This window comes from Pagrus major, chromosome 2 (genome assembly GCF_040436345.1).
Source record: "Pagrus major chromosome 2, Pma_NU_1.0".
NCBI lineage: Eukaryota > Metazoa > Chordata > Actinopteri > Spariformes > Sparidae > Pagrus > Pagrus major.
In genome coordinates, this window is record NC_133216.1 from 20,247,160 (window position 1) to 20,391,338 (window position 144,179).

The 144,179-nt window shown below is 43.2% G+C and overlaps 6 protein-coding genes across 8 annotated transcripts in view; 4 read left to right on the forward strand and 2 right to left on the reverse strand.

Moving 5' to 3' along the window:
* Positions 1 to 1,225, forward strand: part of gdpd1 (glycerophosphodiester phosphodiesterase domain containing 1) — a 9,602-nt gene extending 8,377 nt beyond the window's left edge. Inside the window, exon 11 of the mRNA XM_073462481.1 lies at positions 1 to 1,225. This exon is cut by the window's left edge and continues 668 nt beyond it. The gene's annotated coding sequence lies outside the window, so the exon portion shown is untranslated.
* Positions 1,226 to 2,460: 1,235 nt separating this feature from the next.
* Positions 2,461 to 15,006, forward strand: ypel2b (yippee-like 2b). Its single transcript, XM_073481658.1, has 5 exons — positions 2,461 to 2,538; positions 8,595 to 8,826; positions 9,525 to 9,568; positions 9,981 to 10,089; positions 14,900 to 15,006. The coding sequence occupies exons 2-5, from the start codon at positions 8,710 to 8,712 to the stop codon at positions 14,987 to 14,989; spliced, it is 360 nt and encodes a 119-aa protein (XP_073337759.1). The 5' UTR covers positions 2,461 to 2,538; positions 8,595 to 8,709; the 3' UTR covers positions 14,990 to 15,006.
* Positions 15,007 to 26,720: 11,714 nt separating this feature from the next.
* On the reverse strand, positions 26,721 to 75,167 carry hip1 (huntingtin interacting protein 1). 2 transcript variants are annotated; one of them, XM_073481637.1, is made up of 31 exons: positions 74,873 to 75,167; positions 52,761 to 52,824; positions 51,121 to 51,263; positions 50,955 to 51,011; positions 49,265 to 49,345; positions 47,881 to 47,957; positions 45,413 to 45,474; positions 44,281 to 44,421; positions 42,344 to 42,401; positions 42,107 to 42,182; positions 41,624 to 41,767; positions 41,043 to 41,140; positions 40,830 to 40,902; positions 40,548 to 40,731; positions 39,870 to 39,958; positions 39,534 to 39,650; positions 39,222 to 39,323; positions 37,203 to 37,397; positions 36,880 to 37,027; positions 36,659 to 36,745; positions 35,691 to 35,798; positions 34,619 to 34,755; positions 34,388 to 34,498; positions 34,123 to 34,181; positions 32,727 to 32,820; positions 31,798 to 31,898; positions 31,378 to 31,483; positions 30,362 to 30,485; positions 30,103 to 30,164; positions 29,366 to 29,483; positions 26,721 to 29,146 (listed from the first exon to the last, which is right to left on the reverse strand). In XM_073481637.1, exons 1-31 carry the CDS (start codon positions 74,987 to 74,989, stop codon positions 29,136 to 29,138), a joined length of 3,144 nt encoding a protein of 1,047 aa, XP_073337738.1. In that variant the 5' UTR covers positions 74,990 to 75,167; the 3' UTR covers positions 26,721 to 29,135. The 2 variants fall into 2 exon arrangements, with proteins under 2 accessions (XP_073337738.1, XP_073337746.1); XM_073481645.1 differs by lacking the exon at positions 74,873 to 75,167 and adding an exon at positions 64,988 to 65,195.
* Positions 75,168 to 79,615: 4,448 nt separating this feature from the next.
* On the forward strand, positions 79,616 to 81,869 carry bcl7bb (BAF chromatin remodeling complex subunit BCL7B b). The gene is made up of 6 exons (XM_073487550.1): positions 79,616 to 79,779; positions 80,278 to 80,353; positions 80,437 to 80,524; positions 80,678 to 80,836; positions 80,993 to 81,096; positions 81,190 to 81,869. The coding sequence occupies exons 1-6, from the start codon at positions 79,667 to 79,669 to the stop codon at positions 81,259 to 81,261; spliced, it is 612 nt and encodes a 203-aa protein (XP_073343651.1). The 5' UTR covers positions 79,616 to 79,666; the 3' UTR covers positions 81,262 to 81,869.
* Positions 81,870 to 82,341: 472 nt separating this feature from the next.
* On the forward strand, positions 82,342 to 96,072 carry baz1b (bromodomain adjacent to zinc finger domain, 1B). Of its 2 annotated transcripts, none has more exons than XM_073483657.1 (21): positions 82,342 to 83,081; positions 84,297 to 84,413; positions 85,220 to 85,364; positions 85,523 to 85,715; positions 85,978 to 86,099; positions 86,287 to 86,484; positions 86,575 to 86,763; positions 86,882 to 88,196; positions 88,304 to 88,477; positions 88,658 to 88,796; positions 88,903 to 89,087; positions 89,342 to 89,456; positions 89,556 to 89,654; positions 89,886 to 90,063; positions 90,276 to 90,461; positions 90,609 to 90,756; positions 91,317 to 91,464; positions 91,802 to 91,917; positions 92,533 to 92,672; positions 92,807 to 92,913; positions 93,112 to 96,072. In XM_073483657.1, the coding sequence occupies exons 1-21, from the start codon at positions 82,963 to 82,965 to the stop codon at positions 93,827 to 93,829; spliced, it is 4,851 nt and encodes a 1,616-aa protein (XP_073339758.1). In that variant the 5' UTR covers positions 82,342 to 82,962; the 3' UTR covers positions 93,830 to 96,072. The 2 variants fall into 2 exon arrangements, with proteins under 2 accessions (XP_073339758.1, XP_073339766.1); XM_073483665.1 differs by having other exon boundaries at positions 86,912 to 88,196.
* Positions 96,073 to 114,954: 18,882 nt separating this feature from the next.
* fzd9b (frizzled class receptor 9b) lies at positions 114,955 to 117,750 on the reverse strand. The gene has a single exon (XM_073489008.1). It carries the CDS (start codon positions 117,242 to 117,244, stop codon positions 115,487 to 115,489), a length of 1,758 nt encoding a protein of 585 aa, XP_073345109.1. The 5' UTR covers positions 117,245 to 117,750; the 3' UTR covers positions 114,955 to 115,486.
* Between the last annotated feature and the right edge of the window lie 26,429 nt (positions 117,751 to 144,179).

Sequence of the window (144,179 nt, forward strand, 5' to 3'; positions counted from 1 at the left end):
GTATTATGCTCCTAAAAACACCAGCAAATACACTTTGATGTTTTAATGTCATGTTAATTCACCAGAAGCTTTAAAATATGTCGTTTGATTTTTCTTTGTTTTTCTTGTTTTAATCAGACTCACATGCAATAATACACTAATGTGTTGTGAGATATTTTTATATGCGCCAGACGCAGCCGAAAAAGCTGCTGCAGACACAAGTCCTCGGCTGCATTGAGATTTAAAATGTCAGTGGCAGTACGGAGGTGGCACGAGCCACTGCTTTGTATTTACAATTCAAAGGCACATTCAGCTAAACTGTGGACTTTTCTGTAAAAAGCAGGTTTTATATTTTTAAAGACAATGGGTTGTATGTTGTATAGCTGTGTTGTTTGTTTATGTGTAGCTGCGAAGTCTCTAGATTTTCCTCTGAATCAAACAAAACGACTGAGACGTTGTTTGTCTATTAATGAGATTAATTTTTGCACAAAATAAGAACATTTTTCTTGTTCCCTTTTCACATGTGATGATGTCATCGTGAACAGCGATTTAACTTCTTATTTAAGATATTTGAACATTATGAATGTGTGTTTTAGCAAAAACAGTTGAAGCACTGATACGTGTCGATTGATTGCTTGATTGCCACAGTGTCACTTGTCACTTGAAAGTGATTTGTATTCAAGACAGCAGTTGTTTTGCATTTCTTTGCTGTGGGTAAAGATCATTAGGATTATCATACCACTGACGTGCTCTAATCCAATCTTGTGACCACAGTGTTAGGCTCAGTGATGAATGTAGTATTGCTCGAATGTATTGTATGTCGTTTGGTATTTTAAAGTCGAAACAGTACTGCTGTTTTATTTCCATAGGTTTGGTGTCTGACATTTTGTGCTAGTGCTGTCAATGAATGGTTTCCATGTGTGATGCCTGATATTTGACATCGTTTTGAGAGCGCCTGTACATCCAAAAACATTATTCCTTGAAAGAAAGCTTTGTGATCTTCCAATCATATTACAGATCTTACATTAATTAGCACACTTTAGAATATTTTGTTTACCTGTGCTGCATGATTGGACAGTTGTTTTGCATGCCTCAATGAATATTTGTTAAGCAATTGTGTTTTAATAGGCTGTGATTATGACAGAGTCAGTGCCTGGGACCTGGCTGCTCCACACTTGATGAAATCACAAGTCATTTGATTTAATGCGAGTTGTTGAATAAATCAATATTATTGAACACTGCAAAACTTTTCATAAGTGGCGTGTGTGCAGTATAATTACAGCTGTGTTGTTTGACCACTTAGGACCACAAATGACATTTAACGTTACATGGATAAATGTTTGGTAAACACCTGCAGACTGACAGAAGGTGGCGCTGTAGACTGGAGGGGTTTATGAAGTTTTCCCTGTAGCGGAAAAGTTAATGACGCTGGACATGTTTTGTTACATAAAAAACACCCGTACAGACAGTTTCTGTTCTCGTTTACTGAAGAACCAGTGGAGTGTTTCTGTCCTTCCCCTGTTTGATTTTCTTTCATAAAAGCGTCCACATTGTAGAGAATTCATTAAAAAAATAAAGTAAAATTCCAGTGAGCTTATTGGTTACACACTTCCACCCTCGACCAATAGGCTCAGTGTTGCTATGCCTTGTCACTTAGCTGATTGGCTGATACGGCTGTCAGTCATCCATCACGTCAACAGCTAGTGTTATTTTTTTTTATTGCCAAAGATCATCAACTTGGATTTCAAGATAGTTCACGTCGTCCAGAGTGTACGTTACCGACATGGATATAAAACACTAGATTATGGCGTGAGACCTGTCGTGTGGACTTGTTGCCACGAGGTTATCTCGTGAAAAGAAGCTGGTCTCGCCACGATTATTAAAGTTAGAAAGATAACCCAACCACCATAGATTTATATGGAAAAAGTCGTGTTACGATGGTTTAGCTAGCTTCTACGCTGCGGTTTGTAAAAATGCCTACACCGCACAAACTAAGTCTACATAATAAAAACAACAGGCTGACAATCTAATTCTTACAGCGTTTAATCATTTAATACAAGCTAATGCAACAAATGGTCACGTTGTAAACATCCGTCGCTAAACTCACACTGAGCATGCGCGACAGGCTGTTTGACCTACTACATTTACGTGTTATAAAAGTGCAAGTGAAAGACGTTTTAATCACGACGCCAAACATCTAAACGAAACATAAATAAATCAGACACTGGACATGAAACCCACCGAGTCCTGTTTAGTAAAAGACCCTGTCTTAACTGTGTTACGGTTTCTCTGCGTACACGGAAGTGCGCAGGAGGGAATCCTCTCGCTCCGGCTGGCCGTTTCATCACTCTCTCCCTCTGCCTCTTCTAAACTCTGCTGGGCATCATTGCGCGTCAAAACATTGCGTCTCTGCAGGACTTGCCAGGTCCAGAGAGGAGAGGAAATTTGCCTGGGAAGGAATGCGAAAGGGGTTTTAGGACTGGCGCTGCCACGAGGAAAAGCGAGGAGGTGCGACATTTTCTAGGCTACGTGGAGATCCGTTTTTTCTTCCCTTCAAAGGTAAAAACGAGTTCCTCTGCGTTATTTTCCACTGTGGTGCATTTGTTGTTACGCACTGTTATTGTATTGCTCTGTGAAGCTTATTCCTGCGTCGATGCAGTCATGTATACAGCCCGTCCAGTACTTTTCAACCGAGGCAACTTTTAATACCAGACCAGAGGCACGCATGCTGTAATAAAACAATAATAAGACAAGTTTCTGTTTTATATGTCACGTGTATGACATGAAGTCTTCTTCACGCCTGGACTGATGCTTCCTTCATGGATGTGATGCTGAGCTCTACTCCGCAGTGGAGCCACAGTATCCAGCTCTTATTATGAGGACACATGCTGTTTGTGGTGGCAGTCCCGCACGTATGCGCCATCATCCCCGTGCGCGCGCATGGCCATCGTGATGGTGCGCGTCAGCAGCGATCAATGCGGGATATCGTGTTCTGCGCTGGTGTGATCATAAACTCTGACGACAGTCACCTGATTGTGATCGATCCGTCAAAGTCACTGCAGATGTTAAAGCTTTCCAGAGTGGGTGGCGCGTATGCGTGTGTGCGCGCGCGTGAGTGTGTGTTTTCAGCATTGCTGAGCTGAGGCATCCCCGCCATCTGTGCTCCGTGTGGTGGCTGAAGTTCTGCCCCAGATGAAGTGCGCCACTGCCTGTGACCTGATTCATCCCAGTAATCACACACACCTACTGTAAACCTCCAACCCGCATGTTTTTGTTTATTTATTGACGTGTTGTCACCCTAACATCCCATAATAGTCAGTGACAGGTAGGCCAGCAGGTGGAAATGCTGCATTTCCCCCAAAAAAACATCCACTAAAAGAAGTCCACGTGAGTCCATGTAGACAGTTTAAGAACAGACATTTTTATCAAGTCACAACCTTTGCACTCTTCGAGATCCATTTCCATAGCAGAGCGTGCATGCAGGCGGTTATTGATCATGCGAAAGGGTCGATACACAGGGATCGAAGATGGTGCTCAGGCCTTGAAAGGTGATCCTTCACAGGCAGGACTTGTATACATAAACAAAAGTTGTGTACCATGTGTTGTGCCTTCAGTTTCACAGGTCTGAGTCTCTTTGACGCGTCACCCACTTTGTTTTTTTTAACACTTTATATGACACGGTCGCTGTCAAGCCACACACTGAAATGTGATCGAAAGTAGATGTGACTGTCAAAAAGGAATCTATGAGTTATAGCCACAATAAACAAGCAAGATGATGAGCATTTAAAGAGTTTTTCCTCCAGGTGTTTTTACTAAACTCTGTCAGGAAATACAGCACCTGAAAACAAGCTGCTGAGGACAACGGAGAGGCAGGCAGAGGAAAATTAGAAGTGAGTACAGATCAGGCATGGCAACAGTAACCAGACACACACACCTGGGATGCAGGAGCATCGCTCAGTGAGATTTGATATGATGGGGGGGAGGAGAGAGGAGTTTTTTCCTCTTCTAGTCAGTGATGTCATGCTGCTGTATGCTGCTGGCCTCAGTGTAAAGACTGAATGGAGAACAGAATGAAAGTACATGAAGTACAGAAATCCTGTCGGTGCAGCTCGTGGGCAGCATGGCACACACAGCTCATCCAGCGCTGAAGTGACACACACACTTCTTCTTCTTCTTCCATCTTTCTTCCTCTGCTCATTTCACCAACTCCCTGTCCCTGTCTGACTCCCATCCTCCACCCCTCCTTCGTCTTCCTCCCGCTCTCGATCATTGTCAGGAGCAGCATCAGCAGCGGCAGCATCAGTGCGTTACATAACAAAGGTTTTTTTGTTGGGATACAAGGGCCCTTTTGGCGGTGGAGACTCGTGGCACGTAGCCTTTTGTGACGACACCCAGAAATGACCAGAATGGACAGCTCGATGACCTTAAACGACCCTCGGCAGAACTGATGAATGGGCAGAGTGACAGCAGACAAAATAAATACACAAACAGGCCGAGAGGCCTAGAGACAGACAGAGAGAAGAAACATGCAGGCAGGCAGGCTGGAAGATATTACTGATAAAAGAGGGACAAACACCAAAGACAGTCTTCATCTTGACGTGTTGGTTGTGATAACAGCTCCTCAAGTCATCTGATCATTTACGCAGTTTGTTATTCTGTCAAAGAACAGGCCTTTTTTTTTCAGGATTGACTCTTTACGTCAGCCTTTTACAGTTTGTCAGCGTCCTCGTTCCCACAAACAATGTTGCCCTGCAAAATGATGTTCACCCACCAAGACGAGTGTCCAGTTCTTGGAAACTAATTGTTGTAAATGTCAAACAGCTTCATAATCCAGCCTTCAACAGGTCATTTTCACGTGTATAATGTGGTTCTTGTCTTTACAGTTACCTATTTCCCTTTTTTTGAACGTTGTGAGTCAGTCACAAGAAAATGTGCGTGAAATAAACCAAAATAAGCTTCTGATTATATGTGGGCCTTCAAAGAAATATGGCCAAATGAGTCAATTTTATGTCTGTTAAATTAATTCCACTGCATCCGGCTGCAACTAACAGACTGACTGCTTGTCACAATTCTCGGAGTCTTAAAACATCTTGTTTTGTCCAACAAACAGTCAAAACCCCAAAGATATTTAGTGTATAATGCTAACAAATAAGCACATTTTCATAACCACATAATAAAAGACAACATCACATGATTGATAATCAAAACAATGACTATAATACGATGTTTTTAATCACAAGAGTAAGAGAGGTATCAGTTTTCATCCAAAGCCGCTGTTGTGATGAAGTGATTCTTCAGAGATAATACGCAGAGAGGACTCCACATGGATTATGTATGACCCCGTGAGATGATATGCAACACGTGCAACACTATAATCCAGCGCTGATGTTGACGGTCTGTCCGCTAAGGTCACATTAGTGCCATGATGCACTTTATATCAACGTGCTGATAGTATAACAGCCTCTCACAGAGCTGAGAGTTTGAGTCTCGCCTGATAGACAGCTCCTCGTCCGGACATCACATTGAATATTAGAGTTTTATCCTGAATGTGCCTTCTAGCAAATGAAGCTTAGAAGAAGAAGCTTACTTTAATGTAATTAAATTTGAAGCTTAAGTTTGGAGCTTACATTCCCAGATTACCTACAAGACTAATTACTGAGCTTTAATCAGGCAGCTTTGTTCAAATTCAAGAGATTTTCTTGATTAATTGCTTAATTAATTGGTCTATAAAATGTTTAAGTAATGCTTGTTCTCTCTAAAACTCATCTATGTTTAATTTATTTATTCATATTTCATCATATTCATCATAATTTGAGCTCCTGTCTCTTCAAGGCCCGCCTCCTGAATACCGAGTCTGCTCTGATTGGTCAGCTCACACACGCCTGAGCTAGCACTGCTAACAACAACAGAGCAGCTGTGCTAAATCGATTCTTACGAGTCAAACTAGCCGCAAGGTATGCAAATGCATGACATGGCGACAGAGTGTGATGTCACAAAGTCACGAAAATTAAAGGCGGGACTACTGACGAGGTGTTCAGGAGCGGTGTTTTCTGTGGGAGAGAGGAGCCTCTTTAGTTGTGGACTTTTTCAAAAATTTTCAACATCTGTAACATGCACAAGAACATATATAACACTAAAGAAAAAGGGAAAGAAACAAAAAAGCATAATAGGTCTCCTTTAATAGACTAATATAAAAGAATAAAGTGGCAAACATCTGTAATTAAAAAAAAAAAGATTATCAATGTGTCAGTTCTGTTTGGCTGGACTCAAAAAATCTCAAAGGTCTGGATGCTACATAAACTTCTTCCTTGTTCTCAGTCCTGAAATGACCGAGAGGATAAAACACACTTTAGGTCAATGTGTGAGAGTGTGTGTGTGTGTGTGTGTGTGTGTGTGTGTGTGTGTGTGCGCGTGCGCGTGTCAGGGGTCAACTCCGACAACTGTACTGAGCGTGTCTTTGTGCCCCAATCCCACGCCGCTGGCACCGAGTCAGAGAAGAGAGAAAACAAGGGCACGTCTCACTGCCTTATTTATTTATATCCCGCGGTCCATCCCATCAGCCCTGGAGAACTTTATCAGCCTCCGTCCGACGCTAAAAACAATCGCAGTAAAGTAAAGAGGCCTCTCTCTGTCTCTCTGCTCTCTCTTGTTTGTCCTGGACTCACAGAGGCCTCCTGCTCCCATTCAGTATTTTATTAGTTTTTCCAGATGGTTCAGTAAGGACAGGCAGGAAGGAGAGGAGACAGAATGGGACAGCATTATGTGAAGGTGATGAAACGACTCATAAAAACAAGTTAGTGAAGTTATTACAGAATCTTATAGAGTCATAGTCCTGTAAAGATGAAGAAAATATTGATTTTATCTAGTTAGAAAGGTCATGTTTTAAATGAAAAGGGGCAGGTAGACAATGAAACATCCTGATGTAGTGAGGTAGTAGCACTGGGGGGAATAAAACTACATTACATTTTGTGAGAAGTTGTGTTTAGCACCAGACCTACGGTGCTGAAATCACAATTAAAGTTGCATGAAGCAATAAAAACACAGAGATTATGACTGCACCACAAGGTAGAGAGCAGAGGAGCAGAGGCCGCGAGCCATTTAGTTTCCCCTGTACAGTTAGTCAAAACACACCCCTGTCCTCCTGGCCCCGAGCCTTTGGGATGGCTTCCCAGGCCATCTCACTAATCTTCTCAGTCACCAGGGCACACCAGCAAAAGTATTTTAAGGGCCCGGTCTATTTGGATATCATGGAGCAAGCAGAGCACGATCCTCACAGTTGTGCTAGGCTAAGCAGATTATCTCCGCAGCCTCATAGACTTAAACACAGCGCAGGATGGTCTGACCACACATTTAATGGTGACAGCCCGCAATGAATGATTATTTCCATTTTCAATTATCTGCCCTGTATTTTCTCAATTGATTGAAAAGTGGCCATCAATTTAAATCTAAAAGGGATTCATTTACAATGATATGAAACAGAGGAAAGCTGAAAATCCTCATATTTGAAAAACTGGAACCAGGACTTAGACTAACAAGACTTAGAATCTAAAGCTATGCTAGCAGCCCTGTTTGGTTGTACGTACATTGAGCTCAATGCTAACGTGCTGATATTTAGCAGGTATAATGTCGTCCATGTTCGTCACCTTAGCTTGCGATGTTATCATGCAAATATTTGGTAATTGGCATAGACAAGGGCCAGCTGAGTACACCACTGTCTGTAACTGTGTCTGTATCTGTTCGAACAACTAAATGATATGCATCCCTGTCAGTCCTTGGAATGGGCAGGGCTTAAACCAGAAGTGAGCTAACAGGAAGTTGTTCGAGAAGTTATTTATTCATAACTATTTACAGAACAGCCTCAGAAGAAAGAGCTATTACAAGAACACATTTTTATAACATTTCATAAACAAAATACCTACATTGGGCAAATATAGATGGTGATGGTTGATGGTGGCACTAGAGCGAAAGTCGACGGATTACCAAGTCAGCAGGATTCATCCTTTGAGCGTCGTGAATAGTTGCTGAGATATTTTAGTCTGAACTAAAGTGGAGGACTGACCGACAGATCAATATTGTTATCTGCAGAGCTAGGCTGCTTACATAGCTAAAAAATACTTAAAGGTCCATTGTGTAGGATTTAATGCAGCTTAATTTAGAATGAACCTTTTATATCTACAGAGGGAACTGGTCTTCTTCTACTTGAGTCGGCCATGTTGCACTGCCATGTTTCTACAGAAGCCCAGACTGGACAAAGCAAACTGGCGCTAAAGAGGGCATTTTCCTTTTTTGCCCTACACACTGGACCTTTAAAGTAATTATCAAAATAGCTGCCAATGTTTTTTTTTTGTTTTTTTTCTCACCTCCTAAAGTACAATTTCTTCACTGTTTTCAGCTTGAAACTGAAATGTGAAATGTTGTGACTCAGCCTCATTAATAATGCATAACATCTCATCACCTCGTGGCTCTTTGAGGTTTTAAGAGTCTCACAGACGCAAGCAGGTTGAGGAGCAGACTGTAATCCCATCAGCAATTATACACCTGTGGCTCAGTCTAAGGAGGCAGCTGTTACACAACCATGTAACCATTATCTCCTCTTCTGTCCTCCCTGCGCTCAGGTGTTCGCCTCCCAACCCACCGCCCACCACGGCCCTCACCTGTGTGTTGCGGTGCTTCCCTTGTGAGCCGACCTGGGCTGGCAGTCCCTTCTTGCACCGCCCGCCAACACCGCCCATGGTCAGAATGACGCGCTCCAAGACTTTTCAGGCGTACCTGCCGAGCTGCCACCGAACCTACAGCTGCATCCACTGCCGAGCTCACCTGGCCAACCACGACGAGCTCATCTCGAAGGTCAGCAGCGGCACCAGTGGCGCTCTGAATAGTTTTTGCCTCTTTTAATTAACAGCACAGTTAAGTTACAGAATATAATTAGAAGCATTAACAGCCATCAAAAGGACAAGAGTTTAAGATAAAAAAGAGGGAGAGCGGATGGGGAATTATAAAAATAAACAGCAGGCTGGAAACACCTGTATGTCTTTGTCAGCCACTGCCACACTATTTCCTGTGTATGGATTATGTTATAAGCTGGTTAGTGAATTGGATTATGAATGCACTATCACTTTTTCCACGTGCGATTATGACAACGCTCCTCACCTGCGTACAAAGGCCTTCTGTTGGTTGTAACACAGCCGCGCTGTATAAATCTGTTTAATGTGTCTGTTCAGTGGCAGCTTTTGTGTTGCAGCTTGCGAGAAAATGACTGCGTTGCTTGTCATAAAAATACTTATGCATTAGGGCCATTACTGGGAGACTGTGCACCATTTTTAAGCATATACTAGACATTTCTCCACAGGTTTTAAAACAAGAGCTTCTTCTCAAGTCAACATGTAGCCGTTTTTTATGCGAAAGCCAAACCAGAGATCTTATTTGACTGCAGCGTTATGGCAATATAGCAGCATTCCTGTATAATTTAATAGAGTTGTGACGCTGCTTTAAAGGTTAGATTCTTGTTCCAGCTGTTTCATCTTTGTCTCATCTTGTCTCCGCAGTCGTTCCAGGGCAGCCAAGGCAGAGCCTACCTGTTCAACTCAGTGTGAGTACTCCTGTGAATCACTTCAACCCACTCGTTTGCAAACGCAGCTGACGTTACGTGTGAGGAAAAACACTCCTGCGTGCCAGTTTTAGACAGGAGACAAGCGATCTAACATGCTCAGGTTAATAATTCAGATTGTAGCACACAGTAGTTGTTTTTGAAGCCCTGGTGTGTAGACGGAGGCAGCCTGTGCCTCAGAGCGCTGTCATTATCGGCTGAATTGAGTGTGAAAATTAGGAATCTATGCACCGTGGCCTGGTGCCCCATCAGTATGTGCTGTGTGAGTGGGTGTGAGGCGGTGACTCACTCTGAGCACATCATACAGTACATGAAACTGAGCCACTCGGGCCACTTGCACAATACTAATTTTTTTAACTTTTGTTAAAAGTCTCTCTGCTCTCCCCCACCTCAGGGTGAACGTCGGGTGCGGCCCAGCAGAGGAGAGAGTTCTGCTCACAGGCCTGCATGCTGTAGCAGATATCTACTGTGAGAACTGCAAGACCACCCTGGGCTGGAAATACGTAAGTGTCCTTGGCTGATTTGATGCACAGCACCAATAACTGCATCCAAGGTTAGATGATGATAAACTGGGAGCTTGTTATTATAGCGCGCACCCTAATTTTATTTGCACCCTAATTATATTTGGACCTCCTCTTCTCTCAGGGTCAGTGCAGCGGTACGGCTGTGGGCTGCATGAGTTATGAGATAGATTTTTCCGAACAGACGGAGACAAGAAGGAGTCTTTGTTTGTCTTGTGTGACTTGTGATGAGTTTGTAGTGTTTTTTGAAGTGAAAATCATCTGGATCAGCAGATTTGAAGACTTACATACACACAGTCTATTCTTAAGGTTTTAACAGTAGATGCCGACTGATGCTACTCTTCATGTGGCTGATTTCATTTCTTCTGTTTATTACCGTTGTCTGTGTTGGTTGGTTTGTCTGCGGGATTACACAAAAAATACTGAATGGATTTCCATGATTCATACTTTGGTGTTGATCTGGATAAAGGGACAGATGCAGAATTTTTTTTTCTCACTTTCTTTAAAGGTGCAATATGTAAGAATCGGCCACTTGTCAAATTCATCCTCAAAACAGCATATCACCAGAGTAATCGCTTACTGCCGCTAACTGTAGCTGCTGTTGATGAATTTTCTGTCATCTTATCAATCCAGCTGAGTAAGGAGATTCAGGAGACGTGATGCCTTATGTTAAAGTATTTAATGAAGCTCGATGGAGGATAACAAGCTCAACACTACATGTAGAAACACAATGCAAAACTGCAAGTTCTCAGTGATACTTACCGGTCTGTGACTATTTAACCCGTGCTCACCTAAGTCTTGCTGCATTTGACAGGAGAATATGGAGTTTGGTCTATCACATAGAGCCAGTGCGTCTCTCGTATGAGATATAGTGAAGGTTAAGATGCTGGAGGAACAGAGTGTGTCTTTGGTTGTCTGGGGGATAGTACCTTATCTCTACAGCTGCCCCAAAACAATCTTCCACTGTGCAGAGGAACCTGTGATCCAGAGCGTGCTCTCAGGGCGACTCAACCTCCTGAGCGAGCAGAGTATAAAGAAAAACGATGACTGTGAACCTAAGAGACTTAACATTTGGAAATTCCTTTACAGCCGCCATTAGCTATTTAGCTCAGTTAGCCATGCAGCTAGTGGTTCAGACTGGGTGCTCGGGGACCAGGGGAGTGTTAGTGTTTACACCCCTAGCACAGGAGCTTTGGCCTGGGACGGGCCAGACTTTAGTACATATCTCTGCAACACAATACGTAAACATCATAATGTCAAAGCTTCACATTCTGTTAATAATTTGATTCGACATTTTCCTTGAATAAAAGCAGGCGTATCTGAGTGAGTACAAAAGGGGACTATTAGGCCTTGGCAGAGGTATGCACTCTACTGAGTGCCACTCTAGTTTAAACTTTGTTAATACTTGAGAACATCGAAGGGCGACCCTCATTTACAATAACAGCAAGTCAATAACAAAAACGAAGAAAAGAGAAGATAATTTGATGGATATTTTAAAGGACATCTATTATGCTTTTCAATTTTGTTCCTTTCCTTCAGTGTGTCCTGACAGAGACAGGAGCTAAAACAGAGTGTTTCAGACAGAGGGGGAATACAGAGCTGCTGCACTGGACAGCTTGAGAAAACTGATGTGTTTTTTGAGCATTAAAGCATGTAAACCTATTCTAGTAGTAAACCAAAATAAAATCATCAACCTCAAAACGAGCACAATATGTCTCCTTTAAGATAACTAAAATATGAAACAGTTATTTGAAAGCTCTAAAACTTTGCAATTATGATAGATAATTTAGGTGATTGTAACTGTAAAGGCTAACATCAGAGCTATATATATATATATGTATTTATACAGCATATATATATATACAGTCGAAGTCTCTGTAAAGCTGAGGTATAGGATGTCAAAATACACGTGCAGGATCTGTTTGGTACAGGCGGTATTTTAGGTTCCTCGTCAGGGGGAAATAAACAGGATCCACCCATTTTAGGTGTCTTCATATAATTAATCAGAGTTGAGCATGTGCAGCTGTCACTGCTGAACCCTGTCAGCATGAAGGTGAGAGTTAACGCTTGGGGGGCACGTGACTGTATCCTTTAGGGGTTAACACACACAGTATCCTTGTTGTTTGACTTGTGAGAAAGCTCCATTGACCAGCGCTCTTTGCCTAACCTCTATCCGTTAACATTCACCTCCACGTGTCTAACCTTAAACCTGATTCTTTAACCTTCCAGCCTAAAAATAACTGTTTTCCTTATGACGCCTGGTGAACACCTGGTGAACCAGCTTCAGAAGTAGATACTTTTCTGGGTAGTTTCTATTCCTGTCAGGAGCCCTGACAAGGCGGAGAGGTCACAAGCATACAAACACCAGATAGGACTTAATGGAGGGCTGTCATTAATATCATTTGCAGCGGTATTGGTTTTCTGCGGACGTCAAAGATCTATTGAGAGGTCTGACCTACTGCACTTCTAAACCGAGAAATCTGATAACGTGCCTCTGCAGCTTTGAACCAAAATAGCCAAAGACAAAACAAGGTACAGACGCTCTGCAGCGAAAGAAGTTGTATCAGCCTACTCTGTGACAGTGTTTTTAAGAGAGGCTCACAGTGAAGACAAGGTTGTTAATAGACTGGGACAGGAAACAGAAGCGCTTTTGTGTCATTTTTCTCAGCTGGGAAGTGGAAACAGTTTTTTAACAAGCGCTGTGTCAAAATGACTTTTTAAGTTTGGGTTTGCTGCTGTCAGTTACTGGGGCCAGACATATCCAAATTTGGAGATATTATATGGGAACTGGAACAAACTGAGGTTGGATTAGCAAGCAGCAGCCGCAGCAGCTGAATGTGATCATGTGACCACCATGAGAGACATCTGTTAATTAAAAACATACACGCCTAACACTGTCTAATGTAAGCTACTGACACTAAGCAGGTATAATGTTTATTACATTCACTTTATTAGGTTAGCATTTCTCATGCTAGCATTTGCTCATTAGCACTAAACACTAACTATAAAGGAGGCTAGTCTACGCACTTAGCCAGGGCTCAGTATTAAGCCAAAAGGCAAAAAGATCAAATTTCAAGAAGTCAACATGTTTCTCTCATGGTTAATGTCCTACTTTGTTTTTTGGCTAAATACATAGCCTCTGCTGTGTGTAGCCAACTTTGTGTTTAGTTCTAATAAGCAAATGTTAGCATGCGAACACGATAAACTAAGATAGTAAACATGATCATTTTTTAATTCACTATATCAGTACTTTGTCAGCATTATTTAACTTTTTACCATAAAATAACAGCTTCAAATCATGTTGATGGTTCAGTGTCTTATAATAGGGTAATGGTCCCTCTGTCTCAGCCACTCCGCCCCCATCACTTGTTTCTGCACTATGTAACTCCAGTGAGAGGGTAGGATCACAGCGTGACATACATGTTTACTTCAACATACAAGTTTTCAACACATAACATTGTTATGATGTAATGAGTTTTGTTTGTAGTTAGCACCTACATTACGTCTGACAAATTGTTTACAGACCTGGGATTTGTGTTTACGACAGTGGTGTTGCACTCAGAAACTGAGGGGTGGTAGGAATTATTAGAGTGTGACACATTAAAGGCCCTGATTGACAGCCAGTTTGAAGGAGGATAACAAAGAGGGGGAGAGAAGTTCACCTCACTTTTAAATTTGTTACCTGTCTGGTTTAAATGCATGTGTTGCTGCTTTTACACCAACCAAGTTTCAGATGAATTCTTGAATCGTTTTTGTCAATAAATATTTCATGAGTTACGCAGTTGTTTTCCAAATTGTATTTGGCATCAACAGTAGATAAAAGTAAACATATACTCCGTACATGATTACATAACAGGTTTTATAGACGCTATTTTACACAGATTTGCAGGTGTGCCTTGAGATCTTGGCTTGACGTTTGTTGTGCCTTGGGCACAAAAAAACATAATTTTGCATTAGTAGATACAAATAAACATTTACAGAGTGATTAAACTTGTTTAGACGCTGTTTCGCACTGATTTGAATAAAGGTGTGCCTTGAGATTCTGGCGTGCCCTTTGGTTTGCCTTGGCCACAAAAACTTTGAAATTATTACAGTTTTTTATCTAACTCTTTCTCACTTGTTTTACAGTATGTCAGCGAGCTAAGCTAATGACTGTTGCCGTCATGCTTTTCAGATGACATTTTGCTGTCGACACACAGTATGCATATGAAGTTCATTAGATACAGGCTGCAAATGAATTATTATGTTGTAAGTTTACGTAATTAATAGAACAAGACTGAGTGGAGATAGTAAGTTTCTGTGTAGCTCAGGCATCCCATTCATATTTTCCAGGGGAATTTTGTATTACACAACTTACAGTAGAAATGTTAGCGTGCTACAGCCTGCATAAATGGAGCAGACTCCACATCTGTGTTTGCTCTTGTGAGGCTCAAATCTGTGGCCTGGTTTTTGCAGTTTATTAGTGGTGAGAGACACATTTCTGCCAGTTTAGGGTACGACCGTCCAGCCTGGTCAGAGTTTTGGTTCTGCAGGGTCCTCTGCAGTGTTTGGTGACTGACTGTTATATAACCAGCTTCCAGAGAGCCAGCAGCAGAGACAGGCCAGGATTGAGGCAAGGATTTTCATAGAAAAGAAAAGGAGTGTCATGAGGAGTTTTGATTTTTATTTTCTGTCCTTTTCTTACTGTCCTACTCTCTCTCTACTGTCACAGATCATAATATTCTCTTTCCATCTGTCATGTGAATTAAAAGCTGCCTCTCTCTCCTCTCCTGTCCTCTGCCACACCCTCCAGGAACATGCCTTTGAGAGCAGTCAGAAGTATAAAGAGGGCAAGTTCATCATCGAGCTGGCCCACATGATCAAGGACAACGGCTGGGACTGAGGGATGAGCAGCCGGGACACGACCGCAGTGGAGGGGAGGGCACGGGGAGGGGTGGGGGGGTGCTGGATGACTAGATGGAGGATGGACAAATGGATGGGAGGGAGGGAGGGAGGGAGGGAGGGGGAGTCGTGTGTGATGGGTGAGTGTGTGACTTTGGTTTGGCTGATTTACCATTAACCTCTGTAACTCTCTGCCCATCCCTCCCTACCACGCCTTTTGGTGTACACACAAACACAAACACAAACACACACACATCAAGGTCCCAGACATCCCAGCTTGACAGAGAGACAGACTAGGCAGGCTTGTACGCAGCTAGCAGGACTAGGTGACTGGCCAGCAAGACAGGACGTCTCTTCTTTTGTTTTTCTTTACTGAAACATGATTTCATGGCTCTTAAAAAGGTGGCGGAGACATCTTCATTGTGTGAAGTATTCCACCTTGTCCAACAATAACATTAGAATGAGTTTATTAACAGGTCATTCAGTGGAAATGTAGCCAGAAGGAGGCCAGTTGGGCCATCCTGGTGGGGCTCATTGGCCTTGGTTGAAGAGCTGACATGCATTCGCTCTGTCTGAATGAGATGACCTAAGATGATTATAGCAAATCCAGCTGATCGGGGCCATGCCAGCTGGGCCAGTGATGAGGCCTGGCGCTGAGGCTTGGCACGGAGGCCCGAGCACATGGGCGTTGGGCTGTGTCGGAGGGGGTGGATTCAGGGATTGCCATCTACCGGGCCGCTCAGTCACCGTGGTAGATGGGGAGAGGAAGATCCTGATCCTTTTATGCAGTGGCTTTGATGGCTTCTGGCTGGGATCCACTCCATGTCTTGCCAGCGATGCAGCTCAGAGCGATGCAGCGTGGGCCGAGAGTGAAAGAGATACAGACAGACAGCCACCAGCTTGTCCTAAAACCCTCACAGGAATTTGCCCTCGCAGCAGCAAAGCAGCTCCCCTCTGGGTTTTATTCATCCTTCGATACATCGATTTGTGTAAAGCGATCTGCTGATCCGTCCCATGTATGTCTGGTGTCGGCGGACACATCGCTGGGTCCAACCTTTGTTACTTGGCCGGATAGAATTACACAACATAAGCGTGTCTCAGGTGAACAACTTTGGCTGGGATTCCCAAAAGTTTGCGAGCACTGTGAGCATCTGTCTGCTGTCGTGGGTCGATGTGTAAAGGTGACGAGGCAACCCCCGCTGTGATGCAAATAACAGTTTGATTTGAAGGAACTGACAAAAAATGGCCAATGCATGACTGGTTTCATGTGCCAAGGGAAAATGCAAATAGTAAAAGTTATTACTCTTACTGAAGTTACGAGGTATAAACATGATTACATAGGAGTGTACTGTAGATACATATGTATAAAAGGTAATATCAATCACTCTTAGGCTCTCTTTCAGTCTGGGATGACTGCTGTTTAACTGCTGTTACACTGATCTTCACTAACCAACCCTCACAAAACATTATAACAAACCTACTGGGCAACAGTATGAAGCAATGTACTGGATAGATATCCCTTTGTTCCTTAATGCTCCAAGATTTTCCCCCAGTTTTAGATATTTTTTTTTTTTTCATATTTCCCCCACCTTACGAAGTATTCCTCGTGCATCACAGGCCTTCTAGTTATGACACCTGGGTAATATTTGAGGTAACATTAATGGGAAGCATTGCTCAGGTACCTTGATGCTAACTTTTTTTTTTTTTTGCTAAGGCCAGGATCCTACTTAAAAGTGCTGAATGCATCATTCTCAGATGGAAATGTATTATTTTCAAGTGAGAGAATCCATTGCAGCTGCCTCCATCCTGTGGAAATGCAACGTTAACGCATGCATGAAGTAAAACAAGTGTTCAGACCGGTTTTGTGCTCGGTCCTCATCACGTTTTTGTGAAAAAGAACGTTTGAAACCATGCCGTGCTGTAATATAACATCCTGTCAGTTCCACGAAAAGCACGAAAGCACGACAGATCGAATGCGATCCTGGTTAAGAAAAGTAGAAGTTGTCGCCCTGTTTGTCGCACATAGTTTCCCCTCAAACATTGCTCAAGAAGTTGCCCTGTAAAACCGGCGAGTCCGGTTCAGTACTCTCCCGTTACAACAAAACCTAAACGTTTAACTCTTTTCAGTAACACTCAGCAGCTGATCACTCAGTCGGAGGCTGCGACACTAAACCCAGCACAACCAAAGAACCCACCCATCAACAATAAATTGACCAAACAAAAGATCTCATTTTGCTTGGGCAAACACGGGGGTGTGTATAGCTGAAAGCCAAGGTTGTGGATAGCCTTTCTCTGTGATTATATATAATGCATTATGATTTTGTAAACAAAAGATCTTAATATATGAATATATTCTATTTACTGTATTCACCATGAGGATTACCATTCATGTCAACCTCTGTGTTACAGACTGTAAATAGTGTTAATGTATTGTGTTTTATCTATGATCCATACGATGATGAATGAATATGATTTAGGTCATGTCATGCTTTCTCTCTGGTACCCCACATTGGCTGTATGATACTACTTTTTTACTGAAAATGTTTCAATTTTAATGTCTTTTGTAAAGGAGGATGCTGATGTTGACTATATATCATTGGATCTTCATCTAATAAAATGCACCTTGATATCTGTATGGAATATAGTGTTCGTTTAATCTCATGAAACCTTAAATATTTATACTGGGCATCGTTAACTTTATAAAGGGGTACTGCAATAAATACATTTAAATATGGGATTTTAAACCACATGAAATCAAGGTCAAGGTGCAGAAATGGCAGCTACTGCTTTTGTGCTAAGCTAGGTTAGCTTAAAGCAATAAAGTTTGACTGATTTTACTTTCTTTCTCCATTATGTTGTAACATTTAGCTACTGTTTTATTTATGTTTTATAGAAAACTTGATTTTTTAAAAACGTTGGCAAATTAACTTTAGTTTTATTCAGTTCTTAGGCTAGCTCTGTTTTCTAGTTATGCTAATTTTACATGCTGTTTTCTTCCCAGTTAGTACACATTTCTCTTGTAGCTAGCCTATAACAATGTGATGTCAAAAAGTCAGTTGGCTAATATCTAAATTTACCCAATATTCATTAACATTAGCCACTAAAAGCTGCCTACTGGTAGGCACTGGTGTATTTGGGGGGTGGTAATCGCCCCTTGGTGCCCCCATGTTCGAGAAAATGCCACTAAAGTTGCCTCTTGGATGCCCCTATGGTAGACAAAATGTAGGGACAACAGAAACTACAGATTTCGCTTATATAACAATGTTTTTTAATGTCAAGAAGTCAGAATTAGGTCAAATATTTACAGCAGGCTAATATCTAAAGTTGGCGAACATTGGTTAACATTAGCCGCCATAAGCTAGCCTTCTGGTATTCCTCTTTTCAAAAGTTACAATGTCTTGATTTAAGGCATCATGTGTGAAACTGGAGATCAAATCTGTGACATAGATGTCTCCTGTTTACGTTAGGTAGTTGCAGATGATATGTGCCAGTGCACCTTCTGCTCACTTTCTAATTAAAACACACCGATGATAACAGAAACGGTGGGAGAAATGAGTCATTCGCACGCTGATCGTTGGGCGGACGCTTGTGTGAGCTCACCAGGCAATCATCAGACAACGTGGGCCCAGAGCCCGCCGCGACTGAACTGTGATAGCCTATCTGATGGTGACATTTTATTGTCCCCATGGAAACAAGTGCATCATCTGTTACCACTGGGGAGGTTACTGGGGAAAAAACAACAGCAGCGGCATCTGAGCACAGAGAATAACCTGAGGATGATGCTCGCCATGTTTTTCTGTGAGATTTGAGTGCGGAGGAGGGTTATGAGTGGGTGGCATAAGAGTCACACCTGTTAGTCATACATTAATCAAGCTTCTCGTAATGCTTGCTCTCCTCCCCTCTCCTCGCTTCACTCCCCTCTCCTCTTCATTCCACTCCCCTCCTCTCTCATATTTTCTTTTGTCTCCTTCATCTTCCACTATCACCCTCCCTCTCTTCCCTCTGTCCTCTGTCCTCCTCTGTCTGTCCCTGTAGTGTTGTTTCCACTGATCCTCCTGGACTCATTTCTCTCTCTCTCTCTCTGTCCGACTTGGCTAACCCACTCCAAATATCACTGCAGCAGATGGTGCTGTGTTTGCATTAGGCCAGGTCTCCTAGCAACCCCGTCTCTCTCTCTCTCTCTCTCTCTATCCTAAAACAGAGCGGTGGAGGAGTTGGTGTCATGCACTGTCTGGGTCTGCCATGCCCACCCCTCCTCTGTCTCTTTTGATTGACCTGAGCGCCTCTCTGTGTTGATGTCTATGTTTACGTCTGCGCCTACTGTCTCTCGCTCGGACGCTAAAGTAGGGCAGGGGCTGACCGTCTGGATTACTATACATGTGTAATGATTAAATTTGATGTGAAAATGGGCAAAGCAGGACACTGCAGCCGATGTGATTTGTAACCCTATGTGACCTAGATTTTTACAGATGTTCACATATGTTGCAGCAGCAGGGGAAAGAACACATCTGGGTCACGGTGGGTTTAAGGACACAATTATCCTACATTCATATTTCCTGGTGGGTAAAACATGCAAATGTCTGTTTAAGCATTTTCTTGATTAACAGTGAAACAGCGTGTCATCACCATCCTGGGAGCCACGCTAATGAAAACACATCATCAGGTCTGCATGAAGAGACGCTGTTGATGCAGTCCGCTAGACTACAGCGCACAGTCTGCTCTGTCCAGACAGACACACACACACACTGCACTTAACAAAGATAGGAGTACATCTGAGGACTCGCATGGTGTCCTGACATGGTCGTGGTTCTTGTCCTTTCATGCTGCCTCAGGCCTGCAGACACACTCGCACACTCATTGGTTTATCTTGTTTTGTTTTTGTGGGATTCAAAGCAGATAGAAACATTATATGTACGTTATGTAAGTGTTAAGTTGTCAAAGATACTCAATCTCATGTGAGCTTAATTAATCAAACACCTACAGTAGCTACATAAATGCAGATCTTAATAATAATCAACAAATCTGTTTTTTTAACTTTTCCTTTTCTTATCACAGTTAGACAAGTGGGTGCTTCAGTGTTGTACGTTTGGTGTTTTATTATTTATTTATTTAGCCTTACAGTATTGGACCATTTTCACCCACTCCCCACCCCTTTTCACTTCTTTTGTTTTTTACCTTAATCTAAAATTTAATAATGCCCGAGTAACCCAAAGCCAAATCTTAAGCGTTTAGATGCATTACTGCCGCCTACTATGACAATGCAACAACAACAAACAGAAAGAAATGGAAATGATTTATGGGCGCTGCATTACTTTACACAATATCTGTATGTCTATTATTAACACAATATCAATATTCATAGCCAAAGTACAAAATCCAAGTAAGAAAAGGGCAGGCATCAAAAACTGACAACAAAAAGGCAGGCAAAGGACTATAACAACTAAAGGCCAGAAAACCACGAGAACAGATCAGGAACACAGGGAACACATGAGGACTCGGGAACAGGGTGAGGGAACAACACAAGCTTAGATACAAACTAAACTAACGAGACACTAGAGAGACACTGGGAGCAGGGCAGTGCAGTGCTAAAGAGGCTGATGTGAGACAGGTGTGGGGGGTAATCAGGCTGGGAAAGGAGCACAGGAGGGAAACAGAACACAGGTGAGCAGGAAGTAGAAAGTAATAACAAGACACACTGTTTCCACTGTTATGCTAAGCTAAGCTAACCGGCTGTTGGCTCCAGCGTCATACTTAACCAAACAGATTTGAAAGTAGAATTGATATTCGTGGCGACGGGAAGCCAAGAATCGTATATCCCCAAACTATTCCTTTAAACGCTTTCTGCTTTTATTGTGGCAACATGTGGTCCTCACAAATGCAGAAGTTCAGGAGCGCACTTCTCACACAGCAGCCGCTACAGTCTCTAATGGCTCACAGAGTAATCATCCATCACGCACAGACAAACAAACACACAGTCACACACACACAAAACCACCACGGCTCTTCAGTATTGCTGAGGGGGGAAAAAAACACACAATACAAATGGCAGCCACATACCATGATATGATGTGGCCGGCCCTGATTAATTGCTTTAATTTACTTTTCCAGCTGCATCACACAGTCAACACAAACGCTTCATTATTCTCCTTGAAGCTTGTTGACTCGAAGCACAAAGAACAACAGCCCGCTGCTTCATGAGTGCGCTGGATAACTTTTCTGTGTATTTTCTGTAAATAAAAACATGCTGTCTCACATCTGAAAGCTCCGGTTATACATCTAAGCGGCACCAGGGATCGGTGATCGATGAGAATCCAAGAAGTGCCCCCAGATGATCGTCCGCACCGGCATCTAAAAGCTGCCTTTGTGGCTCTTCCTTCATTGGCCTCTGAGGGAAGCAAAGTGCCGCCTGCTTATTTGTTTACTCGGGCAGAAGTGCCCACAGGCCTCAGTGGAGATGGGAAGGCTTTTTTTTTCCTCAGTTCTGTGACCTCATATCTGTATCAGGCACTCAAAAGTGGGCCCAAGGCCGGCTGGAGAGCAACATGCAAGCCAAGCACAAAACAATGCATTCAAAGGCCGTCAGTGAGGGAGGCCTGAGTGATGACACTTTGCTGTTCAGAAGGCTGGCACTCCTATTCAGATTAAACCCTCCATAAACAGTGAGAGCGTTCAGACAGGGTTACGATACAAAGGTTGTTTCTTTCAGGTGTCCTTCATAACCTGAATTCCTCTATTCTTCAACGCAGAATACAGGTCACAGGATATAGGTTACAATTTCAGCATGTGTTTCAGGATTTATGTCATTTAAAGCAAATAAAAAGACACCAGAGTCCCAGAAGAAGCTTCCTCTGTTGACAAAGTTGTGTTTCACGTGTGTGTGTGTGTGAGGGAGTTGTCCAGCTCTCTTGTAGCTTTCTTCACCTGAGAAACAAATGAAAGATACAAACATGTTTTCACTTTTTTTCCTGCAGACCAAAAATGCGAGGAAAAAAATGTTTAACTGTCTTTTCCCTTCACTCCAAAATGGTCAGAGTTTCACCCTCAAAGCCTGTTTCACATTCCAGGGGAGGAGGGTTTCTCTATCCTCACCTTAAAAGCCCAACTTATTAAGAGACAATACCCATCACAGCCGCAGTCTGTTCACGCTGCTGCCACCTGGCAAGGGGACAGAGAAATATCAGCTACCACCAGACTACAGAGGAGCTTCTTTCCTTTCCTTTTTAAAGGAGTTATTTTGGATTTACAACTCCTTAAACAAGCTAAGAGGCAGTTGTTATTTTACTGGCCTTGACTGAATGTGGTTTGGTTTATTTGGCCTCCTAACACAGTGATCCATTGTGACCAGGAGTCATTTCAGTGGGAAGGATAAACCTGAGTATTGAATGTAATCCTTGTCCATTCACAGAGGTCCACAGCACTATGTGTCACTTAAAATTAGGCTATAAAACTGCTGCTTTGGAGAGTGAGACTATTGAAATGTCTTTTTGAGTCTCATGGGCTACACCTGTACCTTATTTCCATGTCCATCATCCCGTTTCCAGGCATACAGATGATGACGAAAAGACTTTTCTGGTGAAAATGCCCCTTCAGTCCAGTCTAACTCAGTAGTTATTCTGCACTGGTGACATGTTTGTCAGTATGTTTCAAGTGTTTTTCATAGGGATCAAAGTCGAACTTGTAAGCAAGAGGGTGAATAACACTTACAGTGTGAAACAACACGGGCCTGAATCATGAAACACTATCAAATAGTCAAGACAAGATTATCTTTGCTCGCGGAGACTGTAATAAAATGCAATGGGTGAAGGTGAGACTCTGCATGTTGGAGCCAGATATATTCTCAGACAACTGAAAATCTGCAGAAGAAATTTTTTATGAGATTAAAGGTTGATTATAGATGTTGAGAAAGTACTCTGCTGCTGTTGTGTCGCTGTGATCGTGTCGCTGTTGTGTCGTTGTGACAGAGTCTGAGGGGTCAGGAGTGCTGATGATGGGAAATGCCGGACTCGTGACAAACACAACATTGAGTCACTCAACCACAGAAGTTAATCATATGATGTAAATGTTTACATTATCGTTACATTTTGTCCTTTTTGCTTATCTACATCTTATCAAGTCACTTTTGTTTACAACATGAGTCATTTCTTGAATTATCTAAACATGAGAGGACGAATGGTTTCTTGATTCCAGTGCAATGACCTACTTTTTCTTCCTCGTTTCATAATGCACACACTAATTCCTGGAAATTTATTGGAAAAAAATGGACCAACTTTTGAAACAAGTTTAAATTGTCTTGATGCAATTACAGAATTTTTTCCTTTCGGATGAATGTAATATATTTATGGACAGAGAAGACTTTTTTTGCTCTCAAAAACTCCCACAACAGCATTGACAGTGATCACATTTAAACCTGATTAAATGAAATCCTTTTAAAGTTGGCAGACCTATTGCACCAATCTAACATTAGGGGGGAAACCTGGGACAAACTGGGCCTTTAAACAACGAATTTATCAAACATATTAATAAATGGAAACATGGGTTCCTTCCTGGAGGCCTGGTGTTAGATTTCTGTTGAGATCATGTCAGATATTAATTCAACAACTAATCTTAACGCTTGAGGCCATATTTCTGTTGTGGATCACACAATATTTAATATATCATTTCATCAAGTAGTTATATGTTGTAAAGAACAGATCAGATGTTGTCTCACAGAGGTCCAAAGTAGGACCTTTATTCCCTCCTGTGCAGCCACACAGGTGACTTCGATCAGCCAACCTGCACCTGTCAGTGTAGCTGCTGATTTAAAGCCGTCATCTGCGTGAGGCTGCTTGGACCCCGCTGGTGTTCGAAAGCAGAGGGGAGACAAACACAGACACTGCTGCTGCCAGGAGACCTGCTGTAAGGCAGCCCAGCCCAGGACTGCAGAGACTATAAATAGCTCAGCCTCAGTCTTTCTCACAGGCACCACCCACCACATTACCCATGTGGCAGAACAGCAGCAACAGAGCAAAACAAAACTGCACACTGTACCAGAAAAAACAGATCAGAGGTAACCTGCTCGCTGCTGACTGTGGGCATGAAGTGAAGAAGTGAGCAAGTAGTGCTGACGGAGGGCTCGGCTTGTGGAGATCAGCTGTCGGTTTCAAAGAATCTTTTAGTTTGGGGAAGTAGGCCAAGATGTTTGCTCTGTCATTTGACTGAGAACAACAGTGATCACAAGTGTGAACGTTTCCAAAACACTCTTAAAGCTGCGTTTCCATTGTGACAATCATGCTGACCTTCTGACAGCTCAGTGTACGATCTGAACAATGACGTTAGGCAGCTAATGAGAAACTACAGCACATGCAGTATGGACATTATTCAGTATTTAGTCTGCTGTGATACAATTATCTTTGAAATTTCACTTCACTGTGACCTCAGTAGTTCAGGAGGTCAGTTTCGTGGAAATGTTGTGTGGCTGCTCACAGTATGGAGTCAATACACAAATAAATAACACTATTAGTTGTAGAACAGCAACTAAAGTATTTGAGCTGGCATGCTTATAATTAACAAAGGGAGGAAAACAATGAAGATAAATGTGTCCTAAGATTTGTTATTATTTATTTATTAAAAAAACTCTGAAACATATTTCTTTTTACACTTCTGGAGGCACCCCAGCGCCTCCAGAAGTAGATTAACTTAGATGCCGTTGTTCAGTACACAAGTCTTGCTATATTTATCTTTAATACAATGTTTTTATGCCCTCAGTGTTGTGTCAATTTCCCCTGTGGTATCAAAAATGGTAGAGAAGTAAGAATATTGATATTTTTCAAGGAATTGTATCAAAGTTACAAATTCCAGTATCGTGACATCAATGCCCAGAATAATTTGTAAATTGCCACTACTTCACAGGCACGGCACACCTGTTGTGCACCCACACAGGTGATGTTCAGTAGCACAGACTGTGTTGGATTGACTTCGCCCTCATTCTTTTGCTGACTTTGTTGCACCCGGGGTCCTGTTGTCAGGGTGGGACAAATTACATTTGAATCATTCTTGTTAGTTCAGTGCAGCTCCACCCACCTTCAACCTGAGCAGAGGTCTAATCAGTCAGAATGACTGAAAACACCTGTGAAGGTGTGTAGGACCTTTGTGTCGGTCTAAAGCCTGATCATTTGTTTCAGTTATGAGATCTGTCCCTGCTCTGACCCAACTTGCTAGTTCTCTAATAATTCACAACATTTAATTGCATTCACCTTGCAACTACTAGCCCTTAATTAAAGGAGTAACATTTGATTTATCCTCAAATGTCATGACAGACTGTTTTGGACCCGAGTCCTGCTCAGTTTATGGTCCTGCTGCTGGTTAACAAGGTACACCTGGTCTGTGTGTCACTGGCAGCAGGTTTGGCTCATTAACTGTCAGGGAGGAATACCTTCCTGCAGTCCAGGTATGTGTCAACGATACAACATGTCATTTTAAAGGTGGATGTAGCTCTGCGGTGTGATAAAAGATGCAAATAAGCAAGAAACATTATCACCAGAGGTTGATAATAAATTGGTGGCATGAGGTGAAGCTTTTATTTCTCTGTGTTACTGTCTCAGTGGGAGTCTGATTTCTGCCAGTTAAAGAAAAGATGGAAACTTAGCTTCATGAAAAACATCGCCACTGGAAGTCAAAATTGTGCTCAAAGAAATTATAATTATGAAATAAAAAGTCATAATTATGAGAAAAAGTCAAAATTATGAAAGAGAAAGTTCAAATTATGAGAAAAGTCATAATTATGTGATTAAAACCTCATAAATATAAAGAACTACTTAATTAAGAGATAAAAAAACTAAATTAGTTAAAAAGTCAGAATTATGAGACAAAAAACATAAATCTCAGTTTTTAATTCATAATTTAATTTTTTTAATCTCATAATTATGATTATCTCAATTAAGACTATAAATCATAAAACGTATTAATTGTTTTCTTTAACTGGCAGAAATGGGTTTCCATACGAGTCTGCTGCGTTGCAGATCTGACAAAATAAGACGCTTATCAGAAGACACGGTTGATCCTGAAGCACACTTTAGCCCAGATTAGGAATTTCTGTAATCTCAGCACAGTGGTTTCAGATTACACTGATTCATTTAGTCCTGCAGTGCCTCCAACATATCTGTGTGTATTGTGTTGTCTTTCACTCGTACTGTAGTAAGAGCAGGTGGGCTGGAGTGGGAGCAGCAACACAGAGTTCATGTTTGTGTCTCTAATGTGACAGTGTTTTATTTTAAATTGAGTGCCAACAAAGCACTTAAAACTGCATGACTCAACGCTTTTACTGGAAAAAAAAAAAATCAATTAGGTGCATTAGGATTTTAGCCCTGCTCTGATGTTGACGGGAGGTTATTGCTCCTGTAAAAGACAGTTGTGGAGCCGACAGACATCCCACTTTTCTTGCACACAAACAAGCAGCTGTGTCTGCACTGAAAACATCCTCGATTACGTTAACGCTCATGTCGTTATCTCTTCTGGGGAAGAAAAAAGCTGAAATGCCAGCTTTATTCATTTTCCAAGACGTCGTCGAGGTTTTTCTGTTGAATTGGCAGATTAAGAGGATTGGCTGAAGCAATTTATCAATCAGCGATGGTTATGTAACATCCAACTTTTCCCATAAAAACACTACGTGGAAGGAGACCAGAAAGCATCAGGTGAAAGGGCAGAGAGATCACTGTGCTCCGACATCATCACAAAGAAACACAGACACAGCTCGGTCTGTATTAACGAGTTGAAATATTTATTTTAAAAACTGAAAAAATAAAAACAAACCCACCAACATAGTTTTAGTATATCATACAAAGACATATTTCAATGTTGCTATGTGAGTATTTGTTTCTCTTTGACTACAGTGTGAGGCAGTTTGAAAGGCTGGCTGAGCTGGTAGGACTACAGACACAGACCCGAGAGAGACCAGAGACAAAGAGACAGAGAGATTAATAATAAAGAATATTTGGGCAAAAATACAACCAAACATCACTCAAGGTGCGCTCAATTCATCTTTCAAGACACTTGAAATAGCATAAAAAGTAGATTTATCTTTCTTTTATGGTCATTTTTTGAAATCCAAATCCAATTCATGATGAAATCAGGTACCGTTCTGCCTGGACCCAAAATAAGACTCGCTGTTTGGAGCAAATTCTGATTAATAAAACACTTTTCTCTGTCATCTGCTTCTCCTAAAGAATTACTGGCAAACACTATCCGACCAGCATCTGTTAAATAAACCAGTGTCACAACTTCTTAGATACACAGCTGAAGCAGAGCGTCGAAACTAAGTTGTGTTAAGACACAGAGAAAGACGAACTCCAGGAGAATCAGCACTGCCATCGTCAGACAGGAAGAAGAAATAACTCATCTCAAGGCATGATCAGTCCTCTCACAAAGTCCACTGGCAACAAGATGAAAGTCAGTCCATCAGTCTCAGTAGGAAAATCCTGTTAAATAACAACGTCTTATGGAAAAAATAATGACTTATATTAGTTACGTGTGGTGTTCGCGTGCACCATTTTGTATCCCTAATTCAATTAAACTGAATCCTTACTCGGAGAGATGCAAAAAAAATTATGCTTTTTAGATTTAAAGAAAGCAAACGATTATTTCCAACGATAGAAGGCTTGTAGTTTATATACACAGCTACTTGGTCTTGAAGAGGCGATGGAAAAGTCCACTGTGGTCCTTGTGATGCAGAGAGGGGTTTAGAAAACTGCAGTCGGCAGGATCGTGTGATGGACCCAGATAAATCTTGAAACATTTCATGAATGAAAAGTTTTGTGCTTCCCAAAAACTGACATTCAAGTTGGATCGGAAAACTTTTTTAGGACTTCCTTTTGTTGCTTGTCTCCAGGGAATGAGCGGGCGAACAACTCGGACAACGCTGTCAGCAGTTCATCATGTGCTGCTGCTTCTGTAACAGATTTCTTGTGGTGACCACTGACATTTGTAAAAATATGCACCAATGAGAAACTTTATTTAACAACTTTGCTGCCGGAATTAAAGGAAAGAAATCAGCAGACCCCAAAGTGTTGTTGCTTTCCTCTGTATAGAAACAAGTTTTCCTCTCAATCAACCTTTGCTTAACCAAATAAAAAGGGGAAAAGACAAAAAATGACCCCATGCCCTTAGTGTTTCGCTGTCATCAGATCTACCCATGATGCACCGCTACCTCTGACGATGTAGCATGAGGTAGTTGGCAGTCTCGAAGCTTGCAGGGAGGAGACTGTTGGCAGAAAAAAACGGCGCTACTTTCCTCTTCTGAAACGACTCCTGGAGCAGTTTTAGGAGTTTCCACGCAAGCCTCTCTTGAAATAAAATGTACATAAAAAGAGAAAGGGGGTCGGCTCAAGTTAACAGTCACAGGTCGTTACAATGGCGGAGAGGTGAAAGGCAGAAAGTCCAGTGAACCAGCCAGTGAAGCGGCATGGACTTAACAAGGTGATAACTCACAGTGAGAAAAAGAGGAGGAAGGAAGATAGAGACAGATAAAGAGCAGCTCAGGCTCCGACAGCTTCAGAAGCTCACGACGTGGAACAGACTCGTTTTTAGTAGGAGAGCATGCATGCCATCTATGTTACACAGAGACATGGTTTGGGGGGGGGGGGGGGGGGGGCTGTGGTGGAGTAGAGCAGACAGTCACTGATCATCTCCCCTCTCGCTGCTGAGAGCTCGGCCCTTGTGCAGTGCATCCTGGGATGTCTCGAGTAGAACTTGTGCTCGTAGCGTCTCCGCTGGGGCTCCTCGACGGAGTGCCGTTATTAAAAACAACGGGGGGGGAAAAAAGACAATAAATACTCAATAGAAGGGATCCACTTCACAGTCCTGGGGGAGGCGTGGGGGGGAGGATGTGTTTCTTCCCCGCTCCGGCTCCTCACATCCATTTGTTCCACCCTTTGATATCCCCCTCCCAGTCCCCACCCGGTGCTGTCCTTTATGGAAGCTTTTCGGACACGGGTGGAGGTGGAGAAGCAGGTTTTTTTTAGAAAAGAAGCACCTTTTAATTTGGCTTAGATAACAAAAAGAAGAGAAGAAAAACAAGGGAGAAAGAGACTGAAAAGTGTGTGTGTATAAATAGAGAGGCAGACAGAAGCCGGTCTTCTGGTGGAGGAGGAGGGGGACGACAGGAGCGCCAGGTCTCAACCTGTGCCTGTGGACAAGAAGAACCATTTTAGTTACTTTCACAATTTTATCATAGTTAATGTTTGGTAGCGCTTTACATTACAGCTCTATAATAACATGGTATTACTTAATTATTACCACTTTATTATCAGTCCATCACTTCACTATAATGTGATGTTATTACCGAGCTGTAACGTAAAATGCTACCCAGTACATTTATTGTACAGTTGCTGTCCTCTGTCCTCACCCTCTTCTCCCTCGTCCCAGCCCTCCGCTACCCCGGCGAGCTCGTAATGTTTCTTCCTCAGCTCGCCGAGACGCTCTCTCTCCTTCTGCAGACGGGTCTCCAGCTCCAGGACCAGAACCTGAGGAAACACAGACACACACACTCGTCATTTGGCTGCACTTCTGATAAACGATTAATTATTCTTCTTTTAAACAAAAAAAAAAGTCATTCAGGCTAAATTACATTATCTAATTATCTAATCTAATCCTTGCTGGTTCCATTATTTTCTCCAATTTCCCTCGTGTCTGTGGATGCTTTCTAAAAACCTTGTGAACAGTCATTGTTTACACAAGTCTTACTTACACTCCTATGAGATCGGCTTCAAACAGCAGCCCTCTGTGCATTTACAACAATCGACCGTGTGTGTGTGTGTGTGTGTGTGTGTGTGTGTGTGTGTGTGTGTGTGTGAGCAGGTCCAGACCTTTCTGTGTTTTCCTTTCAGCCACAACACAGAGTGAAGTGTTCATGTGTGGTTTGAAATTCATCCTCTCAAAGGATAAAGAATGTAGCTTCAGAGTCTAACGTGGAAACCTTACGACATTTTAGACAAACTCACATCCCATTAATCCTGACTAATTATTAAATCATTCACTCCTAAAATATCTTTCCTGGAGCTAAAACACTTTTTAGACACCCGGCGCTCAGCTGCAGTGCTTATTACGATGTACATCAGTGCCTGTCTGTATTCTGCTGCGTACCTGTGCATCCATCTCTTGTCGTTTGATCTGGGTGAGTGTCATGCTGGAGAAGTCCATCGTTTCTGGACACAAACAAACAATTCTGTTAAAACACCTTCAGAGTTTTTATTCTAATGCCCTAAAAACTTAAACTTTTTAAACGTAAAGTCAGAAAAGATAACAAATAAAGCTTTACATAATGAAAACATCAATGACACTGTGGACCAACAGCGCGTTATTGAACCAAACTAATCTTTTCCGGTCTATGTGATCCTCTCACCTGTCTCTTCTATCTGGGACTTGCCAGACTTGGTGGAGGCCACGACAGCTGCAGTGGCCTGTGTGACGCCGCGGGACGCCTGCTGCAGACGGTGCAGCTTGGTGCTGTCTTTGTCTGCTTTTACCTGGAGAGGAAGAGCAGCAGATATCAAACCATTTAGGACATCCAGTAACGGTCATTCTGCCATTTTCTTTGCATTAAACAAAAGCATGCTTCCCTCATAAGTTCACTGTACTTGTATGGATGAAAAATATGGAGGACTGAAGCTGCCAAAATGTAAATACATGACACAATAAATCAATTCTTTATGCATCTCTTTACATTTGAATAAAGAAATGTAAAAGGAAAGTACACCGATGAATAAGTCGGCGGAAATAAATGGGGGGGGACAATACATGAATAAATATGTAAATAAAAAAAGTAATACATTAAAAAATAACGTGGAAAATTAAATGAGAAAGTAAAAAATAGGGGACTAAATACCACTGTAAATAGATAAAGAAGAAAATTAAAACAGAAACACAAATTTAAGTCAAATTGTATAAATAAAACATTTTTTTCTTCATTTAATGGAACGTTAATTTATTTATTGAGCCATTTATTTTTTTTATTTCTCTTTGATTTTGGCAGTTTCAGTACTCAATAGCAAAAGGGACTATGGCCTAAATAAATGACTCAGTAAATAAATTAAATAATACAGAATAAAAGAATATAAAAATACAAAAAATACTAAATAAAATGGAAAAGTATGTAAACAGGAGAATTAATACAAAGATAAATAAATACAGAAGTTATTTTAAAGCTAAATGTTATTATATATGTAACATTTAATAAATACATGTATCTTATATACACATTATTTTTTGAGCATTGAATGGCATATGAATTCATTTATTGAGCCTTTTTTTATTTATTCATATAGATTTTTAGTTTTGGCAGACTGAGTCCTCCACAGAAAAAGGGGCTATGACCTGTTGAGACTCCACTGGGAGATGATGAGCGTGTTCGTTGCTCACCTTTGAGGCAGCCACTAGCTGTGCTGTGCTGGCAGCTATTTCATGTGAACACACCATCAACTCCTCATACTTCCCTTTGCCCTGCACCACCAGATCAGCTGCGTCTCTGGAACGACACAACACAGAGTGCAAAATAAACTAAAGGGGAAAACAGCATCAGTGTTATTTAATGTGGAGGTCAAGACCACAACAAAGTGAGAACCAGCTGAGTTATGACTGACTTTCCACGCTTAAAACCTGATTTACTGTTTTGTTTGTTTTCTATTTATTTCCCTGAAGAAGGTCAACAAAGTCATGCTTTAAGACATTTAACATTCACAGAGGCGTCACAGCTGCTTGCATCACATTTTCCCTCTGCTAACTTTATGAACTTAAGCACTTTTATCTCTTTAAGAGACTCAGGGGAGGACTGTTACTTACACCATGACCGTGGCGCCCCATCCCACTGCTTTGGAGGCAGAGATCAGGCCCTCAGTCCAGCGGGAGTTCTTGGCATAAAATTCCTTCATGGAGGCTGCCCCCTGGTGGACAAAAGAGGAAACATACAAATATTACTATAAAATACATGATTATTTTTATGATCTATTGATAACAATTATCTTCTTTAACTAAATAAATGTTTAGTCCACAACATGCCCGTCAGTCAAAGGCGACATATTCAAATGTCTTGCAGTCCAGCACCAAACGATATTTATGTTTACCCTCCAGTCAAAATCTTTTTTTTCTTCTTGTTCCTACAGTTGAATGTGTGACTTCACTGTGTAGAACAATGTCTGTGCAGAGTTTGACACTAGAAGGTGGCTGAAAGTGTAGATTGTCTCTGTGCTCATTGAAAATGTGATTGTAGAAAATGTGAGCTTGAGATAAGACATGAAGTACTTTTTATTGGATGTGCAATATCTGTCTCGTTGTTGTGTTTTTCCACATTATGTGCTGCTTGTTTGGATATTGATTTTTTTGTGTTATTATTTCTATGGAGGCAGCTTTATTTGGACAGCTTCTGAGTCCACGGAAAATTCTCTGATGACGAGAATAAAGTATTTTTATACCGTACTGTAAAGTATCTTACAGTATCGTTTCGTATGGAGAGCCTAATGGTATTACTATTATCATTATTATTATAGACATTAATGTGTTTTTCATAGCTGCATATTTGTTCAACCGTAAAATACAAATAACAGATTTCCTTGGTAAAAATGGCAACGCTCAACTCTGAGCTGCATGTTTGGAGAAGTTTGACGACAGAATTATAGAAATCACGCTTTGTTAAATTTGATAGTAATAATATGACCCACATCAGTTCCTCACTGGTTACTTTATGGAAGAAGAAAAGCCGCAGTGTAACTCACCCTGCCACCCTCCACTATGTCCCTTTGCAGATCTTTGGAAGACAGGATGAGCTCCTTGATCGTCTGCATCAGCTCTGTGCAGGAGGCCAAAATCCTGCAGGGGGCGACAGAGCAGAGGACACGGCCACTCACATACTGTAACTGTACAGCTGATACTCATCTATTTTAATAGGAAGAATAATATCATGAGGCCTGCTCAGTGGTGTGCATGCAGATATATTAAACTAATTTCAGTCAGGTCTGATCAGCTTGTGGCGAAGAAATATCCCCCGACTTGACAGAGAGAGGGGCTCCATTTTTAAAAAAGCTGTTTGTTACCACACAGTCTAGTTAGTGCATGACCGATGCACCACTGACCTAAATTCTCAAATACTCAATGAGGCATTTGTAGCTGCAGCGGATGTTTGTTTTCTTTTTCATAACTATCTCTCACTGCAGCGGCGCAGCAGCTTTTGAGAAAACAATTTTCTTGGTAACATTATAATTAAGCCAGTAGGAGAGAAAAAGTAAAAAAATTAATTGACCGAATTTGCACACAAAGAGATTTATTACACAGACCGGATGAATAACACATCGCTTTCTCTCTACAAACCTAATTACTAGATGACATGCATGCTTACATCAGTGTGAACTGGTATTCCTGTTTGTGGTTGAGTGAAGATTTATGTGCAGGCAACAAGATCACTGTGATGGTTAAGTTTGGAATTTCTTTCCCAAGAATGTAATCAAGGGATTTGTGAACTTCCTGGAGCTGTTAGCAGCACAATATAAATAAACCCATTTGGTGTAAGATGTCTATGATAGGATAATAGTTTGTGCAGCCGCTTCAGTGAAAAAGTAATTACAATATTTAAACTACAGATTAAAACAAACATTGCGTGCCACGCCGGCTTCAGACTTCACAGTTTGCGCCGTCTCTGTGGCTGAACTGATGAATTCCTTCGCACATCAGCCGTCAGACTGTGTGACCGTCTGCATCTGCCCTGACAGATCATGTGACTGCTGCCTTGCTGAAAAGCATCTCTAGTCCCAAATAACTGGAGGGTTTGGTCTGCTGTGTGCATCTGTAACGGGTGAATCGGTTCCTCAATCTTCATATATTTTCAGCCACTTTAATTTCTCAGTTAAGTTTCTTCTTTAATCTTAATGCTGTGAGAGAAGATAAAGCCATAGCAAGAAGAAAGTCTGAGGGTCAAGTGTGTTTCTATTCCAGGAAAATGTGATAATGAGGTCGATCTCGTTCTGAATCTCATTTTGATGCAAGAATCTTTAAGTGTTCAGTTAATTTGAGGATTAAGCTTCAGACTTTTTCATCTGGGAGACAGTCAGTGGTGCTTTGGACCCTACTGGGACGGTAAAAAGTGATTCTAGTCTTTTTCCCTAATCTGCGTTTTACCTCTCGTTGACCTCCATCTTGATTCCTGTATCAACTGCTCGAGACTTGTTGAGCATTTCCTGTTGGGATCCACGGAGGCACAAAGGAGACAAAAAAAGACACTTTGAAGTTAATGCTGCTGGAAAGTGAAACAGGAGGCAATGTTTTCACACAGCACATACAAATACACATCTGCTGTCAGATGACCACGGCTAAACACACACACACACACACACACACACACACACACACACACACACACACACACACACACACACACACACACCTCTATCCTGGCAGCTGCCGACTCCACAGCAGCGGAGGTGGCAGCCATTTCCTGCTCCACGAGATCTCCCAGCTCCCCCTGCTGCAGCTCCAAACCCCGAGGACGCAGTTTCTAATCAAAGAAACAGACTTAAGTCAGGATTAAAGCCAAATTTAAACAAGCTTCGGCCGATTTTACATTCACAGTATCAGAGTACAAACATCAGTATGTGTGTGTGTGTGGAGTATGGACCTCTGCGGTGGCCAGGATAGCCTCCAGTGCTGCCTTCAGCTTGCTGTTGTCTGCCGCAGCCAAGCTGTCCTGCTGCTTCATCTGGCCCAGCAGAGCCAGAGCTTCTGCCCCGCACGCCTTCACACTCTCTGACAGGGCTGACAGGGACAGAGACAAGGACAGGGAGGACACGTGTGTTAACGCCACCAAAAAACACAAAGATAACACGTCTGGTTCCCCGACAGATTTAATATATAGATGCATCTTGAAGCGTTCAAGCCAACATGTTTCATTATTTACTCTCTGTTTTCTGTTAAAATATCATGTTATGTCTTCTGTAAACTATGATGGGTGACTGTGCCACTAGTGGCTGCAGCTGCACTGATAATTATACTGACATCCCCTCAGGCAGAGTGTCAACTAACAGCTGAAGCAGCCACACTGATGGAGGGAAGAGGGGAAACAAAAACTACCTCGACAGCATCTGTCGACTACAGCCAGCTGATATGCATCTCACTGTACTTTGAAACGCTGCGTTCAAATGTTTCAGCAAAGTCCGGACGAAGACAAGGTCAGCGTGCTCCCCATCGATTTGCCACAGACGCACCATCAGCTCGACCCAGTTTCAATCCGACGTGTTTGTTTTTGTTGCACTAATAATAGCGCTGGCCAGAGCTCCATTATATTTCAGCATGTTTCGACTTGCTCAGGCTGCTAATACCCCAAGAGGGCGAACCCTGTAAACATTACTCCTGAATGAAGTCAGCAACTCAGTTTTTAACTATGCATGTTTTGGCTGAATTTCTGAAGAGCTGTTTTAATCACAGTGTGAAAACTGGAGCAGGACATTCAGATTTATAGATAGATACAAGGTACATCTCACCGAATTAAAGACTCAGTAGTTTCAGCTTACACTGGCCAACCTTACTGTGTACATGCAGCATATCAAGAGGTACGAACTCCCCACAGACGTGTCAGAACACGTCCGTGTCTGGGCCGACTGACTCGCCCACAGATTAACATCAGGAGAGAAGAGGAGAAGACAATCTACTCATCTCTTTGTCTCTGTCACACATGCGGGCGTAGAGCTTACCATCAGCCTGCTCCACAGGCACCATGTGGGAGGTGGCACTACCCTGAACGATGGTGTCGCCCACCAGGTGGCCGCACTGGGTGACCACTCGCACCAGATCGGATACACCTGGACAGACAAATATTTAAAACAAAAAATAAAACATAGATATGTTCAGAAAAGCCCCTACAGTTGATGGAATCATTTAAACACCTGCCTCAACATTTAGGAGCGACAGCAGCAGCTAATTGCTCGCTAGCTAGCAAACATTGATTAGCTGTAGTGGGCAGAACACAGTATATTACCTTAAAATACACAGTGACACGTGGTCAAACTGTTTTTTCAGTTGAGAATTGCAATTAAAATGACAATTATGTACAATACACCCTTGTACAGACAGCCTGGTGCTGACTTAGTGATTCATATTTTAAAGCCTCGACACATCTGATGCACATTCATTCATGAAACTGTTGAGCAGCAGAAAAGTGGATCAAAGGCTCCACAACATCAGTTAAAATGGCTCGTTATGTACGACTTAATAACATTTCTTTATCCCATACATTATAGTGCATCCTTTATAGGTGGTGGAAAGTAACTAAGTCCATCTAGTACTTACATTTATGTATTTAAAATGTAGATTAAGAATATACAAAAGATAATTAACAATTAAGAGATGATTGGTTCCAGGGGAGACACTCAGGGGAGAAGCTAATTAAAATTAGCTCCACCTTTGCCAGCTGCAACATTAAAGTGATGAACACATTAATGCATCAATAATTATAATCTAATAAAACACTGTACAGCATTTACTACTGAAAAGGGCCATTCGCATAGTCAGTGCTTTATTTGTATTTTGATGCTAATACTTTTGTTCTTAAGTAAAAGTTTGTATGCAGGACTTTGACTTGTAACAGAGTATTTCTACACTGCGGTATTGAAACATTTACTTTCGTGCCAACAGACAACTTTTCTAAATTAAACCCTCTCACCTGTGTTGTCAGCCAGGAAGGCCTCTCCGGCCGAGTGGAGTCGCTCCATACAGTCTAAAGAGGCCTGACATCTGGATGCCAGGTAGTCTGCAGAGATAAAACAGAGTAAGACTGGAGCTAAGACGTAAACATGCAAGCATGCATACAAACTTCACTAATCACAGTGCTAATTAGCATCCCAACACTGACTGAGAGCAGCAATCAAAGCATTTGTTTCTGACCCGCGGAGCTGGTGCAGCTGATGTGTGCCGGGTCGTCTATCTGAGCCAGTGAGTCCTGGATGATCTTCTCCGCCTCCTCCACAGCTCCCTGCAGACTGGACCATCGAGCTGCGACCAGCTGGCTCTCCAGCGCCTGCTCCCTGCTCTCCTGTGGACGCAAACACACACACACACACACACACGGTTGAACTTATCACACCAACCTTTATTAGAAATGCCAGAGGGTCCATATGTCAAATATTCTCACAGGTTCCCTGAAACATCTGCTTGATTTATTGCAGCTAATTAAGAAAGTTAATGAAGAGAGATAATTGAGACTTCACCTTCTCGTTGAGCTGATTCTGCAGGGCTTCCGCTGTCTTCACGCCGCTCTCCCGCTCAGTCGACAGCGAGCTCTGGACTCGCTCTAGCTCCTCCCCTCGGACGGCCAGCTCCGCCTCTACCTTCGACAAGGACTGCACCAGCTCCGCCTTCTCCGTCTCCAGGGCGGCCAGCTGCGAGCTCAGCACCTCACTCGACTGAAAGGTAAGGGAAGAAGAGAAGTGAAATGATTTGGAGGCCCAATGGTTCGGATAATATGTAGCTGTCATGACATCCTCAGCCAGCCAGAGGTTTGAGGTTAAGTTTACAATCAAACAAACACTGGAAAGTCATGGTTGTCAGCTTGGCACCAGAGTGAGGAGTTACATCAGAGCCTATTCACAGGACGTATATGAAATGACATTATTTGGACCATTAACTAGCCTCACTTCTGTGCGTTGGAGTTAAATAATGTGCATGAAAGTGTTCTGCAGGTAATAAAGAGAGACTTACAGCCTGTGTGCCAGCAGGTCCGACAGAGAGGGAGAAACGTTGAGAGATGAAGGAGAAACAGAATTGTTAAGAATATGAATGTAAACTGCGCTGTAGGAGATAAAGAGGGAGAGCTGGACACTGAAGGCATGCGACAAGTAAGACGTGGGCTGTGTGTGAAAAAGGATTATGGAGAGATGGAGGAGGAGGACAGAAAATGAGGGAGTTGACAAGTAGTGGATTCAACAATAGGACGTCAGGAGTGGGAGGCTGAGACGGATGAGAGGTACGGAGAACGGGACGGGGAACGGGACGGGAAAGAGTTGTGACAGTTAATAGCATCAATTTGTGGCTTAATTTGATTTCTGTCACCCACTCTAAAATATTTCTGTTTCGACAAGATTTCACCACTTCAGTGTTTTCATTCTGGTCTCTTCTTTTAAATAAAATCCTCCAGTCGCCTGTTAGAAACATCTGACCGGCTTCTCGGCTGTGCAGAGATGACAAACGCAGGGCCGCAAGAGGTTTGAGAGGAAGAGCTGAGGGTGAAAACTACCGTGCTACTGTTCATAAAAGGTTTCCCCCCACGCTGAATCCACTGACGTCAAAGATATGTATTAGCATATCAAATCTGTCAGAGAGCGTTTGAGATCCTGCTGGAGGAGGAACAGTCAGTGACTAAGAGGGGCGATGACATAACAGGAGACAAAAACCTGAGATGGAGGGAGTGACAGGTGTCTTACAGATGAAAGACAATGACTCGAAAGACTGTTGCATCACAGTGAGGATCCTGGATCTGTAGTTTTCACAATGTCAACAGTTTGATCCAGCATACAAACTAGATGCATCTTCATTTTCACTTGAAAGGTTATGTCACAATTACCGCTGCAACTAACTAATCATTTTCAACTAATTTCGTCATTATCAGGATTACATCGATGAATCGTTGAGTCTATAAATGTCAAAACCGTTCCAGAGGCAAAAGTGACGTCTTCCAATAGCTTCTTTTGTGCAACTCACAGTCTAAAACACAAAGACTCTTAATTTATTATCAGAAATGACAAAGAACGGCAGCAAATCCTCACATTTAAGGAGCTGGAACCAGCAAATGTTTGACCTTTGGCTTGAAAAGTGACTGAAACATTAATCGCCTATCAAAATAATTACTTTTTTTTTTTCAATTGACATTATGATCCCTGGTAACAATCTTGTAAGACCAGGTGACATGTTGCTTACGGCTGAACTGACTTCTGAGTTCAGAAATAAACGTAAAAAGTCTGATGTAAGTGAGAGTGAGAACTACGACTACAATAAGAGTGTGTAAAGTCGGCAGCCTTATTATTAGATTTTATCCAGACTGTGCTCCATTAGGATCACACAGGTCTGTTAGTCAGGGTGAAAAATGTCATGTCATTAATCTTTTCATACGCTCTTGTAGCAGCCGCTATTATCCTTTTTTAAATTGGGATTAAATTAGTTCACAGCAACTCGGGAGTCTTGTTAGCAGATTGAGGCTAATCCTGTATAGATTAAGAAAAAAAGAGAGTGACCTGCTGTGATGAGGCCATGGTGGTCTTCAGGGACTCCAGCTCCACCCTGTTGGACACCAGCTCCCTCTGGAGCTCCTGAAGCTGATGCAGTTGGTCCCTCTCCTGAACGAGAAAACTTAAATTACTTTACAAATCACCATTTCTCAAAGCACTCTTTTTGTAGCCACCGTGAGCCCCAAACATCTGATCTTTCACGATTACATGAATGCATTTACACTGTTGGTCTCACAGCAAATCATCTGGCTGCACCGCACTGAGTTGTAAGCTGCTGTACGTGTGTGTCAGTGATATCAATATTTATCTCACACTCACCTGTCTGTCTGCAACCTCCTGAGCGGCCTTCACCTTATCTTGCATCTCCCTCCTCACCTCCTCCACTTCATCCTGAGCCGCCCGAGCCACCGTCATCTGTCGGGTCACCTCTGCATTCTACACACACACACACAGAAGGACATGGGACACAGGTGCAGACATGCAGAGACACACACCAAAATAATCAGGACAGAGGCTGGGACTTCAGCCTGGGGGAGAAATCTTTACGGACAGCAGGAGGACAGAACTTAAATTAACTTGTAAGGATTCATTTAAAGGGGACAAGGACACAGAGAAGGATTTCATGGACATGGAGAAGAAATACGACTTTCTCACCTTCCTCAGCAGGTCTGCATGACTCTGAACCAGCTCTGTGTACTTCTCCTTCAGTTTGGTGTAGCGCTGCTCGTTGGCCTGAGCTTTTTCTGGTTGGAAACACATGACAGAGACAGTTATTAGTTACAGTGTCAGATACTTCAGGAGATTTAATCTGACTATCTGCGTTTTTTGGTCCAATTGCTGATTAAAATAAATGATTTTTTTTAAAAACCCAACAACGAGACTTTAGTTCCGATGCAGCTGCCGCTTTCTGTGTGTACTGCCACTCATGTCCCGCCCACAACATTATCTGATTGGTTACACGGCAGGAGTAACAGTCCATCAACACTAAATGATCGAAGTCGGCAAAATAACTAGTAACTGAAGTTACTTGAATAAATGTAGGGGAGTAAAAGGTACAATGTTTGCCTCCAGAACATTGTGTAGTGGAAGTGTAGAGTGGTAGAAAATGGAAAAACTCAAGTACAAGTACTTCAGAATTGTATTTGAGGAAATACATTATATTTCATCGCTGGTTATTTCTTAATTTTGGACACTAATATCTAAATTTTTACTACAAATTGGGCCCAAATATCAGTATGACTATGATTGACTATTTTGATTGTGATTGGTATCTTTCTGGCTCAGGTCTGTACAGCGTCAGTAGCTTGACAATGTGACAGAGAAGTGTCTTACTCTCTATCTCCGTCAGGCTCCGCTGCTCCTTCTCCGTGTCTTCTCTGACCCTCCGCAGGTCCTCCAGCTCTGCCTTCAGGAACTCGCTCTCCCCCGCAGCCTGCAGCCTCAGGTGGCTCTGCTCTGCCAGCTCTGCCTCCAGCTCGCTGACTCGCCCCCTCAGCGCCTGACACAAGCGACCGCTCTGATGAAGGACGGAGAGGGAGAGAGGTGAACAGCTGATTCACTCGCTTCTTAAAAGATTTATTTGTGAGCGAGACATGACGTTTGAGAGCTCCTCACCTCCAGCCTGAAAGACTCGAGCTCTTCTTTGAGGGCCTCGATCTCCCTCGTCAGCTGTTCGATCAGACGGTCTCTGTTGGACACGGACACACCATCAATCAGAAGTGAGAAATGAAATCAATAAGCTGATTTTTTGTGAATGAAATGTAACAGATTAGAATGAAATTCGACTTGACTTTGGTCAAATCATAATGAGACTTTTTCGAGCCTTACTTGTCGTCCTTCCTCATGCCGTTCTGACTGTTGAAGTTGAAGGGGTCTATCGCCGCCGAGGTGCCAAACAGGTCGTCAAACTTGGTCTCCACAGCAGGCTGGAAGTTTAGAAGACAAATAAAGACAGATCCAAGTAAAAACATCCATACAATTCACCTCAGTGGCCTTATAGTCTCATGTCTTGACCAAACATCTATAATCCAGGTGTTTTGCAGCTGGATTGTGGCTCCAAAATGCCATCAATTACCTCATCATCTCCCACGTTTATAAGTCAAATATATTATTTTTGGCTAAGTTTAGCTTCATTCAATATAATTAACACCAGGACATGACAGCATGACTATACACCAGATGTGTGGGGAAGAATCTAAAAGATATGTGGTCCACTGGGGACTTTATTAATGTCTGCACTGCTGGCAGGTTGTTTCCATTTTTATCTCCTTCACTTTGCATCTGTTCCCTCTCGTCTACTCCCACAAACACACCATTCATCTCTCATTTTCTTATTGCCAATTGCATAACGTGAGCAGGGGAGTCATGCATCTACAAAACATTCAGTTATACTTGTCTTGCTTAGTTACCGGCAGCACGGGGACGTCTGTGTCCACCAGGTCTTCCGTCTCCACCACGTGCTCCGACTCCGGGGACGACGACTCGGCGGGGATCACCACCACGGGGCTGATGTGCTCCGACAGAGCCGATGCGCGCAGGAAGTTAGGAGGGTTCTGTGAGAAGCGTGATTTTAATCATTAGATTATTTTGTTAGCTCTGACCAAGCTTTTTGCATAATATATGGAAGGATGTGAATAATGCAGCTAGAAGTGTCCCGAAAAAGTCTTTCATCTCGGTAGTAAGGTTAAAAAGTCATTTGAATGTTGAAATTTATTCCACTGAACAAAGAGTGAAACTACGATAATGTGCACGACAGGAAATAAAGACATATAATAAAACGTAAGATGTGAATGATGAGAGAGACTTAAGGATTAATTAACCATTTGGTAAACAGAAGAAAACAATCATCTTGTGTTTTAGGTGTGTTTAAGTCTCAGTGAGGGCGACCTCACCTCAGGCAACTGTGGGATCTGAATCAGCCTCTTGAAATACTGCAAGTTACTGGAGCGATAGAACAAACTCTTTAGCCTGAGACAGAGAGGCCGAGAGGAAAGGAAAATCAGTAAATCAGGAGTTGGACATTATAAATTAATTCATCATGGTGCTCAGAGCTCAGTCCACAGCGTCACGCTCAGTCAGTGAGTACAGAGAAAATGTGACCGTCTGTGTTTCTGTCTGTACTGTCGTACTTCTTAAACTGTTCCTGGAAGCGATCTCTGTGGCCCTGGAGAGTGTCCGCTGGAAGGCCTGCGAGGAGACACATGCAGAAAGACAAACACGTCAGAGCTCAGACACCAGAAGTATTCAGGTATTCTGTATATAATGTAACGTCCGAGTGCACACGCGGAGGACGGGAATGTTTTTGTGCATGAATTTATCAGCGTCTACTTCTCAGAAACTGAGAAAAGGCTTTTAGAGACTGCATGCATTTTTGAGTTTATCGAGAGGAGATCTGAAAGGTTTTAGGAGGCCAAGAGTCTGCACATTTAGTTAACTCAGAGAGGAGCATCTGTCATCTGTGAGCCTGCTGATATTTTAGACAGAAACAGTCCAGAACTTTCTCCACATGATGCAGATATGATTTAATTTTATAATCACATTCTGCTGTTTAAATCAACTGAAATATACTTCAGCTAATTCATGAAGACAATAAATATTCCCTTTAACCTTTCATTGCTTGTACTTATCTGTACTTATATAGTACTGTATTTTTATACCTTTATTGTATTTTTTAACTTAATAGCATCTGTACTTGTTCCGTATTCGTAACTGTACTGAATTTGTTTTCTTCTTTGTAGCTTGAACTTTTAGAAAGCCTCCTGTGGATAGGTGTTGTAAACATAAACTAAACTAAATCATCATCATCATGGCTTGCCAATTAAGTCATGATTTAATTGGCATAGTTTGGGTTATTTAAAATCCAGTCCCTCTTTATTTCGGTCACAGTCAAGCGCAGCATCACTGACAACCTTAGTAATGTTTTTCTACAGTAAATGTTTCAGCTCTTGTCGTACAACTTCTGAACGAGCTGCAGCGATTAGTTGATTACATTTTGATTAAGTTTAACTCCAATAATCGCTTCTGTAACATTCTAAGCAAACGGGGCAAATCTTTGCAGTTCCAACTTTTTAGATATTATGATTTTTTTCTTGTTTTTATCATATGCGTAAGTAAATTAAATATTTTTTGATTTGTGACTGTTGATCAGATAAAACAAACGATTAAAGGACGTCCCTTTGGGCTCTGGGGAGGTGTGATTGTCGTTTTTCTTTCATTTTTCACCTTTTATAGACTAAAAGATCTATCATGAAATGATAATGGCATTACTATTTGCAGCTAGGGATGGCTATCGTTACAATTTTACTACTACTATCAATGATAATAGTAAAAATAAATTAATATATTTAGATTTAATCTAATTTAAATCGGATCAGCAGAGGAGAGGCTGTAACAAGGTCATAATACATTTCCCCAAATCGTTAAACAATAGAAAGTACAGACAGAGTATTTAATAATTTAGGGGCTTGTTTAATACCAGGTTTCGGTACCCATCCCTAGTTGCAGCCCTACTACTAACACTGCTAGACTTTTTATGTTTTCTGATTTCTGATGGGAGGACTTACTGACATTTTAGTGAATGAAACTTCACCAAAAATGGAGCGGAACAGGCTGCCTTATTCATCAGTTTTAGGAATCTGATTACGCTTATGATCAAATACCATGAACGAGATTTACAACCAAATTGTGCAGTTGGAATTTGGAATAATAAAAAAAAAAAGCTTAGATGTCTGACCAATAACTATAATTCACACCTGTTATTCAGTTCATTTTAGTGTCACAGTATGATGACTGTTGTTTTTTAGCTTTACAAATAAAGCTCATAAACAATAACACCCCCTGTGAATTATTATTATTAATAGGCGGCATTTCCCTTTAACTTGAAGGTAAAACATGCAAATCACCGAGACTGGACAAGCTCAAGGTTTTCCCATCTCAACAAAAATAATTTAAAAAATGCACAATGTTTGATTCTTGACCAAAACCATCGAACAACCTTCACTGTGTGTTATTTCCACTGAGCCTGTAGTTGTGCGGTTTGACCAACAGAGGTGTGTGCGTCACTCACAGGAGTGCAGCTTGAACAGCAGCTTGACGGTGTAGTCGTACAGGTGGCTGCTGTCGAGGATGACTTGGATGAGGGGGGCCAGGCGGCACTGACCCGCCGCCGTCACCGACACCGACCGAGACATGTCTAAGGAGCTGAATACTGTGGGAGGGGGGAGAGACACACATACCTGATCAATACATGTAGTCATAAGATCAATATGTGCCATCAGGTATCATTACAAACGCACTCTCACATGCACACATCAGTGAATATTAAAGCAATCAGGCTCATCCGTCATGAATTTTTCACGAGGCCATCAGGTCGTGCTGCTGTGAAATTATCTCATAAAACGGGCGAAAGCAACATGAAGCTCACTCTCGCTTATTGAAAAAAAAAAAAAAAAGGCGAAGCAGAGAGGGAGCAGCAACCTGAACACTGACAGGATTGTCTGACTCCGTCTCTGCCTCCATCATTACGCCACTGCTTTCATTTCCCTGCCACCCTGCTCACACCAACCCCAAAGCCAGAGGCCCCGAGAGCCTGTGTGCACTGCAGAGGTGTGGTTTCCTGCACAGCTAGAACACACACACACACGCACACACACACTCACACACACACACAGGGACACCTCAGGCCTGGCCTCCTCACCCCTCGATGACGTGATGCTTTTAAAATACACCAGACCAGAGGCGGAAGCTGACGAGGGCTTTGAGATTTGGGTGACTCTAATGAAACATTTTGTCCTCAACACTAATGGGGTTTCTCTAGAAAGAGGAAGAGGAGGAGATAACATTATCATCACACACAGAAACAAGACCGCAATTTCCTCCTCTTCATTCATGAACGAGAGCGTAAAGATTTTCCAGCGTTTCTCCAGAGCTCCTGGTCACATCCCCGGCATCTATTTTTAGCCCTGTCCATACTATAAGGGCCTGGGATGACTCACCCAGACAACAACAGGGCTACGGCGCAGTATGTAACCGCTAACAGTGATGTAGCAGACGAGGTGGAGCTCTGATGACGCTGTAGATATTATTCTGTCAGTCAGAGAGCATCTTCCTGTCTGTCTTTCATCAGTATGTGTGTTTAAGTGTGTGTGTGTGCTCTAAGCTCAGCTGGTAGGACAGAGTGTACAGTCGGAGTGACTTACCGCCCAGGAAGAGGTTGAGCTCACACTCCAGGTAGTCAAACATCTCCACCGTCAACTGGAAGCTAAAAACAGAAAGAGAGGTGATTTCAACAAACACACACACACACACACACACACACACAGGTCTGGTTATTAATGCATCACTGGACTGTTGAGTCGCTGCTCATATCGGATTGTCTTTCGTGTCACTCGACGACAAATCCAGAGAGATGGAAGTGCATCTCTGAGCAGAGCGGTGTGGATGACAACACAGCATGACAGTCACGTCAAAATAAACCGTCTGCTCTGCGGCTGAACAGCGTGATCGTCTGCAGGGTGAGATGACGGATCGATATGTCTCTGGATTCAGTGTTGGAAAGCCACGTCGTCAGCGAATGTAGAGACCGTAGCCTATGTCGTTGCCACAGCAACCAATGAAGATACATTAGTGACGCCTGGGCACAAAAATCAGATCTACTCACTTACAAATTATAGTGGGGATGCTCCGTCTTTCAGATCTGATTTGGGAAACAAATTTGATTTGCCTGCAGTCTGAACATGGCCTTGGAGACGACTTTCACATTGATGTAATTTGTCTCTCTCTAATTTTAGTCTAAACTTATTGGTTGAATGTTTCTTCAGGGATTGCTGTGCTTACTACCTCCGCCAAGGAGGTTATGTTTTCACCTGTGTTCGTTTGTTGGTCGGCTGGTTTGGGTCTCGGCCCAGAATAGACCTAATTAACTCCAGATAAAGAGACAGATCCAGGATTTTGTTCTCACTTCCTTCAACATTTTTCGTTAATTTCACAGGGAATGATGCATGGAGCTTGATGACAGAAATCAGGGGGTATTGAGGTGGCCGGTATCTATACGTGAGTATAATTTGACGTGGATCCAACAAACACACAAAAGGCTTTGTCCCCAAAGTTCGGAGGCGAGAGTGGGGAATGTGGAGGAGGCCAGTGTCCATAGATCGCAAAGTTCGGCATGGGGTATATGGGTCTGTCAGGTACTGAGGGGCAGGGGCATGGTGGGACTTGTAGGTGAGGAGGGGGGTTTTCTAAGTGATGCAGAACTTGACTGGGAGCCAGTAGAGGTGGATGACCAGGGCTTGGAGCGGGTGAGAACCCAGGCAGCAGAGTTCTGGACATACTGGAGCCTGTCCAGGGCTCGGCTGGGAACCCGGGACAGGACTCCGTTACAGTAATCCAGACGGGAAGTGCTGGATGCATGAATGAGTTTCCCTGCCACTGGGTCAGAGAGTGATGGCCGGAGGCTGGAAATGTTCTTCCGAGGATAGAAAGTGGATTTTGTGACAGATTTAATGTGAGCCTGGAATGGTAAGGTGGAGTCCAGGATCACACCCAGAAGAAAAGTCTGACAAAAGCCAGTAAACACAGAAAATAACTAATTCCAGACGGAGAAGCGGCGAACAAACAACGCCAGCGTCTTCTCACATGCTCACATTCTAGTTTTTATACGTGTTTTTCTAAACCGTCCTGCATGTGTCTGGGTTCCTGAAAGCCATCCAGTTCTCCCTTTGATGAAATTAAATAGTAGGAAGTGATGCCAATTCTACACTGATGCTTAAACCTCATGTATTCTCTCTGCTCTCTCACATGACAGCATCGCTGCTGGATTTTGGATAATGTTCTCGCGAGTCGCATGATTTCCCAGTTACAGATTAGTGTGTTCCTGTTTTTCTCTTGAGTCAACACCATTACTTCATTTACAAAATACTGGATCACTTCCTTCCTGCATGCTGATCGGCTGAGTCATGGTCAAAGCTGGGGGGAAAACACCCAAAACAATGCACACCTGTAACTGGAGAGGACCAACCTGGGAAATGATCTGAGGGGTCACGAGTTCGTCAACACATTTCAGTGACACACACTGACTGAAGTCTTCAGGCCTCATAAAGCTTTACATAACCTCTGTTGAGCGGTTTGCTAGCGGACATTAGCTTGTTTTAAAAGGATGACGAGGAAAAAACAAAAGGTCAGGAACAACTGGGAGAGTAGTTAAGTAGGTAATTGTGACAGCTCCAGATGTAAAGTGCTTGAAGGGAGACTTAAAAACAATAAATTATCTTTTTCTTCTTCATTTCTTTTTAACTACGCCTTTGTCTAAGACTTGTTATTTTATGACAGCATGATGAATAAAGAATAAAATATAATTAGGACTATTAAATTGATTAAAATCATTCAACATTTGAATGTTTAAACTGTTTGCTTCACTCGCTGATAAACTCCTCTTGACTGTGATCACGATGAATGAGTTCTTGTGGCTTATTCATGTGCATCATGATTAAAGCATTCGACTAATGGAATAATTTAATTTCACACTTTGGTCAACACAGTTGGAGAAATGACACTGGGACTAATTAATATCTGGATCCTGGGGTCTGGCCAGCACAGCGGTGTTGCTCAACAATATACCACATTAACAGCGATAACAAGAGGCGAAGCAGCAGCACGACACACTCACAAGTTGTTAACGTCGTTCTCTCCCGCCTCGTCAAGCTGTCTGTTTGACATCTGCAGGTTGCCGGGAAAACGAGGGTTCTGGAGGAGAAGAAGAAGAAGAAGACAGCATGAGGACGTTTTAAACTGAGATCCTGACGTCCATCTGAGACAAACACAAGAGCTGGAATCTGATGTTACAACCATTAACATCCTGATAAAACCGGCCAATTAAAAGTACAGTTGTTATGGTGAGCAGTTGCTTATGTACACATGCAGCAGATACAGTGGTGCTTGAAAGTTTGTGAACCTTTAAGAATTTTCTATATTTCTGCATAAATATGACCTAAAACATCATCTATCATCTAAAAGTAGATAAAGAGAACCCAATTAAACAAATGAGGCAAAAATATTATACTTGGCCATTTATGTATTGAGGAAAATGATCCAATTTTACGTATCCACCACTGCTGGCTGGTAATTTTATGTGATGAAACTGATTGAATCTCTCAGGTAAATGGATGGAGAAATGTTTGGACTCTGCTCCTTTGCCTTCTTTGATGTTTTTGTCTCACTAGTTGAAGGCAATCAGAACAAAACTGCGACTCAAACATAAATTTACATAATTTTCAGAAAACCAAAGCAATAAAATCTGCTGAAACTGTTCTTGTTTCTCTTTGACGAGACAAACGTGATATGAAGTTTAGTTCCCTCTCACACAGCCCCCCTCATTCTGTTCACATAACTCTATAATAAGGTAAGGCACCATATTTATTTTAAAATATGCATGTACACAGCAGAGAGTGAAGTAAAAATCATCCAGGCAGAGATTCGTTTTACCTCAGCAGCGCTTTGTAGGTTAAAAGTTAATATCGGACTGTGTTTGCTTGAGCCGACTGTTGATTAATTGACCTTTATCTTCGAGCGTGTGAGGAGAGAAGTTGGGTTTCCTCTTCTGTGAGCTCAGCAGTTATTTTAATTAGTGTGCACTGCTTTCACATCGGCTTACGTGTTGATGTATAAGCAATACATTTAAAGTGCAAATACGGGGTGACAGAGAGGTGAAGTAAAACTTGATGAATGGTTTTATCTGTCACATTACTCCTTTGATTCTCAAGTCCCATCCTGGCACACTGCCCCCTTCCTCGGGTAAGAATTTACCTTCAGCAGAGCAACGACTAACCACGTCTTCCTGTGACAGCATCAGCTTTTACTGTCCCTGCACCGCTCTGCCATCTCATAAAAAAGCTACATTACAGATTCTTGAGAGGCCATTAGTGTAAAAGCTAGAATTTTCTATGAAGTCAGACCCCCGCAGAGACACACTCGCACTAAAAGGAGAGTCTGAGACAAAGATAATGAGTGACGAGGGAGACTGGTGCTGGGTTTTATAGGCCAGGCCGACTCACTTTGATGTGAAACTCCATTTTGGTGATGAGCAGTTTGAGGTAGATGCTGCACAGCTTCCCATAGCCTTCACTCAGGTGACCCTGACGGGGAAAGACGGACATGAAGAGAAAAAAAAGAGACGTGATCAAAGGTAGAAACTAATCTTTCTCCCTCCTGGAAGGGTTTTTATGGTTCTAGGACATTGAGGAAGCAAATCATGAAAAGAGTGAGCACAAGGTCTTTACAGGAAAACACCATAAACCAGCTGATTTTTGCAGCAGGTTCAGCTCAGTTCACTCTGCTCCTCAAGTGTGGACAAAGTTGAATAGAGTAGCTATTCTGCTAATTGCTTCTCACTTCCTTTTTCCTTGAGCTAGAGTGTGCGGGTGGCGATGACACAACAGGAAAGAGAGGCCACAACCTCAGTCACACGGACCGAACTTCCTGTATCCTCCTGCACAGTGACATCAGCAAAAAAAAACAAAAAAAAACAACTGACTAATAAAACAACAAAGAGTAAATCCAGGAATACAGAGCGGAGCCGCCGCTCCACCCGAGGACATGTTGCTTAACACATAACTGAAGAGTGACTGTTGTGTTTGTGGGTTAATGGAGCGCAGCACTTACACAATAAACCTCATGAATTTCATCAGATGCTGTGAAGACACTCGCGCTCACTTCCATCAATGCAACAATGTTCCGTTTTTAAAATCGCGTTTTTTCTCCTTCAAAAACAGGTGAGCTTCCCCTCAGAGGAGCTCACAGACGAGCTTACATAACAAACCCGTGTTAGCCGCAGCACGTCGCTGGCAGGAGATGAGCTCTGACAATCACACTTGGCACGCTTTTCATGAATTTGTCCATCACAGGCCGGCAATGTCTGTCACTCCAGCAGCAGAGAGATGACAACAAACAATCACGTGATTCAATGACCACAACAAGGAGACCGTTGGCGGCTGAGTCTAATGCTAATGAACAAAACGCATGCTTCTGCAATTACATTTCTTATTATCTTTAACGGTAAATAAACAAAGACTTCTGCTGCGTGGCCAAAATCCCCTCGTAATGTCATTAATGGTAACAGATAACTTTACAGGTCTGGAAATGTCATGGAAAGTACGTGGTGATTACCAAGTCACCTACTGAAAACACCATTTGAATTTCCTGATCATGCCAGCCAACACCTTTCCTAAAGCTCAATTCTTATAAAGTTGTGTTTGTCTGTAATTAATGGTTAATTAATTATAGTGGCTAACTTTAAAAGAAACAAACAAACAAAGGAGCAGCGTCTTGAGACCCCTCGGCTCATCCTCAGCACTCCAACACATTAACAGTTTTAATTTTAGGACTTATCAGAGACAGATGAGTTGGAGTGTGACCTGACGGCAGGCATCAAGAACAACTGTAATAATGGGAGTAGCCAGTCTTCTCACTGATGGTCTCGTTATGTAGGTCATACAGAGATATCAGGATTAAACTGTGATTGTTTCATAACCAGTTAAAAACTTCTTACAGTACGTTTACAGAGTAATCTATCAGGTAGGGAAAATCCTTCTCTGCTTCCTCAGTTGTTCAAGTTGCTCAGCCATGATTAATCTTTAAATATTCAAAATGCAGAGCCACCAGCAGAGCACTATTAGATAAGCTCATACTCTTGTGACTGCATGCTGTGATACAACCACATTAATATAATAATCCCTGTGTCCTCACCCACATCCTGCTCATATCAGTTAGATCAGCCTTGTTCCTCATGGAGTCCTTTATCACCTGCAGGGACAGCAGCAGACACAGAGAGGAGGAGGAGGGGGAGGAAGAGTTAGAGGTCACATGTGTGTTATGATATTCAAGTGTCACAGGACGTCGTGTCTTTACGTACGTTCGGATGGCCGTCTCGCAGCAGCTTGTGGAAGACGTGGCAGAACTTCCAGCAGAGCACCGCGTTGCTGGAGAGAGGGAGCCGGTTGACCGCCGCCCAGAAAGTGTGGGCGCCCTTCTCATGATGGGTCCCCAAGATGCAGGGTGACAGGGACAGTCAAGGATCACTCGGTTTAATGCAGGACATCAGTCTGGCTCATGACCAGTGTTACATTTCATCATCTCCTCACAGCGATGTGACTCGTATATACTTAAGAATCATCCTTTACTTATTTATCAGAATCTTTACCAGTCTTCATACAGAAAACCCACATTTTTAAGATCACTTTAAACACATTTTTTATGGACTTTTATGTCCCCACATTTTGAAAAGTTGTTGTTTTGCTCGGTGCAAGAAGACACTGATTGACCACAGTTTGGATTAAGTCTTCTCACAACGTTGATGGCTCAGGCAATGCTTTTGGCATTAAAAATAACAGACCAGAACAATTTATTGGGCGCCTCACTCTCCTGTATTTTTTTGCTTTGCTTATCCTATTCCAGCAGTCAGCAGCAAATGTCACGGATCATTTGATTCAGGAGAACCTTAAGTTTCAGTCTGGCTCAATTAAAGTCCCAATTTTACATTTGCTTTTTCTGAGAATGGATGAATTTATCAGAATTGTTTAAAAACGCCAGCCAAACTTTTGTGTTTTTTTTTTACTGTGAACTCAAACAGAACCTCAGAAAGTTTACTTTTTACTTTGCTTTTTTTATAGTTATAGTTTTTAAAGTTACAGCCATTTAATACAATATCCTGTGAGGCGTTTTCAGTGAAAAACAGGTTAATCCTATGTTTTATTTACTGACCCTATGTTTTATTTACTCACCATGTAGATGTGTCCAAAAAAAGGTTCTGAGGGTAAATAGAAAGGTTAATAATTTCTAACAGAGGACATTGAAGCAAAAGTGACTTCTATCAGAGAAATATATTATCCATTGCACATGAACAAACAAAAGTAGCTTGACTAAACTTACTGCCTGTTGGCCCAGAGGGAGAAACTACATGGATTTCCTTTACGAATCAGTGCTGCAGAACGTGATCACGTAATCACGTTCACTACGGAGCCCCTGAACGCCCAAACAAACAAACAAATCACTGAAAAGCTCTTCTTCATGAGTTTTTAAAGCAAATGGGTAGGATTAGCGTTTCCAAAATCATTTAACATTTTAGAACAATAGCTATTTTTAGCCGCCAGATGCTGTCGAGGTCTTTGAAGGTTAAGCAGTGTGTTTATTTTCTAATATCCAAAATAAATAGAAATCGTTCCCTAAATCTCTCTGCTGAAACATTAAAAACTACCAAGCCCTGGACTTTACATCGCTGTTTTGTGCTTTTCGTGTGTTCGACGAAGAACAACAACCCTCCTCTCTGTCTATGTAGCTTTGTGTCTGGTTTCACACATGACTAAATTAGCTCTGCAGCAGGGCCACATGTAGACAATGTGGTCACACACAAGTTTGTTGTTTCCATCTTGCACTAACATAACCCTCCTACAGCCACGGAGGAACGGCCTCACACACACACACACACATGGAAATCAGGATAAACACACTTCTTCCCCTCACACACACACACACACACACGGACAATGAGGATATTCCTGGCATGCTTCTCTTTGACAGCGACCTCCTGTGTGTTGATGGCCTTATTGATGCTGACAGCCTGTGAAGAGGAGGGAAGGAAGGGCAGAGGAGAGAGAGAAGGAACACAAATCAGCCCACAGACTTTATTCACAGAAATATAATACAATAAAATCCTTCAAGTCGTGTCAAGTACTTGGCACCCTTCCACCTTTCAGAAAGTTGCCTTTTCCTTTCCTAACCACCTGGGGAACGGGAGGCAGCACAGATTTTTAGTACAGAGTGATTGACCCATTTTCTGCAGAGTTGGTATTCAAGGCAGCAGCTGAGAGGCCTGAGCTCCTGTCTGCTCTTCGGGAGCGCTACAGAGGCGAACACCTGTCTCATCAGGAGACACATATGCATGCAAAGTGTCAGTTATTTCCCTTCTTATGCTCTCATAGAGAAAACGTCGTCTATCCGGCTGATTTGTGGGATTTTGGAATCATGAAATGTAAAGGAAGGAATAGAAACAATCATGTATATTGTCTCTAAGACACATTTAGCATCCGGACTGTGAGCAGGCAGATTAAATGAGACAGCACCAGCAATGACTGACGTGGATGATCAGGAGGAGAATCTGTTCGTGCTGTAAAATCTACAGAGGAATGTTGGCTGAGCTAAAACTGAACCCCCTCCAACTTCAGCTCAAATTAAAGTATCATCTAACTGGTCTCACAGAAACTCTGGAGAAGTGTCACCACTTTCCAGTTATATGTGCTTCCTGACAACAAACATGGTTAAAGATTCATATGGACCAGCACAGTCTGACAGCAGTCGTGACTACTGCAAAGCTGTTCAGGTGGTAGTGTTCGATATTAACACTGAAGGGAACTTCAAAAATAAGTAAACAACGATGAATACAAGGTGTTTCTTACTTGTTATAAGTACAAATGAAAAAATGTGCCAATGGAACAGTGTCTCACTGATGTGCTGCTTTCTAGGTGATTGTATATTATCTCATAAGTAAGTGTAATGAGGTATGTTTTGACTAGATATTAGACGAACATACTTGGTAAGATGTTTGCAGTGGACACCAGAAGGGTTGACTTAGCATTAGCTGCTACAGATTTGGTGGTGTTGACAAGGTTACGAGGTATATTTATTGTAATTTTTTTAAAACACAAAGGTTTTTTAAAAAATGAAACTATGTTTAGTCCTCTGGCTACATCTTTTTTAGTAAACATGTGTATTTTAGAGTGATACTTCTGTACTATACATCTGATTCCAGGAGCTGTTATATCAAAATATCAGATTTTCAGAGTCTACAAGTTGTACTATGACAGTGCTAACATGCTAATGTTAAGCAGCCATAATGATTAACCGTATCAGTTCAGCATGATAGCATAGCAACATTTTTGCTTTTTAGAACTCAGCAAAAAAGTCCAGCTGAGGGTGACAGGAATACAATTGGTCATAAAATAAAGTCCGTTATCCTCTGGGAATCATGAATATCTTCAGGTTTAATAGTAATCAATCCAATAATTGTCAAGACATTGTACTAAAAACCACAACTGTCAACCTCATGCAAACACTGGAGTCAAAGTCAGTGGGATTCATTCACTGGGGAACATGAACGCTTGTACAAAATATTTCAGCAGTCCATCCAATAGCTGTTGAGGTATTTCAGTCTGGGTTGACTGCTTACATGGCTAAACACCCTGTATGTGTTCTTGTGTAATACTTCTTCTTTATGTCCCATCAACGTTATGTTAGGCAGCAGCAGGAAAGCTGCGTGATGAAATAAATGCGAAAACGAGCCCACAAAATGTTCCTGCTTTACGTTCCAGGCCCATTTTGTTTGAGAGCTTAAGCCATTTCAGATGGTTTTCAAAACAAGGTGTTCTGGAGCAGCATCTGGCTGAACGTATCAGGTTTCACATGAGCAGAATATTAAACCAAGAGAATTGTACATCTGAACCCGCTCAACCCAAAACCTGGGTCTGAAAGCTCACAAAACAAAGCCAAACATGCATTCTGTCACTTTGCATGGTATCATGAACCGAGAGCATGGTGGCCGCGGGTCAAAAGAGGACGGGTGAGGCCTGTTTCATAATCTCACTTCCCACAGATGTCCTGAGTGTGCTCCTCCTCTTCCAGTATGTGAGCTGACAGGACTGGAAGTTCAACACAAGAAATCATTGGAGGAGGAGTGGGCAAGGAAGGAAGGAAGGAAGGAAGGAAGGAAGGAAGGAAGCGGGAGTGAAGGAGAAGAGAGGAGGGAAAACTTGGGAACATCAGTCACCATCATTGTCACTAAACCCAACCCACTGCTGAAATGATTACTTTACAGCTGCGACCTTCTGCTCCCAGGTGTCACCGCCTGTTTTGAATCTAATCAGAGGATATTTTATTCAGAATCATAATCCCTTCAAACACACAGCTCGTTGGTATTAGAGAAAAACAATCTGGTTCAAATTCAGCTCCCGTCCTGTCCAAACAACAGCAGACAATAGACTGCATCCTCCACACACCACAACTGTGTCACCAGCAGCTCTGGCAAGCTGGCAAACACGAGTTTTGTGTTCGCAGAAATCTAATCTACGAGTGAGATTCAGATCAAGTCACAGGAGTTGCTCGCTGAGGTGAAGTGTGGACAGGAGAAGGAGGAAGAGCAGGAATGTGGAGCCGGCTGCTGTTTCAACATCTCTGGCTTTAAATTCCATCCCCGTCTGCGCTCGGCTCGTAATCCTGCCGTCGAGCAGGAGACGCCGCAGCGTGTCGTAAGGAGGCTTCCACTCCTGTCATTAAACACGCACACCCACGATTAAACACGAGCACTGGAGCTACAAGATCAACACCTGTCCTGTTGCATCAGCAGCAACAACCTGAGCCAAGACCCTGGCTGTGTGTGAGTGTGCGTACTGCAAAGGTCAAACCCAGCAGGGCTAACTCTGTGGTGTCCGTGCCATGTTTTCTGTGGACGTGCGATCACAGTCGATAGTAAAATCAGCTTTTCCGGCCAATATAGCACGCGCTGATGAAATCATGGCTGCCATTAACTACATTTACCATCAACACGTATTGAGCATCTACACTGAACATAGCAAAGATGTCTCTTTAACTCAAGGTCTGTTTGTTTGCTTTTTCTGCAGCTTTCAACTAAATTATGTGACCAAAGAATTGTAATTAGACGATGAGATGTGGCTGAATTAAAGCATAACTTTGTCATACAGCTGTTTCTAAGGTCAAGACTGAGCCGTCACAGTTAACATTTAACACTATGTTGGTTCATTTGGTTATTCCAAGTCTGTTTTAGGTCCGTATTTGTTGCCATAAATCCCCAAAACTGCCTACGTTCATGTCCATGTAGGGAAATTAGTTTTGAAGTCCGTCCTGCAGCTTCAAATCACACAGACATGCTTGCCTGCTTAAAGAAAAGCATAGCATAGCTTCCATATCTCAGTTTGCACATACACATACACACACGTCTGACAATGGCAACATATTGCACAACCCCCCATGGTCAACATCTCTTCGAGGATAAAAAAAAAAAAAAAATGCCAGCAGGGAAAGGTTGTCATTGTGCAAACATGCACAAGAACAGTCTATTGATTAAAGACGGATGTGTGGTTTTTAACCAAATAAACGATAAAAATGAATATGAAACAGTCTGAAACTGCAGCACAGAACAGGAGCTGCCTATCGCAGCAGTGACGCACCACCGGAACCGGTCAAAAATACTGGCTGATGGCGCAGAGTCCGACATTAAGCATGGTGCATTTGATTGGCTTTGTTCACATCGGTCCAAAAACTACTCAAATCCAGAATTCTCAAAATGTGTGAATACAAAATACTAGCTTCATTTCCACCATTAGCACAGGAAGCTAGCAAGAGCTTTTTTTTTTTTCAGTGCAAAGGCTGTAATTTTTTTTATCAAAATAAACACTTTCCCCGCCCCTGACACCGACTCTTTATCAGGGAACTTATATTTCCAAAATCAGATCCAGTGTATATCTTAGCCACAACATTTTGTTAACACATCTGCCTTGCATTAGCAAAAAGGGAAGTGGCTTTTGTGTAATTTCCTGTCACTGCCCTGGTACTTAATCTGTGAAAACAACAAATGACATTATCGTGTATTACAATCGGTACGAGGGCCATGCAGTGAAGATGACACGAGACTTCAACTAAAGTGTTTCTATTTTTGCTGATGTTAATGTGACATTTAGATTACATTAAGGGAAAATTTCATCAGTTTGATGTTTTTTCCAACATTGTGTCCTTTCAACTCATCTCGCATCCCCTTCTCTCTCTGTCACTCACTCACAAAAATCAAAGGATTGATTAAAAACTCCCAGTGCAACTGGTTCCCACATGAGGATGACCCAATTAGCCCACAGTGAGACTTTGTACTTTGTGTTTGGGTTTGAATGAGAGGGCCAGCTGCCTGGGACTCCTGGCATTGGCTGCTGGCATCGATGCATCAATGGCCTATTAGCACCTCGCAGTGCGGCCACGCAGACCAGCTGACACAGAGTGGCGATGAGACAAATTAAATAGGAGGTGAGAAGCAAGCGATTATGACGATGAAGACCAAAGATCAACCCTGAGGGAGTTAGATCGGTCACTGTGGGCAGAAACCTACGTCACTGCGTCCTCAGGGGGTCGAACTCAGCTACTTCCCTTCAGTTTCCCCACCATGCCGAACCGTTATAACAAGGACTCAATTACGCTGAACACAAACCTCCTTTTTTGCATCTTGGTATCTACAGAAACATCTTTTTTTCCCTCCACAGCTCCACTTTCAAACAAAGTGTTATTGACACAGTGTTGAAAGCATGTTAAGTTAAGCCTGGCAAGCTCCAATCAGCTCCTTCTGTAGAAAGCAGGGCATTGATATGCTGATCATAGCCTGGCTGTGTCCACGGAGGGGTCAGTGCACAGAGCCCGCAGAGAGGAAGCATCTTCTGCCTGCTAAATGCAACAGCCCTCACCCGTCCACTCACTTCTCCACCCTCTGCCCCGCTTCTGAGCGACTCGCGAGAGCATGTGACGAGTGCATTGCCTCGGCACTTCGACTTCCACGTTAGTCCTGGAGATATGTCATCGCTTCTATGGCAGTGGAGAAAAGGCAGCGCTCTCTGTTATTTTAGTCCCCGCTGTGGCACATATAATGTCAACATTAACGATGGGACGAACCCTCAGCCAGTAGTTTTCAATCATGAGAAAATGACTTCGGAAAACCCAAACGGAAAGGGGAAGAGTAAATTCGGAAACACTTGTTCTCACCAGATTTGAATTCTCATGGTCGACGAGGAGGCGGAGGAGGTGTCCTCGTGTGACCCTGATGATTTAGTATGGGAGTGGAGTTATTAATCTTAGCTACAGTACTATGATTATGTGACCTCAGTCATTTAGGTGGAGGAGGAGGAGGACACAGAGCCGGGATGATAGACGAGCGGTTTTTTGGAGGTTCACATATTTATCAAATCATCGTTTCTTACTGAAGTATTTAATCATACGGTCAAGTGAAATGTATGATGAGTTTGTTTTGTTTTGTCAGAACACAAAGATATTCAGTTTGATATGATATAAGACTGAGAAAAGCAAGAATTCTCCATATTTGAGAGGCTGAAACAGCATTTCCTGTCATTTTTGCATGAAAACTTTCATTAATGAATAATAGATTATTAAAATAGCCTGTGATTATTTTTCTGTTGATCAGCTAATTGATTAGCTGTAGAAGATCGCGCCTTGGGCACTGCAAAATTGTGACCGACACCGTTTTCCCAGCAAACGTATTTCAGATTTTCTCTCACCCGGTCTGTAAAAAGGATAACAGCTAGACAACAATAAAATTGCTACTGAGATGCTCAATCTTTACAGAAAAAGGCAAGATGCAGGAAAGTCTTTCAAAGTCCCTGTGAGGGTTTAGAGTCCATGATCTTATCCAGCCAACTGAAAAAAATGCTCTCTAAATCTTGACCTCTGACACTACACAGACTAAATGTTTTTGTTTTTTTTGAGACGGATAATGCTCGGATTAATTGATAATGGAAATAAACTATATCCGATGCAGGCCTACTTGCAAGAAAAAGCACAATTATTCAACAAAAATCGAGATAAAATGACATTATATGCAGTATGTACAACCCCGAGTGCACTGACCATATCAAACACATCTTCCCTATCAAAGCTACTTGTTGCCTTTGAAATCTCACCAAATCCAACTGTGGCCAAGGACATGCAAAGCGTACTTCAAAGTCGTATCTGACTCCATCTGTCAATAAATAATTCCAATCCCACTTTACCCTTGCCAGGAGAGCACATAAACGCGCTTTTTCTGGAGATTTTAGCGTAAATGATTGGTGAGGGGAGGTTGCCAACGCTGCTGCTGACTTGTTCTGTGCTATACAGGAGCTGCACAGTAAACAGTGAATGGACACACAGAGGAATGAAAACAGGAAACATGCACGGCTGTCTGTGAATGCAGCAGCTCCGTAACGCTGAGGTGCAGCGGTGGAGGCATGGTCATTGTGGCTGACGCACTGGGGGTGGAGGTAGTGGCGGTGGTGTTGAGGAGGGAGGTGGGGGGTTTACAGGCGCTCAGTCAGGCTTCCTGCCTTGGCACACCCTGCACTGCCCATTTCCTGCCTGGCTGCCTGCTGAAAAATGCCCAGCTCCATTCCCCTCCAGCTAAAAACCTTTGCTCGGTCAACCCAGACAGAGCCTGAGACGGTCAGCCAGGCCGAACGATTCATTCCTCCAGCCCTCTCATATTTCCTGCCTTCCAGGACTCTTGCAGGTGACTTTAAAGGAAGGCTACAGCTTGTAACAACTTGGGTTGTTGTGATCAGGGAACACATTTTGTACTTTCCAAAGTTATTTGGCAGATCTAGGAACGAGATGACACAGCTTAAAATATATACTACAGATTATCTAAACAAGTTTACTTGGATGAAAAACTGAAAGTAAGCCCACACGTAGTCTCTTATTTCAAAGGAGAAAGGAGTGCACTCAAAGGCAGCACACACAGTAAATTGTGCCAGGAAGTTGATCTTTAAACTGTGATGGATGTTTTAAACAAAGTTAACATTAAAGTTTTGTTGTTTTCTCTAAATAAGTTTAACTATACATTGGCTTGTTCACAGACTGTCTCATTATCTGACTGTGTTTCTGGACAGAGTATCGATAATGAAAGATGCAATCTTTGCAATCTAGGGGTCGCACAGGGGTCACTGCTGTCACTCCCTAATTTACAGACAGCTCCTTTAATTTATGGACTAAACTAAACAACAGATCATAATAGGTTACTCGCAGGTATAGAGCAATTTTATCCTTCATTTAGAGTCCAATATTCACTCACTTTTATCTCCGTTTTTTGTATCCACCAACTCCTGAGGGAAATATCTGGCTCTTTAGCTGCTAAATGCTCACTGTGTTAACCGGCTAGTCGCTAATTGTGTCTGTCTGCTGTTTGGTGCCGAGCGGGTAGTATATACAGGGAGTTCATCAGAGTTTTTTCACTGAAAACAGCTGCCTGCTGCTTCGAAACAATGCCGGTAAGTGAGGTTGTGGGGAGTAACCAAAACAATGAGCTGATGGAGGCTAAAATGCTCCACAGCGCTCAGATGAAATGCAGAGAATTCTTCTACTTCACATACACATACACGTATTTTGAGCCAATTGTTAATATGAAAATAAAAATTATTTCAGCTTTAAAAACAAACATTGCCGCTAACTGCTGCTAACACACAGCTAGCTGCCATCAGCTAGTTAGTTCAGCCAGTTAGTTTACCAATGCAGCTAGCGGCCGTATTAGCTGACTCTGTTCAGACTGGGAGCTCGGACCACAGGAGGAGCGTTTACTATCGGATATCACCTCTTGAGGTACAAATTGACTAGGGGTTAGCTGGTTAGCATGCTAACTTCAAAAGATATCCATGCAACACAGTCTTTGACATAACATCAACACTGTTAGCCTCTTTCTTCATATCCTGTTTATAATTTTAATGTTATCTCATTAAGTTCAAGGTTGTCTACTCTAATGAGACACACAAACATATAAGTAGCATCAGTTGAGAAATACACAAACTGCTTATTTTTGTGTGAAAGTATCTGCTGTTTAGATGATACAAAAATAAACCCATCTGGCATTTAATATCATCATTTCTTGTGTAGTTGTGATGGTAGGACGCTAAAGAAGGTTTGACCAATTAAAAATACACGTCAGTTTCCTCGAAAATAATATAACTCCCCTCGCGGTTCAACAAACACGACCAAAAATAAACACTTGAAACCGAAAGCTAGCCTCACCACAGTCTGTTTCACACAAACAAACACCCTTCACCATGAAATGGCAATGTATTTATTTTTTTTACAAACGCATTCAAAAATCAGATAATAACTGGAAAGGCGTTTTGGGCCCAAACATTTTTCCAAAAGTAACCCCACCCGACTCTAAAGGTCAGTCCTCTGAACAGAGCCCTCTGTGTTGCTTGTTTAAGGACCATTTTTACTTGTTGCAACTGACATGAACATCCGCTCCCATACAAAAGTCACTCCACACCTCTTGAAAAAGGAGCCCGGCTGGCACTGACGAGAGGTAGGTGGTGGAAAGATGGTCTTTTTTAGAGCGGCTATTTTTCCTGTGTACACAGGGAAAGACACAGCTGTGAGAGGGAGAGTCAGGAGCTCGCAGAAGTCATGTTACACAGGCCTCGTTGGACGGAGCTGAGGCAGCCGGCGTATTGATCCGCACCATTATCAACACAGCGAGCAGAATCTGCACTGTAATTAATAATGCTGCTCATAAGTGAAGGTGAAACGGCCCATAGGTTTCATTGGCTGATGGGCTGAAATGTCACGTATGAGCCTCTCAGACAGTAACTGGGAGCTTGTTTTTTCCACAGAAGACACCGAGCATCTTCTATCCCATTAATAACATCATAGCAGAGCTTTGCTGATGCAGATAAGCCCAGTGGGATGCCGCCGTCTCTTAAGAGCCCATTAAAGAGCATGAAAACATAGAGCTCGGGGATATTTGGAGAGTGTGACCTCAGAGCACCAGGCTTCTGTTCCTGAGGGCAGAGGTGCAGGGCAGCAGCTGGTCAAAGACTCACACACACATATGCCGTAGGCCGGGCTCCAGCGTAATTAAACTCTGAGGCCGACACCCCCGTGGCAGGTTTATGAGCCTCTCCTAATAGGACGGCTTTCTGCAGCCTCGTGTGAAGGAGCCTCGGCTCTAAAGCTCGACTTCCTGCAGGACCGGTGATGTCACGACGACGCGTTATAAAAGGAACATCTGTGCAGCTCAGCGACGCTCCTCAGCCCACTTGCTCATTACTCCCCGACACTGAACACGGGTGAACATCACAGAGTGTGTCTGTCTGCGTGTGTGGGTGTGTTTTCCTGAAGGACTTGATGATGGCATATGTAGTGATCTGACGCCAATTAAACCGTCCCGCAACAGTAAAACTCTGTTGGTTTCTTCTGCGCACCGCAGACTGTTTGAGCCAGCCTTTTGCTGCGCATCGTTAGAAACTTTGCTGAAGTTATGTGGAGGCAAAAAGTAAAGATTGTCATTCAGAGATGAGACAGTTCACTCCTCCATAAATACATGTCATTTGAAATGGAGGCAGTTTATGGCACCTGGGAAATAACTTCTCTGCTTTATTGAGCTATTTTGACAAAAAAGACGAGACTACAGGTGCACAGTATCTTCAAATTAATAATAACTTCTTCTGATATTGTCCTGTTTTTGATTACAAATGGATGTTACCCATAATAATGCATTTCTGTTTCTAACGTTCATTTACATTATCAATTAACCTGCCGATTATTTTCTCCACTGATGACCTGTTTGGTCTACAAAAGAGCAGTAAAGTCCAAGGTGATGTCTTCCCAAAATTTAAAGGTTACAGATGCAAGCAATTATTTGCCGAGTAAAAACATAGTGGCGTAACGGCATCCTGAGCAGCGAATGGAGTAACACTTCCTCTTCGCGTGTTGCAATCCAAACTCCAAAAAGTTTTTCCTCCCCTCGATGCAATAGCTTGATGAAAGCAAACTAGCTGTTAGCTATATTATTAATCTGCTCGACGTCGCTGAATGTTGTACATAGCACCTTCAAAGACGTTCATTTTACCATTGTAGAAGACTCGAGGGCGTTTATGCTCATCGTTAGATACTGATGGAGCCCTCTGTCTGTACTCTGCGTTCATTTCCTCCATATTTGCGCATTTGACCCTCTAGTGGCCATAGTAATTATTACAGCAGCAAAGGAGGAAGTCAGGTGAAGAAGTGTAAAGAGTGAAAGAGGCCGTGTTGGAAGGATGTTGGTTGTGGATGGCTTGAGTCAAACAAACACAGGACTTTCGCCAATGTTTAGCGTGAAACCAGAAGTGGACAGCATGTTCTTTTAACTTACAAGCGTAGCGAGGTTGCGTTACGTACATAACGTAACTTAAGTTATGTTCATAAAGTAGGTATGTTTGTAAGTCAATTGAAATAAAGTAGTGATTTTACACCAAACCACAACATTTTCCTGAACCTAACCAAGAAGTTTAAGTGCCTAAATCGAACCAAACTTCAGCGACCGAACGGTCAGTTAATATTCAACTGTCTTGATGTTAATACTACAGACTAAAGGTCCACAACAGGCAATCACCACATCCCTGATTCAGTTTTGGCTGGCGACTTCTGTTGCATGTCATCTCCTCTTTTTCCTGACGTTTCAGAGACTACTGACAATTGGAAACATTGTCGAGTTTTCCAAGAAATCAGGTCCAGTATGTGCAAGTGCAACAGCTACCATACACCTGGGTCATCTACGTGGTAAACTCCTCACATGAGGCTAAAAAACATCAGTATCTGCTTCAATGACAGTGGAAACGATGGTTTATCGGATATTCTGTGAAAATTTCAACTTCACGCAAGTAAAAAAACACGTAAATGTGATCATGTTCCTCAAATCTCCTAAATCCAGCAAGAAGCTATTTGCCTCGACCATGCATCACCAACGTCTGTGCAGTGTGGGAATGTAGAATTGTTTTCATACCAGTGTGCCTCGCTTCGTGCCAAACAGCTGAAACACAGAGGCAGAGAAGGAATCGAGGAGAACGGCCTCGAGGAGCTCTGTCAGATCCACAATACTGACCAGTTTCCCAGTTACATGAAGTCTCAAATAACCAGTAAGGTGCCACTGAACGGAGAGCTACAGGAGGAGAATTTCCACCACTACACCTACACCATGTCTGCGCTACGTGCCCCGACTGACTTCATGTGGGCAGCTGAGATTTATTTCAGCAAACGTTCGAGAGCGAGTTTCCTGTTTGGATCTGGTGCCTCTTCATGCATTTGCTACTATCAACTGTGTGCCTCTTCTTTTACTGTTTCTCAAAGTTGTTCCCTTCACTACAAACTCTGAGGATCACTGGAAAGAAGACTCTGGGTGTCCTTTCATCGCCCACCCTCCCCCACACCTACACAAGGGCTTAAAAAGTACAGCCATCCGTCCATGTTGGCACTGAGAGGCCGGTTTTTTGTTGCTTTGGCTTACGTGCACCTGCTGCAGGAGCCTCGGACGCATCGTTCACAGCTCGCAGGAACAAAACGGATGATGTGTAATAAAATCCACACTCGCTTCACTTTAAATTCACACCTAGCGTCGCTTTAAAAAACACACACAAAGACACACTGTTCGCTCCGTCTTTAAAGGTTTTCGTCTCCCAACATCAGACATCAATACAAGCTGCAATTGACATGCAGGACACATTTAGGCTGCGCTTTGCTGAACTTGTTCCACCAACCTGCAGCTGGAGACAGACAGAGAAGGAGCCAGAGGGCTCCGGGTGCACATCTCACACATTATCATGTCTTGTGTCCCCAAAATAGACACAAAAAAACCCTCACGTGTCCTCATTATACAGAGAAACCTGTGATCTGAGTGATTATTCCCAGTAGATTTAAGTGGATTTAAACAGTTGAGACCCTGTGCCCAAGCCTGCTCAGACCCTCACGCCTTCCTCTTCTTCTTCTCCTCCACAACAACAACAACCAAACTTCCCACATCCACGTTTCTCCGCAAAAAAAAAAAGCCCACCAGACAACAACAAGTCCCTGCTTTTGCGTGTATTGGCGCAAACAGCCCCGTGAGTGTGCGCGCAACAGGACTCCTCGGATTGGACACCACCTTTCGAAAAACACGCAAAAACCATCGGTGCATGTGTGAATAACAAACAGGAAAAACCTCCACTTACAATTTTACTGAGATCCATGATCGTCCCCCCGTGTGAGTGAGGATCCTCGGAGCCCGGAGAGGGGAAGGAGAAGGAGGAGGAGGAGGAGGAGGAGGTCCGCTGGCTTTATCCTAACGCGGAGTAATTAGTAACGGGAAAGCGATTGAGGCAACAAATGCATTTGGGAGGAGAAGGAGAAGGAGAGGGGGGAGGTGGAGCGGGCACTTAGCTCAACATGTGTCCCGATTTGGTATTAAAATGCTCCCCTATCCTTCCTCCTTTCCTTTCCTTTCCTTCCTTCCTTCCGCGTCCCTTCTCCTTTTTTTTTTTTCTCCGCGCGCCCTACGTGCTCCCTTATCGGCGAGGACTTCCAGCATCCGACCGCTGCCTGGGAGGACAAACCCGGAGGACAAACCCGGAGGACTGCCGCTGATAACACCCGCTCACATCAACGCTGCCGCCTCACAGGCACAGTGGAGTGAAGAGCCAGCCCGGCAGTACGCACCAGCCCACATAGCGGCCGGCAGAGCAGAGCAGAGCAGGGCAGAGCAGGAGGCTACCTTTATTTTGCAAATAGCCCGCTCTCTTGTCAGACAATAGTAGCATGGAGCCCGCAGAGTGGGATGGCTCAAAACCCGGGTGCTCCCAAGCTGGGGTGCGGGGACCGCCGGGGGTCGCGCTGGAGGGGAGGTGAGGTCCAGGAAGTGAGGAAAAAAAAAAACCCCCAGCTGAGATGTTTCACTGCTGCTCCATTCATGAGGAGGCTGGAGGAGTGTGAGGGCCCAGGGGCGAGAGAGATAAAACAATGAGAGGAGGGAGTTTTTTGCTTTTTGGTTACGCACGACAGAAAAAAGTCGAAAAACAACACGATCTTGGAGGAGGTGGCCGCACGAAATCGTATTTTAACTTTGTTCTCGACATTTCGACTTGCATAATGAAAAAAACTTCCTCCTCTTATTTTTCCCCCAGCCCTGGCCCTAGTCTTCGGTGTGCTCACAGGTTGTTTTATCTGTTGATGTGTTCACTTCACCTGCAGCAGGAGACTGAGGCTGAACGATACGCAAAAACAAATCACACTGACCATTTTGACAGATAGGACTGCGATTGTGATCACAGCTGAACTGATACTCGATGCCGACAGGGAGCAATATGTACATAAAGACGTTTGTTTCTGCAATGATCCTGATTATCAAACTCTTGTGACATGCAGGGTATTTTAAAAGAAAGCAATAACCTAATAATAAATAAGCTATTCATCGTTTCAGTCATTTATTTGCCAAAATGTGCAACATTTGCTGGTTCCAGCTTCTTAAATGCAATGATTTGCTGCGTTTCTTTGTCTTTTACGGAAGTAAATGAAGAGTCTTTGGGTTTTGGACTGTTCAGAAGTCTGAGGACGTCAATGTGGGTTCTGGGAAAGTGTGACAAGCATTTTTTTTTACAATTTCTTGATTAAACAATTAATCGTTGATTGTTAAAATAATCCGCAGAATAACTGATAATGGACATAATCGTTAGTTGCAGCTCTAGGCTTGTTCCCTCACGCCTCGAGAACAGGATTTGTAGGCAAAGGCATCGGAGTAACACCATAATGCTTCATTTATAATGGTGTGTGACACATTTTACCTTCATAAAACAATTGCAGATCCGGCGATTTGGATACCGCACTTTGCCAAACTGTGATTATTTGTCTTAATTGTTCAGCCCTAAACAAGACAAAAGACTACAAAAATGAAGCCAGAAACCCTGCCTGAATCCGTAACATAGCTAAAAACACGACACGATATCACTTGGTCAAATGTTTTTAGTATCAGATGTGAATTACTCTGAGGTCTTGTTTGTGTGTGGTGATAATATGCTCATGGAAAACACATGAAGCCTCGAAATGAGCAAGTTTCAGAGGTGAAAAAAAGCCCAGCTTCCACCACGAGACCAATTCTAGGTAACTGATGCCCCCATCTGGTTTCTCTGAGACTGTCAACCAAAATCTTCTGTCCTCAAGGCAACACGGATGTGTTTGAATACAGTGAGTGCATGTTTTACAAGAGTTTTATAACAGGAGCTTTTCACAGAAGACATTTTGACATGTTAGGAGAGGCACATATGTAAATAATAAAGTTATTGAATTTCTAGCTGAACACCATTCAGCTGCTTCGGCCTCAGGTCCTGGTATTTAGCAAATTGGCAGATTAAACTGTTAAAATCAAGTTTTAAATCTATCATAACTCATCCTATATCCATAATTGTAAAACATTAGTAATTCTTATAGTTGGAGTCCTGTTCTGTCCGTTTTTGCTTTCCAATTTCATTACAAACTACACAGAGGAAGACATTTACTGAAAGGCCTGTCACTAAAACTACTTTTATTGGACTTTGTCCCAGAAATAATTGCGATAATCATTATTATCATCCTTTTAAGACCATTTCATGCCACTGATATATAATATAATAATGCAAGTATGCCCTTTCAAAGGGTGTGCCACTTGTCTTCGGTCATGTCCATATATTGATATAAGTTGATAAGATGTGTATGATAGGTCGATGATGTAATTAGTGTGACAGGTGACCGTTTATTCTGATTTAATTATTTAGTTGTACAGACAGTTAGTAAATGTGGACCGAGCTACATACAGAGAAGAGGCTGACACTTTTTCCTCCCACCTCCTCAACACATTTGTCTTTCTGGCGGAGGCGGAAAGTTTATAACCATCGCCCACACGATCAGTTCCTTCAGCTGCATGTGTTGAATGCTGGAGATTGTCGGACAGGGACATTTCCAGGAGTGAGTGTAAGAGAAGACACAGAGTATACTACGTCCTGTATATCTGTGTTGATTAAATGTTGTTCTAAGCTGCAGGTTGATAAGAGAAAACTGTGTAAGTGAACGCAGTATTGACAAAAGCATATTTTCAGGGGTATGAAACCGTAAAAGTACAGCCAGTGGCCATTTTATTAGGTACAGCTGCAACATCTAATGCTATCAAATGCAACAGCTCTGCCATAAATCACACACTGTCAAAGCCGACAGCGGTCAGTCCACCCCCTTACAAACACAAGAGGAAAAAACACCACAGGTGACTCAGTGAGGGTTAAATTAAAACCTCTCGGCATGTTTTAATACAAATTGACAATTAAGCACTTTGCAAAGGTAGAAAATGTGGCAGAGCTGTTGCACTTGATTGCATTAGATTGTATGGGCGTACCTAATAAAGTGGCCATGTTCAATCCAAACTAAAATGATGTGTAATATACTGAATCTTTGAGGATTTAATGACGTTTCAGCAGCAAGTGTTGATTATAAGGCTTTGAAGAGCCAACATTTTTTCATTATTAATAGTTTTTTTTTTAAAATGTAAAGTGGTTTATTTAAAAGGAAAATAAAAAAAGCTCCTCTCACCACAAACAATAAGCCCACAAGATCCATTTTTAAATCCAGGCCACTGTTGTCAAAAGGCCTCTCTATACAACCATCAGCTGACCTGCCGAGGCCAGGCCAGCCACGATAATCAATATGCTACTCATTATACCATCGGGGCTGCACATTATACCTCCAGGCTTCTCAACATAAACAGTCTGTCTGGAGACAATGCCGGCTCTTTTCCCCCCAGAGTCTCTTCACTTCCTGGTACGGCGTGGGCCCTTCGCTGTGAGGGCAGCCTCACAGAGCATTTCTCACATAGAGCCGTCCCACTCAGCCAGGCAAAGTCTCTGTCTTTGCCTGGCTTTTCACTCAGCCGCCCCCAACCTCTTCCTCTTTTTATACAATTTACCAACTTGGAATAAAGGACGTGTGTGAGTTTGAGTTAAAACATAAAAAAAAAACCTGCTGTTTCGTCAAACTGAAACTGAATGCTGGTGACTGATGTTTATTCAGAGTGAATTTATGTGCTGTCATCTCATCACCATCTTTCCATTACAATTAGCTTCTCAAAATCGAGTTAAGCTAATGACACCGAGTATCTTCCTTTCTCAAGTATCACAGATGTGGGTTGAGATGACAAGAAGGTAGATGCAGTTCAAACTACAATTCAGCACAGGAGACAAAAGTCAACTTATGTCTGTTATGTCACAAACCTCTTCACGTCATACAGTGACATGACATACTCTAAGTCAGGGGTGCCCAAACTTTTTCCTCTGGAGGGCCAAAACTAAAACTTAATGGCGGGCTGTGGGCCAAAAGCACACACCCTATATTATTGTTTTGTTAGGATGATGACGGTACTGAGATCCTAAGTTCCCTAAATTCCCTATCTGACTTTGAACGGCATGCTCAGATTATGAACATGATCAATAATTAGGGATCCAACAAATTTATATAATTATTTTTATACATTTTTTTTCACTAGAAGCATCTGAGGGGCCAAATTGAACTATTTTTTAATGTCAAGTCTGTCAAATACCGAAGAGATTGGTTCAAAAACAAAAGTATGACTGACTCTCAGGTATATCTGTTGAGTTGCAGAGCCAAGACACGGTCTGTGTTGAGCAAACAGGCAAAAACAACAGAGGTTAAAGTCCCCTAACACAGATGTCTCTTCCCTTCACTCAGAGTCACGTCTGACTCTGAGGTTATGACAGTCTGCTTCATTAAAACAGGTTTGCAGAGAACATTAAGGTTCAGACATTTATCAGACGACAAGGCAGCAGAACGTCCTTTGTACTTATCTTAGCCGTAAACAAACAAGCTTTCCCTTAAATTCTGCCGGTTGTAAATTAACAACATGTGAGCTGGCAGATCTGGGGCAACAGTTCAATATTATTGCTGTCATTAAGTTGTTTTGGTTTCATAACCGGATGATCGTAAATCATTTAACATTTATCACTCTGCAAACATCTGCTGTTCAAATTAACACCTGGAAGCAAGTCATCCACCGAAAGTTTAGTTTGTTGTTACGGATCGTATAAAACTTTGGTTTAATCATTTAACATGTGATTATGAACCACTAAAGCCAGCTAACTGTAGCTGTCGTTAGCTAGTTAGATCAGTTATCTCAGTTAGCCGTGCAGCTAGCGGTCCAGACTGTGTTCTCGGAATGGTATTATGAAAAAGGACAGGCCGGGGCTAGCTGGTTAGCAATGCTAACTTCAGTAGGTATCTCTTCAACACAATACATAGACAGCTTTGAGACATCAAAACTATTTTTTTCTTCACATTCTGTCAATAATTTTAGTTAATTATTGAATGTGGTAATCTAAAATGTTCCTTTAACTTTAATATCTATTTCAACCATATCAGCCATCCTTCTGTCACGTAGCTGAGGGCTGATTTTTTTAAATGAGGCCACTCATGTTGTGGCAGGCTAATTTGCATACCACACACTTCCACCGATGATGTAGATTTCAGTCTGACTTTTGACCTCGGCTGCATGTGAAACAAAAAGCAACACTCCATCTCTGTCTCTCTGTCTTTCCGCTTTACTGTGCTGTAAAACACAGAGGAGAAGTCCAAAACAATCTGTAAATCAAAGCCATTGTTAATGCCGCCAGAAACTCATCGGTGCACTTTGTTCCACTTACTGACCTGTCACTCACGTCCAGCTCTATTATTCTACAGCCAGTCAGTGCAATGAGGCCACAAACCACCGCCTGCTGTTTCTGCTGCCTCAGTGCTTTTAATGGTCTCGCTTTCATGCCTGCATGCTTGTCTGTGTGTGTGCACTGCATGTACTGTATGCGGATGTCCTTCCATAACTTCCCTGCGTTTTGAATTGCAGGATGTAAAAAAGGAGTGAAGGAAAACTCAAAGACAATGAGCGACGGAGGGGGACAGAACAAGGCAAAAAGAAAGACAAAAGACGGATGAAAAAGGGAGGCTGAGAGACGAGGTGATTAAAAAATTCTTGTCCACGTCTGCCCTGCTGAGTCCTGCTTGTGCCCGAAGGCCACGGCCCCGCTCCTCCCCTGAATTCCACAGCTGCCAGGGCACCAAACAGCACTGAGCCAGGGTGCAGACCAGGGGGACGAGGGGTGTCCAGTGCTGCAGGTCTGTCCACTACTAGTTCCCAACCAGGGGTACATCTGCAGTTGCCAGAGGGTACGCGGGAAGATTACTGAGTAGTGGCTCAACTAATTTGAATAGACATAAATGATCACTTGATTAAAGAAAATCAAATATTGAGTCAGCTGGAACATCTTAACACCATGTGTTGCTATTGAGAGTGTCGATCGTGTAAATTAGCAGGCAAACAGAGCAGTTTAAACAGTTAGGAAAGCAATGGATGAATGGAAATAGGACGGATAAACTGTTAAATAATAGTTTAAAGTAAAGGATAAACTGTTAACACATATTGTAAACAGGAATAAAGGTGCAGAGAAATGCTCTTCTTCATTAAAATCACAGCGCATACAACAAGAAATTGCAATAAACCTAAATTGTTTTAAAAAAATAAAGTAAGAAGTGCGACCAATGAAAACGTTGCATCGCACTTTTGATTTTTGGTGCGCATGTGCAACCAAAATACAATCGAACCCTGGAAAAGGTTAAAAAAGTTAGCTAAAAGTAATGGAAAAACTGTTCAAACGGTGATCTTGAAGTAGCCTGATGGATTAACGGTTTAAACAGTTTGCTAAAAAACGGGTTAATGGTTGAAATAGTTGGTTATAAGTAATGTAGAAACTGTATAAATAAGCTGAAAGTAATGAAACACCTAGATGGCTGTCAATAAATGATTAAATAGCTCAAAGTAACAGATAACCAGCTGAATTAGTTAGTAAAGTAATGGATCAATTGTTGAAGAAGTCGTCTAAACATAATGGATAAAGCTAGTAAGCTAAAGGTATCTGCTCAAAGAGGAAACAGCTGCACAGATTGTTGAAAAGTTGTATGAATGCAAACTTGACCACATCAACCATAATACTGACAGCTCAGTTTGCGTAGAAAAGGTTGGGAAACAACAGATACGGACACAAACAGGAGTGACCTCCGTGTGGACAAGTAAAGGAGGAGGAGGCTGGCAGGAAGTCTAATTTTAAGGCCTTAATTATGTAACATACAGTGTGGTGTCAGTCAGGGGCTCACACTGAGGAACTGGTTCCCCAGAAGTTTTCCACACGCTCTAATTATGGTTCTTCATATCGGTCCAGAGATTACTACCTCCACCAGCTTTCAAGTGAAAAACCTATTCTGGCCTCCGACGGCTCGGAGTTTTGCAATCGAGGAGAGAGTGGGCATCTCGGACATGTTGGAGCCTTCAGATAAAGTTTATAAAGTTTGTCAGCTTGTCATTTACTTGTGTGTTTTTTCGCACTGCTATCGACAACACAATAGAAACACGAAGCCGAAACATGCAGTGACGTTTGAGACCAACACAGCAAACATTAAATCCCCCTTAAACTCTAAATTAAAGAGTCAGCTGCTATTATGAGGCTAAACATGTCATTAAAAGCAGGCGCTGTGTGCTATCTGGCTGCCCTGTTTGCTTCTTTTTATAACCCAGTGTGGACGCTATGACAGAGAGGATTTTGAACACACCCTGGTTGTTTACCCAACTCGACACAGAGAGAGATAGGAGAGCACTTCTCAGGATCAGGCCTTTACACCACTTTGGCTTTAAAGCCCAGTAAGGCGACCCTGCTGTCTGCTCACATCCACATGTATGTAGCTGTAGAATATTGAATTTAGGTTGCATGTTGAGTGATATACTGTATAATCGGCTGATCACCCTTCTCAACAGATTTCCCTCATTGTTAATGATCACACACATTGTTAATGATTAAATGTTAATCTTCTCTGTTGCCAACATGCTCACAAGTAGCGACAAACTTCAACAACTCAAAAAGTTGCTGAGTGATCTCAGTTTACAAAAAGCTTCAGAAACAACAAAAACAAGTGCAAATACTTCAATATCCTATGAACAACCAAATCAATAACATGGGTGTTTTAATATATACGTTAAAGGGGCACTATGTAGTTTTGGAGAAGAAATTCAAAGTCAGAATTTTTCCTTAGCTGCTCTCAGAGGAAAATAAAGTCCCCAGAACACTGTTGAAGCTAGAAAAGTGGCAGGGTCCGCCACATATAAACAAAGTAAAATAGTATGAAATGATGTTGTCCTTTAAGGTCAGTTTGTTCATCAGTTTATTCAGTCATGAAAACAAATAAAGTTTGTTTATTACGTTTGTTTAGGCATAAAAAAAAATCAGCCAATGAAGATTTTTCTCTTCTTCCCCAAAACTACACAGTGCACCTTTAAGCTTCTACCAACTCTTTGGCCAAAACAAGAAAGTTGGAGGTGATTTAAATGTAAAAATGCGAGACAGACAGGCAGATAGACAGATATTTGCAGGCAGACAGGAGGTGAAAGCCAACCGCCCTGCAGATTTAGGCAGCTTTAGAGCACAACAGATCAGATGAGATTATCTCTCGCTGATCCGCTGTAAAGTAGACAGCACATTCATTGATTCCTGCACCTCCTGCCACAGTCAAAAATCAACCACAACAGGGGGGCGGGGGGGGGGGGGGACACAAACAGTGCCAACAAATCCTAATAAGTTATTTAGAAAAGTGTGAGAACTCAGGAGGAAGTATACTATTACAGAAACTGTGTACACAGAACCAAACGTCTGAATGTGTCACACCGCGGTTTAGACACGCTGGATAATTAACGGAAAAATCAAACTCGGGCTTGTTTTGACTTGCGTAAATATTTTCACTGCGGATCACCTGCAAAAAAGCCTTCTTCTGAGTGATCTCAGGTAATTGACAGCTTCGCTAAGAGTTGCCGCAACACATGACGAGAAACTAACGTGCACGTATCATGTTGTGATTCCGCCTTGACACACTTCCAGACGGTGTGATCTCTGACAGCCTGACAGTGACCCAGTGACCAGGCTTGGCACGGACGCATGCGTGTCTCCCCAGCCTCTAATCCATGCTGTCCCGGATGGGATGGGAGAGGCGTGGGGGGGAGAGTGGGAAGGGTGGAGGAGGCAAACTGTGGACGCAGAATAGCCAAATACCTGCTGTGCACATTTAGGCTGTGTTGACTGTGCTGTCCAATTTAGCAGCGGCTGTGAACGGGAGAAGCACGTTGCAGCAGCACTACCACGGCAGTTTGGCTGCCTTGATTCATCTGACCTACTTTCTCCCCCCCCTCCCATCCCTTCCCATCCCTCCCCTGTGCCTGGTCTGGGAGAGAGGGGAGGGGAGACCACCAGGCAGGAAGCAGCAGGCTCCACAGCGTAACAGCAGCCTACATACATATGGGAGAGCACTTTATGCAAAGTCACAGCATTCTTTATTCAGCAGCAGCAGCCATAACATAGATCACAAGATGATCTCCTCATCATCATCTTCATCTTCATCTTCATCACTGAGCCTGCTCTGACTGAGGGGGCCTACAGGAGGCACTGACAGCCTGTCATACATGCCACAGCTCCACACACACACAAACACACAGCTTCAGCTAGCCTCCCTCCTGTCTGGATTTATCCTACAGATAGGCTAAACAACAGTTATCTGAATTCAAAAGGCCATTGACCTACATTTCAGCAGCTCTTTTGTTGTACAGTAGACACTCAGTGGTATCTGTGCTGATCACACACACACACACACACACACACACACACACACACACACACACACACACACAAACACACACACACACACACACACAAACACACACATCAGGGGAAAGTAACACTGGGGTAAACCCATAATCTGGATCTGAACAGTGTAAATAAAGGATAAAAAAAAAAAATGGAGGAAATACTCAAAATCTGCCCAAATAAATAAATAAATGTGTGTGATTTGTTGTGGAGATCTCACAGTGAGTTTATGACAGCAAACATCCTGGCATGGCTGTAACTCTCCCGTCATACAGAGCGGCTCTCAGCCAGGACCTTCACTCCCACGCTTCCACTACAATAACATTATTACATTAATGTGACCCTCGCCCCGCTCCGTACCTGCCCCCGCTCAAAGTTCTCCTTCTCCAGCTCCAGGCTGTTGGCCCCTCCGGTCCGTCGGATCACTTTGGGGATAGCGTTGGGTACTTGCTGCATGGAGCTTTTCACTCGATCCATTGTCGTCTGTTTTTTGGGTTTTTTTTTTCTCCCTCCAGCGCGAAACAAACAACAAAAACAACTTTCAGCCGATAAAAAAGGCCAGAGTGTAGAAAGTAAAATAAGAAATAAAAGCCGCACTATCTATGGCGGGCAGCAGTCCATGCTGTGCTGGACTCGTCGGCCCGTTCACTGGATCATTTGGCCTTTCTGTCCAACACCCCAGTCAATGACAGGAGCAGCCTGAGCGGCACCAGGGTGAAGCGAGGCGCGGTGAGAGGGAGGCCACGCTTCCGCTCTCACTTTTCAAAATAAAAGCTCATGTTGACTAAAAAGTGTGTGAAACTGGAGGTGTTTGTCAAATAAACTGCAGCAATTAAATATGGGTAGTTATAATAATAAAAGATGAAGAAAAATAGATCATACAAGCAATAACAATAAAATACTATCATGATAATTACAATGATAATAATATGCTTCACAGGGCTGCACTTCTTCTGTTTATCAGAAGGCAGATTTCAAACTAACTGTGAAGGTGCATACCGTTACCTTCTGTATCAGGGTATGTAGATGCTGTGTCCATCAACGCACTTTGTCTTAATAATACCATTTCTATTTATTGGCCATAATTTCACTGATACCACTTTGCAGATTGTGTGCTGCATCAGAGCCTAACTAGTGAATTTTTAAGATAATTTATATTATCAGCAATAAAGAGAATAAACCAAACAAAACACTGATTCCAGTTATCAGGAAAATGCTGAATATTTGATCCAGTAATCAGTCAGGCCAATAATAATCAATCGAGCAATAGTTAACAGTAAATACATACTTGTAAATATACATGTATGTGTTCTTTACTTTTGATACTTAAGTACATTTAATATCAGAGACTTTAAGACTTTAACTCAAGTAGTCTACTATTCATATTGATGACTTTCACTGCTAATAAAGTAATATTTTAACATGGTGTCTGTACGTTTACTCAAGTAGGACTTTTGGATACCCTTTACAACACAGCGTAGAACATTATAAATCACAGATATTGAGTCATAATTACTAACGACTAATTACCTCACATGTATAATGACCTGGACAGGTGATTTTTCCATTTGTTGTCTATTTTGCATTTGGCTTCTATCCCTGACTTATTGTTATTTTTTCATTATTCACTCTGCTTTATTGTTTCTATATATGCTGTCTTGTTTTATCTTGATTGTTTGTACCACGTTTATGTTTACTTGTTTTTATACTGGCTGTGTGTGCTGCTTTTAAATTTTTCAAATAAAATTAAAGTATCTTGCAACCATGTTTTGAAAGTTCAATGCAAATAAAGTTCACGCCTATGGATCATTTCATTTGTTAAAAGAAGCAAAGTTGGCATAATGAATGTTGATCTAAAATATTGTTGGAAACACATTTTCTCTTCATGAGTGCGTCCACAAGACCGGAAGTGACATGTGCAACAATTGTCGAAAACTTCACACAACTCAGTTTCTGTCTTTACAGCACTCAGTTCTGTAGCAGGCTGCACAAAACACAGCACCTGTGTGAAAACCCTCCCTGCACCGTGTCCCAGGAGAAACGTGAGGAGGTCAGTGCTGCTGGTGTGTGGACACCGTTCAGCTCGCGTGCTCCTCAGCGTCGCTGCTATTTGGATATTTTCTCTGGCAACTGTCACTGACTCCTCCCACTGCCGTCAGCTACTGGCTGGAGCTGCTACAGGCCCCGCCCACAACATCAGTGATGAGTGGAGATTTAATTGTCTAAGCTTTGTCTCAAACAAGTCTCATCAGATAGGTGTAAGTCTTAACAATATTATTGCCACTACTTGGGATCCAGTAATATTCAGTCACAGCATGCTTGAAATGTTGCTGTATGTGATGTTAAAAGTACATTCAGACAAAATTCTATCTATTTAATTTAATCAGGAGCTTCATAACAAAACAATCTGATGTATGGAACAATAAAGCCGACAGAAACCCTCAGAAATGTGACTAAATTGTTATGTCTAATGCTCAACATCATATTAAACCAATAAACCTAACATTCCTGCAGTGCTTCCTGCCATAAGCTCTGCAAGAAATGAATAAACACCTCTCCTGTGGTGTTTTAATCAGTGCCAACACCACTTGTCCAAGTATCAATAGAGTGGCACTGAACATTGGCACTAAACCCAATCTGATTTCTGATCAGTGATGATGTACAGTGTCTCATCATGTATTGATTGTTAAGTGGGAGAGCTTATAGTGCTGCTTCTTTGTTCCCTTTATGTCATACACAATATTTTTACAGAGATTTTTCCTGCGGCTACACCGCTGTAAACCACTCAGCTCAGTTTTGTGAGTTTTGAGTGGACAGTATCTGGTTAAAGAAACCGACCCTGCTCTCGTACTCCCTGCAGGATGTATGCAAACAAAGGTTAATTTCCTGTTTGTGATTATTCCTCTAATTAATAAATCAAATAAACTATCAACCTCAGGAGGAGCCTGTTTGCATGACTCAAGGCTACCCTCTGCTGGTCAAATGCAGGAACCACCACAAGTCAACATTGATGTACATTTAATCAAACTTGTCTAAAATACACTCAGTAGCAAGGTAGAATTTCACATCCACAAATATATATAAAAAATGTATCTATAAGCAAAGAAAAGCAAGAGGACCAGCTGGAAGTTTTTATTTCATTACTTGAAATCATAAATCATAATCAAACAGACAAATAGCAATACAAGAAGTACCCAGATCCTAAAGTGAAAGAACCAATACCACATTGTAAAATTACTCCATTATAACTAAATGTCTTCCATTCAAAATCTAACTTAAAAAAACGTATTAAAGTTTCATCAGCTAAATAAATTATCAAGCGTTCACTGTTTAAAAATCGGCCCTTGTGACTCACATATCATCATATATCAAGATGTAAACTGATGGAGATCATCAATGCGTAAGACATATTTAACCGTTGTGTCTGGATCTAGTTTTAAATATGAGTTTTAAATGAGAGTGGACCCCGACCTGCGGGCCAGGCCCCACCCAGAGAGTCACAAGATGATAAATCTGGTGTGGTTGTGAGATGATTCATTGGGGAGGAAAGAAGCAAGTCTTATTTGCATTCATTTTTAGGAACATTCTCTTTACTTTTTTCAAAATATTGTGGTCTTACTCTGTTGGGCCTCAAACATTGATCTTAATGAGACCGTCTGAGAAGTTTAGAAGAGAAATCATTCTATTGTAGATCAGATAACAATGGACGGCTGAAAAGGGACGAGGGGGCCCAACCAGATACTGCATTTTTGTACAGGTTCACAAGCCAAAAGGTTTGGGAACCAGTGGTTTTATCTTTAGTAATGCACTTAAATGCTTGTCATGCTCGTACAGTAATGACTGCTGTACATACATATTGTATTCTAGTGCACTGGCTGAACTTATTACTAGGTTACTGTTCACAACCTGTTACTTACTGTTTACATCTCTGTATTTACTGTTTCCTGAGTGGTGGACCCCCACAGTAAGAACATTGCCACCACAGCTAGATCAAATGTGACATTAAATAATATAATCTAGATAACGAAGCAATAAAATACAATAAAACACTAACAAGCGTAAGGCCTAATTTGTCAAAGTAGCCCTTTAATCATGATTAATCGACCTAAATGAACACATTTTAATGCTGCAAACCTCTTATAGCACTAGAACAAAACTAAGGCCAGAGATAAATATGGAACAAATACCAAACATTACCTGATGCCACCAATTACAGAGAATACACTGATACATATAGTACAAATTTCACACACTTTACTCGAGTATTTACATTTTTTGCCACTTTATACTGTCTCTCCACTACACTTATCTGATACATTTAGCCACCAGTCACTTTGCAGATTCAGATTATTCAGTGCCGACAGGCTATTAATCGTGACATGTCACCAATCAGATAGGGTTGTAGACCAGACATGAGAGGATGCTGCATCAGAGCCAAATTAGCACATTTTTAAATTAGTTTATTTTATCAGCAATCTGACAGAAAAATCACTGACACCGGTAATCGGAAAATGCTGAATATCAACCTGATAACTGTCCATGGCCGATAATCAGTCTACCGCTGTTTACACATGTATGTCACGACCTATTTACAAGCTGTGTATCCATTACACACATTATTAGAATTGGATTTTAATTACGTGATTTACTTATAATACACATTTACATGAGCACTGTTACGAGAACTGAATTTCACTGCCTCACTGTAGCCACAGTGTATATAAGACATATATGACAATAAAGCACTTCACACTTGAAACTACTAAGTTCATATTTAATCTTAATTTGTAGAGCGACTAGGAACTACAACTGTCGTATAAATGTGTCTGAATAAAAAGCACATTATATCTTAATTGTAGAAGTGTAGAGCAGAATATAATGAAAATACTTCATCAAAGCAGAAATAGGCCAGTTCAAAACTGTACTACTGACAGCCACTGTAAGCCTCCAATCATGTCAGCTCAGATAAATGAATGAATAATACATCAATACATGTCCCAAAACGTGTCCACCCATCATTACAGTACACACAGTACGAGCACAAGCTAGGGACAAAAAAAGAGAAAGAAGCATCTGAGCCGGTGAAATCTCGCGAGATTACCACTGTAACGGAGGACTGGGGCTTGGTCTTGAAGTTTTCAGATGCATCTGTAGATGAATCATAACAGCATCAAGATGTCGGGACGATCAGGCCGCGCCGAGACTCGAAGTCGGGCTAAAGATGACATTAAAAAGGTGCTGGCGGCCATCGAGAAAGTGCGCAAATGGTACGTAGGCTGTCTGGGGGACAATATGGAGGGAAATGTATTAGTAGACCGAAGGCTGATATCTGCTGCGTCGCTCAACAAACTTCAGTCGGAAAAGTTCGATGATTGACGGAGCTGCTGACCAATCAATGCCCCGGGTTGACAGGCGAGGCGGGGCTAGCTGAGTTTTTTTCCGCCGAGAGCTGTCAATATGGCTACAGCCTCACATGCTGCGAGCTGTAACACAGACGGCTGTCCTGTGAACACATTACACTGACATGCACCAACACCTGCCGGCCAATCCTCACGACGTTTGACGTGCTCGTGTGAAATAAGCGATGATTAACACCGAGCGTGGTGATATGTGTGATTAGCTGTCAGGCTCTGCTGTGGACAGAGAAGAAGAAGAAGGAGAAGACACGAGCGTGTATTATGTCATGGTTGCAGATTAATGGTATTAGAGCAGCTGGTCTAAACTGAGCTGCTTTCCGAAATTACTTCAACTAATTTCATCCCCAGGGAGAAGAAATGGGTGACAGTTGGGGACACGTCCTTACGCATATTCAAGTGGGTGCCAGTGACAGAAACAAAGCAGGTGGGCTCTCCTCTCCATCACCGTGGCTATGAAGGCTTTCATTTAATCCGCTGAGTGACAATCCCCCCTTTTTTTGTTGTCAGATATATCGCACCAAATCCACAGGTGGAGATGTTAGAGGAATGAAAGATGTGGTCCTGGAAAATGCTAACTCTTTACTGGATTTCACTGGTGAGTTTTGTGGCAAAAATAATAAATAAATAGCCTTCTGGAGCCATTGCATTCATTATGAGGTGTATGTGTCACAATGACTATATATATGTCACAAACACATGAAATACAATAGATCCATGTTCAGTACAACTCCTGTGTGTCCGCCTCTAGATGAAAACAGCAACCAGAGCTTTCTGTCGGACGTTTACCAGCCTAAGATGGACAACAGCAGCAGTACCTCCAGCTCACAGCAGGTCAGCCCTCCACACACCTCCAGCCTCCGGACCGAAGACTCTCAGCCACCTATGCTGGGCCAGGAGAGCGTGGACGGTATGAAGAATCCCCCAATTTTACACATTAATGCCTGTCATAAAAAAAAACATGTACACACAATAGATAGTGTATCTGTTATTACTGTCTCTGTATCCCTTCGCTGTCAAAGCTGCATCAGCGAGGTAATAATCGAACTCTTCTTCGTGAATCCAGAGCCAGTTCATTCAGGACAGGAGGGGGCCGACGAGCCTCCCACCCTCATCAAGGAGGACCTTCTCTCATCAGGGACTGTCAGACGGACCCCTCCAGACACACAGGTTCACTTGAATTAAACTAGAAATGTTGTTTTTTTTTAACCGTGTGAGCATTTAGGTAACCTTATTCAACATGTTTCCTTTTTCATTCTCCAGGAGGAGTTGGATGAATCAGGAGCACCTCCTTTAAAGAAGATTTGCACAGGAGAAAATGCCGTTCTGAGATAGCTTATTTATAATCATTTTGTTAAAAATACACACGATACTTGTTCTCAGACTGACTAGCTAAGCTTTTCAAATTGTCCCCGACTTCGATTATTACATTTCAGCAAATGTAAAAGAAAATTTAAAAAATGTACTGCAAAAATCTTTGTTCACTTTTAAAGGTCTTTAAAGTCTCGCTGTTTCTAAGTGGTTTTTTGAAATGAATGGAGAGGGTTTTCCAAACTGTCGCGAGTCACTGTTGTTGCAGGCGGTGTGATTTTTGGTTCACATGCTAAAATATCTAGCTTTCTGTTTTCTGTTGTAGCATTTCTGCAGTTAAACTTTACTTTTGCATGTTTCCATTATCCTATTGCTTATTTTTGAGGTTTCAGGCCATTTAAAAAAAAAAAAAAAGATGTTCAATGTGTAGCTTTATGCAGATTGATGTTTTAGATGTGCCATCTTGTTTTAAATAAGATGCCCTCTCTCTGGATCAGATCTTATTTTGGCTTATCACATGTAAAAAATAAGAAAATGCTTTTTTAAATATTTATAATATAATTTGCCCATGTTTATAACTGAAGACGTTGTAAACCATAATAAATGCTTCTGTCTATTTCGACTTCACTTCACTGGTGCTGTAAGCTTCCTGTTTATTTAGCATAATGTCTTGAGGCTCTGTTAATGAGGGCAGGTCCTATTGTTTAATCAGACCTGTTTAAAATGGAGCCCGAGCTGTGCGTTTAGAAATGAATTAGATAAATCAAAGAGTCACGGATGCCACGTCACTTATCAACAAATACATTCTCAGCACACCACCGTGTGATTTAAGAAGATAATGTGTCTTTATTGTCATCAGCTGACCTCTAGTCTCCAATTTAATAGTCTGTGTGGGCGTGGTCAATGTGAAGGGGCCGCCCCAGACTCGCAACTGACAGCCGATATCAGCCAATGAGAGACTGTATCGGAACAATTCGACGAGGGCGCCTCGCTGAGGCAGCCAATGGCGGTCGAGAGAGGGCGGGGACGTGCATGCGACGCTGCCTGCTGCCGGGGAAACGGAGTACTGACGGTGTACGGAATTGTGCCGGTGGACTGGAAACTCCCGCCATTTCGACAAGGAATTAACCTCTTGATTGATCCAGGTTACTTTTTTTTTTCGTAATACTTCTTCACGCTGTTATCCGACAACAAGAAGCGCCGACAGCGCGGACATGCAGCCGGTGCAACTTGACTGAACGAGAGCAGGCCTAGTTTGCAAAGACTTGGGACCGTACAGCGCGCCAGACCTCCCGCTGAACTGAGCTTTGGCTGTTGCCGCGAGTTTGATTTCGGTGTGGTTTCTCATCCTTTCATGTTCATCCGGAGGAGCTAAAAGTTTCCCAACTATACCGAGAGACAAGTCCAGCAAGCAGTTTTACGTCCAGGACATTGTGTAAAACCAGCATGACACTGCTACTAGAGGAGAGAAGAAGGATGCGATGAGGCGGCTGCCAAGAAGTGCACTGTTATTGTTTTGCAACGAGATAGCAATCCAGCCTACTAGCTAGTCAGCTAGCTGCTACACGTTGAGTGCCGGGCCTGCCGGCGGTAACGTGAGACGTGCTAAGATATTTCGGGACACTTGGATACATGCTAAGGACATATTATTGTTTATTATTGTACTAGTCTGTCGCTAGAGGATTGATTTTTACCGTTGGCACCCGTGCCATCTGTGGATTGGAAATGGCACCGCTTTTAGGCCGGAAACCGTACCCACTGGCTAAGCCGCTAGCCGAACCACCAGGCCCGGGAGAGGAGGTGCACATCATCGAGCACACCAAGGAGGCCTTCAGGAACAAAGAGTATCCTTTAACATGATGCTGAGGCTCAGCCTCGACTTGTCGAGCCAGCCGGTGTGCTGTACATCAGGCTTTGTCTACCTGGCTTTATTGAAATTTACACAGTTACACGCACATGACTGTTAAAATGGCTAACGCGCCTAATTTTGACGCTTCCTGACATTTACCCTCATTTAAGTGTCTCCCGCATGTACACACTTTACACTCTGACAAGCTTGCTAGCAAGCTAATGTTCCGCTTTGCTAGCTAATGAACTCATTGTAGCTACGTGGCTAGCTCACTAAGCTAGCAAAAAACTAAGATTGTGTATGGCATATAGCGCATTTCTCGTGCTAAATTACATGTTGAGAGCTGTTAGAAGGCTTCCTTTCACGTTCAGCGTTTATGGCCCCGCTGTCAGCTAATAATGCTAGCAGGGTTAGCTAGCACGCTGCTAACGTTAGGTATCCCATTATGTCACAAAAGCCTGTCGTCTCGCCGAAGATGTTGCTCGGCGGGTTAGCTAGCTGTTAACGTTAGCACGCAACCCTCTTCAGAGTGAGCTAACTCTTAGCTACCGGCACATTTATGTTTTTAAGTTTGTCAAGAGAGGACAAGAGCTGCCCGAGAATGGTTTACTGATTCAGGAGAGCATTTAGGGGCAGATAGTTAGGTTATCTTCTGGTAGCTAGGCCACTTGACTCACTTTTATTGGTGTTGAAAGGAAAACTTTAAACGTCAGCAGTTCCTTAACAGAAAGCAAGATTGCGAAGCCAGTTATGACAGCTCAAAGTCACACGTAGCGTTCAAAGTGGGTTTTAGATCTGTGGAAAGTCTCTGTAAGTTCCTGCAGTGACATAGTTATGTTATTATTTTTGACTTTAACATCTAAATCTATCATCACTGCTCTAACAGCTATATGAACCACATGCCTCCCATCTAGAAATGTAGTTCATTTTATTGTTTTGGTTTTTACAATCCTCAAAGGCAGCAAAGTCCAACCTCAGGTACTCACAAGTTGTTTACTGCCCCCACTGAACTCTCCAGCTTCCCTCACCACCACCCCTGACCTGGATGCCCCTTGACCTTAAACTACTTTTTGAAATACCGACACAAGTCACACACGACTCGTCGACAGCGGACCGCGTATATCTCGCTTTTAATAAGTAAGCCGACGGCCAGGCGAGGAGGAACTGTTTACATGTGACTGTTGCAGGTTCCTTTACAAAACGTCCACAGAGAATACGAGGCACGCTTGCAGAGGTATGATGAGCGCATCTGGACGTGCAAGAGCACTGGGAGCAGCCAGCTCACACACAAAGAAGCATGGGAGGAGGAACAAGAAGTCACCGAACTGTTAGTATTGCATCTGAAGTTTGTGTGTTCGTGTTCACGATTTCATCCAACTAGTGAAATGAGGGCCGTTATGTAGCAGTCCACAGCCTTTCGGGGGGTTTTGTACAGACTGGTATGTATGGGTGTACCAGTTGATGCACAAGCACAGTAGTACAAACGGAAGAGCCATACTCTGTCAGTGAAGGTCACAAGGCACGCTGCTTTCCTACGATTGGATAAATCCGGTGCTCCTCCTCTCTTTCTATTTAGAGGGTGTGTGATTGAGTCATCCTTGAATCTGCACTGGCCTGGTGAGAGTTGTCTTATCCTGATCTCCCAAAGTGAAGGGCGTAGCATTTTTCAGAGAATTTTAACAGTTGAATGGATCTCTTTCAGCCCACTTATCACCAACCAGGTGTAGGTGTAATGTATGTATACGGGCTGTCTGCAAGAGGTATGTTAGCCGAACGACATCCCAAAGAGATGTCACATCATAGACGGCACAGAGCAGCGCCCAGCTGCCCAGAGCTCGAGTCACTGAGGATCACGAGCTGTATTTAAGCTCTGTCTAATTATATCAGCCAGGGGACTTTACTCCCCCCTGCTGGTCACTCAGCCCTCTGTGACCCTGTTATGTAATGCTCTGGTTCCAGTGATGAATGAATCACAGAAATTCAAACAATGTGAAAGACAGTGTGTCATGAATAGAGCGCATCACACCCATGAACATATTCAACGCTGCAAGATACAAACTATATTATACTCTACCTTCCTATGTTGTTTAGGATTTTTTCTTCTTCTAAGTATTGATCATGTTCTGTGTGCAGGCTTCAGGAGGAGTATCCCCAGTGGTTTGAGAAACCAGTTCTGGAGATGGTCCACCACAACACCGTGTCTTTAGACAAACTGGTGGAGATGGCCTGGGTTGAAATCCTCACCAAGTATGCTGTGGATGAAGAGTGTGACTTCCTGGTCAGTTTGACTTCTTAAATTTCACGTGTCTTTGCATTTTGATCTTATGAAGACAACAGAATGGATCACTCTCAACATCATCTTTAGAGGACCATAGAAAAATAATGTACTACAATAAAGTATGTCTTATGTGAATTAACGTTACTGTTTCACTTCAGGTGGGAAAAGACAAAAGTTTGCAAGTGAAGGTGGTGAAGATCCACCCGCTGGAGAATCCAGAGGGTGAGACAGCGGAGAAGAAGCTTGAAGGTGCCTGTGACTCTCCATCCAGCGACAAGGAGAACGCAAGTCAGGAGAACCAGAGGAAGGAACCTCCCCCCCGAGAGGAGGAGAACAGGAGGGAGAGCCTCAGTGAGTACCGAGTCAATACGTAAACAAACAAAAGAAGAGCTTTAAAGAACATAGAAAACGTCATGCGGTGCAGATGCAACCAAACTGGCTGTAGAATTATTATCAGTGGGGCCCGTCATATAACTGCAGTACAGGTGGATGTGTTGTTTCATAAAGCAGGCCTACAGCAGCGGGGGTTTCATGTTTTTTCACTATGTTTCTTTCTGATTTGGAAAATAAAGTCTCACATTTCTTGACATTACTTTGTTTGACTTCCTATCAGGTGACAGAGCACGACGTTCACCAAGGAAACTTCCCACTGCCATGAAGGAGGAGAAGAAGAAGTGGGTGATGCCCAAATTCCTTCCTCACAAGTACGACGTGAAGCTCATTAATGAGGACAAGGTTCGTATCTGCATCAGCAGTCAGCAAAAAGTGCTACTCTTCTGTATTTTCTGCGCTACAATTGAGGATTTTTGACATCCTTATCCATAACCCGTCTCTTGTATTTCCGTGTGTAGTTCGCGATCTTTTAAGGTTGACACAGACTTTGCATTTTGAAAGAAATTCATTAATCTTGTGTGCCTCATAGGTAATCAGTGACGTCCCAGCAGACAGTCTTTACAGAACGGAGCGCCCTCCAACCAAAGAGATCATGCGCTACTACATTAGGCACAACGCACTGAGGCTCGGCATGGGAGAGAGCGCTCCCTGGGTGGTTGAAGACGAGCTGGTGAAAAAGTTTAACCTGCCCAGCAAATTCAGTGACTTCCTTCTTGATCCCCACAAGGTAATTTACTCATTGTATTTTTAGCATGTTGCTTGATATAAAGGTCTCTCTCGTTCTTGGCTCACACTCTTTTTTTTTGCTTGTCTACAGTTTTTAGCAGAGAATCCCTCCGCAAAGCGTAAGAGCTTGACATCTCCAGAGGGTCGACCCAGCAAGAAGCTCAAGTCTCCTGACACGCCAGGAGAGGATTCAGGAAATGAGAAGGGAGAGAAGAAAAGGAGAAGGAAGAAGGACTCTTTAGGCATGCCTCTTAGTCCAACCATTTGGGGCCACATGCAGGTGAGCTGGCTTGTATGCACAGTGTCATGTCTCAGCTAAGATATTACTAGATTATTATGGGGTATACCTTTTTAAAGTTAAAGCTTTGCTTAATGGGCTCTTCTTGTCTGTATTTCAGAAAATAACAATGAATGGCTCCCCACTCAAGGTCAAGAACTCTGGGACTCCAAAGAAAGGTGAAGGCTCGGCTCCCTCCACCCCGAAATCCGGCAGGAAGTCAGGGGACAAGAAAGAAGGAAAGAGAGGTAGAAAGAGCGGCGACAAGAAACTCAACGTACTTAAAGCTTCTAAAAATGATGGCAAAGCTGGTACAAAGACACCAAAGATGAAGCAGATGACGCTGCTGCATTTGGCTAAGAGCACCCCCGCTGGGAGCCCGAAGAAGAGGGCCCGCAGTACGGGCATGGGTACGCCTAAACTGGGTAAGGCACTGCACCCTATGGCTCTCCACCTCCTCCGTTACTATAAGGAGAACAAGGGCAAAGAGGACAAAAAGAACTCCCTTTCCTGCCTCATCTCCAAGGCTGCAAAGACCTTGTCCCCAGATGATCGGGGCCGGCTGCCAGAGGAGCTCAAGGAGCTGGTGCAGAAACGCTGGGAGCTGCTGGAGCAAAAGAAGCGATGGAAGGCCATGAGTGAAGAAGAAAGGCAGGAAGAGATGAAGAAAAGGCGCGAGGAGGTCAAAGAGAAACTGCGGGAAAAGGCCAAGGAGAGGCGCGAGAAGGAGATGCTCGTCCGCCGCGAACAGTCTCGCAGATACGAAGACCAGGAGATCGAAGGTGGCAAGAACCTGCCGGCGTTCAAGCTCGTAGACATGCCAGAGGGGCTGCCTAACGCCTTGTTTGGTGATGTGGCTATGGTTGTGGACTTCCTTCATTGCTACGCAGGGCTGCTGATGCCGGATGACCAGTATCCCATCACAGCAGTGGCTCTGATGGAAGCACTGTCTGGTGAACGGTCTGGCTTCCTCTACCTGAACCGAGTGCTGGTGGTGCTCCTTCAGACACTGCTGCAGGATGAGCTGGCAGAAGGCTACAGCGAGCTCGACATGCCCTTATCCGAGATCCCCCTCACCATGCACTCTGCGTCGGAGCTGGCACGCTTGTGCTTGAGACCGTGTGACGCTCACGGTGAGGAGAGCGGCCAGGGCTCAGTCGAGTCAGGGGGTTTGGGGGGCTTCGATGATGTGGTGACCAGCGAGTTCTTGGAGAAGCTCGAGACGGTCGAGGTGTTTGAGCTGAGCCCTCAGGAGAAGGTGAATCTGCTGGTGGCACTGTGTCACCGCATACTCATGACATACTCGGTTGAAGACCACGTTGAGGCAAAGCAGCAACGGTCAGCTGAGCTGTGGAAGGAGCGTCTGGCAATGCTGAAAGAGGTCAATGACCGTAAGAAGGCCGAGAAGAAGAAGCAGAAGGAGATGGAGGGCAAAGGTAGGTGGTTACCACCAGAGAGCTTCACCACTGAGGAGATTTATTACTCTAATACTACAAGTTGATGCCACCATGTACATTTTTGTTCTATTTTTCTGTACTCAAAGGTGAGAAAAAGAAAGAAGGCGGCTCTAAGAAGGAGAGCAAAAAAGAAGTAAAGGTGGAGCCAAAAGTGGAGCCCGAGCCCGAGCCTGAGGACATGATCAGCACCGTGAAGAGCCGGCGGCTGATGTCCATGCAGGCCAAGAAGGACAAGGAGGAGATGGACAGACAGAACAAAGGTAAGATGTGGAGCAGTTAATCTATAAAAAAATGTAAGGTGATTTTGTTCTCTCAGTAGTTTCCCAACCCCTGAGTTCTTTAGTCATTTAGAGCAAAGCCAGATTGTTTATCTGTAATTATTACTACTGCTAAGTCCGAAACTGCTCACTCTTATTTGTTGCTATGTTATTCCCCCTCAGAGCGCATGGAGAAGGAGGCTGAAGAGGAGCGACTGCGTAGACAGAGGGCTGCTACAGAAAAGGCCTTTCAGGATGGTATCACCAAAGCCAGAAATGTCATGCGCCGGACGCCACTGGGTACGGACAGAAATCATAACAGGTCAGTGCTGCTCACAAACATTAAACGATTACACACAGATGAATGTACATGCTTTGAAAAATTAATGTAAATTCTAACCATGGTCTGCTGCGCGTTCTGTGTTCAGATACTGGCTCTTCTCTGACGTGGTTCCTGGTCTGTACATCGAGAAAGGATGGGTTAACGATAGCATAGACTACAACTTCACCCCTCCGCCTGAAGAAAAGCCAGCTGAGCCTGAGGAAAAACCAGCAGAGCCTGAGGTAGAAGAGGAAGAGGATGGTGGGTCGGCCGCTACTAACGAATCACAAGGTACAAAACCAGAAGTATAGAGCTGTAACTATTTATCGGTGGAAAGAAAATTAATGCAAACTGGTCTGATAATCAATCGTTAAACTTTATTAAATGTGAGGATTTGCTGCTTTCTGTCGTCATTTATGATTGATTGATGAAATAATATGCAGTTGCAGCCCTACTTAAGTATGTTAACGAATAATTAAAGAATAATGAAATCTGAACTGTTTTGAAGTTGAGAGAAGGTGTTTATTTACTGTTTTTGTTTGTAGGAGCTGAGAAGGACGACGGCAGCATAGATGGTGCTGTTAGTGAGGGAGCCCAGCAGGGAGCAGCAGTCGACATCTGTATAGAAACGACTGTTCCCAAGCAGGGACAGAACCTCTGGTAAGAGCTTTGTTTGTCCTTTTCTGTTCATCTTCTCTCATTTCTTTTCTTTTCTTTTTACACAATCGTTTGTTCTAATTTTTCTGTCTCTGAACGCAGGTTCGTATGTGACAACCCCGCTGAGCTGGAGGAACTGGTGGAAAGTCTTCATGCTCAGGGGGTCAGAGAGAGTGAACTGAGGGTGAAGATACAAAACAAGTGAGTGTACCCTATTTACTAGCAGCAGCTGCAAACTTGAAATAAATTGAATACAGAACTGCCAGAGCATTTACAAAAAAGTATGAACAATGCTGGTTTTACAAAAAAAGGAGACAAGAAGACCAATGCAGTGTCTCCCATCCACCCAGAAATTTGTGTTTTAAAGAAGTCAGCAGCAGCGATGGAGTAAATATGAAGCTGAACATAAAGGTGTCCCTCTCGTCTTTTCAGATACCAGGAAATCCTCCACTCCGTCCATCTGACCCGCAAGGCCAAACTGGGCCTCAGGACCTGCGACGGCTACGCTGAGCTGCTCAAGTACCTGCGCAGTGACATCCAGGAGGTGGCCTCACGACTGCAGAAGGGAGGTCTGGGATACCTGGATGACAACGTAGACATCGAAGAGCAGGTGATCATTTTGTCTCCCTACATACGATATTAGTAGATGTTAAATTTCAACACTGAGTATGAGAAGTGGTAGACTGTTTCTTTATCATATTCATCGGTTGTAGGCATAAAACATAAATTTGAGGTCTAAATCAGGTTTGTTTGCATATTAACAACATGTGTCACTGAAGTGTTACTGATTTTATAGCTCTTGTACTAATTCTCTCCTCACAGATGAAAGACATGGAGAGCCTGAAAGACTTCGGCGAGTGCATCATCACCATTCAGGCCTGTGTAATCAAAAAGTTCCTGCAGGGATTCATGGCCCCCAAACAGAAGAAGAAGAAAAAGCACGTGGGGGAAGAGAGCAGTAAGGCTGAAGAGGTGGACGAGGAGAAGAGACTGGCAGAAGAGGCCCGGGTAAGAGAGCGGAGCTGCAGTGTTTAAAGTTTCAATAAAGAAGCTGAGACACACGGCAGACTAACATTCAAATGAAGCTACCCCTACTGGACTCTCTTCATGTAATGTTCTGCTGATTTTAAACGAGTCTGGCCTTCTTCCTCTTAGGTAGCGACAGCGGTAGAGAAGTGGAAAACAGCTATCCGAGAGGCCCAGACGTTTTCCCGCATGCATGTCCTGCTGGGAATGTTGGACGCCTGCATAAAGTGGGACATGTCTGCCGAGAACGCTCGCTGCAAAGTCTGTCGCAGGAAAGGTAAGGACAGTCTTCAACTGCTGTCCCACTCATTTGGTCTCAAAGTGAGGAATTAGCTCTAAATAAAGTTTAGTACATAACAGGGTTTTAGCAGCAAGTGAGGGCATTATTCCTTTATTGATACAGACAGAGATTTGTTGTAACTTGGCTTTCTCTCTCAGTACAACAACCAGTCTTTACTATGAGGTGTGCTGGATGTTTGAGTTGCAGTTTGGTGGTCTCCTGCTCCCTGTCTAGTGCTCAGGCAGAACCCGTCTGTGCTGAAGCTGATGGAGTCTAAGCCCAGATCCAAACAGGGCAGCAGCAGCCGGCTCAGAGCACAACAGACTAGTAGTGTCAGGCAGGTCTACATAAAGAGCCAGCGGCCCCGCAGGCCAGCAGGTGAACCTGTAGCGATAAGACGACAACACAAACTTAAACACGGGGAAAATGTTCAAGAAGAACTGTGACAAGCAGAAAAATAAAACAGGAAGGATAAAAGTGAGGGATAAATTGTAGGTAAAACTAGGAAAATTACTGAAACACAGCTCAGTTTTATGATAAATATTGATCTCTTCCAGGCGATGATGAGAAACTCATCCTCTGTGACGAGTGCAACAAGGCCTTCCACCTGTTCTGTCTGCGACCGGCACTGTACCGCATTCCTGTCGGAGAGTGGCGGTGCCCGGCCTGCCAGCCCACTGTTGCCAGACGTGGCTCCCGCTCAAGGTAACTGTCCGCCTCACACATTTCAGTTGTCTCGGTCCTCTATTGTCCATATAAACTGTTCTGCTACATCAGGGATAATGAGAGTAATTGTTAGCTGCATCCTTAATAAAAAGTATATATTTATATTAGATTGTCGTAACTATAACAGGTGATGCAATCACAGAAATGAATGCTTCACATACCATTAAAAAGCATTTGCAGTAACAATCTGTACGACCAAAATGTTCCCCAATTTAACAAAACCTCTACAGTAAACTTTCCTCTTCTCTAACTACAGACCATGTTCAGTCTTCATCATTCGTGTCAAGATTTTTGATTGTTAAACTCTCCGTTGCAGAAACTACAACCAGGACACAGACGAAGAAGAGGATGAGGAGGAGTCCGAAGAGGAGGACTCTGAGGAGGATGAAGAGGATGAGGAAGAGAATGACTACAAAGCCATGGGGCACAGCTGTGAGTATCGGCGAGAGATAATTAAGTCCAGGTTTCACCAAGTCGTCTGAGTGTGTGAGTTTCTCTGCTCCATCCAGGATATCGTTCACATTTTTGTAAGAAAAACTGCCGCAAAACAAAAAAAGAGGTCACATTCTTGGGCACTCGGGTTGGTTTTGGGAAAATTGGGGATCTTTTGCGACGAAGGCTGGGAATGAGAGGAATGCTGACGGGGAATTTCAGTCGCTGTCTCTATTGTCTGTGTGTTGTCATGTAGCACAGCTCAGGTCTGGACCTTTGCTTTGAAGCTGTGTCTCACTCTGGCTTCACTCAGAGTATGTGGCAGGATGATCCCCTCTGTCGGCTCAAGCCTGCACCGCAACCATTAAGGAAGTTTATGCATCGATGATGAATAGTAATGCACCTAAGAACACATTAATGGGTGTACAGCACAACATTTACTGCTCTCAATAGTCAATCGACACAGTTTTGCAGAGTGCACCTATCGGGAATGATTGAATAAACATCACTTTTCAAACAAAAACACAATTATTCTAATTAAAATTAACAGTACATTTTCGTGACAGGTGTAAAATGTCTTGTTGTCCTGATCACCTCTCCATTATTTCTCTACAGTGAGACCAAGGAAGAAGAACAAGCAGAACTCATCTCGGCAGAAAACCTCCAAAAGTAAATCCAAGAAGCCGTCGTCTTCAAGTAGTCAGAGCAGCAAACAAAAGACCGGCCCCAACAGCCCCGCGGACATCGACGAACTGGTAAGAAACAACCAGCCCACTCACAATAGAAAAGAGAAATGGAATACACTTGTGACAGGAACTGATGTATGCGTCATAGACTTACAGTAATTTGTGTCTGCAGAATAAAATCAGTTTTTGTATTATTGGTGCAGGTGCGACAGAGTTCCCAATCCGGAGTGCGCAGGCAGGCGCTGGAGCTGGAGAGATGTGAGGAGATCCTCAAGAAACTGACCAAATTTCGCTACAGCTGGCCCTTCAGGTGAGCTAAGAACATCGCCTGTTGTGTTATTAATGACTGTGGAGCAGCAACAATGTACGATGGCATTAAAAAGAGACACTGAAAGATTAAGATAAACTAGAGTTTGTACAAACCTTAAACCAGATGTCATTATAAAAACTCAGTGTTGTCACAGTCATCACACTAAACATCTCTTACCTCATGCTTCTCTTCGTACAGGGAGCCTGTGTCCCCGGAGGAGGCTGAAGACTACCTGGACATCATCTCCCAGCCAATGGATTTCCAGACGATGCTGGGGAAGTTCAGTCAGGGCTCGTATCGTCACGCCCAGGACTTCCTGGAAGACATAAAACTGGTCTTCTCCAACGCAGAGGAGTACAACCAGCAGGGCAGCACCGTGCTCTCCTGCATGGTCAAGACGGAGCAGTCGTTCACCGAGCTGCTCCAGAAGCTTCTGCCCGGCCTCAACTACCTCCGCCGGCGCTCGCGCAAACGCGTCAGCCAGGCCCCTGCTACATCCGAAGAGGAGGAGGAGGAAGAAGAGGAAGAAGAGGAGGAGGAAGAGGAGGAGGATGATGATGAGCAGGAAGAGGAACCGAAGAAGAAGATGCAGAATGGCAAATCGAACAGGAAGAAGGCCAGTAACGGTCGGGGAAGGAGGGACGAGGAGAGCGAGAGTGAGGAGGAGGATGAGGAAAATCAGGAGGAAGAGGAAGAGGAGGAGGAGGAGGAGGATGATGATGATGATGGCAGGAGGAGGAGTAAGCGGACCTCTGCCACCTCAGGCAAGAAGGATTACAGGGAGCCGGATAGCGACGGCGAGCGGGACACACGGAGGACTCGTCAGCGGCGTAGCCGGGACGACACCGCGGAGGCGAGCAGCGACGAGGAGCGGTCCAGCCAGCAGCGACATTCCAAGAGACAGAAGCGCTCGTGAAGTTCAGGGTGATTTTTGTTTCTCTTTTGTTTCTTGTGGTAAATCTTTGCTTTAAAATTTCTTTCCTGCTCTTCTAAAAAACGATCAAGAGCGCTCCTCCTCCTCCTCCTCGTACAACCAGCGGGGGACTTAAACCTCAGAAGGACTTTTATGTGTTATTGAAAATTTTTGTTCATATTTTGAAAAAAGAAAACTGATTTATATTTGTAACATGTTTAATATTGGTGATGCTTTTTATTATTTTTTTCCAAACCAAGAAAAACGAGACATTTGAGATAAAGGAGAGGTCCTCATAGCTCTTAAGACTCTTTGATTTTTGAATTTCAGTTCCAAAGTTGACAACCTCACACACAGATGTGTAATTTGACTTAAAATGTTGTCCTGTGAACTGCTGTTTTTTTTTTTTAAACATTTGCGCTCCCCAAACACCAGTACAGTGTAATCAGAGGTCTGTCGTCACACGTAGTCCAGCCATCACGTCACTGGGGGTGTTTTTCAGGATTAGTAAATCCAGCTGTAATACGTTTGTCCCACTCACATCTCTGTCACAAGCCATTGTTGTTTCATTGACTTAAAAGTACTTCTTGTTGAAGAGATGGTGTCCATGTAGCTAGGAATCCCTTCTTTGCTTAAAAACTGTGCTGATGGCTGATATGAAATGTTCCTGTCACCTGTAAATCTCTCTTTACTACGAAGCATCTTGACACCAAGATTATCTTTGGTCGGATGCGAGTCTATAGATAAACATGATAGGATTTTACTAGTTGTAGTATTATTTTTTTTTTGTGTTTTTCCAGCCCAGGCTCAGATTTATAGTCTGGGTTGAGACTGCAGATCACACATGTAGTCTCCTCACTTTAGTGCAAAAACACAACTTTCACCTCAGCTCTTGATGCCAAGGTGTTTTCAAAAACGGGGACCCCAACCCGGCGTCTCGTTCTTGGCGGCGTAGAGCTGAGCAGCCTTTCCTCCTCCTCTGCAGTGCCCTGCCACTTTAAAAGAACCGGTACCTCAATGCTCCGTCAGTTTGCACACCGCCGCCTGTGTAAAGTGCACCTATTATGCCAGCAGCTGCAGGACCAGACTTTATTGAAATTATGTGCATAAACATTTGTAAACAGTGTTTAAAAACAACAAATGTGACGTTTGTTAAGAAAAAATGGGCATTTTTGAATATTTGATATTTTTTGCACATTTTATTTGGTATTGTAAATGATAACTTGTTCAGTCGATCTTAATCAAATCCAATAAATTGCAAAGGTTTAAAACCAGGGCTCTCCTAGTGGATGCAGAGAACATGTCAGAGTCATTTTTTATTTTATTTTGTAGCATCAATGACACAAACGGCTGCTCGGAGGCTCGTGAAGATTTCCCTGCTTGTTCCTGGTTCAGTCACCAGGTGGTGCTCTACTTCTGCGCTGAATACTTTTTGCCCCGGCGCTGTTTGCTGGTTCTGGTGCAACACCTGACTCCCACAGGGGGGAAGCTTCACAGTGCTGAAGGATTTTTGGCTCTTTTAACTTGCTTTATAATAACTTCTGCACACTGCGCATGAAAACTGCTGCAGCTAATTGATTTGATTATCACACACCCACTAAATGAAAACCTTTTTGACTGTGCAGAAGCTCCTGCAGTTTGTGGCGAGGTTGCCAGCAACGTGTATGTATATGTGTATATATACAGTATATATACTGATGAGGCAGTGGTTGGTTTTCCCTCTTCTGTCTGTATTGTGCTGTGCTTGTTCTCCTGTGTTTCTCTAGTGCTGTTATCATCCAAGACTTTACTGATTTCATCTGGCCACTTATTTGTTTCCCCCTCTTTTATCTGTTTGAATTCGGCTTTGACATGATTGACGTTTGTTAAAAATCACCGTCACAAAGGTGATCGCAGCCCTCGAGTTGAGACCTGACTGTAAATGCTTTCTTTGTTCTCGGAGGAACTGCAAAAGTCTTTTACACTTCCTTTTTTTATATATATATTTATAGTCTCTAAAGCAGGGTTTGGGCAGGTTTAGAGGATTCACATGTAAAGAATTTCCAATAAAGGCCATGGACGAAGACCGTAGTTCTCCCTGTTTTATTTGTGTTGAGCTGATGAGCATCCCCGGGTCGGACTGACACACATCACTGCCATCTGTAAACCTTGTGAAAAGACAATAAACGGGGAGGGAAACGGGTTAGCCGTGACCGCCGACTGATGTCTAATTTTACTTTTTAATAAAATATCGAACAGTTTTCTTACTCTCTGGTGTGGACCCTTTTCTCACAAACATCTGCATCTTCCAATAGAAGCCAAGATAGCTACAAATGTGGTGCATTGAAGCCAAAAACTGACATTACACAACATGAACAGCTTCATTATTCACAGAGAAGGATGAGCAAGTTTGGACTGAAACTGTTCCATGAAAACACTTCAGTGGAAAAGGTGAAGCTGACAGTTGTTTGATCTTAATTACACAGGTCAGGCTCTGTGTGCTGGTCGAAAATCACTTGGTGTCGAAGTGTAAGATCCAACAGGAAAATCTGAGGACGCAAAGAATGTTTAGACACAAGAAACATTAAATATTTACACAAGGCTGTGATAGTGTCTAGACCGCCCCTGAATGTGGCTTCTGGACCAAAATAATAACCTTGTTGCACTCGAAGCCAAAGTGAGGATTGTTTCCGTGATGTATGGAGCCGAGGAGAGTGCAAGGAGGACAGTAAGATCTTATGAAATATCTCCTGAGGTGCTGACAGCCTCTGAGCCATCTGTAACTTGGAAACAGGTGTAGAGGCTAAGATGGATCAGAGTAAAGGTCAGGGATGTGGAAAGTCAGTGGAAACGTAGCACTTGATTAGTGGAGCAGCTGCATTCAAACCTAAAATGATGTTTAGTTTACGATTTATCGTCCTTTTCATCATTTATGATTATTATTGTATTAATTAGAGGGAATGGGAGGGCTGTCATTATGAGCCAGAGAAGAAGAAAGAGGCTGCAGGTCTGTGATTTTGACCCACAAGACAAGATGGCAGATTGAGGACGTTATGAGTCACGAGTCCCGAGGCGCTGCAGCTTCTTTGTTGTTATTTCTGAGACTATATGCTGACTGAATCGATGCGACAGTTTTGGTGGCAGACTGGTTGGGGAAATGGTGCCAAAACCAATTGCTATACACCAAAATGAACTCCTGAGCGAACTTGTGATGAACCCTGAGAAGTGCATCACTTTGCTCTTAGGAGGCTCAGACTCAACAATAAAATACAATTCAGTCTTGATATATTAACTTTAAGATGTTTGCTGGATCTAATTCTCCAAACTCTGGACTTGAAGTCTGGTTCAGTCCTCACACGGTGCGTCCTACGCAGTGAAACATAGTTGAGACATGCATTAATCACCCTACTCTTACTCCCTGATGAGGTAGAAGAAATCAGTGACTGTACATGCTGCAGTGTAACACAAAGGCGCTCCTGAGTTTCTACAGGAAATGCAGAACTTTGTCTAACAGTTTGGTTAAAATGACCAAATACCTGCAGAGGTAGTAACATTATCATTAGCCTCAGCTGTAATCTGCTTTTAGTGCTAATGAGGAAATGTTAGCATGCTAACACCCTAAACTGAGATGGTTATTATAGCCTACTACCATGAAAAAGTATGTTACCATCATCACCGTGAGCAAATTAGCTTGTTAACATTGTCACTATGGGCAGATTAGCTTGTTAGCATTGTCACCATGAGCAAATTAGCTTGTTGTAGACAAAAACAGAGCTAAAAGAAGAGTGAATGATGAGGTTGCTCTGTCACTGTTGGATGTGTAAATAAGCTGCAAATGTTGCAACTTTGCATTTCTTTAAGCGACATTTTCATTTTATCTTGTGATAATGCTGTGATTATGCTCTAGCTAGGTTTAGGCACAAAAACCAGTTGGTTAGGGTTCAGAAAACATCATGTTTTAGCTTAAAATACCCGTTTCAGTCGCCATCTCCCAACTTCCTGTAAAAAATATGTTTTTTGTCGCCACAAACAAGACTGGAAATTGTCCAGCAGTCTCTCTTTAAAAATACGCAGGAGTTTCTCAATTACAGATGTTGAAACGCAGTCTCGAACTGCGGTCACTGGCTTGGCAGCCTTCTCGCCTTTAACCTAATCGGCTCCTCCACCTCCAGATGTGACTGTCTGGACATGAACATTTAAATATGGTATGTGTGTATGTATGGTAATGTGTCTGGATGCATTCGACTGAACTACTATAAATATCACACATAGATCCATGTTGCCTCTGCTATTACATCACAAAGTCTGACCTGGCAGGTTAAAGCAGGAGCAGCAGAAGCAGGTGCTCCTGCTCTCTAACAAGCAAACACTGGCCTTGCGTTGACTAATCTTTGAACCCTGTGCAAACTGACAGCAGCAGTGTATGACCGAGCCATCCACGGAGAGCGTGGAGCAACCCACCCAGCAAATATTTACCTCAGGTCCAAGTCGGTGCAGAGGGCATCTGGCAAGGAACGAGTTTGTTTCTCGCTCACGCTCTGCCAGACATGATGTACGAAACACTGTCCCGCTCCTTTTAGCTCTCTGGATATTAGTATTTAATTGATAAAATAAAATCAGCTGCCGGAAAATAACATCTTTGGTGTCTTTATGGTGATAGAGTTTATGTCACAACACTGAAGCTGCTCTGAAGGCTTGTGGTGGCTCCACGCCTTCCTGAGACTCCCACAATCACCCTGAGATGACTCTGGAGATCAAATCTTTATAAACATCTTCCTCCATGTCGAACAGGTCTTCAAGCCCGAGGTGACATTACACTGAGAGCTGCTCGCTGCGTGTTTTTTTGACACCTGTCCCACAGGTGCCGTGACACAGCGAGTCGAGCTCTCCCGCTGGAGTCGGCGTTGCGGTGCATGAAGCAGCAAACTGGATTTGTGTCACATCACGGCGCACTTCAGAATGAGCTCAGTCAGTCGTCTATCACGCTGGCAGCTGCAGGAGTGCACACGGAGAAAACGAGGACAGGGAAAATCCTGACGTCCTGCCAGAACAGACAGGAGAGACGTAACATAATCATTCACAGAGTGTGAACGTGACCTGATAATCGAGCGCCAAAACCAACGCGTGTGACCGCGGCGTCGGCGGCGACATGCCCTCAATTTCCTTCCTTCTCCTTTTAACTGCGAGTACAAATGATTATTAATGCATTATTCACAAAAACAGAGCCTTCTCCCCCAATTTTCTACACTCATGTGCGTCCTCTCCCTTTGATGATATAACCAAAGTAAGAGGGGAGAAAAAGCGATGGAGCGCAGAAACAGAGGAGTTCAGAGGATGGCTTTTCTCTCGGGAACACGGAGCTCTCATCCCAAAGGGGACCCGGCGCTCCTCCCGTAGAACCGGGCTACAAACAGCAGTTTGAACACATCAGTCATAGATCCTCTCCGCCATCGCTGCTACCACACACGCCAGCGTCGAGATAACACGCTTGGCCTGCTTACTCCGGCTGGCTCCTCATCAAACGAGGTAAATGTAGGGTATTCCTTACATGCTCGCCTCCCCGCTTCATCAATAATATTTTCATTTCCAGATTTACACGAAGGCACAAATGTGAGAAATGTTAAAGGCAATTCTGTAAAAAAAAAAAAGGACCGGAGAGAATAACCTCAGAATCACCCGGGGATGTCTTTGAACTCGGGGATGCAGATATGGCAGCAGCAACAATTGGATGAGCGCGCTACGCGGAAGATGAAAGGCAGTCGAAGTTGTTGTCGTAATAAGTGGGCCGAGGCCTTTCATGATTCATACTGAGGCTTCATCTTACCGTTCAGTCAAGCCAGTGATCCCGAACGTTGAATAGGCTTATGTATATCTGGATTCTCTGTAAAGCTTAGCAGTGGATGATAGAAAGCCAATTAACTTCCTCCCACTGTTCTGAGTGGGCACGTGGACTGATTTTAACAGACAAAATGCCCAAATTATGATGAGTTTTCTCACAACACATACACCTGACACACGGCGCTACCCGTGACTCAGTTTTACCACTGACACCACCATTTATGCTCAAAATACACTTATTCACACGAGAGAATTGATACCGCTCTCATATCTGTGTGTTAGCTATGAAGCTTCAGCCAGAAGGTTAGCATAGCTTAGCATAAATACTGGAAACAGAGGGCCACAGCTAGCTTAGCTCTGTTACTAGCTTACACCTTGCCCTGTAAAACCTTTACTTGTCGATTTTACACTCTGGTTTTTGTGTGAATTAAACAAATGAGATACAACATGTTGCTCGTGAGCTTCAGAGGAGTTGGTCAGCAGACTTTGTTACCATTAGCCGGGCTAGCTGGTTCGCCCTGTTTGCATTTATTCTGCTAAACTAATGCCATTTATCTGATGGAGATAGAAAAGCAGGGAAGCTGGCTATTCCTTCTCAACTTCACACAATCAATCAAGACATCAAGTAAAAAAAGGACACTGTTTCATTACCTGGCCACTTGCGGTGCTTTAGCTGTAGGCTAACAGTAGCAATCTGTGCTGCTACGCTGCCAGCCTGCACTGATATTAGAGGAGTGGTAACTGAGTGCAGAAACATTGCTGCTGGACTTTAAAGTTAAAAATCAGGTGTCAAATTCAATCAAAAGGGGGAATGCAACATTGAAATGCGTCAAACATTACTGTAAGCACAAATCAGCAATCAGTAATGTTAGCTAGCTAGCTAATTGTGATTGTTTCAAAAACCTGCGTTTGAAGGGGCCATGTAGCAAAACCGAGGGGTAGGACTAAGCAGTAAGTGCAAGGGGCGTCTAAGATTGGACCATAATGTTCTAATTAGTGACCTTGTTAGCTTTGGACGGAGCCAGGCTAAGCTAATCAGCAGCAGGCGTTAGCTTAATATTTCATCTCAATCCTCTAATCGAACTCTCTGCAAGGAAATAAGCTTTAAAGATTTCAAACTTGTGCTTTAAAATCATATTTCCATGTCTTTGGTAAGGAGTTATGCCCCACATCCTGTTTCCTAAAAGCATCTCTCTTTTGTGTGTGTGTGTGTGAATTAAGATGATCACGGTACACTGATCCTGGATCACATTGTTTTTTTCACATCTATATATTTCTTTTCTTTTCTCTCTCCAAATCAGATCCATCTACAGTTACATGATGACCTTGCTTCTGTCACGGCTCATGTTTCTCTGGAGTGTGCATATGCCCAGTCAGGGGGATGTCAGCAATAAATAGATTAAAGTGTGTAATGGCCCAATAACCACCCCTGCACTGCCCCACCATGCACGGGTGATTCATTTAAAAAAAAAAGAGAAAAACAAGGAGGCTGCAGCTGTTGGGGCTGACTTAAGTTCATATTTAAGGTTTAGTAAGAAACTGGAGGTGTGTGTGTGACTACGAGCAGAGAAAGAAAGACAACACAGCTTATATAAAAATATCTATTCAAAGGAAGGCATGAGTGTAATGTGTGCGTGAGTACAAACCTGAGTGCACTTTATGTGTGTGTGTGTGTGTGTGTGCCATGGTGTGCATGTGTCTTAATAGGAAGCAGTCACAGAGCTGCTGACGGCTCCATAAAGGAGCCTTTGAATGGCTTGGCTCTGGTAAATTCATAGCAGATGTGAGGGAAAGAATATCCACCCAGGTTGAGTGGCCCTTCACTGCGAAGGCGACAGGAGTCCAATCCAGGGGAGGCAGACGGACGGCAGACAGGAGCCAGGGCAGACACACACATACACACACATGTTGGGAGAAGTCCAATCAGCCAGGAGGGAACTCTGAACAGGAGACAGGAGTTTCTCTTTGAGCCACTCTGGCTTTTAAATCGAAAATAATTCTCCCCTTTTATTCCTGAAAGAACAACTCTGAGTTTCCCGGTGTTGCTCTCTGGACAGGTTTTCCATTCAAGTGTACAAGTTGAGGCCAGGTGTGTGCTTCAGGGATGACCTCCACACACTGGATCACGCATTCTGGTTCCCTGTGGACCCACGGAGTCTGGAGCGCTCCGAGGCCAGGCTTTATGCCACCTTTCCTGGCTCCGGCTGACGCCAGAGGAGGGCTGGGGAGAGACTGGCGCCTCACCGCCAATTAACGTCCTCTCACACTGAGAGCACGGCCAGGTAACACATGATAGGCCAGACTCCTTCGAGCAAAGAGCCCGGCAGACAGTCGAGCGGGGTGAGACTCATTAACTTATCCATGCGCCTGACATCTGTCGGTGATACTACCCCAGGCTTTTTTTTTTTCATAGGGTGAGAGCCAATGGTGGCGTTAGCTTAGCTTAGCACGGAAACAAGGGGGGACAGTTAGCCTGGCTCAATGGTAACATAATCTCCCTACCAGCATCTCTAAAGCTCACTGACTCAACACACTACATCTCTATAAGTGACGGGTGAATCCAGGAGGTGCGCCCAGGCAACACATCGTCCCACGTCTTTATGCTAAGCTAACCTAACTGCTGGCAATAGCTTCATATTTACCATACAGACATGACAGTGGTCTCAATTTCCCCAAACGTTTTTTTTTCTTTTAAAAGTCACATTTATACTCATGTACACACTGTAAACTGCAACTTTATTATTTATATCCAAGCTCCCTTTTTACAGTCGCTAAACTAAGCTAATTAGCTGCTGGCAGTAGCTTACCATACAGACATGACAGTGGCATCAAAAATGGACACGTGCAAAAAATTTCTATTTTTCTTTTAAAAATGACATTTTAACTCGTTTACACACTGTAAACATCAGCCTTTTGTTTTTACATCCAAGCTAGGCGTTTCCCTGTGACTAGTCGCTAAACTAATTAGCTGCTGGCTATACCGTCATATTCACCATACAGTATATACAGACAGAGCGATATCAATTTTCTTATTTTTTACTTCAGGTAAGAAATGGATAAGAATGTCAACAAAAAATGTCTTTCTTCTTTTTCTTTTAAGAAAGAGTGCCTACTTGAAACTGCTCGCAACAAGCTCTTTGGATGATCTTGAGTAACCGGGTCATGATTTCTGGGAAGGCGCGTCTCTTTGGTCAATATCTCTCAAACTCTGCAACAAAGAGAGCGCTACATGAAGGGTAAGAGGAAAAATATGCATTTTTGAGGGGTGAACTGTCCCTTTAAGTGCTTTTAAACTCAAGCCAAAAGGCAAGGGGCCCTCTGTGTTAATGTGATGACTAATTATTACAATATCTAGAAACTATGTAAATAAGGTTTAATGTGCACTACATGTAGTGATCTACATTTTTTAACCTGACAAATGGGTAAAAGTTCCCTCCTGTGCATCAGCAAAAATGAGCCCCGGCTTTAATTAGAAGAAGTCTGGAACATTTATCACGTGGGGGTCGGCCCTGAAGCTCATTCACACACTTTGTGCCTCCTAAAGGTAATTACAACTGATAGATGGAAGGTTTAGCTTTATTACCTGTGTTGCTATAAACAAGGTGTACGTACAATGAGCTTTTTTTAGTTTCGAGTGATGAGGGAATCCATGTGCCAGCTCATAAATGAGGCCCAGGCACTTAGTATCCGGAGGCGATTGGTAAACACAACATGAGCTCAGTCTCACTCGTAAAACTGCTGCTGCTCCGACTGTGACCACAATGCAAAAAGCTGCAGCGGTGTCAACGAAACAACCTCACAGAGATCTTTCTCAAGAAGAGCACGATCTGACGATTCGGGATGGATGGATGGATGTCAGGAATCGGCCTCTAGTTTTCCTGATTCAGGGTCGTAAAGGTCCCTAATGTGCTCTGAGCCAGTTCGAGGTGATCTTGCATGCAAGGGTGCTTCTGGAAAACCAGACTCTGGAGAGCAGTCAGATCTTCCTGTAAGCAATACGCCCTCTTCTGTGTGTGTGGGGGGCAACGGCCACTTTGTCTGTAGCTGAGGCTGATCCACCCGACTGCAACTGAAAACAAACAGCGAGAAGGCAGATTTCACACCCCGAGCACCTCCTGAGCGGAGAAATTACTCCGTATCTCCCGTCTGTATCTCTTCTCCGACATGTCTGTGCGTTTGTCTTGTCTATTTTCTGCCATCTGTCTGTCTCATCTTCTTTAGTTTTGCTTCTCGCTCTTCATTCCACGCTCGGGGGATAGACAAAGCTGAGGGGGGGGTTAGCCGGCGGGCATCGCTTTCACTTTTAATTAAAACTTCACACCCAAATAAATGTAGCTGAGTATCACACCCACTCATATCGCCCTATGAAAAGAGCCCGCCGGGGCCAGATGTTTGCCTTAGCGAGGATAAATATCTAAGTGGCAGCTTTCTCTGTAAGGGAATCTGCTCCCTCTGTCGTTTCGTCGGATTAGCTGGGGTAAGGAAAACATGGGGATCGTGTTGCGTGCGTTTCCCACTCTCTGGCTGTTCAGCATAAACACCACCAGTTCTTGGCCTTCCTCACATCCGTCTCCTCAGCTCCTCCGCCACTCTCCTCGGCCCCTGGGGTTCCAGGCGCGGGGTTTGTTTTAGTAGCATAGCCCCAGAAGAGTGTTTGGTTGTGTTGTGTGTCACACTGGGTGAGTGTTTGATTATGTTGAGTGTTACACGGTGCGGGTGTGCATGAGCAGAAAGGCGGGGGATGCTAATCCCTCTCCGCTTTGTCCTCTGCTGCACAGCTTTAGTCTTCGCAGGACACTTCAACACTGGAACTGAGGAGGAATTCACGGAGCTGCTGCTGAGAGAGCGGCCTGTTGGATGTGAGGGTCTCGTAGTTATGCATACACACACAAAAACTTAACGAGGAAGGACAAACAGAAAGAAGGGATGAATCAAGGACACCACAGCGTGCTCACGCTGCTCGAGGTCATGTTTATAGCTCGGTCTGCGTACGTGTTTGTGTATTATCAAAAGATAAACGATGACCTGATTCTACTTAGTAACACGTAGTGCGTTACCTGCACTCTTTCCCTGGCAGCAGGGGGCGACTCCACTGGTTGCAAAATGAAGTCAGATTGTATGTAAGCCTATGAGAAAATGACCTACTTCTTACTTGATTTATTACCTCAGTAAACAATTTCTGAATGAGCTTATGGTCTCAATTGCTAGTTTAGGGCTTGGCTAGCTTGTGATTGGTCACTCCTGATACAAAACAAAATAAAAAACGTCTTTGCTGTCAAACCCAGGAATTCCACTGGTTGCATGAACGTTGCGAAACGGCTCCACTACAGTTTTGCTCCATCGTCTGTCAACCCCCACCAGCTGCATTTTGAGTGCAGCACAGCCGGACATCTGGAGTTGCGAGACCGAGGAGTTCCCGCGATAGTGACAGAATCACACGCGACCGCAGTTATACGTATGTGTTATAAACACAACAACAAGAAGTGTTCCCAACCGAAGGATGAGAAGAAGTGATTGGATTTGTCTCTTTTTTGAGATTTTTGTGCTGATGTTTTATTATGAAAATTAACCGGATGTTATGTTGTTGTTTCAGTATCTGACTTCCTGTCTGCTCTGTGCTGAATTGGGCTGAATTGATGCTCCATGCTCCGGCATCCGGCAGAAATAGAAGCCATGCGTATCTGCTACAGAAGAGTCCGGACTGCCGGAGCTGCAACAGAGTAGATATGCAACGCAGCAGAGCCAGTGGACGTACTCACATAGACTAGAGTGAAACTGCTGCCGTGGCGGACGGGAGACAGACCGAACACGGATCTGGTTGAATTTAGTCCTAAAACACATCAGTGAGACTCACTGCTGCAGTCGGCGACATGTTCATTCATTATGATGAATGAAAACCAGTGTTAATCAAACGTTTTAACATAAAGGACCCCTAAACTGACACAAAGCAGACCACTGACCCTCAGACCTTTAGATGTTTAATTACAGCAAGTGTGTGAACTTAATGACCAGTAGTCAAACATTCTGTCATTATGTTGTTTGTGGATGAAATTAAAGTGATAATAAATTATTCCCCCCTTTTTTCCCCTGGAGCCCCTGAAAGGATCCTCGGGGGTCCCCAGACTATAAGACCTAATGATGTAGGCACTGTAGTTTGAATCAGTCGTAAATATTCACTAGTGCACTAAACACGTGATGCACACCAAACACATTCCTGTATGGGTGCCCTGCTGTTTCAGGAAAATCAAAGCAACATTATGTAGAAATTGGCATTTTGTGCGATTTGGCACCCCCCACAGTTTCTGAGTGCAACACCACAGAAACAACTGATAGAGACACCATTCAGGTGCAACACCACAGAAACAACTGATAGAGACACCATTCAGCCTGTTACAAGACTCTGAACCATCAACTGTTACTTTAAGATAAAAAAGTTACATAATGTTGCTTTAAATAGCACCCTTTTAAAATAAAACTTTAACTAACTTTGTGACCTGTTTTAAAAAATGTATGTCTCTTGTAGTAACCAACAGACTTGGTAATGAGTGCCACAGACAGGCGAGCAGGAAAATACTGAGACAAAGGTTGATTTTGGTGTTTTTCGTGGGATTTGCTGATAAAAACAAAAATGTAGAAAATCCTTAAAATCCAATGTCCAGTCTGACAATCATCACGGATGATAGAACATGTGGTGTTGCAGGCGGGGGATTTTTGGCGAAACTTAACGACGCACACTTTTCTAATGAGTAAGCCGCGTTCAACCCTGTTTGGCTGTGTTGTGGAGACCAGGCTGTAGTACGGAGCACCTGGCCCAGTTGCGTTCTGGTTTGGGGCTACAGACCGGCCCCACTAATAGGCACTTGAGCCCCCCCACATCCGCCTAGTACCATGTTCCACTTAATGAGGCTCTACCCTGGGCTGTAAACAAGCCCAGATGCAACCCCAAAACACACACAGGAAATGTCTCATGACCATAACAACACAAGAATCCTGCCAGCTCATGCATGATGGGGTGTGAACAGGAAGGCTGATCCTTGCAGGTTTTCTCCCTCTCTGCTCCACAAGCAGCTATTATCCTGAGGGAAAGGGCTGCATGTGGTACGACTGCTCCAGCTCCTGCTCTGCATGCCAAATCCTCACCGGCCGCCAAGATCATCACAGACCGCTGCCTCGCTCCTTTTCCACAGCCTACAGTTACAGTATGTACACAAACCACAGTTTATTCAGCACTGTGTTGGACCTGGCATGTCAGCTTTGACACGCCACAATAGGAACAATGTCTGCTTCTACACAAAGAGTATTTCTCATGCAACAAGGTTTTTATTTAACTTTTAGGGGGGCTGAGACCTTGACAAAAGGTCCAGTGTTGGAGCGAGTGTGGCCCCAGCTGGTTCCCTTTACTACGCAGACTGGCTAATGTACAGTGATCAGCCTGAGTCAACAGTGCTGGCCGGAAAAGGAGCTTAATTGATGATCGGAAACTTTTTCAGCCAAATGTGTTTGAACTGCCCCAAAATGTCCCGTTGAATGTTCTGTCATTTAGTTCACAAAACACAAATGACTGGATAACCTCAGCAGATACTTACGCACAGTGCAAAAAGTACAAATGTGAGCTAATTAACGCAGAGAAACCAAGAACAGAGCAAGGACTGAAGAGTAGTTTCCACTGGTTACATGATGAGGAGACACCCCCCAAACCACACACACACACACACACACACACACACACACACACACACACAGCCTCTCCTTAATTAGCCAATTACATCCCTCCATACAAACCTTTGAGCTGCTTCACAAAGGACTTTTATACCTATAGACAGTCTGGTCGAGGAAAATCACTCCTCTGTTTGAGAGTGCTTCACGGGTCCCACTCACTCACTCGCTCGCTCGCTCGCTCGTCTACATAAGAATTAATGCTAATATTAAAGGAACAGTTCAGCATTTTTGGAAAAATAATGCTAATTGGCTTCCTTTCTTGTGTAAAGGCCCTGACACGCCATGCTGACATCAAAGAACTAGCTGCCACGAAAGGCTGACTGTTGTTGTGTCGCTTCACGTCTCCGATGTCTCAAAAAGCTGCACTTGAACGCACCGCGAAGACTGCAGTCAATTGGCATGAAAGGAAATACCTCTCTGTCGATATATACAAACCTTTTCGTGCACTGATCCGCTTACAGCCAATCACAGTCATTTCCGATACTAGCCGTTTCCCCTTTTTGCAGTAGCCTAAGCTATCTACAGTATGCAACGCTAGCTAGCTGGCTGGTTGTTGGCTACAGCTTCCTATTTATCATACAGATATGAGAGTTGTATCAATCTTCTGTCTAGTCTCATCCCAAATGTTTGAACTAAAGCTATGTTTTGCAATAATTTGGGGAAATACGCTTTGTGGCTTTCTCTCCAAGAGTTCAGTGATTGTTTGTATGCAAAATATGACGATGGAGCCAGTTAGCTTAGCATGAAGACTCGTTGTGGGGTGAAACAGCTAGCCTGGCTCTGTCCAAAGCTAAAAACAAGCAAGCAAACAAACAAAAAATGACGTAACAAGTTTATTAGTGAGCTGTAAATGTGCTTACAGGCTGATTTATCTGACAGGTCGGAGCCAGGCAAGCTGTTTCCCCCGTTTCCAGTCTTCATGCTAAGCTAGGCTAATCAGCTGCGTGCTGTAGCTCCATATTTAGGGCTACTGTAACAGACATCGTGAGCGGTATCAATCTTTTAACTTTCCACAAGAAAGCAAACAGGCACATTTCCCAAAAGTATCCAACTGTTCCTTTGAGACTATTTCATGTAATTATTTTTTTCTCTGTCTTTGTAAAAAAAACGGCGCGATTCAAAGCAGGTATATTTCAAGTGATTAGAGGCAGCATCAGAGGCAGCAGTGTCAAGTTTGCAGAGCGCAAAACATCATCTGGAAACTTCATGAATCACGACAGTCAATATGAAACACAACCAAGTCGAGAAAAAAAAAGAGGTGAAAAAAGAGGCAAGAACAAGAACAAACTTCAAAACTCCAAATCAAAGAGTGTGAAATGCAACGGAGAATAGCAGATCCTTACCGAGCCTGGGGCCGGGGTGGGAGGGAGGGGATCAGTGCGTGCATGGGGGGGGGGAGGAAGAGGATGAGGAGGAGGAGGTGGGGTGCCTCCTCTCTCAGAACACAGAGCCGAGGGGTGAGCCTTTGATGGCGGAGCGTGACATGAGCACATTTAGGATGAGGGGGTGCTGCGGCAGTGTGACAGCAGCAGACACTCTCGCCAGACGACCCAGCCCCCGAATCACAGCGGTCCTGATCCATTTTGCTAAACCTGTTGACAAACAACTTTGTTCGCTGACCTGCTGGAGCACTCAGCTTGTTTTGTCTAGACTCAAGTGTTTGTTCCCTGACACCAAAATAACATTTCTCAGAAAATGTGCGCAGGTCTGGGTGTTGAGCCCGCTGTGTGATTGGACGATCATCCTTCAGTTATTCATGTCAATGGCACAAACAAAACCACAGGGGTTTAAAGATGTTCAGGAGGGCCAGAGTGGGTTTCAGGGCCGAGCTTAGACTCCCACATCCTGTCCTTTTTCACTCCCTCCCTTTAGAGTGTTTCTAAAAGCACTCCTTGCATGGGTTTGTGTTCTTTGTTGATGCTGTTTTCACATTTTTTCCCGTCCTTTGTAACTCCTGCTCCCTCTCTTTTTCTCCGGGGAGAGACTCTTTGGTACAAGAGATTAGAGCGGGTGCTGCCTAGCAACTGAATAAAAATGGCAGCTACAAAAGGGGCGCTCTCACTCTCCAACGTCTGACCTACATAATCCCAAGCCTCTGATCGTGCAACATAACAACATGATGAAAGGCCTGCTGTGATTTAACCCTCAAACAAATACTTGCCATCACTGACCCCTTAGCTCAAAGAGCAAATCTCGCCTGCCGCAGAACACCAAAGGGTGACTTCTGAAATCTTGATGGTGCCTAATTAGAAAGGAAGAAGAGGCCGCGAACACTATTGGAAATGAGATGAATGTATTTGAGGAGATGGCAGCAGAGTGGCAAAGGAGATTAACAGTGATCACAGCAACGCTGTTGGCTTCAGAGAGCGAGAGCGAGCGGCGGAACCTCCCTCTGTTCACTGATTCATCTCTCCTTCAGCCACAGGCAGCCGGAGCACAGGAATGAGTACAGAGGGATGAGAAAGCTTTACTTCTCTGTCTTCTGCTTATTGATCAAAGGACATGAAAAAACACTGTGAAAAGAGGAAGATACAGCAAAAAAGCTGGAAACTTTTTCTTGAAACTTTCTCCTCCCGCACTGTGTTCTTAATATAATCTGCCTGGCCTTTTACTCCTCCTCACCTTGTTACCTTCCATTTTCTACCTGTCTGCGTCTTTGACAGATGCTTTTTGTCCAAAGAAATGCGTTCGATCACTGTCGGAGCTAAGATCTAGATGTCATCAAAGATTGTAAGTGCATTTTTTTTCTCCCTCAAATAAACAACAAAGCATCTACATTAAGAAAGCGTCTGGAGCGCTCGGGAGTTCAAACAAAATGTGATGAAGGTGCTCTTCGGTGGGGAACACGGGAGTTCAAAAAAGAAAGATCCAAGGCTCCCTTCTAGCAAAAAGTTAAAAACTCTTTTTTCAGATGGCTACTTCATGATGAAATCCTTAAAAACATAGACAATATGCCTACACGTTTGACACAGAAAGAGATCATGCAACAAAATCTAAACTCTATGTCTACTTTTTCTTCCAGGTTGCACTCGGTGTGAACTTTCTTCTCTTGGTCAAAAATCCATCTAATTTTGCATACTAGCTTTCTCATTACTTTTGAACATTTTTGTGTAGAAGCAACTCAAGAAGTCGTTTCACAAAGTTTTCATTTAGTATTTCTTCTTAATAATGTCATGAGTAGGGCTGATACCAGTATCAGAACTGCCTCCCATACTGCCTTCTTTTCAAAAAATTATTAAAATCAGGACTGGACTACTTCCCAGCACTGTCCCGTACACCTTCAATGTGTACTATAACTTGAGGTCTATACAGGGTTAGTAGTATGCAGCTGTTAAGATTAAAGGAGCATTATGTAGTTCTGGAGAAGATGCTAATATTTACAACATTAATGAAGTAATAATACAAACTCATAACTGAGTAAACAAGCTGTTCTCAGAGGAAAATAAGGTCCCACAACACAGTTTGAAGCTAGAAAGGTGGCAGGGTCCGCCACATATAAACAAAGTAAAACAGTATGAAGCTGTGTTGCTCTTTTTATTCAGTTTATTCAAAAACTGAGTTTATTTTATTTGTTGAGGCATTAAAAAGAGTTTAATCTCTAAAATGTATTTCTTAGTTACTGTCTACTTTGTAAGCACACAACTTCTTGCGTGTTTGCCCATTATAGAAGAAGCATCCCTGATCTTTCACTCTTTACTTTTGACCTCCAATCAAATGGTTTCTTTCTCCTTATCCAGCATTTCGAGGGGGTTGATTCATGATTTTTGGGCTTTATGAATAAAACTGACTGAATTCATTTAGTCAGCTCAAGTTCACATCTTCTTTTGGGTCCTTCTCGGTGAATGTTTAATTAAAAGTTCTTTCTGATTTAAATTCAAAAGGACTTTATCTTCCAGCGGAGTTCATGTCTTCACTGTCTTTCATATCGAGATGAAAGGGTGAAGTCTGGAAACCGAGACTGACAAGTTACGTCCTTCAGGTCAGATAAAGTGCAGTTACCACTTGGATTTTTATTCACACTGCAGAAAATCTCCATGTTAACTGATCAGTGTGTCTCTAAAAGGAGCTTTTCCAAGAATCTCGAATCAAGGGTCGTTTCCTTCATACTTGTGCAGCAATTTGCCAGGTTTGTTTCGAAATAATGACGCTCATTTTTTTGAAAATTTGACTGCTGGAATTATCAGTTGGACCTTAAATTGATCAACTCTGGACTGCTGATTGGGGAAACATGGGATTTTGACTAAAAGAAGAAAAGAAGTAGAAGTATTTCTTCCTCCGCAGCGCTTCAAGAAATTCCAAGACACTGAACAAAACCCAGCCAGTCCTCTGTACTCCAAAACACTTTTAATCTCTCCGCCTGCGTGCTTTCATTTGGTGGACGTGATAGATGCTGCAGAAATATTTCAGCTGCCGTATCTCTTCACACACTTGACACTGTATCCTCACTTTGTCAAAGAAAGAAGCCGCAGGAAAAGCCAAATCCTCAACCTCGCCTGCGCAAGCTTTTACCCCACCATGTAAATGTTTATGTCTGCATAACGACGTGAGTCAGCATGTGCCTGTGCAATTGTGTGTGATTTCATGTGTGTTTGTGTCTTTGCTCTAACAGGCGAGACGGCGTACTGGGTGTCTGATCGGAGTCCGGTTGCGAGGAGTGGTGAGCTGTGTGAACTCTGGTGCTCTCTGACTGCCGCATTTTCATGGAAAGCATCTCTTTGGGGGCCTGCAGGTTTTCAATACGCTCATTTACACATCAAAACAGCACAGGAAAGGGATAGTGCTCAAGGGGGGTGAGGGACTGCAGGAGGAGGGAGGGCAGGGTAATGAAGGATGCTTTATTTTCTCTTTTTTTCCCCCCCTCAGGGCTGGGCAGGGGTTTAAGTCTATGAGGGAGGCGCATTGATGCCATAATGATCGCCTTTAATCAGACCCATGACCAGATGGAGGGATTTCTCCTCCCGCAGACAATAACATGGTGTCAGCAGCTAAAGCGGGAAGGTGTTTTTACGCCTTTTTATACAAAACAAATTGTACAAATCCTGTGTAAACGGACCTGTTCTGTGTTACTTCAGAGTCAATAAATACGCCAGTGGGCTCACAGGTTAACACAATGAAATACTGCTGAGAAACCTATAAGGAATAGTGTTGCCTTTTCTGGGAGTAGTCTCACTTTTGGCCCAGACAGACTTGCTGCTCAGTGCGACTGACACTATTTAACCTCCTGAGCCAGAGGAGAAGAAAAACAGCGCGGAGGCTCAGCCAAACTAAATCTTTTCGAGCGAGGCCGAGCTTACTTACTCCTGAAATTGGACATTACTGGAAGATGGGGTGGGGTCTTCCTCAGAACGAGCTCGGTGTTGATTGGCTGCTGCTGCCCCAGCACTGCAGACCTCAGGTGTGTGTGTGTGTTTGTGTGTGTGTGAAGGGAAGGTGTTCCCGGCAGCCACATCTCTGGCGCCAAAGGAACCACAGCTCAAACAAACTCTGTTTTTGGAACGAGCCTTTCTTTCTTGCCTCTATCTGAAGCGCTGTGTGCTGCGTGACTCCTTTGCTCTGCGAAAGAGGGGAGCTAAAAATAGCTGTCAGTGACCTGGAAATGTAGAGATACAATTCATATTTGTGGGAAAAGAAGCAGAGCGAAGGCGTCCTGCCTGCTGCTCTAACAAGTCCTTTCTGTTCACCTTTGTGATTCTTTCAAAACCTGACTTAGTCACATTCAGCGACATGTGAAAAAAATTTAACGAGAAGAAACGCAGAAAGGGCAAGAAAGTGAAAAATGCTGAGAGGGGAAAAGAAAGTTTAAACAAAGCATTAAAGACAAACTTGCCCTCTGCACTTCCCCCTCCATGTCCTTAACCCTCTGCAGCTACCTCCTTCCTATCTAATCAGCGCAGGTGGGACAAGCTGGTTTGTGTCTCACACGGCAAGTGCTCGGCCTCTCCGGGTCATGTCACTGGAGTGTAAACTGGGGAGGAAGCACGCGCCCCCGTTCAGGCGCCCATGAACTGGAACATGTGGCTGAATCACCACCAGCCGAGTCTCTGGCTGCGAGCGCGCTCCAAGCTAAACAGCCCTTTTTAATAGTTAAATGTGATCCACACGGTGTCAGAGTCCAGGACTCGCAGCGCTCGCCTGCCAAGCCATGGACAACGTCTACAATGGCTGAGTAATGAAAACAAAAAAAAAAAGAAGGGGAGGAGGAGGAGGAGGAGGAGGAGGAGGATGTTGGTAGTTAACCCACATCGAGGAAGGAATAAGTAATTGGAGTTAACTCAGGCGTTACACAGATCCACAGAACACTGAGTGGAAATGCGGTTAATTTACTACAGAGACAGACTGCAGCTTTGATTCAGACTGCTGTGTGTTTAGTAAATGAACACTAACATGTGCACGGAACATCGTGTAGTACATGAATCTTATTATAACTCAGCTGGAATTACAAATGGTGGAAAACTGAAAACAAAACAACTTTTTAACCTCTGGAGATGTCAGCCAGCACACGCCTGCTTCACGCTGCCGAGGTTCCAGTAATGTAATGAAAACAAGCTCCTGGTCATCACATTTTTTCCATGCTATCACTCCCATGTGCTGCCGCTGCTGGTGACACAGCACACAATTACACACATAGACATAATAATCAATTCCACTGCTGTCAAACACAGTCATTTCCACTGTGTTTTGCTGCGAGATGACTCCTCGCAGTGCGTGGCTGCAATTTACGCTGGCACTTAAATTGTTAAAGTCCCCGTAATGTAAAAGCTATTTATTTTCACTTTTTTATGGAGCATCTGAGAACACGGTGGCTCTTGTGCATAATAAAAATGGCCTTTATTACTGAAATGTTCGTTGGAAGATCCCAAGTTAGGGGGATTTATTTAATGACAATAATGTCATGCAAACTTTTTTTCCGCATCGGTCAGCGATCGACTGTTTTCTCGCACTCGGATTCATTCAAACATGGAAATCTGGATCTTGTGTATCACGGAATTCCCTTAATTGATCCCAGAAACACGGCCACAAACCACACATAAACTAAATATCAAGTTAATAATCCTTCTACTCAATGAGCGACCGCAGTTTTGAGTGCCTGCGCTTAACTCAAATCTGTCAGTGAGACCATGCAATAAGGCTGAAATCCACTTCAGATTTGTCCTCTCAGATCAAAGTGCTGAGTGTTTGCACGGGGATCAAATGGAGCAGCGAGAGGGCAACAACAGCGATTCTGCTCAAGGATTAAAAAACCCGCCATTAATTAAATATATTCCACCGCAAACTGCTCCTGCATTTTTGAAGACGATGATGCAAACACTAATGCTTTGCCACGGATTGTCACTCCATTCATCAGCGATTCTCTTTGAGGATTATTGTCGAGGACGCCTCAGGGGTGCGTAGCGTGCACTTGGAAGACAACACATTTGGCGAGGAGCCCCCCCCCGCTGAAAAAATAAAGATCCCAGGAGAAGAATGGCAGGAAAATCAGGAAAAACAAGACTGAAGTGAGCAGTCGTCTGTGACTATTTAATGTGGGACTGTTTAGGACGGTTAAAATGCTTAAATATTAGTTACAAAAATGACAACAAGGAAGCTGAAGATGAATTTCCACAAATTTATTATCCTCCAAAAGGCCAGAACCAGAGTTCTTAGAAAAGGCACTTAATTTCCCTTTACCTTTTAATAAATGCATCTAAACAACAAATCTGATAAGAGCCGACTTTAAATTAAATATATTTACAATAAATAAAACATTTATACAGATTTATACAGATAATCATGCCACTTTCAAGGGAGGAGACTAACATTTCCCAAAAATACCTCCCAGAACAGTCTTCTTCTTCTTTTTTTTTGCATTCAAACACTGGGCATGTCTACTGCACTGAACACTACTGAACAGAACTTATGGGTAACAATACTGAACACTTTCCCTTTATGCACTGAATACTGTTTATAGTTTCTCATAGTGACTCTTGTACCTGTGTGTCCCTTGGCAGCAGCAGAGCAGTAACAGTTCAATTCAACCACTCGTCTTCTTACAAAGTCTTTAGCAGCTCCTTTACTCAGGGCATATGTATGTGAGTGTGTGAGTGTGTTTGGCAGTGTGTGTGTGTGTGTGTGTCATGCTCCCTCTCAGACATGTGTGGGGTTGTCTGAGTGCAGGTCAGTCTTGGCCATGTGCAGAACCACAGCAGGAGATTTGTAGTGGCAGTGTGTGCTGCCGCAGCTCACCCCGCTGCAGGGTTTCCTGCTTCTAGTCCTGTCTGTCAGCTTCCTGCTGCACAGGCCCTGCCAGGTCTGCAGGGTCTTGGAGCTCCACACCCACACCCCGCTGGTGATGCCCACCACCAGCGACATGAAGATCTTCAGCATGAACACGGCCACCGTGGGCACGGACGTCTGCAGCGAGCAGTCGCTGCTGAGCCCGTTGAACGAGCCGCACTTCATCTGCAGCCCCCTCAGCTTCCAGTAGTCCATGTTCAGCCTCTCGTAGAAGTAGCAGACGATGACGCAGGTGGCCGGCACCGTGTAGAGGATGGAGTAGATGCCGATTTTCACCATGAGCTTCTCCAGCTTCTCCGTGTTGGTGCCCTCCGTCTTCATCACTTTCCGGATGTGGAAGAGAGCCACGAAGCCGGTGAGGATGAAGGAGGTGCCGATGATCAGGTAGCAGGACAGGGGGATGAGGACGAAGCCTGTGAGCGCCCCAGAGTCCATGCTTCCCACATAGCACAGGCCGGTCAGCTCGTCTCCAGCCACCTTCCTCATTGTGAGGATGATGATAGTCTTGAGAGCGGGGATGCCCCACGCAGCCATGTGGAAGTAGTTGCTGTGGGCTTCGATAGCCTCGTGGCCCCACTTCTTCCCCGCAGCCAGGAACCAGGTGAGGGTGAGGATGACCCACCAGATGGAGGAGGCCATGCCGAAGTAGTAGAGGATGAGGAAGACGATGGTGCAGCCCGTGGACTCCAGCCCTTCCTGGATGATGTACAGCTCGCCGTCCTCCCTGTCGCAGGCGATGTTCTCGGCCCCGGCCACCGAGCGGATGATGAAGGCCACAGAGTAGACGTTGTAGCACATGGACAGGAAGATGATGGGCCGCTCGGGGTACTGGAAGCGGTGAGGCTCCAGGAGGAAGGTGAGGACTGTGAAGGCGGTGGAGACGAAGCACAGGATGGACCACACCGTCATCCAAATGAAGGCAAAGTCCTTGTCCTGCCTGGACCAGAAGACGTCCACAGCGGGGGAGCAGCGGGGCGCACACGACTGGCTCTTCTCCACAAACTGGAACTTGTCTGGGTTCTCACAGGAGGCCGTGCCGCCCGGAGAGCGTCCGCTGCTGGTGCCCGGCTGCCTGGGGCGAGGGGGCACCGGAAGCATGCCCTCGCCTTTCTTGACCTCCGTCCTGGTCTCGTTCTCGGGGGCCTCCATGCACAGAGCGTTGGGGTCGTTCCTGGTGGGCAGCTTGGAGCAGTCGAGCGAGTCGGGCCAGGTGTAGCTGAACTTCTTCATGATGGGGGCACACTTCTCCCTGGCCTGCTCGCACATGGGTCTGCAGGCCGGGATGGAGGTGGACACTTTGTCCGTGCACATGGGGGCGTAGAGGGAGCAGAGGAAGAAGCGGAGGTGCACATCACAGCCGTAAGCCACCAGAGGGGCGAACTCGTTCAGCTTGATGGCAGCCTCCTTCTGGTCGTCGTGGTCCATGAAGTTGGGCATCCGGGTCAGGTTGTAGCCGATCCCCTCGCACATGGGGATCACGATGGGCTCGCACTTGGCTGGTCTGCCTCGTTCCAGGTCGTAGGAGCCGATCTCAAAGCTGGAGCCAGAAATCACCAGCAGACACCACAGAAAAATCACCACCTTCAGCGGGCAGCCGTCCACGCTCATCGTGTTAGTGAAGATCTGAGCTCTGCCTTTGACGAATAAGCATTAAAAAACAAAGTCAAAACAACGGGGGTCGGGAGACAGAGAGAGCCCCGCTATTTCCCCATGGCGAAGGCAGGTCCCAAATGATCCCTCTCCCGCTCCGTTAGAGGAGAAAAGCCCCTAAAAAACAGCCTCGCGCTGAAAGTAGCTGAGCGCTGGATTAGTCGGCGTTGAATTAAAAACGATTAATCCCACATGCAGTCGAGATAAAGGTCCGTAACTGAGACGTGACAGTCGGAAACTTCGACAAACAATGGAGGTGGGAAAAATGAGCTAAAATGAGACGCGGAGAGCCGGGTGATAATCCTCAGACCGACCGCTGGCGAGCGGATGAAAAAGCAGGTATCGTAGCGGCCGTCTGCGCTGTTTGTCCCCGGTCCAAAAGGGCTGTTTAGCCGCCTGTCGGCTCCTGCTCTGTCTCTCTCTCTCTCTCTCTCTCTCCGTCCTCCTGCCTTCAGCCTCGACACTGAAGTTTGAGAGCCGCTCAGTGGGACTCCAGTCAGGGGGAGAGAGGAGGGGAGGAGGAGGGTGGGCGCTCCGTGACGCTCACATTTCAGCCGGCAGCAACCACACAAGGAAAATTATCAGACAGATGCTGCAGGAGGGTCAGACGCCTCCGATGTGTCCTGTAGTGTGGTAATACAACAACACAACAATGCAAACACTCATTTATAGGAGAAGTAATGCGTTCAGAGTTCAATTAGATGGAAGATTTATCAACAAAATGCACATTGCAGCAGTGGAGTGTATGTTATGTTTAAGTATTATACATAAATTGCCATGAGTAGGCTCCATTTCTATTTATTTGACATTTCATACATTTTTCAAACACACATGTGAGATTATAAACCAGTATAAAGTGGTACAGATGTGCTCCACCACAACCAAAAAGCTTTAATAATTAAATAACACTCAGATGTGTCATTTCTTTGCATAATGAATACTTTTACTTTTGGTACATTTTGCCTGTAATAGAGATTTTTATACTAGTTTCGCCACTTTTACTCAATTAAATGATCTGAATACATCCTCCACTACTTCTCTTTTTTGCAGAATGGCCCTTTAGTTTAGTGTGTTATTACTTATTATTCACATAGGCTACATGTAAAAGTACTCCATAACAAGTAAAAGCCTTGGATTAAAAAACAGTATAAACAGGGCCGGATTAACCTTGTAGAGGGGGCTCGGGGCATAAATGAGTTGTGGGCCCTAACTTGACCCCCTTCACCTCGAGTTGCACAAGTTATAAGTTCATTAAATTCATTATTTTAAGAATCCATCAAGGATATCAAGGATAATATCAGCAAAAAATGTAAAAAACTGACATAAAAAGAGAGAAATACGTCACAAGTGTTTGTATTAGTGACTACACAGATCATTTAGTATACACCTCTACTTGTATTCAAATTTGCCTATACTTTTTAAGTATTAAAACAGGTCCTCTATCGCCTGTTTTGCCCAGATGTTCCAGGCTTGAGTAAAAGTACGGAAGTATAATCAGCAAAATACCTCAAGTATTAATTAAAAGTGCCTTTTAGATCATTATTATTAATTATTATTAAACATTATACTTACAAGCTTATCTTATATTTGTTATATCCATTTTTAAGTTGCAAGTACTAGTTACTGTGGCTGAATGAATGCAGTGTGGCAACAGGTTTAACATCACATTGTATGGACTAAAGTACAACAGCTGGACGACTGTGCAGTCTGTCAGAGAGTCATATTAATAACCACAAAATGCATCGGAAACTATTATCGTTTATTAAGTAATTATAAAAAACTAGAAGGACGTTAAAAAGGTGAGCAAAACTTTCCCCTCCGGATCCGTAATAAGAAACCTGTCAACACTTTCCTCCAGTCCAGTTGTAAGAAAATGCACGCTCCTCTTGTAAAGTGATAGTCCCAGTAGTGTTGTACTGCTGCGCACTCATTATTACTCTGTCACCATTTTCTGCTAATGTTCTCGTGCAGTATAATTTGAAACTTTATTGAGCCCTGCAGGTCAGGTCTCATCTGTAAAACAAAGCTGGGAGGGGGGCTTTCACTGCCTTGCTTGAGGACACTTCAGCAGGCGTGGGTCTCAAATCCACATGCACAGTGAATCCATAAATGGGATGATGAGAGAAAAAGACAAAACGGTGCACAGAATCAGGCACAACGTGTAAACAAATGAATGCACAGTGATTGTGCAGAGCCGAGGACTATTGTTTCCATCTAGTGGCTGAATGGGGCGAGTCTGCAGCTCCACAGCTGTCGCACTGAGCATTTGATCTTTTCTCAAACAGGGGAGGAACTCAAGGATTTTGGCCTCTTGCCCTGCAGGACTGAACTGGTTGTCAACTGCATACTGTCTCTATTAGCCCCTGTGTTAAAACTCTGCTGCAGGCAGGTTTGCATTTGTTTGTTGTGAGAATGACTCGTTGTTTGTGACATTTTAGATCAATACTAGCTGAGAAATAATCATAATGCTGGAGAAACAGAGAAATGACACATTTTAAAAGGCATTTTTTTACACATTTTTGGGAAATATACATCAGCCTATTCACTTTTTTTACCCCCCAAAGTGAGATAAGCAATATCACTCTCATAAGGCTGGAGGTAACAGCTATTATCTTAGCTTAGCAAAACGAAACAGCTAGCCTTGCTTTCTTTAAAATCTGCCAACCAGCACCTCTTATACTCACAAATTAACAAACTCTATGCTGTTTAATTAATCTTTTACAAAACATGTAGCGTAAAAACCTCAATTTGTTGTTTTATTGTGGTCTATGTGCTGTTTGTGTGAATATTTCTTGGCTGTAAAACCACAAATTGTAGTCTTTAGATTTAAACTGGCAAAGACAACTTATAACCTATAAAATGACACCATCTGTGTATATATTGGTTCGCTGTAAGCCTCACATTTATTGTGCTGCGTGGTCTGGCAACGGGCTCGAGCAAAAGTGAAGGTTGAATCACGGCATGGAGGAAGGATGCGTCTGCCATTGTGCAGGAAGAGTCATTGTTTTCCCCGGTCACTATCCCCAGGTAACGGTGGAACAACTGGAATAACTGTGGAAACTGTTTCCGCTTTAGGTTTTTATGTGGATTAAACACACATGATTATTTTCTTGAGGGCGAGCAGGAGGATTCAGACTAGCTTCTCCTCCTTTTGCTAAACTAAGCTAATCTCTAGCTTCATATGTGGGAGTGGCATCAATCTTATCTGAGTCTCAGAAGGAAAGCAACTGGCAAACTATTTCTTTAAGACGATTATATCCCACAATATTTTGATCTTCTCCAGCGAGGTGTGAAAGCACTACTGCTTAAATACTGCACTCTGTATTATCAGGCCATGAATAAACTGCTGCCTTATGAAAGGAAATCTGTCCGTATGCTCGCTAGATGACAAATTGGGCTCGATGAAGGCAGTGTGTGTTGTTTTATCAGATCTGGCATCAGGTAAAGAAAAAAAAAAGCCTCCAACTTCAAATTAAGCCCGATCGAGCGGGGGAGGAAATACATTCCAGGCTCCGAGATGATATCTTATTGTACGTCAGCACTGAGGCTTTTGGTGAATCAAATAGAAATGCTTTGACTGAAGCTCCATTACTACTCAGCAGCCTCTCCACTTTAACATTTTCAAGTTCACACTTCAAAGACAAGGGGTCATTGGAGAGGGCCTGGAGAGGCCTGAGTGTGCCCTTAGAAGGCTTCAGATTATTATCAGACTGATATCTTTCTCCAAGGTAAGCAGCACATATCAGGATGCATTAGTATCCAAGTCATAAAGCCTCTTATGGTGGGAGCGCTGGTGGATCAAGGTCTGACCCTTAAAGCAGTTTGAAGATAATTGATCCTCAATCCGTATCAGTGAGGGTTGAACTAAGGAGAGCAACCCCTTTCTGCTCAAAACATTTTTTGTATGTGATTTAAAGGAATATTTAGTCATTTTTGGCAATAATATTTGCTTTCATGAGAAAACCACTTTGATATCTGCAGGGGTAAATTTGAAGCTACCACCAGGAGACGGTTAGCTTAGCATATAGACTAAAAACAAGGGATAACAGCTAACCTGGCTCAGGATAGCACTTTAGTTTTTTGTGTTGTTTTTAGACAGATTTAACAAACAAGATGTAACGTAATTACTGAGTTTTAGAGGTGCTGGATTGATTACTGTCAGACAAAGCCAAGCTAGCATTTTGGCGCCAGTCGATATGCTAAGTTAAGCTAAGCTAACCAGCTGCTGAAAAATATAGTACGAGAGTGATATCTATCTTTTCATTCACTCCTATATTTCCCAAAATGGCGCACTATTTCTTTTAGAAATTTGCAAACGATGGTCCAGATAGCCTCTGGTTACATCTACGGCTAACAAAACCTGCCTACCAGCAACTTTAAAGTTCAGTAACTTGCATATTTATATTTCAGAAAGTTTATATTCCAGTATTTTGCCACAAATCCCTCTTAAATTAAACAAATGTTGTTAGGCTACTTTTGGAGAGAGCTAAGCTAGCTGTTTGCCTCTTTTGAGACTTTTGAGTCACTAAGCTGAGCTAACTTGCTGCTGGTTGTAGCTTAATGTTTATCACATGGTATCGATCTTCTCCTGGCATGAAACTGAATTAGTAATTGTAGTTTCCAACATGTCAAACCATTCCTTAAATCCATTGTGACACAACTTTCTGGCTTGATCTACAATCGGGCACATTGAGTTTGGGTGGCTTCTGATTCTTAGCTGATCAGTTCAGGAGACACAAGGTCTGACCGCACCACTGCTGTGTGTCCTGGGCTCTACAATAGGATACCATTGTGCTTTCTTTGTGTGTTTTTATTTCACCTAATTGTGTTATTTCATCTTGACCTTAAAGGAGAATGGGGAAAGAGCAGGAATACTTGCAACTGTGTATTTTGATTTGGGCAATCGCTGGCTTGCAGCTGATTTGTTTTAAGAAGGTCAATGCTATTTACTTTACCATTCTGGTGGAGGAAATGGATATATGCTATTTATTTCTCCCCCTGCTAGCGCTCTCCCGCTCAAAATACTGCCGCATGTCAAGTCTCTGTATGTCTTTGTAATAACCAGCCTCCACACAGAACCCCCCATCTTTTATTTCACGCATTCATCAGGCGATCCGGTGGAGTGTGGGCCTTGTAATTACTACCTCTTACTTATTGGTTATCATATATCAGGCACAAAGCTATAAACATCCCGTGGAGAACAATGGGAGAGCCTTGCCACAGCCCGGCATGACATTACTATCCTGTCTGAGACTGTTATGGGTGTAATAAGAGACACCTCACACTTAAAGCAATACATCTGGCCCAGTGTGCTGCCTTTGACAGGGAGTATAATGGCAAATTGTTGAGGCTTGGATCATGTAATTATCTCTTTGTTGGCATTGTGTAGTAATTTATGTAGTGCTAGAGGAATAAGCAGACACAGGAGACGAGTGAAACCTAGCAGCAGCAGTTGGAGTTTTCTTGTTTTCTAATCATGACTGGAGAATTATGATGTCTCTTTAAGTGACATTGTTCACTTCTTTCCAAGTCCACAATTTGAAATTGTTATTTGCTGTAATGAGAGGACAGTGTGCACAAAATGTCTCAGTTTCACTGTTATGCAATTTTATGTAGTGCTATTAAGTGACTGAGTGAATGGGCCTGATTCATCACCTCAGTCCATCTGTGTTCCTCATCCTCCAGTGTTTTGAAATGAGATAATGTCCTTTACAGCCTGCGGCAGGTAGCAAAGAATGACGCTGCTGTCATATCCTCACAATGTCAGCATTACTGGAGTTAAACAAGTGGATAAAGTGGCCGTTTCGCCGTCGCAAAGTTTCCAAATGAACCTCGATCCTTTGAAATGTTTTTGCACACAAATAACTGATAAAAGCTGTGAATATGAATGCATGCGAGCCAAATGAGCTACTAAAAATATTAACGTCTTTGGTCGTATGCCCACGCATGGATATTATAATCACTTGATTTATGAGTGTGCTGTTGATGGTCCCACAGTGCAATACACAGCGGAAATGAACGACCAACTCACAGCTGGAAAAAAGTTAAATGAGTGTGCATGGTGGCGCAATGGTTACAACAGCTCAAAACACAGAAATTAAAGTAATAAATCTATGGAAAATATTCGTGACAGATACATTTTCAGATTATAATAGCTGTTATCATTTGGTACAGACATTTTCGTGATAATAAAAAGTGAGTTTAGTTCAGTAGTTTCTTGTTCTTGTACCTCGAAACAGTGAATATACATTGTATTTTATAGTGTAAACAGATGTGTCTATATATTAGTGTACAGTCGCTGCTATTTCCGGCAGCTGTTTTGAACTTAAAATCCATCCTGCACTGTTATATTTGTACAGCTGGTCTGTGAAGTACACATAAACCAAACATTAATACTGGAAACTAGGCTACAGGTTGAATTTAGAAACTTATCTGTCTTTGCTACCAGCTGGCTACAGACAACATTTTAACAGTGCTGCCAGCTCTCTTTTAAGGACGGAGCAACTTGTTGCTAAAAGGGTTTCTAGAAACTTGCCAGATGATGGCTCATATAAATAGGATATATTTTATACAGTCCAGAGAAAGGGGGGAGTGCACAGTAGTCACAGAACTGGTAGTTGTTGTGTTTCGGTAAGCGTTGTGATGTTTAGACTTACTTTAACCTACGACAAAGTTCCCATCTTAGTTATTTTTGCATCTTTTTTTGCCATTTATAATATTATCTACCTGCAGCCAACATTTTCTACAAGTCCAGACTCTGTCATTCACTCAAAACACAGCAATTGGCTTTTTCCACAACAGATATTTTCCAATAAGCGCTTCAATAACGAGACCTACGTCTCTGTTCTATTCATGTTTCCCACTGAGCCATGACAGTGTGACAATACCAGGATCCTGAAACTGAACGGGCTGAAGGGAATCAGCCATTATTGTTTTTTTTTATTTACATCTCTGCTTTAGACTGTGATGTGAAAATATCTTCTGTGAAAAAGGCCTTTTGTCACCAGCTTTTCTTATAATTCACCTGACCTTCACCTGCCTGCACACCTGTCCCTCATTCCCCTCATCAACCACCTACATTATACACCTGAAGTATACAGAACTGCCACATTATGTACTCGGTCTCATCAGTCCTGGTTTTGTCTTCCATTTCAATCTATCTTCCCTTTTGGTCTTTATTGCCTTCTGTTAACAGGTTTTTGAATCAAGACCAAGAAAACTGTTTTTTTTTTAACTTTACCTGCTCTGCCTTTGCATCCTGGTTTGGGGTTCATGGCACCAGTAAGTACACAAAAACATCAACATCAGAGAAAACTGGAAATCTAAATGAAAATAAGTTGAAAGATTTGTCACCAGATTTTCTTTAAGGAGCAAGATTTTTAGTTAAAAACATTCAAAAAACTAACAAACATTATCAGCAGTGTGAGTAAACAACAGTGTTGACGTTATGTCAGAGACGTCTATATATTGTGTTGAGATGTCTACTGAAGTTAACATGCTAACAAGCTCTTCCCTGCCCGTCCTGTCTTGTTATACCACTTTATACCAGAGAGAGAGATGATAGTAGTAATCTCAACACAAAAACAGGTTTTCTTTCCACAATCACCTCTGGTTTGGTCCAAATAAATCCTCAATTCACAGAGTAAGATGTGAAAATATTCCTGTTCTACACGCCGTTTTCATCCACTGCTGATTTCTGACTCTGTAAATCACCTCCATCCCCTGTTGTCAAACTGACCCCGGTCGGTCTTGGAGGCTTTGTTCAGTCCAGGTTTAGTGTTCGGCCGGTTTCACTTTCACGTCAGGCTGCCAAATCCATTTGAGTTGGGCCCTGTCGCCTGTGGTGACTCCCGCTGTGATCCGAGGTCCTGGTCCAGACAAACCCTTGGGCCACTGGCCCCATGGCTAACTGAGCAATGAGTTAATTATCCAGTGTTAGCTAGCTACAGCCAAGGTTAGCAAGTAAAGGGCAGCAGTTGTCCGTTACTCTGGTGATATGCTGCCCCCTGTGTTTTTGGAGCTACGAATTCTGGCCATATTCAACAAATTACACTTTTAAGTCAAAAGTCTGAAAAATTGCTGAATTCTGGTAAAAATATGCCACCTTTTGAAAAATATGTGACTTATACACATGCTGTACATTTAAAAAGGTAAAGATTTGCATTCATCACTGCAGATAAATAAGTCTATGATAAGAGAATAATAATATTTAGTCTAGCAAAGAAGGTTAAACAGTTGGTGCACAACAGCTGGCCTCACTCTGAACTATCCCACCCCGGGTGTGACATAAGTTCAAAATGGCTCCTGTGGGAAACAGCTCCATAGGGTTTCAGTCTGCAGCCAAATCATCAACTCGTAAAAGCAGAGAAACACAAAAATAGAAGCACAGATGTTGACAACAGCACCAAAGTGTCCTCAGTGGGAAGAAAAAGGCAAAGTTTTGTGATGAAGTTTTCTCACAGTGTAGGTAAAGTAACCATAATTAATATTTATCAGTACAGATTATAAATGTGTCAACCTCAGGATGTTTATCCATACTTTAGCGGGATCATGAAGTCCGGATGTCAACACTCTCTCTGGTTCTTCTGTAAATATGTAATGAATGTGAGGTGCCAACGAGAGCAAACGTTTTTTAAAGGGCTTTCTAAAACAAATGGGCTCCGTTAGTCCCTGTGAGAGGGATTTATAAAAGTATCAACAGTGTACAGTGTTTGTAGAAGAGAAAAATAAAGGAGGAGTTCAGCAAATGTGGATTATAATCTTCTGTCCTTTAACCATGTCAACAAAATGAAATATACTTGTGATGTGTGTGTGTTTATGTATGTCATGCATGCAATGTGTGCATGTTTGCACTGGAGAGCTAATGCCGCATGACTCAATTTGCAACAGTTAAACGTCTCTGCTTTGTTTTTAAAGGCTGAAGTTTCTGGGCACACTCAGGTCCACTCTTGGATGTCCTTGGGGAGCAATGCAGTTGAAAGCAATACTACTGCGCGGCCATACAGCCGTAGTGGAGAGAGGTGGGGGTGTTTTGAATGGCTGAGGCTTTGCACAGAGGGAAAGTGGGGTCAGAGGATTTAGAAATATTTAAAGATAAAGTTTTTAGGGGAGGGAAGTCTAAACAATGATATCTTGTCGTTTAAATTGTTAGAATTTCTGTGGGAGGACATGAGAAGAAACAAAGCCTGTGTGCCAAAGTTGTATAACTGGAGAAGATGTTATATTCTTCTTTCCCAGAATATGAATTCTCCACAGGCGTCCTGCACTGGTAAGTGCTGGGATTGATTGTATTTCACTATGGGTCGGAGAGCAGCTAGTGAAAGACTGTAGACTGTCGGCCAGGCCGGCCTGGAAGGACTAAAAATGGACTGAGGGGGGTGGTGGAGTGAGCAAGGTTAAAGGAACAAGTAGCATATCTGACTTGAAATAACACTTGCAGTTGCCGTTTATTTTGTCAAAGCCTGTCAATCATGTTTCGAAAGTGTACTTACAGAACGAAAAAGCATACAGAAGTTAACTTGACATTCAAATATGCCATGTAAATCCTGTTTTATAATCTTACTGAGTAACTGAGAGAAGTCGGTGGGGTATTTGGATCCAGGTTAAATGAATAGTTCAACATTTTTGTTGCGAGATGGACAAGAACATTGATACCGCTCTCACGTCTGTGTGCTAAATATAAAGCGGGAAACAAGAGTCAGTTAGTTCAGATTAGCAACTGGAAACAGGGACAGCTAGTTTTGCTAACTTCCTGAGATATGATATGCTAATATGTGAACTTTAAAGGCGCTAGTAGGCCGCTTCTAATCAAGACATTGGCCAATGGACAGAGTCAAGCTAGCTGTTTCGAGACTTTGTGCTAAGCTAAACCGGTGCATAAGTAAAAATCCCAAAATGTTGATCTATTCCTTTATCATCATCTTTGCATGAGAGCATAAAAATACTGTTGCATTGTTATTTAAGGAAGTAGGCCAGTTGTGTAAAGGTGGTCTAGTAGTAGATAATGATGCCTTGAATTCTAGTTACAGGATCTTTTCATTGAAATACAGTAATCAGGTAAATGTTTAATGGCTTTTTGTCCAACTTGTGCACCCGTCTGAGAAACCCTCCACGGTGCACAGGTTCAAGTCTCGGCCCCCTGCCAGGCCTTCACATATCCCCCTCCTCTCTTTCCCTCCTTCTCTTCTTCATCTCTGTACTGTCGGAAAACTAATAAAATACTGAAGGAGGGCAGATTGCTCGCGCTTCTTTGAAAAAACGAAAGGAGAGGATTACTCCTCACAGCTGTGCAGTCCTGAGGCCGTATCTAAGGAGCCGCCACCAGAGAGGTCAGCCCTGTCGCAGCCTCACACTAGCCTTTAAATCAATCACATGTCAAGGCTGTGAATAGCAGGCCAATAAGCTCAATTAACACCAAAATACTCTGAATCCGTGCCCTTCTGCCGCCCGTCACCACCTCCTGGGAGAGGCCTCTCAGATCTCAGGACATGAGAAGATACCGACAGCCCGACCCAACGGAGCTGCCCACAAAGCTGCGGCCTCGCAGCCTCGTACAGCCCCTATCAAGCTATAGTCACATAACTTAAGCCTGCACTCACACACAAACAGCTCCGTGCCTATTTATACATCACATCCTGGCAACGCACATGGGAAAACAAGACCCCTGCACTATCAGTGTATCCAGTGTTGTCTGCCTCTCACTGCTCTGTCCCCCGTCTGATGTCGGAGGGGACAGAGACATAAGATAGCTGCTTAGGATAGCTGAAAGATGGCTGCTTTAGATAGCTGGAGATACCAAAACAACTTGATTATGCATTTGGCAGCAGGGAGCAGTTGTTGATATTCCAGACGTCGCATTCCCTGCCGACATTCCTGTGCGTGTAATTGTCTGTAGTGTCGTGTTATCAAATCATTATCGACATGAGTTAGCTGCAATAAAACAGCGGGACGGTATAATTTAAGTCTGCCTGCGGCGCTCTGCCCTGCGCTCTGAAATGAAAAGACACAAATGATTCTCTAACCACTGAGCTTTATTTGGATCCTGATTCAACTGATACCTCGATCAGAAAAAGACCAGACACCACAAATAGACGGAGCTACGTGATGTTACATGTGGCAGGCAAAAAACACCAGGATGTTGCAATCAGTACAGTGATATCTCTGCAGTAAATGTGAGTTTATGTTAAGACTGTGTTTGGGCTGTCTTGACTTTAATATCTTAAAGTCAAGACAAAGTTTGACTAATGCCATCACAAAAACTAAAATATATAACTAGTTAAGACTCTTCCACAAAACAAATGAAAGCATTTTTTTAATGAAACGCAAAAAACAAACCAACACAGATCACAGATCCATGCTGTAGAGCCTCTCTTCAGCTGCCAGGCTCCAGCAGATTTAGACCCTTGGTGGAGGCTGAAAAACTCTTAAGACACCATTAAAACAGGCCTGTTCATGGAGGAATCCCAGGGTGGTGTTGTGTTACAGAAGGACATCTGTGTCATGCTTCAGTTTTTCATCATCCCAAAGATAATTATTCTGTGAGCAACAACAACAACAACAAAACTTCTGTTATCATTTTCTAATTCTCCTTTTGAATAAAGGCAAAATAAGAATAAAAAAAATTAAGTTTATTAATTCAGATCACAAAATCTTCATCATCTGTTGATGATGAGTACATTAATAAAAAACTTAAGCATGTCTGAACAATGATAATGAAATATGAAAACTTATTTAAACTTACTTTCTTGTTGAGAGAAGCTTGACGCCTCTCTCACGTCTTCGTGGTAAATACGAAGCTGCAGCCAGAAGACAGTTAGCTTAGCTTAGCACAAAGACTGGAAACGGGAAAACAGCCATACAAAGGTAACAAAATCCACCTATGGGCACCTCTAAAGCTTATTTAGCAAAATGTCAAACTAGTCCTTTCAGTTAATACCCTTATATGAACTTTTCTGGAGCTTTTCATGACCATCATGTCAACTGAGCGACTCCATCCAAAGTTAGTCAGTGGACCATAAGTTGTCAAAAAAAAAGCACGTCATGTCCAACATTACAACACGTGTTTTAAAGTGAACTGAGCAATTGATAAAATGAAGGACGCAAGAGTAGCTTAAACATGTCAATGTTCAATAACTGTTGTAACTAAGTATAATTTTGAGGTACTTCCACTTTACTCAGGTGTTTCCATTTTCTGCTGTTCTTCCACAACACTTCATGTTGGAGACAAATATTGCACTTTTTACTCCACTACATTCATTTGTCAACTTTAGCTACTAGTTACTGTTTATATGGGCGACTTTAACTTTTACCAAAGTAACATTTTAACACAATATCTTGCTTTTTACAACACTGGTGTTAATTCCCCTCTAAATATGCAGTATATAAGGAAGAAGAAAAGACGAGAAGCTGCTCTGTAGTGTGGTGTTAAAGCAGCAGATACTCTGTATCTCTTGTCAGATGGCAGCAGGGTGAACAGACTGTGGCTGGGGTGTGTGTTGTCTTTTAGTATCCTTTGTGGATGATCAGAGTGACACAGTGTGACCAAACCCGTCACCTTTTTTATCAGTGTGTCGCGTTGCTGTCAGGACTGACAGTTGGTGATGAAACCCAGGTCCCAGCAGCTCAGCGTGGTTCCTGCGGTCTTATCTCGATTACTGTTTCTATCTGTGTTTTCTTACCAGAAGAAGCCTCCATCACGGCACCATGCAGGAAGTTTGGCTTGTTTAGTTTAGGGCACTTCAGCGGTGGCTCAGCAGTGATCACACAATGTGAGCCAAAAATGATACGCTCACACTAAAGACGGGGGTTTAAAATCAATTTGTTGTTCTCCGCTCACTTAGACTCTGCATTTAATCTCGTTGATCTTCTTTGATCTTGTTAATCTGCGTATCCCGTTTCTCAGGGACGCTGTTGGGAAATTCGACATGTGCAGGCCAAAGAATCATTATTCGTATATTCACACATGTCGACTCATTCTCTGCTGCAGCCAAGTGTGTAGATATGTTCAGGTCGGTGGGGAGGGGGGGAGCAGAGAGAGGGTTTGGGGTCCATTATAATTATGATGATGAAGCACAAATACCTCTGAGCATTTGCCATGTGTCTGAGCAGTCAGATTACAAGCTGTCAACCGAGCTCCAGCTGAAAGGAGAGCGAGACGCGGCAATGATGATGATGAGGCACAAATACCTCTTACCATTTGTCATATTTTTCATGTGTTTGACCATTTCAATTACATGCTGTCAGCTGGAGGGAGAGAGGAAAGGGAGAGAGTGCCTGAGAGATACGGTGCATGCCAGAGAGAGTGCGAGTGACACATGTTGCACCGAGTGAGTGAGGGGGGACACATGGTGGGCAGAGATAGAGACCTAGAGAAAGAAAGAAAAAAAAAAAAGCGATGCATGTGAGACAGAGCTGGCAGCGGAGAGAGAGAGAGAGAGAGAGAGCAGGGGGGGTTATATACAGAGTGAGAGCGGGTAGAGGACAAGCACAGGGATATCAACTATCTTTGACCCTCCATCGCCTCCTAAAAAACCCCGCCCCGCCCCCCACAGGCCCACCCTGTAAGCCTCGGCGCTGGTACGTCAAACGAGTCCTATTTATAACCTGTGGATGGATGAGGGAATCAGGTGGACTCTTCTCTGGAAACAGTCCACGTCTGAAGGGTGTGTGTGCGTGTTGTTAATGTATGTGTGTGTGTGTGTGTGTGGAGGGGTTGGATGTTAGCATGTGTGCATTTGTGCCTGTGAATGTGCACAGGAATGTATCACATGACTTAATGTAAGACTGTAAATGTGGGAACAGAGTCAAGTTTTTTCTTTTTCGTTTGTTGCAAAAAGGTCCCTTGTGTGTTTCTCTCCCTTTATTTTTTATATTTTATTTTGTATCTTACTTTACTTTAACTTTGTTTGGATAGTTTGGATAGCTTTATCATAACTATTTCAAAGCTCAAAAATCGACTTTTTGTTTTTTGATGTTTTCTAAGCTTGTGTTCACACAGTCTTTGTCAGAGCGTGTCACATAATATGGCACAAATATGCGAAGTGGCTCACTGATCATCAGTTTGAGACAGGAAGCATGGTGAAATACTACAACCAACACAGTGTGCAGAGACTCTGATGGAAGTTAAAGCTGCTGTAAGCACTGTTGGTGTTTTTTAGTATAAGCCATCACCTGTTTACCTGTTTTACCTGTTCCACCATCGCCGGTGTTTGTACCCGAAGAGGAGAATCCTGCTCTTTGTGTGCCCCCCTCGCAGACAGCACCGCCTTTTAACAGAGTTCTCTGTCCTGATTGGATAAAGTGGGCATGGATAGAAAGTGTCTTATCTCTTTTACTGCATGAGAGACACAGGTTACCGACCAAACACTCTATAACAGTGATTACTGTTGGACTATAGGAGCAATATATCAGCTTTAATGACAATAAAGTGTTTGATAAGTTACAACCAATCATATATTAGTTGCAGCGGGACTTCTCAACCTGGTAACCAAGAAAATGGAGGAGAAGCTTGCTGTGGGTGTGTCTCTCCATCCAGAGCTGCCGTACACTGACTGTTGCTGATGACTGTGGTGCTTTTGTAACCGTATGCATTGTAAGCATGTTACTAACTGTGCAGTCAGCCCTCTGTTACCATGCTGTTAGCTAATGTCAATCAAAACCAATGTGCAGCATGGTTTTTTTCTCACCGCACAAGCAAGCACTTCATCCCAGAGCTCCCAAGCACACTGCCAGCACTTGACCGCCAGAAACAAACTTTGTTATGTGGACACGAGCCTCTAGTAAATTTTGCTTTGTGAAATCTGATCTCGGCGCTTTATTTGGGTGTAATATCTCCAGAAAACCACAAAGTATTATATTAAAAATATGCTGACACTTTCACATATGTCTCTTCACATTGTTGGTGATGCATTAGCACTTTACTCAGAGAGACGTCACACAGATACGAAGCCAGGACTGCTGACGTAAATATCATGCTATAACATGATCCAGGAGAGTGACCTGGATAAACATCAGGTGTCAAACCTTGATGAAAAAAACACTTGGTATGCAGATGCAAGGATAGTGATCTTTGCACCTCATCCTCAGCAGTTCCTCTTTCTTTTTCCCCATCATCAGCACGTGTGTGTGCCGAGGCCGAGGTGTAAGGCTAAACCTGCGCTAACACCAGACAGCTAATAGGCTCATCCATCATGGAGGAAATGAGACAGGCTCTCCCCTTCTCTCTCTCTCTTTCTCTCTCTCTCTCTCTCTCTCTCTCTCTCTCTCTCTCTCCACTCAGCCAACTCTTGAGCCCAGACAAACTCAAACACTTACAGGCAAAATTACTGCAAAGTTCTCCACCAGGGTATCCTTTCTTTATTATTCTAAGTGAACAAGGGGGCCCTTCATAGTCAACGTAATTTATCCAGTGTCTCATTTCGGATAAAAAAGCTAAAAAATGAAGCGAAGGGAGCGAGAAGGTCGCTGTGGTTAGAAACCTCCAAACCTCAGGCCTTCCTGAGCAGCCTGAAATTTGGAACTGAGGCCAGAGGGTCATGAGGAGGCCCATTCAGTCCTGGCTCTGTTTTGACACTGGCGAAAACACAGATCCATCAGTAGGACCATTTACAAAACCTTTGCATTCCTACACTTTGTTCCCTTCTTAATAATTTTCTGGCCTGTAGTTGCAGAATAATTCATGCCTTTTAGAGCCTTTGGCACTAAGAACATCAGATCTGGTGTTAAAGGAAATGACAGAAAATAAACATTTTGAGGACGGCATCTTAGAGCTGGCTTATGCTTTTAAATTTCAACTGATGATACTAAAACTTTTACTAGGGATCCAGGACTTGTGCTGCCTGAGGAAACAGTAAAACAAAATATTTATAGCAAATGTGTGAGCCTGATGTGTTACACATGAAAAAACTTTGGGTTATTTAGCCAAATACAGTCACATGAACTTGCTGAAAGTTTAAATTATGTTAAGAAATCAGTATATCATTGGTATTCAGTTTCCTATTGTGCTTATTTTGTCAAAAAGTCCTGAAGTCGGCTAGTTTTTAATATCACTTCAGTTCCAATGGCACACACAGGTAGCTAGCTAGCTGTGGGGCTAATGTCGTTAGTATGGTAAGGTAGTATAGTGTGATTCGAGCATGTTCATTACTCGATGTCGTGATTTGAATCACAATTACAATCATAATGTTTTCAAGTCTGGTCGTTGCTTGCACCACAACTAGACACATGGAAGAGAAACAGCTAAAGCTAACCAGAGCTAGCTTTGTTATAATGTGGGACAAACACAGCACAGACTTTTTTTAAACAGTGTGTGAGAGTTGCCTATGACTCAGCATGGGCTAATGTCTACTGGGAATCAGAGCTAACATGACCAAATTAGGCTAGTTTGCCATCTTGCTAGTTTCCAAGAGTGGAGTACAAGCAAATAGAAGTTACGCTGGAAAGAAGTAGAATGGGGAGCGAGACGTCGGCATCGGTCTACAGCTCGCCATCGTCTTCCCAATCAGCAAATGCTCCCCATTCTACTTCTCTCCAAATAACTCGTTAACGTCTGCAAGACATATGCGTGCTATTGGGGCTATTACCTTGGAAACTGGTTAAGTGACAGGAGGCACTGGAAGTTGAGCCCATAATTCTTGCAAGGTAACATGGAGGCTAGGAATGAGGTAGATAGCACACCACAAAAGTTACCAGTGGGTCTCCAATGATGGCTCTCAAATGTCAAGTCAACCAGCGCCAGGAGAAAAGTCGACTTAGAGGCCTAAAGCTTAATGTTTACAGAAAGATGTCCAAAAACAGATGTCACTGTATCCATTTTGGGAAAATATGCACAAATCTCAGTATCACTGTAGATTTTTTTCACAAAAAGTGAAGAGAAATCAATCATTTTAGTTGGATTTGAAGATTTATTTGGGGACTGGTTTACTTTATGTAGGCTACATATATATATATAACAGACAGACAAGCAAACAAACAAGTACATCCACGCACACACACACACACACACACACGCACACACACACACACAACACACACACTTTTTGATGGTAAAAGACGTCTTTGATTTGGTCCCAAGTGCTATACCCAGAAGTCTGTATGTTTTTCCCAAAAGCAGGAAAATCATAAAAAGTGCAGGTTCCTAAATTACTGTCACTCAAAGAGTTCCTTTCTCCTTCTCGCTCTCTCTCCCCGTCTCCATTCACCTCTCCTCCCGCCAGCCCCGCAGTCTCCGACCCTTTCCTGCTTCCACCAGCAGCAATGGGGGCTTTCTCTTGTTTCCTGGTGCTGGCGCTGCTGGATAAACACACAACCTCCCCCTCGTATAAAGGCTCAATTCTTCTCCATCATGTTTAAATATGGATACAAAGAGAAACTTGTATGATAATTTTTGGCATATGGTGGTGGGGGTCAGCGGGCGGGGTGTGTGTGTGTATAAGGGAGGTGGGGGTGTGTGCAGGCTAGACAGAGTTCTGCCTTGTTCTGATACTTGTCTAAGATTTCGAGGTTTTTGTTTTATGCAAGACCAGACCGATGCCATCTGACAGAGTGAGTGCCAGAGCGGGCGTTTGTGTTTGAGCGTGCCTGAAAATGTGAGGTTCAACAAACGCTTGGCTCCTTCCAGTCGTGTGTGCTGATATGGTAAGTGTTGGCAGGGTACGCCGCCGCATAAAGCAGCACTGTTATGGAATTTGGGTGGCATGTGGAAAACACACTGAGGAGCCAGAGATTAAACAAAGACTTAATTGCAAAAAAACTCAAATGAGGGAGAGATCGCTTCTCCTCTCCGATGGTGGGCTGTCTGGTCCCCGAGCACGCAGCTATCTTTCATCTTTGATTTTTGCGATGGAGTAATGGAAATGGAGACAGAATCTGGCTCCTGGGTTGGAACATGCCGGAGATGACACAGATAGCCTGGATGATACTGATGGCCTGCTGATAGCCTGTAGATCACCTTACTGCCCCGGTGCCAACAGCATACAGCGAATTAAGTACAGGCCCCTGAGGAGAGTGATGTTACCCTCCGTGGATGCTTCAGAGGCTACAACAGCTTCCAGTTATACAGCAAAGTAGCTGCACGCTTTAAAAATATACAAGAGCTGTTGGTTGTAAACCTCGTTTTATATTTCAAGGTATCACTTTCTAGAAAGGCGTACTGCAGTGAGTTGTAACTATGGCTGCGTTATTATTAAAAATTGATAGATCAGTCATTAAAGCCTCAACAAACAACTTCTGTCAGTCGCCAGGTTTAAACAAACAGGATTCACTTTAGCATGAAAGGCAACTCTGTTTTATAAAGGTGCATTATGTAGTTTTGGAAAGATCTTCACTGACTGATTTTTTTGAATGCCTAAACAATCTAAATAAACAAACTATCTTTGTTTTCAATAAAAATTAATACAATGAATAAACAAACTGATCTTAAAAGACAACACAGTTTCGTACTGTTTTACTTTGTTTATATGTGGCGGACCCTGCCACCTTTCTAGCTTCAGACAGTGATCTGGACCTATTTTTTTCTCTGAGAACAACTTGTTTATTCGGTTATGGAAAAGATACATATTTCTGAGTTTGTATTATTACCTCATTAATATTGTAAATATTAAAATTCTGAGTTTGAATTTCCTGTTCAAAACTACATAGTGCCCCTTTAAAGGTGCAATATGTAAGAATTATCCACCTGTTGAATTCATACCGCCAACAGCTAGGAGCAGCACATCACCAAACTGCTAACTGCTGCTAACTGTATCCTATTTATACATCCATGACTGTAGCCACTGTTAGCTTGTTAGCTCAGTTAACCATACTGGACTACCAGGGCAGCGTTGGTGTTTACACCGCTAGCACAGGAGCTTTGGAAGTAATCAAAAATGTAGTATTTTTTGACACCGTCACTAAAATCTAATTACACATATTCTGAAATGTAAATTTTGGCTGATTATAGTACCTTAACGTAATCCCGATTACATGTAGTCCATTACTTCCCAAACCTGAATTTATAACGTTATGTTTCTCTTAAAAGAAAAATAATCCAAAACATCCAGAATATATAGTAAAAATGTTGTGAACGATTGGCTGAACAAAGCGTGTGACTTTGATGCAGGCGACCTCTGTCCTATGTCTGACTAACAATCAACTTAAACCAAATAATTCACCACATCTTCTTTCTGTGTCTCACAGATAGAAGCACAGCATTTCATTCTTCAATCTCTCGATAGCAACTGGAAAGAACTGGAATCCGAGTCCAATTACAAGCTTCTTCTGGAGCTTACTAGCTAAATATTTAAACCTCAAATTGGTATTTTGTCAAACTACCATTTACAGGATGAAGAATCCTTTTATTGCTTACTTATGAGAAAAACAAGTCCTAAAAGTGCGACAGAGAAAATCATAACAGCTGTCTACAGATCCATCTCCTTGGCCTCCGAGCAAACTCCGTCCGCTGATGATTGTTTGTCAATGCGATCCAACATGACCCAATCTATTTTCCCGTGTATAGTATTTGATGCTTATCAACACTGGAAATGAAAGTTGGAGGAGAGGCAGCGACCAAAAACCATCAGATAGGAGGAGCTGGCTCCAGGATGCTTTGTGGTGATAAAACAGGATCAGCCGGGATTTGAGTCGGACACTGGGGAGTAGGTGGAGTGTGGAGATGGTTGAGGAAGATGGGAGGATGTGGATTTTCCACAACAGATAAAATGACAGGGTGCATGGCAAAAAGGTGGAGATGAGAAAATCCTCTCTGTGTAGAGGGACTTTGTTATTCACTGCAGGAATGCTGCATGCAGTGCAGATTATTGTAGTGGGACGACAGTGAATATATGTGCACCTGGAACTAAATATCTCAGTATATTCTGGCTGTTTTTGCAGCAGAGTGTGAGGGATACCTATAATGATTGGCAGCCGTGTGCAGAGGTAATAAAGCAGCTCATTCTTCTGTCTGTCAGAACATAGAGCACACATTCACCAGCCGCCAACGGACACAGCCTACTCTGACGAGGACACATAAAAGTCCTGTTTCTTTTGTATTCGTCCCAAAAACCTATTTGATTTTTTAATCCAATCTCACCTTACCCCCGTCTCTCCCAAAGATCTGGAAAAACAACACATTAAGTTTACATTTGGCTCGACCCTTTCCATTTTGACTTATTCCAACCAAATGAATGACTGTTTGTGTTTTTGTGGAATAAGTATAAAAGTCCACATCAAATGGCGTGTAATTACTCATGCCCGTTTCAAGGGGAACTATTAACAATCACAGCCACAGTTGGATCCTTGCACAAGATTTCCAACCAGATAAAACTACAGCAAATCTTTATTCGACGGAGCAGGCGTTTCCTTGCGTTTACCGAGTCCGGACTGTTGATTTTTAGACCAAATATTAAAACTCTCTCTCCTCTGGTGACTTTGCTTCATTACTCTTTCAAAAGCCTCGACTCCAGACCCTCCCATGAAGAAGAAGGACAAACACCAGTGGCGTCTTTATCGGAGGTGGCTTGTCTGAGCAGTTTGTAGCGTTTTGAATTCATTCAAATTGAATCTGGCTGTAATTGTATCATTGTTACACAAAGAAAGGAGGGTTTTTAACTATGCTGTGTGTGTGTGTGTGTGTGTGTGTGTGTGTTAGGTCACCTCATGCCCTCATCTAACACTGAGGCACGAGGTGGGGGGGGAGATTAGGAGACACGCTGTAGGGAGGATGATGTGAGATAAAGCGCCCCTATGCCAATCTGTACAGCAGAAAACTGATCTCCGAGATAATAAAGATCTAACACACTGATGTTCAGGTTTCCAGTCAGTAACTCTGACTCATAACAACCTCCTCAGTGCAGCGGGCATGAAAGAAAGACCTTGAATGATTTTGACATGTGGAGGCGTGAGAGATATGGTCAGTGAAAAAAGGCAGACAAGAAAACAGACAAGGCTCGTAGTGTTTCCAGTGAGAGTTTTATGTTGTCTGTTTGGTAGGGAGGGTCGTGTACACACATTTATCCATGGCTCTGAGTCTTTTTTTTTTCCAGTGAAGACCGTGACAGCTCAAAAAGAAATGGTATCTCATTCATCTCATTCTCATTCATTGCATTTTTGGATAATAGACAGCTGCCAAGCCAGAGGCCACTGTGTGAGATGGAGTTTCATCATTTGTAAGGGTGAAACCAGTGGATATTTTTAACCAGACTTCGAACATTTTCCATCTGTTTGTGGCAACAAAACTGGATATTTCTAACGGGATGTCGAGAGAATTTCGAGCCATGTTTGTGGCAACATAACTAGATAAGCAAAAACATGATCAAATTTTCATCTGACAAACAGGCTTCACTAGATAAGACTTTATTCTGGTGGGTGCCAGTTGTTTGTTGACGTTAGCGGACTCTAACGTTAGCTACTGTTGCTGTGCTGCAGGGGAACGGCAAACCCGTCCCCAGTCCTTTATGTTGAAATCAATCCACATGCTGTTATATGCAGCCAAGAGAGTAGGGACATTCACACACTGGCAATACAAAGTGATAAATAAGTTTATATCTGATATCTGATTGTACCTGGTACCAGGTTTGATTAGGTTTAGGCAGAACAACTTAGAGAAATTCAGGTGAAAAGAAGATTTCAACTTCTGCTGATATCAAGTGCTGCAGCGGAGCTGTAATATCTCAGAATATGGACAGTGAACCTCAGGGACATGCTTAATTTTCTCAGAAAGACAGATGAAAGAGGGATTGCACCGAGTTACAGAAGCTAGCGGAGCAGAGGGCAGACAGGACACGACGTCATGATTTGATCTTGGGTGTCACATATCGCTTAAGACTCTGCTAAGTGCATGTTTGTCAGTAGCAGTAGGCTGATCATCAGCACTCGGGGAGAAGGATACACATGCAACACTTGCTGCTCAATTAATTAATCTCATATGACAGAAACATAACATTGGCAACTCTGTTGCTCAAGTGCATGCTGGGAGGCCCCTGGACTCTAAAGTTATCCTCATCCTCCTTGTGCGGCTAAACTAGATGTATTTTCTTGAGTTTCTGGGTTTTAACTTTTGGACAAAGTTGTTCATATTCACTAAAACTTGACTGAAACTGGGTTAACTCAGGCCAAGCAGCAAAATATGTGCACTGAGATCTGTCTTAAGCAGAAGGGTGAATATATCCTGCCTCTCTCTGGTCGTACGTTGTCTCGGCATGTCTGCACTGTGATATGATTTTGGGAAAGCCGCCACTGTGTAGAGCATTAATCAGCCAGAGCTTTGCCTGTCATCATTCAATAATGTACTTTACTGTGTTCTTGATCCTATAAAGCTCCAGCCAGCATCACAAACTCTCTCAGCCTCAACAGAGGGATGAGCTAAAACATTGATTGCTCTCACTTCTCTACATAAATCCTGTTAGCAAGAATGCTTCATCTATCGCAGCTGTTGGACGGAGAACCTTGTGGCTCCAGGATTGAGAAAAACATTAATATTGTGTGTGAATTTCTGATACATAGCCACGTCTTTTGAAAGCAACATTTCTCACATGGGCAAGAATGCGGTCATAAATGATTGAGTTAGTGTGTATTAAGTAATGTAACGTTTCAGTTTGGCTCAAGTGTTGAGCGCTCAGCCCCTTCAGATGAAACCCTGTTCGGTCCAGGTTAAACAGACGTGAGTTATGATGCGTGTTCACCGACAGGAGAGTTTTAGCTTCCTTGGGTGTTATTGTTCTGGCCTGTTGATTTACAGCACGTGTCTGAACTGTTTGGCCTGTTGATTTACAGCACGTGTCGAGACCATTTCCCCCGGCCCGAGAGAACCGAGGCCCTCGGCTGTGGGTGCTTGCTGCCAATCAGGGCCCGGAGTGGTTCGGGTCACGCTGGGTGACGTGGTTCCACAGGGAGGCATACTGAAGTCTAATAAAGCTCCAGCATGTCTGAGAGTAGAGAGGCCCCGATCCATGGGGGGGACTCAATCTGTCATGGCCCATCAGTGAAGCCCTAAAGCACAGCAATGGCTGTGTTCCTAACAGCTCACTGGGGCGGTGTTTGTTACTGAGCAGGTCTGAGCTGCTGTCTCCGCTCCACAGTCCATCCCACAAACACAGGAATGACCAATACGCCTGTTCTGTGAAGGCTGACGAGGCTTAGCCCTGAACTGTGTGAGACAACTGATGCTGACTGACAAACACTGTCATGCAGTTTGTAGCACACACAAAAATTGAGTCAACATTGGAGACGGTCAAAATCTGCTGGGTGGTCTAGGATCTCGCTCCATTCCCCGTAAAGATTTAACAAATTGGATGAAATTTACGTTCTGACAACACTTTAGCTCAACACTGCCAGATGTTAACCATTCATAAAATTGAAAAACCTTCTATCACTTTGCAGAAACCATCACAATTGGCATACACTCAGATAACACTCCTCTATTCCACTTCTCAATAAGTTTGAAAGAAATTAATTGCAGAGACAGTAAACTGACATTGACTGTGCTTACAGCAGTCAAGCAACAGCTTCTTCTGGGGTACAGCAACACCATTTCGACTATCCATGCGTGGATTGCATTACACCTATGATTATGATTACATTTGCTAATGATTGTTCCTGACAGGGGTACATGGTGCATTCTACTACAGAAAGTAGTAGTCAAACATTTTCACATCTGACCCCACGGTGGCCGTAAAGGTGTAACTTGTAAAAACTGGCAAGAATTCAAAAGTAGCTGGACTTGCTATTCTTTGCTATCGTTGGCTGTAGCAACTAGCTGCTGTTAGCAAGTGACCCAGTTAGCCTTGGAGCTAAGTGGCCATCTCAGCTGACTGGAGGCTGCCTGAACCGCAGCCTTTGATGACGAGGGGAGTCACTGTCGTCAACAGGACTCAGCTCAACCGTGTTCCTCCTTGTGAACTCGACTGGACACCAGACTGGGACTGACCACAGCCTCGGGGATCGATAGATGCCAGTTTGAAGATCAAATATAAAGTACAGAGGTGATTTACAGCAGCTTTGACTGGCTAAAATATTTACTTTCCTGACATTTTGTGAGTTTATTTTGCTTACTTATTAGGCTAAGTAGCAAGAAAGCTACAAGCAAACGTCCTTCTTTATCATCTTACAAATGGCCCCTTTAATCTCACAATCTTGAAGTTACAATACTGAGTGACTAAAACCAAAACTCTGACATTACGTTTAACTTGTCCATGTTAAGTAACAGCATAATAAATCTTTGTTCTCAGCATGTAGCAGACATAAATTATGACGTGAAGCCGGTGCTGAGGCAGCCGCGTTTCTTCTGTCATCTCCTAATGACTCCTGACATCAATGAAAGGTGGAAGAATGACTGAGAGTTTGGCTCAGATACCATTTTGTTTTCTCTGCCAGGGTTTGTCACCACACCTCAGGGTTGAAAAAGTAATTCAGGTCAGCTAACGTGACACAGGACATTATGGATTACTTCACAGGGTCAGGCGATACGTGTATGAACCGCAGCCTAGTGTTAAATGTCGAAGACAGACTCGGGCTGCCACTGCTTTCCGGGAGACAGCACCACAGCGGGACGATACGAGCCTCCAGGAGCTGACAGGTAGTGTTTGTGCTCCAGCTGCTCTCCAGCGCCAACTCAAACCGAGTCACTCCGCTGCAGCGTCACAGGGGCCAACAGAAACAAGAGGGCAGTTAGGTGAGTAAGTGTTTCTGTTGACTAAAGCCGAGTGTATATCTCTGATGCATTGATCTTTTTTACTTTCATTTTAATGATCTTAATGTGTTTTTGATTTCTCTGTAAAACACTTTGGTCACTTGACGTGTTTCATGATATAATTTGGTGGTTATGATGCTAAATGCGTTTCTGTTTTGCCTCTCCCTTTCCACTCACACTACAGTCATTGTTTAGTTATGTGTACATTGTACAGGCGATGTTGGTTGTGTTTGCACACTGGTCAGGGTGAACGGAAACACTTTATCAGCAGGTGTGATAAGAGTCAAATAAACAGCCCATCATGTTGGACTGCTCTGTGGGTTTGCTGCTGCCAACTTCATACACGATGCCTGCTGGTACCTGCAGACGCTCTGAACAGAAGAAGAAAGTTTTACTTACCCATTCACACACTGATGTAGAGGCTTCTGTGCAAGGTGCTGACCTGCTCATCAGGAGTGATACAGCGCTTCTAAAGCGCCCCGCAATATTTCTATGCTCAGCCATTCATGCATTCATTCACACTGCGATGGAACAGCCATTGGGAGCAATTTGGGTTCAGCATCTTGCCCAAAGACACTTCAACATGCAGCCGGAGCCGAGGATCGACCACAGACCTTCCAATTACTCATTATTGTCATTCTTGCTACATCATATTGTAATTCTACCGCTATTACTTCTGTCCAGTCCTCCTCTGTTGCGTAAGTAGAGGGTCTAAGGGTGAAGAGAGTCATATGTTATGCAGATAATTTAACCCCGTGAGGCCATTTTGTTATTCTGGCCTCTATAAATAAAATTCCCTGGACGTGAATGTGCACAGACTGGATGTTCACATAATTAGCTCAAAGGTCCCTTTTATTGTCAGACAATCCGTCTCCATGCACATACATTCATAGACAATATACTGTAGCTGCTTTGACTTCAGCCTGCACTTACACATCTTCTTTCAGTTTGTACTGTTGGACTGGCACTAATTTATTTTTCAGGTCTTGCACTTAAAAGTGCAATGTGTAAGTATTATCTATTATTGTTATATATACAGTATATTAGCATGCAGACCAGCTATCCCGTCCAAAGCTCCCCTGGTGCTCCGAGCTCACAGTCCAGACCACTAGCTGCATGTCCACTGAATAAGACTGAAACCGAGGAGACTCTTAAGAATGCTATTTTCATTCTTAAGTGTAGCTGATACCGAGCTGACAGACACGCCTTTCCTCTCTGCAACCTCCCAATACTGTCCACTATGTTTTCAATGTACGGAGGAACGCCAGCTCGACTTACCCAGATCTCACAGAGGTCTTCCCCTCTGGTCATAAAGGCCACTTTATACAGCTGTACATCTGTGACCCGGCCTGTGGAAATGTCACAGGCGGGCTGTTTGTGGCCTCTGTGCTCTTCCTGGCGTGAGGGACACTCTCTGTTACACCCTCTCACCCACAGATGCCAGTCAAGGATGACCGGGGGCCTCGCTAATAAATGCTAATGCATGCGGAGTGGAACATGTGCTGCGAACCGCACATTTCTGCGTACTGTACGTCGATGCTAATGTTTAAAACATTTGACCTCCCTGTAGTCTTTATCGGTGCAGAGCAAAATGAGTTAAATCTGACCTCCGTCGATGTGTTGGGTCCACTGATGAGACCTCTGCAGCACATGTGCACAGCGCCATCACGGAGCGTATTTGCAAGGGATTACCCCGATGATCTGTGATAAAGTGCTCAACTGTTTTCCACACACTGCTCTCATGGCCACAAGGGCATTAGAGGCGGGTAGAAAGCGGGGCGAGCGAGAGGAAGAGGGAAGGGGGACTGAAATAGTAAGCGGGCAAGATGGACGTAGAGTGACAGGGAGACATTGAGAGGTAGAAACAGAGGAGGACAGACGGACGGGCAGGGGGAGAAGTGAGCAGTGGCAGAAGCGACAGACTGCGAGTGTGAGATGGCAGAGAGGGAGAGTGAGAGAAAGAGGGGAACAAAGAGCATATTGTCAGTGCTGGGCGCTAATCGTCCCCTCTTAGGCTGCCAGAGACAACAGGTGAGAGCAGTTTGACTCCCTGCAGGCTCCATGAGGCTTTCAGGGTTGTGCATGTGAGTGTGTGTATGTGTGTGTGTGTGTGTGTGTTTAGGGGACCTCAGGAGAACTCTGCCAATGCCAACTCAAACGGCAAATGAGGAGTGAGGGCCGCACCATCAAAGGGTTCTTTTCAGAAATGCCCTTGGCTGTATATATATATAT

Coding starts and splice junctions, on each gene's coding strand:
- fzd9b (XM_073489008.1), bottom strand. CDS start 117,244: ATGAGCGTGGACGGCTGCCCGCTGAAGGTGGTGATTTTTCTGTGGTGT.
- baz1b (XM_073483657.1), top strand. CDS start 82,963: ATGGCACCGCTTTTAGGCCGGAAACCGTACCCACTGGCTAAGCCGCTA. Junction 86,485..86,574: donor TCCTTCTTGATCCCCACAAG/GTAATTTACTCA, acceptor GCTTGTCTACAG/TTTTTAGCAGAGAATCCCTC. Junction 89,088..89,341: donor CGCTACTAACGAATCACAAG/GTACAAAACCAG, acceptor TTTTGTTTGTAG/GAGCTGAGAAGGACGACGGC.
- ypel2b (XM_073481658.1), top strand. CDS start 8,710: ATGGTCAGAATGACGCGCTCCAAGACTTTTCAGGCGTACCTGCCGAGC. Junction 8,827..9,524: donor ACGACGAGCTCATCTCGAAG/GTCAGCAGCGGC, acceptor TTGTCTCCGCAG/TCGTTCCAGGGCAGCCAAGG. Junction 9,569..9,980: donor GCCTACCTGTTCAACTCAGT/GTGAGTACTCCT, acceptor CCCCCACCTCAG/GGTGAACGTCGGGTGCGGCC.
- bcl7bb (XM_073487550.1), top strand. CDS start 79,667: ATGAATCATAACAGCATCAAGATGTCGGGACGATCAGGCCGCGCCGAG. Junction 79,780..80,277: donor ATCGAGAAAGTGCGCAAATG/GTACGTAGGCTG, acceptor TTTCATCCCCAG/GGAGAAGAAATGGGTGACAG. Junction 81,097..81,189: donor GGACCCCTCCAGACACACAG/GTTCACTTGAAT, acceptor TTCATTCTCCAG/GAGGAGTTGGATGAATCAGG.
- hip1 (XM_073481637.1), bottom strand. CDS start 74,989: ATGGATCGAGTGAAAAGCTCCATGCAGCAAGTACCCAACGCTATCCCC. Junction 39,959..40,547: donor GAGCCTGACGGAGATAGAGA/GTAAGACACTTC, acceptor GTTTCCAACCAG/AAAAAGCTCAGGCCAACGAG. Junction 34,182..34,387: donor CGGCAGCTGCCAGGATAGAG/GTGTGTGTGTGT, acceptor GGATCCCAACAG/GAAATGCTCAACAAGTCTCG.